This window comes from Scomber scombrus, chromosome 7 (genome assembly GCF_963691925.1).
Source record: "Scomber scombrus chromosome 7, fScoSco1.1, whole genome shotgun sequence".
Classification (NCBI taxonomy): domain Eukaryota; kingdom Metazoa; phylum Chordata; class Actinopteri; order Scombriformes; family Scombridae; genus Scomber; species Scomber scombrus.
Window position 1 is genome coordinate 465,389 of NC_084976.1, and position 144,179 is coordinate 609,567.

Below are 144,179 nucleotides of genomic sequence, written 5' to 3' on the forward strand. Positions count from 1 at the left end.
CACAAGGATGTTTTTATTATTTATGTTGTCTCTGTATGTGTGTGTGTGTGTGTGTGTGTGTGTTCTCCTGCAGGATTAACTGTTATGACGTGTTTGGGGCTCAGGCACCATTTGGAGGTTACAAGGCTTCAGGAAATGGCAGAGAGCTGGGAGAGTACGGTCTGGACAACTACACAGAAGTCAAAACGGTAATTACTTAAAAATACATGTTTTTTTTAGCTGAATCTCTCAGTTTGATAATGATTATAAACTAAAATATAGACAAATCATCTAGTTTTTAATAGGTGTCCCTATTACAATCAGTAAATATTGCTCACAATCCTTGAGTATTTTGGGGTATTTATTTTTGGATTGAAGCATTTCAGTGTGCTATTATACAGTCTGGAACTAAATGTGCCCACTTTTTACAGTTTTAAGTAAAATATTAAAGTTGCAAGCAGCGATGATCAGGCCCTCACAGCTTTGTGCACATCATGGCACACTGCAGTCAAAGTGCTGTTACTACAGCACTACATTACATTCACAATGCATCTTCCAGATAGTAACAGCTACAGATATACATTTTCATAAATATTGGACATTGGATGAAGGAGATCACTTACTGTGGCCACTATTTGGTGTTAATAAACCCACAGTAAATGTACATTATGTTATGCATATCAAATGTAGACCACATAAGTTTGTACCATAAGGCTTGCTTCCTATTGTCACAAGGCAGTGCTGCACAAGTGGGTCATTAATGCAACAGTACATTAAGTAGAGGTCACCTGACATGCATATGTATTATCATGAATATCAGATGTTGCATGAAGGAGTTGAATACAACTTAGTTTGTCCACTATGTGGCCGGCTAATAATGTTCTATATCATGTGTAGACAACTCTGTGTACATTTGCCCAATGGTTTAAAATGGTCATTTAGAAAACTGAGGAAAAAGTATTTTGAATCCAGGGCAAGCCGTTTTCAAGATAACTGTGAAAATATAAACTTGTTACAGCACAACAGTGAGTGCCATGTGATCTGCCTGTGTAGTAGGTGGAATGTGTAACCAAATTGCCAATTTTGAGGGGGTTTGGACTTAGTTTTTGATGCATGAATAAATGTTGTGGAGGAGAAGAAGGAAGAAAGAATGACAATAAAAACAACAGGGCTCCAACAGCGAGTTTCACTGTTTGGACCCCTGTTTTATAATGCTTTAAAATACAATAGGGCCTTCACACCACTTGATTTTTTTAAATCACATGAGCTAATGATGTCAAGACTAATAAGGGTTTTTTGTATTACATGGAAGTATGCGCACCTCTCAAAAAATCTGCAAGATTACTTTAAAATTAAATGAGACTTCCTGTCGTTAACCTGCTTTATATGTGTAAAGTCTTATTTTGTAGATTGATTGTTGGAATGTTTTTATATATGTCATTACTGATGTTTCATGATTTGATGATTATATATCCTCTATACTTTTATGTATGTTGGGAACTAGATAACACTATGCCTCTTGTCTGTAGTGTTTCTGCCGTAAAGTGAAGTGATTTATCTGTGGTCCTACTGTTTTCGACTGGCAGTAAAGTAGATATAGTGAGTGCAGTGAGTGGGGAGGTGTGTACACACTTTTGTGCTAGGGCACTGTATACCTTGGAAATGTAAGGTTGTCTGCAATGGGTCTGTTTTTATTTCAATGAATGATTATGTACCAGGATGCATACATTTTTATGAAAAATTCTTTACCTCCACCTTTTAAATCCTGTGAGCAAACCATCTTTTTGTCTGTATTTTGTTTCAGGTGACCATCAAGGTACCACAGAAGAATTCTTAAACATGTGCACTCCAGCAGCATTTGGGTTGCTGTCAATCAAGAAGCATCTAAGAGAAGATCAGTTTATAATCTGTGAGAGTCTTTGCTTTGTAGTTTTTAAATAATAAATGCACTTAAAGGAATGTTGTCTTTGTGTATAACTTGCAGAGGTTCATGCAGGAGGTCATTTTGAAATATACAGTCCCCTCCAAAAGTATTGGAACAGTGACGCCAATTCCTTTATTTTTGCTGTAGACTGAAAACATTTGGGTTTGACATCACAGACTGTGTCCAGCAGCAACTGAATCAAATCCACCTCTCTCATATATACACAGTACATCTAATACCAACATACAAATCTGTGCTAAAAAGCAGCAAGCCACAGATTAAGACAGTATCTATGTGGTCAAAGGACAGTGTTGAGACATTAAAGGGCTCTCTTCTATGCATAAACTGGGACATTTTTCACAATTTGGACATTGATGTTGCTGTTGAAACAATATCAGACTATCTAAAGTTCTGTGTTAACTGAGTGGTTCCCAAAAAGGTGGTTAAAGTATCCAAACAACAAACCTTACATAGGCAAAGATGTGAAGCACTGTATCGCAAAAAAAATTGTCCCTTCTGAAATCTCAGATAAATTCTGCTCTAGATCCCTTCCAGTTTGCTTCTAGACAAGGACGAGGCACAGATGATGCAATTAATGGCATCACTCACCTAACTCTGAAACACCTTGAAAACCCAAAGGCCTACAACAACATATAGTATAAGGCTACTTTATGAAGAAGAATAGAAGTAAATACAAGTAATATTAGTGTGTAAAACTAACTCGGGTCTCCTGCACTAATACCTGCTCCTCCCCGTGGACAAATGAAGCATTGCAACTGGTTTTCACTCAGGCAATTTAGGGGCGTTTCCAGTCGGGGCCTCATTGACCACGTCATCGCATTTCCCCCCTGCTTCCATTATCGGCCAGTCAAAGACCTATCAAGGGGCGGCCAAGGAGCCATCACGGAAACAGGGGAAATTTGTAGTGGCTTCATCTGTATGCCCGTCTTTTGTTTATTGTTTTTAGTTCTGCTTTTAACACCCTACAGTCTCACCTGCTGATTAAGAAACTACGGCAGATGACTGTTAACCCTTTTTATCATTAAATGGTTTTATTCCTTTTTAACTAACAGATCACAGCTTGTCAGAGTCAACAACACCCTCTCAGAGCCAAGGTATATCAGCACTATCAGCCCAAGGTTGTGTTAGTTCACCTGTCCTCTTCACTATTTACACAAATGACTGTATCAGCAGCTATCCTGGGAATTCAAATCCTCTGACGATACAGCAATTCTCAGCTTGCTGTACAAAGATGCTGACTCCTCATCATATTTCAACGAGGTTCAGTCTTTTGTCCAGTGGTGCGACGACCATCACCTCATTATTAATGTTAAGAAAACAGAAGAGATGTTGATTGACCCTAAGTCAGTAGGCGACCACTCCCCGCTTTTAATCCATGATCAAATAATCAATCCGGTCAGTTCTTACAGATATCTGGGCGTTCACTTGGATAGTCTGTTCAACTGGGAAGTTCATGTTGGTATGTTGTGTTCTCGCCTTCAGCAAAGACTATACTTTCTACGCAGACTCAGGGTCTTTGGGGTTGACCAGAAGCTTATGTTTTTGTTTTATCAGGCTGTGTTGGAAAGTATCATCAGGTTTGGCATGTCAGCGTGGTATGGCAATCTCTCTGTTCAGGTAAAATCTCAACTTAATCGTCTGGTCCAGACAGCAATGAAAGTAGTCCCCTAGAAGTACTATGGAAGGTGATAAGTTAAGTTCCATATTCAAGACTTTCTTGAGTGTATCTTCTATGTCTTTCCACCATTGTTCTAGCTTTGGGCATGCCCAGGTCATATGAAGAAAGTTACCGATCTCAGTTTTAAATCTGATGCATTGTGGGGATGTATTGCCTTTGAAACGACAAAATTACATATTTTATATCTTGTATTAATAAATCCTTTTTGTGCATCTGGGAGCAATAAGGACCAGTGATCATCATTTATCTGAGTTCCAAGATCTTTCTCCCACTTCTCTTTGACCAGGTTAGTATTAGCTTTATTGTATGACATTAAAAGGTCATAAGTTCTCGAAATATGTTTGCTGTGAATTGTTTGGGTGAACAGCAATTCCAACTGTGAAAGCTCTGGTTTTTCCATGGTTCCCCCCAGCTGTGATCGTATAAAGTGGCGCAGTTGTAAATATCTATAAAAGTGTGTGGCTGGTAATTGGTGGGAGTCCCTCAACTGCTGAAATGATTTTAAAGTGTTACCGTCATATAGGTCGTCAATCTTGATTATATTATTCTGGGTCCATACCTTAAAGCCCAGGTCCTTCCGCACAAAATCTAAGGATGGGTTGGACATGATAGGGGTAAGTGGAGATAAGGAGGTGACTTGCCCTATATAACGATTAATTTCCCCCCAAATATTAACTAAGTGAATAATAATCGGGTTGTCTGTGTATTTCTTTACAGTTTTGTTATTAAGACATTACGGGACATGTGATAAATCTTTTATATTTAGGATATGTTTTTCTATTTGTGTCCAAGAGGGGGTCTCTTCAACTTCAAACCAGTAGAACAATGGTCTTACTTGGACAGCCCAGTAATATAATTGCATATCTGGAAGTCCCAGTCCCCCTCGTATTCATCTTTTGTTGTCAAACCCAAATGTTTTCAGTCTACAGCAAAAATAAAGGAATTGGCCTCACTGTTCCAATACTTTTGGAGGGGACTGTATCTATGAAAATGTGTATTTCCCACGTAGTAGTTTAGTTTGTGGGCTGCTCACCTCACACTCACGCCACTGTAGTTTTGACCTTCACCATAAGTTATAGCCATAGCACTTCAACTTGTACAGTTCCCCATACATAATTATTGTGCAAAAAATGTCTGGAAAACAGTGACTACATCCTCCCAATGGGCAAAAGGACATTTTAGTTTAAAAATGGCTTTGACTCAAAAAGCCAACTTAACATTTTAATCATTAAGTGGTAGACACATATATTGTTTTAATTGTTTAAATATGACCATGAGAGAATTATATATCTGAAGTCATAAGACCTAAAAGAGCAGTGCCCGGAGATATGTTTCAAAGTGTATTATTGTTCCATGTAAATGTTTCATATAAAGCCAAATTGATCAAACCAGCCATGTTAATGCCCCAGAGTGAAATGTCTCATGGAGGCAGGTTCCCTGAGTTATGTGTATACATTTATATTTGCATCTTTCTTGCTTGCTTTTTATGCTGATGTTACATTTGACACAAATTAAGATTGAGTATTGACTAAGAAAATATTGAGTACTGTAATGACTACACACCTTGTTGGTCTAATTGGTATAACACCAAACCTAACACTTCAAACAGCATTTAATTAGCAAACAAATACTTCCATTAAACTGGTATAAAAATAATATGCATATAAATATGCATTTGATTACCAGCATGCTTTTTCTATACATGTTCAAGTTTGAACCACATAATGAAAAGAAGGCAAATATAGTAAGAACTTGGTGAGGAGTTTATTTTTCATCAACATGTTTGCATGAATACAGCCAGGTAAAAACTAAGTTCTGCAACAATTTCAAATAATGAAAATCAGGAAGTGCCCGCTGCTACTGGTGGTATGAATTCCACTATGATCTTCAACTACCCCTTAACCTCACTTCACTGTCTTGCTCCCTCTCTGCCCCTCATATTGTAATACCTCAACAATTAATACATCTAACAGTTTTTTAAAGAGTCAATTTAGAGGCTGTGGTATGTGTTGATACACTGGATTACAGAATTGTGAAAGGTATTTCTAATATTCAGTGAACCAATCAACAAAAACAGAATATAATCAAAGGTTTTGCTGGTATTTCCATTTATTCCTCCAACACCAAACCGCTGTCACATTACTGCTTTGTGTCCTGGTTAACAGGTGATCAAGCCCTTTAAAGTCTATTCATCTTATCCTCAAAAGGAGTCATCCATCTATTAGCTGCTCCGCCTCAAACCCCAAACTCTGTTGGTCCGACCCTTGCACCATCTCAGCCCAATCCCTTTCAGCCATGTGGTTGCTATCAGAACCTTTCAGTGTAGTAATAACTGTCACCACAGTAGAATGACTGGGGATATCTTGATGCATTTGCTCTGAACTAGCAGAAGCAGAACTGACACTGTGTTTCCTGGCACCAGAAAATCCATTTGTCTTTGCTGCTTTAGTAAACTGACTTTGATGGAGAACTTCGCCTTCTTCAATTCCAGAATCACAATCAGACCCACCAAGTAGCCCATCTGCACATCCACTTGGGTCCCTGAACCCAGGTGGATCAGACTCATCTGATTCTAACCCTTTGATCTGTAGATCGTGAAGCATTTCACCACCACCATTTGGTCCTTTACTGTTCACAGAATCACCTCTTCGCCTTGGTATCCTCTCAGACTTTGTATATACTGATTTATTAGCAGTCGTGACCTGTTCTGACCACAGATGAGTGTCTAAATTATCTGACCCAAGCCTGCTCTTTTCTGACTTTCTGACATCAAGAAAACCAGAGTAGTTGGTTTTATAGTTACTGGTGACAGAATGTTTCCCAGCTAATGTCTCCAGGTCACTGCCAAATGGACTCTCATAGACACCCGAATCCCTAACAGAACCAAATTTACTAATATCTGATGGAGCTCTTTCATCATAGGGGGCCAAGCTCTCTGCACCGATAGCAGCATACATGGTACCATGTGCAGCACTACTGCTACTCCTGTCACGCTTGATTGTACTGTTAGTGGTAGTGCAATTCATTTCATTACTGTTTGAACAAAGTGTAATGATAGGAACTACAGCTGTGGAAACATTATCATAACCATGATCACTTGTATTATCATAATTAATACCAAAACTGGAATTTATCATAGTGATAATGGTGGTAAGAGAATCTTCTACTGAAGCGGTAGTACTACTGTTGTCACTGAAAGAACTGTTTACAGACCCACTTTTGGTCGAGACATCCTCCCTGTCCTCAACCATCTCATATTCCTCTGGTCTGGTCTGGTCAGACATAATAATGTTATATGATGCTAATTCTGTCAGCTGGTGGTCTGCCTTCTCCCCCTCTGTGTTTTTCTGTCCCTGCTGGCTGACTGCAGTTCTGGGCCTCCATTCTTTCTTCTCAACAGGGACCACAGATGTCTTCTCAGGAATAGCCTCTTCTTTTTTCTCGTCATGACCAATCTCTGTCTCTTGTGGAAAAGGATTTACATTTTTGAGGTGCATATCCATACTTTGTTCTCTCTTCTCTTCTACATCCATCCATCCTGTTCCCTCCTCTGCTTTAAGAGATATTTCCCTCATCCTTGGTTTGCCTTCACCCATTTGTCGAATCAGCCAGCCAGGACTGCTGACTGTGCTCCTGACAGCTGAGGAGAAAAACAACCCTGTGAAAAACTAATTTAAAGAACAGAGATGACAGTTTAATAAAAATTGTGTTTTCCTGTCTTCATTTAAGTGTACAGGACTGGACATTACTGCACCAGATTGTGTGACAGATCTGCCTATACCAGGATACTATCACTACTGTAGAAAAATCATGTAGGAGTCTATGATATGATACACTTCCGAACTAATAATCCGTGATTTTTTTCCCTCTTTTCGTAATTTATCCATTCGCTGAGGTCATTCCAGAAAACAAGTTTAGTGAAAACTTTCAGTTCCAGAACCAGATTACTTTTTAAGGTGGGTCAGTTACCATGGTAACCTACTATAATGAACCTAACCTGTTTGCTGGCAGCTTTTTCCAACTACTCCTCGACCTCACTTCATTCAACCTACAATTTGTCAATCTCCTCCTGCAGAGTTTGAAGCAACTGTCAGACATTTTTTCATTTCCTCATGTTTAAAGAAGATAAAGATATCATACAGAAGAACATTCATTTGTGGAGGTTTATTTCAGGAGAGCCAGATCAAAATACCAGGAGGTTATTCTTTGTTACTCAATTATCTTTGCCGCTTCTATACCTTTTCAGTCTTTTCTTTGAACAGTGATCTTTGCCTTCATATTCAAATATCACACTGTGTTAATTCCCTGTCAGTTCAAGATTTAGTCATTACGTTATTCTGTTTTGGTTCCTACTGCTTATGTGTGTGTCTGTCTGTCTGTGTGTGTGTGTGTGTGTACGCAGAGATAAGACACCTGTTAGGTTGTCAGAACAGTAGCTACCAAAATGTGTAATAAGTGCAAGAGTGCAGAGAGCAATCTGTTTAAATAAAAAAAGACAAAAAAAATCACTTGAGACACTGATCAGTGAATAATCTAGTATTTCTCCTGATGTGAGGTCTGCCTTATGGATCATCATTATTTTCACATCATATTAACATTTCAGTGAGCAGGATGTGGTGGAACTGTACAATTGTTTAGTTTTTTTAATTGAATGCAAGGCAAGTTTAAATCTACATTTGAGTTGAAATAGTTCAAAAGTAGTCACTGGATGCTGTTGAACTCAATACTGGGTCTAACTTAGAGTATAATCATAGTTCTATATGTAAAGTATGTCTTATCTGATTTACATTTATCGTAATCTATATTTTTCATCTTTCATCTCTGCTACCTGCTTTTTGTCCCTGTGACATTCAGCTAAAGACATATTTCAAAATCTAAAGCAAAAAACTGTATAGTAGGGGCCATTCTAGGATCAGACCTTTAGGGGGGCTCAGCTGACATACAATGTCCTGCCAGTGTTCAAACCCCCTGCTAAATAATTCATTTCACTGGATAACGTAAATGACATCACTACATAGTAGAGTAGAGTGGTCTACTACAGTATATAATAATAATCAGATTTCTACAGAGAAGACCCTAAGATAGTTAATGAACCCTGAGGCAAAGGCAATATTATTAACACAACTATCCAAAGTACATTAGACCTGTTCAAATAAAACAAGCATAAGTGTTTGTCTCATCTCTAACAGACAGGCTCACAAAATAATTTTTAGAGAAAAAAAAAAATACAATCATTATTTATTATGGTGCTGAGATCAAATTTAGGGTTTCTTCAGCACCCTTAAAAATGATCTAAAATCACCACTGCTGTATACAGTAAGATTCTATCACTTTGTCAGTCAAGGAAATTCAGTTCTGGTAAATGATTGAATAATGGACTGCACAGTCTGCTTAGGCAGGCATAAATATTTGATCTTGCACTGGATAAAAATGGAAGCTCTGCTTACAGTCGTGCATGTCAGTGCAGATGGAGTCACAGCAGGAACATACTGAAGGTGGTGCTTCCAGCTCCTCCCACCTACACTCACACAAAAAAGCAAAGCTGTTGTGTCTATATAAGTAAAAATGCAATTTACATCATGCAAGGCAGGGACAACAAATACAGGAATTAGAGTACATGACTAGTTCTAACATGACTCTACATTGTGACCAGTATTTGTGAATCATTATAAATATTTTGGGGCCTTTTTATGCCTTTTTTTAGAACTGCTGATGAAGATCATCTCTTCACAGATGTGTTTACATTTTGTTTGTTTTTCGCTGCAATAAAAGAATCTAGACAGTCACATGACGTGGACACAGACCAACATAGCTAGTACACGTTTTGATGGGAGACATCAGCTATTCACAGACGTTAATGACTAGGATTGGCATATCATTTGTACACTGAATTGGACTTTGGCATATGCACTGAACGCAGTTTTAAAGTGGAAAGTCATGTCATTTGTATGCAGATTGAGGAGAATTGGTTGGAAAATGAGGGGCAAGAGATGGAACACAATATGCAACAAAGGCCACATTGCAGCTCATGGTCAGTGTCTTTACCAGGGAGCCTCTATCGATTTCTTCTCTGAACAAAAGATTAGAGAAGTAAAATTTTAAATTTCTTTAATTTGGTTACATCTACATTCAAGTGTCAACCATGTTATACTTGTAAAGAAGTTATTTCAATAAACATTGGTTTTTACCTGCCAGCTGCCGTGTTGTAGTTGCAGGTCTTTGAGGTGTAGGAGGTGGTGAGACCGACTGACATCGAACAGTGGAGGTACAGCACCTATAATCAGACACATCAGGTGAAAAACCATAAACAGAGTATTTTAACATATGTATTAGAAAAAAAGACAACATTAGCATTATATTTTGTGACTTCAGAACAAGCAAAGCTGAAATCATTTAGTCATTGCAGTCAATATTACTGATGTCCTTTCTGTGAAAAAGAAAAAAGGTCATTGGAGAAAGTGTTGGCATGAGACACTGCACAACAACAAATGTTTTCACCCCTCTTTACTAATCTGCCTTACAGCAACATGGCAGCTTTTCTGGCTGAACCACTAACTCACTGGAAACATACCAACTACTTACATAGCTGTCTGTCCCCCCCGAACAGCTGTTTAATTGAATGATATGCATAGATTTAAATAGACTAGCTATCCTACATTGAAATCTTACTTGGGAGACTGCCTTAAAAAGAAAGGCATCCACCGAGAACTTTAGCACACTGCCCCCTCTTGACAGGAACCGGGCGCTGCTGCCCTCCCTCCGGCTGTCCGTCATGCAGCTGCAGTCACAAAATTGGAGCACAAACATTACTCAAGACAGGAAGTGACAGACAAATTATTTAAAGAAATGTTTGATTTTGTTCTTATTGGAGACACACCCATAGTTAGTAATAATATCCACTTTGGAAATGCTGTTTGGATCTTTGGAGTTTGAGGCATAACATGAGTCCACATAAAGCCTCTCTCCAGCCAACAGAGCTTCTGTCTGGGCCACAAAATACACTGGCTCTCCTAAAAAGAACCAGTGCTCTGGAGGAAGGGGCTCCCACTGAGCTTTTAAAAACAGACAGAAACACACATTCTAGTCAAACAAAGCAAGTCTATGGTGAACCATAATAATAAAATGATAGGATTTTGCTGGACAACATGCTGAATGTATTTACAGATTTTCTCTTTTCACCTGGTGAAGAATACAGATTTTCCAGATGTACTTAAAATTAGGCCACAGATTTTTACTCAAACCCAAAAAAACCGTTATTGCCAAAGGCTTGGTTGGGAATGTGTTTAATTGGAAGTTACAAGAAAAGATTTGATAGCAAATGTTTCTACTGATAGGACCTGTGTATTGATTAGCAGCTGTAGACTCATTTCATCACTTGATGTCAGCTGTTTGATTGTTACAAGGCTGCAAGTCATTGTCACAGTTAAAAAAAAATAATAATCATTTTCAGATATCGGATTTGGCTGAAACAAGATGTGAAGCCAATTTTAAGCAGATCACTGTTGTAAAAAAGTGGTGAGCACCCATTAAAATCAACTTTAGAAATATTCTGTACAACACTTCTGTCAGATATTCAGTTAACATATCATATGCAAATGATAACCACACTGGACACTGAAACCTGTCTGTTTAAAAAAAAAAAAAAAAAAAAAAAAAAAGGTACTGTAGGTGTGTTACCATTGCAGACAGTCAGGCTGAAGCGAAGTTTACTCCTGATGTCCTTCATAAAGGTTGTGAGCTGAACCTGAGGTCTGAAGCCAACTTGATAAGAGTAATGAAACCTGAAACAGAAGGGAAGGATTTGTATAGGACCTCTGCCATGGAACTACTCTCCACACTGTACATGTTTACTGTAATTTGTCTGTGGAGCTGTTTCTAAATAAATTAGTGTCCATATTTTTCATGATGATGGAATATCATCAATGTAAAGTGTTTTTATTAGTTTTTGGACAATTATGGAGCCCAGAAGAATATCAGAACGCAAATAAACACATACTACTTGTTTGTATAATCAATTAATTGTTGGTATTTCTAAATGATTTGTTGACAATAAAAAAAAAAAATCACCAGCCTTATCCTTTAAACAAATATAGTTTCTAACAAAACACAGAAAATGAGCCACCTTTTAAAGAAAGGGAGGTACACAGGTCAATATTATTTTGGTTTGCTCATGCCAGTATTAAGGTCTTCTCAGTGTTATGATGCATCACAGGTGACAACCTTGCCAGAGTACCAGAGTACCAGAGTGGTGCCTTGAACTGGCATAATAAGATTTGATTGCTTCAAGCAAATGCTTCAACAGAGCCTGTATGTGTCAGTTTTGTTTTATTAAGTGGCTGTTCCTGCTTATATTCAAACTGTAAACAGGGAGCTGCAGTCAAACAGCATGGATGCTACCCTGTATAAATAAATAAATAAATAAATTCAAAAAATGTCTAATTTTCTATTTAAAAAAAACAACCGAGTCAGATATTACATTATTGATATATTTGGCTTTTCACAATTTCCAAAATGGGCAGGTTGTAAACATTAACTAGTTAGCTGATCAGAGTAAAACTTCTTGGAGACTTACTAGTACATTAAAAGACTTCTGCTTGTAATCTTTCTTCAAACCCCTGTGGCATTCTCCTGAGACGCATTTAAAGGACAGTGTCAATCCTGGCAGACTTTACCCAATATCTGGGTCAGAGGCTGGAGCAAAGACTTTAATGTCAGTGGGTTGAAGGTGTTAAAATTACCTGTTGTAATGGCAGTGGATTGGAAGGTTAAGTGGTAGAACTCTGATGACATAGACTTGCGGAGGTGGAGTATAACGCAGTGAGTAGGTATACACCAGCTGACCACCAACAATCTGAAAGACAGGAGTGTGAGGGATTCAATATTAATTCATTTTCCAATCCATTTTAATTTATTTAAAAAAGGTTAAAAAAGGTGGTCTATCTGATTGCACCATCACGTCGTCGTCTGTTTTTTTAATTGACATACTGAAAATACTAGAAACACTCAGTATATTAAAGTAAACAAGTGTGCTGTATGCCAGTGAATGAGGAGAGCAGGATAAATTAAAATAATATAAATCCACATTAATTGTCTGGAGTCTATCTCCAAAGAAGGTCTCTGTGAGAGAATGGCTTCATTCAGAATTTCTCCCGTTTTATAAATACCTGACCATATTTTAGTTAGTATTTTAACACTTGCTTCAGGTCCTATTGTCAAATTCACCATCTATATTCCACAGCATTGACCGAGTATATCATTTGTTTGCCACTTTTAAGTTTCTCTTTGCACAAACTATGTTGGTATTCACTTGAACTCGGTGTCAAACTGCTGATAGACAAGCACTTGAAGATTTTGGATGAGGGATGTTGATGGACGGATTATGCCAACTGAACTGCTCACAGGCTTTTTGTCTGTTTGTACTTTTGCAATTGATATTCACTTGTGTCTCTACCTTAAATTCTCCGTCACACTCTGTCAGTTTGTAATGGAAATAAAGGTAGCGGGCGCTTATTCTGCTGGCTTGGCACGAGCCCAGTCGGAAGAGGGATGGTACGGTCCAGGCGCTCAGCTGAAGGCGGTCCACGCGCACAGCTATTGAATTCATACCGCACCAGATCTCCACAGCGCTTGCGCGTGCACCTGCACCTTGGATGCGATGGTCTCGCTTTTTTGATGGTAACAGCAGCTCAGTCAGTCCGGCGGGAAGAGGTCTTTTGTGAGGAACCGGCTGAAACAGCTCTCGTGGTACAAGTGGCCCCGATGAGTGCTGGAACACGGGCAGGTGGTAGAATGAAGGGCGCGAGGCCCCAGCTACGTCTATTTTAAATGTCGGATTTGTCCCTCCAGACCATGTCGCGTGCTCAACCGGACCTCCCAGAACTATTGCAGGAAACAATGTCCAAAGGAGCCACGCCAACACTGACATGTTGTTTTAAAAAAATAAACGAGAGCCACGAGAGCAGGTGCCTGCGTTCCGCTTGTAACCAGGAGACAGTCTGGCCTCTGTTCGCGTGGCTGTTTCATTATCACACCTGCTGTCCTGCTGATTGGGCTGGCACAGCATGTGGACATGGGGTCTAATTGATAAAACAGTGATCAACGCTAGAAGTGGACGTGCGCTCAAAAGCCGAAAATGGCATGCGCCAAAAAATAACCAGATTTATAAAACGGAAGTAACGAAAGTTAGTATATTTCCTTCTATAAATCAGAGTCCACCTGGAAGAGACTTCCACTTTAAGAGACTTATAATGGAAAAATGTAGACTTAAAAGACCTAGTAGGTGGCTCACTGCAATTGAAAGCACTCATGTAGTTCTATTTCAGGTACCTTTTTCATGCTGTTGTTGCATGTGTTGTCCACTAGGTGGCTATGTCCAATAAATAAGAATGCATTTTAGCTAATGTAGTAGAAACAATAGCTCTTATATAGTCTAAAACACCTTCAAGGTTACTCTTAAATAAAGCTTCAACATCCCTGTTCAGTTTCATTTTGTTTTCATTCACTAAATGATTATGATGACTATTGTTAATCAATCAACATTAAATAGAGGGATTGAGAGGCTGTTATTTAATGAAAAGAGTAAAAGATGCAAGTTATGAAAAGGTATTCTTGCAACATCACAGCTCTTTGCTTCATATTGAACAAATTGAGTGAAAAAACAATGATTACATACTGTCACTCAAATCACCTCACTATAAAAACTAAAAATATTATAGCCTGTTGACTGCCATAGCGTTAGGCTCTAAAATTAGCTTTACATTACCACCAACCTGAAGCAGCGTTTGGCAGATCACTGGATGATGCTGCAGCAGCGGTTGGTAAATGGAGTTATCTTGAAAAACATTCTTATGTCCTGTAATGGGAATTCTTATTATTCATCTTCTCTGATACAAATGAATAACTATGTCATATGATTAGGTGTATGTGTGTGTCATAATCTACTGACCATGACACCACTTATGTTACATGAAATGCTGATTGAGCGAACACCGTTGAACGTTGAGTGAACATCATGTATGTTATAATCTACTGACTAACCATTGTCCTGATTGTACAACACATGGTGATGGCAGAACAAGGTCATGCTTTAATAAGATAATGTGTATTGTATATAATCTGACAACTTCTCCTGCTCTGAGCTCACTCATGCCATCTCACACTTGAGACAGCAAGGAGTCCGTCTGCAGACGACTGAATAAACTCTCAGAAAGACAACGAACGACTTTGTGCTTCATGATATAAAATACTGCCAGAACAGTCCATTCTGACTGATGAGCACTCAATGACTGAGAGAGATCAGACAGGGACTTATGGCGCTTTTCCACTATATAGTTCTTGCACTACTCGTCTCGACTCGACTTGGTTTGGGACCAGGACAGACCTTTTCCATTACTATAGTACCTACTCAACGTGGGCGTGGTCATCATAGCACGGCTGTGCGAAACTGCCGTGACTTTGTTTTATATGCGACACAAACACATAAACAATGGAGGACATGGAGGCAGTGGTGTACTTGCTGCTGTATGAGGCTTTTTGTCATACACAAAGCAAGAACATTGAGCCTTATGGTGTGCAACGGCTCATGACTCTTCCAGTGGGGACTCTCTGACCAATCAGTGGCCGGCAGTCTGTTGACGTCACATTTTAGTATCGGCTCGGCTCGCTTGGAACCTCGGCAGAGCGGGTACTAAAAAAGTACCAGGTACCAGGTACTATCCCTGATAGAAACACAAAAACAAAGTAGAGTTGAGTCGTGCGAGAACTGTATAGTGGAAAAGCGCCATTAGGCTACAGCAGGCTGACGTTAGGTGGCGCTGCTAGGCTCGATGTAAACGTTTGTATTCAATCAGGCTACCTGTTTAGTTGGTGATGCAGTTTTGTTCAGCGTGGCAAATTTCTTTTTAAAAGGTTTTTTCTGGCATAGATGCCTTTATTTGACAATTATAGGAGAGAGATGGGGTTGTGACATGCAGAAAGGTCCGCCGGCCAGGACTCGAACTGGGATCCGCTGCGTATATGGCATGAGGTGTTCTTAACCACTCAACCACCTGAACGCACAGCTTGGCAAAATTAATTCATTCTTTTGGTTTTCTTTATAATAGGGGTATGATTGATGGATAGCTTATTTTCCCTGTAATAGGCTATATGTTCCTGAGCCATTAATCGGTCCGAGGATGATTTCAAAATAATAATAATAATTTAAAAAAAATAAAGGTTAAAAAAGATCTGGGGCTTTTGATGAAAGGGGGCTTAAGCCCCAAAAGCCCATCCCCCGTGCCGCGTATGACTAAGAGTCAGCGTATTGGCTTTCTCGCTCATCACCTGTGCTCGGGCAGCTGCAGATGTAGGAGCACCACATCCATGAATGCTCTTTTACTGTTTTATTTCCCTGTTTTCGGACTTGAAATTTGTGTAACCAAAAACAACCATATGCAACGGCAGTAAACTCTCCTGTGGATAATAAAGTCAGACATGCTCTTATCGACACCCTGCGGCCAATACTCTGTATTCACGAATATCAGGGTGAACCTAGCCAGACTTTCCCGAATCCTGTCATCTGCTACATCCTGACATTATTCATTACATCAGCTGCTGTGCTGCTTCACAGCTGACCCTCTCCTCTGCCAGACAGCACTGATCAAATGTTAAACAGACTTTGATTTAAGGTTTGAGTTGGATTTCATATTGAAAGGTGCTTGTGGAATAGTTAAGGCTCACTACAAGAGCAGGTACAGATAACACTGCTGGGTTGAATAATTTATGTCATGGTGCAGCCTTCTTCTCCTGGGCATGGCAACCAACTTTTGCTGATCCACCTACACAGCTGAAACCCGTCCTCTAATCAACAACCAGCAGTATATGTACCTGGCTCTGCTCTCCACTCACTTCCAGATCATCTGTTCCCTTCGGTGGTAACAGTGTGCTGGTCTAAAACTCCTATTTATTCCCCATGCCTAACTCTGTAATCTTCACTAGATCACAGTAAGAGACCTGCCTGCCCACTCCGCCATTCATAGGGACCCTACTACCACAATTCCAGAATGTTGGATTTCCAAGTCAGCTCTCCCATTCTCTCTGCTTCACTTTCAACGTTTGCAATACATCTCCTGGAAAATCTGCTGTAAAGTCTCTGGTTCTTAACTCTAACAGTTTGTTAGATTTCCTGTCACCAAAATGTTCATACACATAGGTCAGAGTGTATCTACAGGTGTACCCAGTAAACAGAATTTCACCTAAATTGGTGTACGCTATGGGGATGGGTATAAACTAAATTCTGAGATGCCATATTGATTGGTGCAAGTGGGCATGGCCTATCATATATGTACTGAAAACTCAAGATGCCTGAACACTCCTAATAAAATTCACCAGAGACATCTCCTGAACACACACACACACACACACACACACACACACACACACACACACACACACACACACACACACACACACACACACACACACACACACACACTCAATCAATCAATCTTTATTTATATAGGGCCAAATCACAACAAAAGTCATCTCAAGGCACTTTACACATAGAGCAGGTCTAAACCGTACTATTTAATTTAAACAGACCCAACATTCACACATGAGCAAGCACACAGCAGCAAGAAAAAACTCCCTTTTAACAGGAAGAAACCTCAGGCAGAACCAGGCTCAAAGTGGGCGGCCATCTGCCTCGACCGGTTGGGTTGAAAGGAGGCCGCCCACACACATGCACACACGCACAGACACACACACACACACACACACACACACACACACACACACACACACACACACACACACACACACACACACACACACACACACACACATTATGCAAGCAGACAAATAACACAATAATATGAGAATAGAGCGGTTTCAGGCTTCACAAGGTGAGTTTAGGTGAGGTTAGTTTAATTGTTTAAAGGAGTGAGACCCATCACACACTTATTTCATCATCACAGAGCCTGCAATATCTCAGTAAGTGAGAGTAAGTGCTCACTCAAAGTCTTGCCATTTGTTCAGGTCATTATTGGTCGTATTCAGTGTTTTTAACACCATTTATACTATTTAAAATATATAATAATGTAACAGTGAAAAAGTGGAATGGAGTTTCATTGATTTGGGCATTCTCTTAATAAGCAAGCAGAAAGGATTTTATAATGAAGCACTGACACATCGCTCTGAAAACAGCCCTGAATTGATATACTGTGGATGTAGGCTACTGGAGTTTATTCAGGACTCTGGATAAACTGCTATAATGGCATGCTGTTAGAGAAGGAGTTTTTTCTTTTTAAAAAAAAAAAATTGTTTACAATATAGCTACCTCTCACTAAAAATGATAGTGTAGCCTAAAAAACAAAGGTCTCAATATGTCAGTCCATGTTTCTAATTCAATGACCTTGTGTTAGTTTTCTCCTTTTGTCTACCTTTATCACACCATTTTAATTCATCTTTCAATATTGTCTAGTTAATAAAAATGTTGCTTGTTCATTGTTCATTGTGTTTTCCCTACTTATATTGTTAGTGTGTTTAATAAATGAAGAGAAAATGTTATGTAGCCTTCCTCACAGTTTGAGCACTTCCACTAGGCCTACCTGGATCTACATGGAACTCTCCTGCTTTAATCATAACTACAAAAGATGAACAGATGTGTTATAATATCTGGTTCTTTGAGAAAAAGTCGAAAGTTCAAGTCTACAACACAATGTAGGCTACAGAAGAATTTCGGAGTAGACGCAAACTACAACCCCCAAGGTGCCTTTCGGTAAGAAACAGCCAATCACCAAGCTTAAAATTTGGTCACGTTCGCAGAGGATGAAAACTAAAGATTACATTGTTGCGGTAAGATATTTTATAATCTGCAGAGGGAATCAGTTAATATTTAATGTGTGGCTAACTATGGCTGCGTGTTGTTTATCATTTCAGCGACGAAGCGTTTTAAATTCATGACCGTGCTGATTGGTATTTTATCCCTAGCAACGGCGGATCGAGGCTCATGGGTATTGTAGTATTCTGAGCTGACCGCCATGACAAATCACGGCATTTCTATGTAAAGTAATATTGAGGATATCGCTCAAAGAAATATTGGAATACTGAATAAGGAAAATGACTTTCAGAACCAGCATAGTTAAGTAAACAGAAGAGTTGCATCTGCATATAAGAGGAGAGGCCTTGGTTCAGAAAGCTGCACACCGACAGACGAACCAGTGAATAGCACAGCAGAACCAGTGAATAGCACAGCAGAACCAGTGAATAGCACAGCAGAACCAGTGAATAGCACAGCAGAACCAGTGAATAGCACAGCAGAACCAGTGGCATCTGTAATGTGACTTGTTGTTCCAGGCTTGTGTGAGTGCATCTATAGCCGTTCTCTCAGGTCGTCGGTGTGCTCATGATGAAACATTTGACCGGCTATCTTGCTGGAGGTAAGTGATTAATTATTGTTTCATAATCGCTTTGTCTAATGACTAATATGAGAAACATAACATATAAATGTCTGCTTTCATGTAGACAACAGCCACCTGCATTGTCAGGCTCTTTGCTGATGTTTAGACTCGTCAGGATTGTACAGACATGAATAGACTGCCATGCAGACAAAGATCGATTTAAATGTTTGTGAATGGCTCTGATGGAACTGGTAACTGGCTGGGCACATTTATTGTTTCACATGAAGTGTTTTAATATGATTAGAATGAAAATGTCCTTTTGTAATGAACTGCAATCTTAATTGTTACACCGTCCTGTTTGGCGGAGTTCAGTAGGCTCATACATTGACTAGCACACTGCTTTGAAACAAGACTATATAATATCGAAAATGAGATGCTCCCATCTTTTTTAAAGTACCACTGCAGATGATCCTCCTGCAGTTCATCAGCTTCCATCTTGATGTTCTTGAGCGAGACTTGTGCCGGGTAGTTGTCACAGTGAAGGTGTACTAGGTTGTTAGTGGGAAACCATGCCTCATTACAAGACAAGAAAAAATGGAGGCTATGTCATTATGGTTGATGAAATGATGGAAAATGCAGATACAGTACTACATTTCATTGAAAAAAATTCAAAAGACACAGTGAAAGGTATTTGATAGGAACAAGTGTAGGTCTGATATTAGGGTTTGCTGAGTAGAATCACATTTTTACATCCAACCTTTTTATAATTCAACAAAATACACCCGTATTTGATGGTGTTGTAACAGTAACATACAAAAACACTGCCTAAATAAAATCTTATTTAAATCATGAAACATTGTAGTTAAAAAAACAACTCAATGAACTAAAGGTCCATTTAGGAACTTTCTTCCAGTCTCACTTTTCTCCCCATCAGAGAGAGCTCAGTTGTCTAAGTGATGACTCACTTAGTTTTATACCTGGGTCAAGTGATGACAGCTGGGCTATGTCCAGCTAGGGAAGACCATGATGTGTGGTTGAAAGCTTTGGAGAAGTGAAGCTTGACTTAAGAATTCTTTGTCAGTGTTTTCAAGTCAAGAATGAGACTTCCTGCTTATTTTGTGTTGAGTTGTACTTTGTTTTACGTCATGCTGTTGTTTGCTGTTGAGTGTTTTTTAGGGATGCACCGAAATGAAAATTCTTGGCCGAAACCCAAAACCGAAAATGAGGAAACCAAGGCCGAAAACCTAAACACTGAAAGAAATGATTATGCCAATTATTAGTACCATTGCATTTATGGCTATGACTGTGTACTAACACAGTCATAGCCGGTCACAGTCGGTCTGGGGGAGAGGTGGGATCAGTGTCGGTCCGGGGGAGGGGTGTGATTGGTGTCGGTCTAATAAGCAGCAACACAGAGCTATAAGGACGCTCTGCTCTCACACGCGCTGCATTTATAGTCACACAAACACACAAACACACACACACACGCAGACACTCTAGCCTTTTTCTGCGCTCTGCTCTCCTTCTCCTGTGCTGTGCGCTTCTCCGTCTCCAAGCGGGTTCTCCGCATCCATCGCGGCCTGGATCATTTCTGGTGCGCGCTGCTTTAATCCCACATCCAGGTAATGATCTTTATAACGCAGATCAAGTACAGTTGCAATGAAGTGCTGACAGACTCTAAGAGTGTACTTTTCATTGTTTTCATTCCGTGGTCCGTCTCAACCTATTTGCTTAGAAGGAATAACGTCTGCTCCAGGTGCATCAGAGGAGCTGATCTCTTTAGTTAGCTGTTTGGGCCGTGTTGTTTCGGTGATAAAAGTATTTCGGCCGAAAAACCGAAAATGCGCTTTTGGGCCATTTTCGGCCGAAGATTTTCGGTGGCCGAATTTTTGGTGCATCCTTAGTGTTTTTATCAGTTGTGCCTGCATTACTGTTATTTGTAAATACCAGTGTCTTCTGTGGATGTCATTTTGAAACATTTAATGCAAACGTTTCAATGCTGATTGAACACTAATGACAACACAACCTGCGAATACCTTCTTAAATATAGTTCAGGTATTCTTGGGTAAATTCACAGCATTTATAATTTGATCTAAAATGCTTTACAATTTTGCCTCTCTCACAAAGATGGCAGCAAGCTACCATGATCAATGAGAGCATCTTGAAAGGGCTTGCAAGGACACTTTGACATATGGACAGGGGACAACCAGGGATCAAACCAGCCCAGCAATAAGTGGGTGAGCCGCTCTAGCTGCTGTGCTGCTGTGTTGATGTTAGGCATCATGGAAAGATGCAGGACACTACTATGAGATGGTTTATGGAACATGGAATATAGAAACCTAAAAAATACTATACACAGTGCAACACTGATTGTTGTGTGTATTTCTACATAGTAGGTGTCTTCACCATTTTTGACCACAACCATTAGGTCAAAACAACATTTTACGAGGGAATGGCTTAGAATACTTCATGGCTTCTTCATATTTTGTATTGTATTTTCTGATTCCTCTATTCCAGGACAGAGCGTGGACTTTACATCTCCACACCTGTAGAGAAAACAAAGAAAAGGAGTCAAAGACAAAAGATTCATGTGCCCCTTAGTGTCAGCCTCACAAGATGAGTACAGAGAGACCCAAACGCAATATCATCAAGAAAAAATATGTAAGTGAAATTTCTTTCATCTCTGATACATATATATATATGATATATATATACTGGCTATATTTTTTACTTTTGTTTTCCACAGTATAGACGCACAGTGGATGTCATTAAGTTTCTGTAATTATCAAAAGAAAAAGTTCATGTTAAAATTAAATAAAACTGACTATCCCAAAATTCACTGCTCCCAAGTCAATATCTATTTTAGAAGGGGCATCATGGTGATGGACCTCATGAGTGTGGAGTAGGCCAACATATTGATATGTAAATAGTTGATTAAGGGAGTGTACATCCATTGGAAATGAGGTTCGTGTGCCCAGTTTCACACTAACTGAGATGAATAAAACAGAAACAAGCACACGCACAGCTTTAGAATTCTGATGAAAAGAACACACATGCATATTTCTTTCATTGTGTGTTCACACAGTTTTATTTGTACATTTTAGGCATTATGCACTTAAGTGAGTTTTCAAGTTGTTACCTGTGAGTTGATTAAATTGAAAGTCTGAGTGGTGTGGGTGGCCAGCTAATGCCTTAACTGCTCTCAGAAAAGGATGGACAATAAGTCTATAACTGTTTTGCTTGTTTTCTTGGCATATGGCATATTTTCTGTACTTACATGTATTGTTTTGTGTTTCTTGTCTGCCTCTTTATGTTGGTACAGAGTTTCCAAAGGGGGAACTGTAAAAGTCTATAATAAAATGAATGGAACTAAAAAGAAAGCCTTTAGTTGGTTTCAATTATTTACAGTAAATGGTGGAAAGTAACTAAGTACATTTACTCAAGTACTGTACTTAAGTGCAGTTTTAAGGTACTTGTACTTTACTTTATACTTTCACTCCACTACATTTCAGAGGGAAATATTGTATGTTCTACTCTACTCCATTAATGTGACAGCTTTTAATTACTTTTGATTTGACAAAAAATAAAATAGTGATGAGTTTATAAATTACAACAAATTGTTGAAGATTAAACCAGTGGTAAACTTTTTGACTTGTGTATTTATGTCTGCATTTATATATATATATATATATATATATATATATATATATATATATATATATATATATATTGTCTCTTTGTCATGTTTCAGATTTCAAAACTTCAGACATTTCCCCTCACATGGTTTCAAATGAATAACTGTTTAAGGTCCAATGTAGTTAAACTCTCTAATATTTCACAAAAATGTAAAGATTAAAGCTACCCTTACCTTTGTTACATTGTTACACATGTTTTTGTTTAGGTTAAAATGCTATTATTAAGGTAATGGCACTCTAAAATGTTAGAGAGATCCACCAGGCATAGAAACTCATCATTATTCCATTCTCATAATATTCTGTGAAAAGTCTGACCAATCATATCATTCGGTCCGAATGTTGTCTGTTGTCTGTTGTGGATCCACAGCGGGGGTGGGACATAGGAGGGAGGAGGGGTTGTTGCTGTTCAAGTTTTTTCAAAGTGCTGTTTGAAATACAAGAAAGGTAAGAGTAGCTTTAAAGAAAAGTTTGGAAAAATTCATCCACATTCAATTTTATGTAGCAGAACTAATTTATATATCTCACAAAGCAGTTCAAACTAGCTCCACCTCAAGCAACTACACAAATAAAATCCTGAGATGCAAAGAAAAGATGCTAGTGAGGGAGGTATGGATGCAGGTAAAGGAGACATATACTACCAAGCTTAATGATTTTTCTGAAATGTATACTGTTACACCACACCACACACCCATGGTACAAATGGTCAAAGTTCAGAATCTTGAGATGAATGTATGTAAAATATTCATGAATAACATGTTTATTAACTTTGCCACCAGGTGATGTCAGCTCAGAGGGCATGTCAATCAATCAATCAATCTTTATTTATATTGCACCAAATTACAACAAAAGTATACATGGCAGCATATAATCATATATGTATAATTAAATATGTGACACACTGGCAAAACAGATGAAGCCTATCTTGATTTTTATGGACTCCTTGCTCTAAATACCAGGGGTCTTGAATCATAACTTAAATTATTGATATGAAGGAAAGTTTGACTGGAAGATTCCTTACACATGAAATAAGTAGGAAATAGTATGCTAATGTGAATAAAACTGATGAGGTGTGTGTTTATGACTCTGTAGGACATCAGTGATGGGATGCCGTGGTGTGAAGAACGTCTGGTCCGCAAGGTTCTTTTCCTCTCCCTCAGGGAATTCAGAGACACACACCGTGCCACTCACAAACACTCACACATACACACACGTGCACAAAAACACAAGCGCCCATCAAAAAATACACTCTCTCAAGCTCTACGAAAGACACAGACACTAACTAACACACACACAAAAAAGAAGGCACACTGTCCACAACACATGCACATTTCAAAACACACTCATGAACACACTAATAAAGTGCAAAAAACAAACTTGTCTCAGGACTCACACACACCAAAAAATAAATGCACTCACACAAATGTACAGAACATGCAAACACAATCAAAAATGTGTACGGGGAAAGTTGCACAGCATGCACACCTACAAGAAAATAAACACACATTCCATAAGAATTCTGTATCAACCAGGACACTCCGCTCACACAAAACACAAAATACACTGTCACTGTTGAACCCAAAATACACATATACTGCAAAACACACACACAGTACCCAGCACAAACACTCTGTGAAAGACACCTGCACACCTGAAAACACAAAGACGCTGCTACACACTCCTGTCTCTGCCAGGACTCTGAGGTCACGCACTCCCTCAAGCTTCAGTGGTCAGTACCATTACCATAAGTATCTTCTGTATTGCTGTGCTGTTAGTAGGTCACTAGTACTGCTATGAATGTGGAAGTTCTTTTAATGATGTCTTATTTTCACAACTAATTGTATGATTTCCAATGTGATAATGGCATTGTACTGACTCAGTTAAGAGATCTGGGAACACAGTGACATCACTGAAAAGAGTCCCGACAGGTCAACATGCACAGTCAGACAATAGAAAGAAAGTCAACAAACTGTTAATCTACATGATCTAAACCACCTTATACAGAGATTCAACTGCAAGTAGTGCACCTAAAACATTGTTAATAATCCATCATAGCACAGGAAAACTGTGTGTGCATTCTACGGTTTGGCAGTGTGGCCTTAGAATGATATTTTTACTTTTGCATTAAGTCATATGGTGCACAAACAGAACCTTATATTATTAACTTAAGTTTAAAGTTGAAACTATACAGCTATGTCCACATGCAATGATGTGTAAATGTTGTGATTTGACAAATTTTAATCACACGATCTATGCCAGGGGTATTCAATTCAAATTCACTTAGCTCCAATTTGTGAAAATGTGCTCAATGGAAGGTCTGGAACATCATAATGTCTGTGTTATTTTTCAGTACCTCAAAGTAGCATTGTAGTTCCATCAGCGTCTGTGTCTAGGTGGCTAGATTGTAGACTGTCAAATAAATACAATGGAATTCATTTATTAGTATTTACACTGAACTAAAATAAATAAAAAATCATTTAAAAAAAGAATAAGATAAATACATTTTCTCAAATAATCATCAAATAAAGAATGCATTTTAAAATAAAATGCATTACAGAAAGCTTTTGATTGTGCTTCTTAAATAAAGTGTTTAGTTTTAGAAAAATAAAAAAGAATCCCTTTTTACTTTTAAACTTAACTTAAACTTAAACCATGAACTTTATTTCACATCTAATAACTTTATAACAAAACATCTCAACACATGAACTCTTTTCTCAGTCAAGTCTCTCCCATGTCCGAATGCATGGATTTGATTGGCTGCTTAGCATCACGTGAGAAGATTGGCACAGTGGTCTGTTTACGAGGCCCAACCCACTTTAACTTTACTAGCTGGAGACGCTGCGCCCGTTAAAATAGATACGCTCAGACAAAATTGAACAATCCTCAACATTTTATCAATTACAGGTCCGGGTCCGGATAGGACTGTGTCAGGGTCCGGATCTGGACCGCGCTCCGCCTATTAGTGACCTCTGATCTATGCAAATATATCATGAACGATACATGACATCATCACTAGTAATTTTGAGCTAATATGTTTGGCATTAATCTTTTATGTTGAATTGAACTCTGTGAGTAAAGCAGTGCTGCCTGTCACAAACCATATCAAACATCATTTATTAATATTGTTTTTTTTTTTTTTTTTTTACATATATAACAAACACTCTGGAGAATGTCATTTACTGTTTTTGAGACTTTGATTTATATAACATTGTAGGTATAAATCAATTCTCAAAGTAGTAAAATGTATTCATGTAAGTAATCTAAGTCTTAACTGTTCCCTTAAGGCTCCTTGGTTAATGGCATCAGCCGGTGTCAGTCTCTCCTGTCAGCCAGTCCAAGTTGGAGCTGGTCCTTACAGACCCGCCCTCAACAGCACCACCATGCCACCATCCATTGTGACAAGGATGACCCTGCTAGCAAGAGGTCAGCTGCTTTAGTGTGTCTTTTTGCACATGTGTTTGCATGTTCATACCTGTGTGAAGTTATGTTGGTAGTTGCACAGTTAAACACAAACTATGATTATAAGCAATGTTATTTTGATCCACACCTAAAGAAAACAGTTGGTCATGTAGAGGATAAGTTTTAATGCCACTTCCATTCATTACTGCTGACCAGATGACAAAAGTACAAGAGCAGATCGATAAATGAACTAACAATGGTTCATCCTCAACTGCTGGGATAAGTCAGTACAGAAATGACAGACAGTATTTATATAAATGCTTTTTGTGTTTGTGGTTTCAATCACAGACTGTTTGTTAGTTCATCCTCTCACATGCATCTGATGGAACAGATCTACAACCATTTTAATCAGTACAGCTGTGAACACTGGCCCTAACCCTAAACCAGCCATTGTTCTGTTCTTCTCCTATTTGCTTTCATATTGGGTCTGAGTACACTGCAGTGAGATGCTGATAGAGGATTGCAGCTGCTGCTTGTGGATTTCTGATGTCTTGGTTTTTGCTTTTGTTATATGTGTATCATGCATGTCCAAACTATTCAATAAAGATTCATGTGGCTGCAGGGTTTCATGTTAACCAAGCAGGAGCACACCCGACTTGACTCATTTAATCAACTGATCTCAGTCTTCAGACGGTTGATTGGTTGAATCATGTGTGCTCTTTGGTTGGAACAAAAACCTGCAGGCACACGACCCTTTATGGAATAGTTTGGACATGCCTGGTGTTAAGATATATGTGTGTATATATGTGCATGTGTGCAGACCAAAGCTGCAAGCACAGAGGAAGTTTGCTCAGTCCCCTCCCAGCTCTCCAGGACCACCAGTGTTGATGACATCAGCACGATGTAACCACACCCATAGCATGGCTGTGGTCACTTGCCTGACGAGACGTCGACCCAAGACGGAAGACTTCTTGTCTTTCCTCTGTTTGAGAGGTAAGCTATGATACATAGTATTAGAACTTCACAGGATATGGAAGGATACTTCCATTATATGCATACGTCGATCATCAATCAGCATCATCCAAGGAACACCCTGTCCAAATATTGTTTTGAAAGGTCTCGTGATTTATTAGTCAAAAGTAAAACATAATAACTTACCACATGGTGGCGCTGTTGGTCCCTTGTTTTAATTTGTTAAGCATTTCCACATGGGACACCTGTCCATGAAGTATGAATAGTTTAGCACATCTAGCTTTTGAGATATCCCCTTTTAAACATAGCTCCCATAGAATTTCCATCATAAACTGTAATACCAAAAAAAATAATTATATAAAATCACTGGAATATGGTAGAAAGAAGAAAAGTTATATCAGAAGTGCCCTGGAAAAGCTGAATGATTTGATATTTTAATGGTTGTCTGTCACTGAAAATATGAAGAAGTAAAAACGTACGGAAGAATAATAACAAAGAGCAAAGATGACGTACAACAATAATATGAATAGATGTATACGTATACACATTTTCTGAAGAAAAAACTTGAGATCTGCAAATTGTCAGCTGCTGCTGTAGAGCATCTACATGTACAATTGTATCAAGTTACAAAAAACTAATTGCATACATGTCCTTAAAAAGACAACATAAGACAACATAATGTGGGAGCTGCTTTGCTGTGCTAAAGTGTGAGTCAGCATTAACACTAAATGTTGCTGCTGTGTGTAAGAATTATTCAAGTAAAGGTGAAGAAAGACCAATGCTCACTTCTGTTTAAATCTGTGTGGACCTTCCTCAACCTGAAGTGTATTTTTAGACTTCCAGTCTATTTTTCTCACTTTTCCATATATATAAGTACAGACAGTGTATTGGGCTCTGAGTGCCTCTGAAGCGCAGGTGACTAATGCTCAACACTCTACATGAATTCTTCCAGTGTAAAAACACAGATGGTTTCTGTGTAAACATAGTGTCAGTCTTTGTGTAGCCTCACTATTGAAATAATATAAGCATCATTTTTACTTAATAAAATAATAAAATTCATTTAGATAAAATAAAGGACTATCACTTTATTCAGTGGTGCTTCCAGAAGACATGAATTGAAGTAAAAAAGGGCTCAAATGTTTTTCAGACTTTAAGTGCAGTGACAATTAAGGTAGTTTAAGGTTTATATTGCCTGTGAAATATGTAGAAAGCATCAGTTTACATACTGTGCTTATACATAGGAAGTAAAATGACCCCTGGATTCAGTCAGTGAGGATCACATGTTCACACCACGCCTCACATGGATCATATTGGTCAATTAAAGAACATCATTGCTTCATGTTAGTTCATCTACAAACGATTTTTCTGACAGTTTCCACATTTTGACATAAATACACATCAAAAGTACTAAGGCTTGTTCGTCTTTCACCTCAGGTTCAGCAGCGTTGCCTAACAACATGGCCTTCTTAGCAAGTGGACGAGAGAAGGAGTTAGCTGACACCAGGCATCTTACCTCCGGTCTTTCAAAAAATCACAGGACTGCAATAGTGGAGAAGAACATGAGCGTATTCAATAGAAAACCAGGTACTCATCTAATCTACTGTATCTGCTTCAGAGGAGTGGAATGAGGGGGTAAGATTGAGTGGAGGCAGTGGGGGCTCTTTGTGATTGATAGTTCTTTTAAAGCTCTAATGACTGAGGGTACTTTAAATATAAAGGGTTAGTTTATTCAGCCAACAAATTGCTTCACTAATATTTTCCCTGTCTCTGCCTCTGTCTGTCTTTCTGTATCCATATCTGTCTTGCTTTCCCACAGTACAAAGGTCTAGGTCTGTGAGGGAGGGGTCTGGAGGCTCTGTCTCTGCAGCGGTCAGCTCTTTCTGCCCGCTAACTGCCCGAGCACAGAGGAGGAGGGACAGAGAGAGGAGAGAGGAGGAACAGCAGAGGAGGAGGAGAGAGGGGATAGAGGAGGACAGGAGAGAGGGAGCTAAGAGACACCTCCTGAGACCTCGTCAGCTCTCCCTGCAGGTCAGGAGGACTAACAAGGTCTGATCATCTTTTCTACATGCTTCTCTATCTGAAAGATGCCATGTTATATCATCAGTATTATTCATATTTCATTTAACACTGTCACACATACAGTTCAGCCAATAATGGGGCAGAAAGGGTTGCTCTCTTTATGAAGAGGAGAGAATGATTTGTGACAACACAACTAATTTGACAGCCAATCGTGGCCAGGAGTTAAAATTCTTAAATTAAATATATTTGTATATATTGATGGATTCTGGAATTTTTGTTGACACAAAAGGAGAAGACAAATTATTGTTCCAAGCAGAATACTTTATGTTTAAATACATTTCTAGAGTGGATCTTTAAGGTTCGCATATAATAAATACATATAACACATGTGTTATATGAGCTGCTTCCTAACAGAAGGAAGCAGCTCAATCAGTCAAAGTTAAAGCTGCAAGCAGCAACAAGCAGGTTTCAGGGTTCACAAAGGTGAGGAGCAAAGTCACATCAGCTAGTTTAATTTTGCTTAAGGAAAGAGTGTGACCAAGCACATAGTTGCTTCATCGTTACAATGCATGCTGTATTTCATTAATTGCGCACTCAACGTTTTGCTGTTCATCCCTCCTTCATCGGATGTGAGCGAAACTCAGCAGGTGCATTTAGGGTCTGATTTATTAAATGTTTGCGTGTGTAAAAACGTTTGCAAACTTGACATCACCCGCAAAAGCATCTTATCAACTAATAGAGCCCACTGGGGCTTGCGTCTTTCTAATGTGAAAGATACATTTAGTACGTCTGTCATAATGAATATGTAATATGAGACGTTTTAACCCCAGTGTGCAAAATACAGTGAGGAGAAAATGTAGATATGTTATTTATCACACGCATTGTGATTTAACAAAGCTGAAGGTAATTTTGCTGACGCTAACTGTCTATAAATAATAAGTTTGAAGGGCAGGTATTAACCAGCTGTTACCGTGGAGACGAGGAGACAGAGACACAATGACAGAATACACACACAACAGGTTTTTTTTCCACCTGTTTTAATATTTTTGGATTTATTAACAGCATTGACTTTGTCACTTATACTCTCCCATACAGCATATTTTTCTGGTAATATTTATTTTTTTGCTATAACTCAATATGTTTGTAAACCTCTTCCTCTAATTCCATGGGATCACATTTCATTATGCTCATCTAAATACTGTCTGCCCCTGTTGTTCTTTACACAGTTATTCTTAGTAGATCACCCACAAAATGCACACTAACCAAACACACAATCTGTTGCACTGCACATGCATCACAAATCAGTCCCTTAGTGCATGTGTTCTAGCACCATAAGGTGGACACAAGAAGTGATAGTTTTCTCCTATAGACAATGTCCAGAAATCGTGAAAATGAACATTCGTGTCAGTTGCCCTCTGGTAAATATGTTGCTCCACACTTCACAGCACGCCCCAAGATGCACAAAGGTGTTATTGTCATCATCATCATCATCATCATTATTATTGTTGGAATTTGTCCAATCAGCCCTCAATATCACATGATTGATTAGAGTCAAGGCTTGAACATAATTAACTGTTTATATTGAGTTAATTTTTGAGTGCTCAAATCAAATCCTTTTTTACTCTGAAATGAATCACATTATAGGAGCTAAAGATGGTCTGTAAGGGACACATCGGATCAAGGATTCGCAACGAAACTGAATGCAACTTGCAAAAGAATCCCTGATGTCTGATAGGAAACGTTCTAAAACTGGGACATTCACATCAAAGCCACGCAAGACATGCAAGCACAGATGTTTCCGTAGCAACAACACACTAACATACCCCACAACTTCTGCATTGATACATTAGGCTGGAAATGGTTGAGAGTGACAGTGAGTTGGTCGCAACTTACCAATGAATGGCAAAGACAGTGAGCTAGGAAACCAAGGATCTGGAGCAGAACCTACAGTACCTACAGGCTGGGACACACAGGCTGTGGAAGTAGCATGTGTGCACTGCACAGCCTCTTGCTTTTTAGTCATAGACAGTGAAAATGATCTATTTGTCAATCATATTGACAAAATAGCAGCAGAATTACACATTGAACTATAGTTTCAATGTCTACATCTGTAGAATATGTCACAGACATGAACAAATATGATGTCACCACTGCGGATCACCACCGAACTCCAGTGCAGAGTCTTTGACACACAGAGAAAACAGAAATTTGGTGTTATTTTCTTTATTTGTTGTCAGTTTCCCTCCTGACAGCTTGGAGGTTTGTTAGTCAGAGTGTGTTTGGCTCGTTTGGAAAACGTTGGTTCATCTGGGAGACTTTCTTCACTTGGAGTGGTAACTGTGGGGGTTAAACTGGCAGAATAATCAATATAATCAATAAAAACCTGTCTTGTGTGAGGATTGTGTGTGGCTGACACAGAAGTAGCCTGAACTGAAAGCTGCTTCCACCTCAGAGTCAACTATTTATTTTATTTATTTTTCACAATTGAACACATGCTTAACCTTATTTTGTCTAAACTAAATGTGTTTATGGTCATTATCAAAGTCAAACTCTATGAAGACAGGGCTGGTGGCAGCAGCCCCACAGCAGCCTGTGTGAAAACCACAAGCATGTGAACTGTTCAATTCTAGAACTGCACTTTGCAATTTGACACGGTAGGCAACAGACTCCAGGCAACAGATTCACATGCTCTGCAACTAACCTGTTCACACCACTGCAACTTTTCAATGCAATGGTCTGAAATGGTTAGGTCTCGTTGCCAATCATTGATCTGAACTTGCCTTCACTGCCATTTCACTGAGCCTTCAAAGAACAGATAGCTAACCTGTTTACAGGATCATGCTCATAGTTTTCTACTAGTATAATAAGTAATAAGGCTGTAAGATGAGCTGTCATGATCTCTTTCTGTGTTTCAGGTTGCTGTGGTAACCGGGCTCTCCAAACATAGAACTTCTTGTGTCAGGTCGGTCCCTCCCTTAAAGCCAAGCACAGATGCTGGCAGCAGACGTTCCCCAGGGCCCTGCACAACACCTAGCAATACCTGTAAACCAAGAGGTCACCCCCAAAGCAGACCCCAGGACACCAACATCAAACACCTCTCGCAGCACAGTAACCACCAGCTGCCTCGCAATCAGCTCCTTTCTCTCAACCGCCAAACAATCTCAAACTATTATAGCAACCCCAAGACCTTGAGTAGTCTTCAGAACTCAGGAAGAAATTCATGCAGGACTCCATCTCACATACCATTAACTAATGGCTCAGTTATCAGACAGCTAAATGAGAACCCTGGGGTTCTAAGGTTGTCCAGAAGGAGGAGAGGCCTCCCACCGGACACCAGCTCTAACCCTCTGAATCAATTTCCTTTTGACAAAAACTCTTCAAAGAAGTGCAGGACACTGCAGTGCAATGACGTTGATGTCCTATTGGAAAGTGACTGTCCTGTTGGTGAGACCCCACAGAAGAAGGCTAAATGTGAAAAAGATGTTCGAGAGGAGTGTGTGAACCATATGGATAAAGCCAGCAGTAGCCATGATGAAGAACTTGAACCAGACAGATGTGGTGATAGTGGAGAGATAAGTCTAGCAAGGTGCAGTTGTGTTTCTGAAGACATACAAGAAAAGATAAATGTTGCAAAGTTAAGTTTGGCAACCGTAACTGCTCTGGAGCCCTACCAGGACAGGGTCGACGATACCAATGACATCACTAACTATGACCTCAGCCCTGTCTGTGAGGCCATATGCATACATGTGAGAGATAAAAGGCTCCAGAGAAATCAGTCAGCTTCATCCACAAATACCAGGACTACTGTTGCTAGGAGTGTTGCCAGAGCTGCTACTGTTAGAACCACTGTTCCTAAAGCTGCTATTAACTCAGTGACATCTACATACATACACAGTAACCCACCAGCCAGTCATTCTGCCAAACATACTGCTAAGGGCATTAAAAAAGGTACTAGCAAGGACATTACCAAATGTACCTCACCAGCCAGCAGCTACTATATCCATAATTCCAGAGGTTCTGCAAAGGCCTCTTCAAAGGCCTCTTCAAAGGCTACCGTTGAGGACTCAACAAAGGACAATAGCTATTTGAGTATTCCCAAGGGCTCTACAAAGCGTCCTACCCAGACCAAGTCTACTACCTCAGCCATTAAGACCAGGACCAGCCCTAGAATCCTCCTGAAGAGCTAATAAACATCTGAGCCATGTCTGAAAACATGCACAGATTCATGTTGAAGACAATTTGTGAAATATTTAGAACAAAATTGGATACTGTTCATAATGGGCAATGCATGATGATGGTGGGTGGCCCTTGGGTAGTGATGTAGTGACTATGGCTTGTTTTCAACAATTATTGTGGGATATTGTAATTCTATATAAGTAAAGTAAAATGAATAACTGGAAGACAGCAACATAGTGGCAGACAGGCTATTAAGTGGATATGGTGAAAAGTCACTGATTTCAGATGCTTCCCTGCTGCATCTTGATTTTAGTACCTAAGAATCAACCTACCTACCTAATCTGTTCCAGGTTGTCTAGATTGTTGACATAAAAGTCCCAAGGATTTCTCATGTAAAATCCTCACCAGAAGTTAGTGGCATGTACGCACATTAGAAGCATCCATACTTCCTGTCCACACACACTTCCTATCCTGTCCTCTGTGACTGCAGTCAGAACCAGTTGTCTCTGTGACACCAGCTGCACAGTGCCAGCCAACCATTGTTACCAGGCTGTGTATTATCAGAAGGGAATTGCTAAGTACTACTCATGCAAAGTATACATGAACAAAACTGCTATTGTTTGGTCTTCACTGTTCAGATGATTGACTGTAAGAGACTATCAAACCCCACACTAGATATTGTTGATATTATTGAAATGTCAGGTTTTGAAATGACATCAGGTGCTATTAGCTTGCTCATAAGTGGATTTTAGGAAAGTTGAATAGAAGAGCAGTTAAAAGTGATGGCTGTATTAAATAATCAGTCAGTGCATTTATCAATATTGCACATTTCACAGCTATTTTTAGGATTTAAAAATACTGAATTTTGTGACACTGAAAATTGAGCTTATAGTTATTAATGACAAATACATTTGTAAATGGGTTATACTTTTTATTATACTGTGTCCATGCTCGTCCATATGATATCCTATACTGTCCAAATGTTAATTTATGGCCAAGACATGTTAAGTTAGATTATGAATAAATGCATAAATCATTTTCTCAGCCATAGAACTTCTAAACCATGTAATAACTTTATTCATTTATGTTAGTGTATGATTTATAGAATAGGTGCAGACAAATGCACTCAAGATATTTATTGTAGCTCATTAATAAATACCTTATTGGTTTCACAGCACTGATGCATCAGGTTGGTCTTTCTCAAAAATAAAACGACTTAAGTTTTGATGCTATGACCATGTGTTCCTTTATTGTAGTAATTCTGAAACCTTAAATTTTAATACCAAAATACCGGAAAATGCCTCATTTTCAGGTAGAACAAAGGTGGTTGCTCTTAGCAAGAGTTTCAGAAATATTGTCCTGATAGGCATTTTAAAAAGATTTGATCTTTTTAAGCATTTACTTTGTGAATTGATCATTGCCAATTAATTACAGAATGAGTTATCTAATTGGCACACAATGCTAATGCTATCAATAGAAAATCACCACAGACAGTTTCACAAACTGGCTTGTTGATACAGAACTGATGTGACTTGTGATCAGTTTATTAAAACAGTTATCTTGTTAAACTTAAAAAACAACGTTTTATTGGTGAAGAGTTCTGTTTGGAAACAACGGTAAACTTAAAACATGAATGGTGCCTTATACAGAAGACAGTAGTAGATGAGATGAGAAATCACAATAATCAACTATTTGTATCAACAGTGATACCAAAATGATCCATATTGAATACAATATTACTAACAACAGTTGGCTCCATTAGCACTTTCAACATCACCATTGTGTATGGATGGATGTGTGGTGCTGTGATGGCCAGAAGAGGAAAGCATGCTATTTATAACAATTTTATTAGGGACCGAGCCGAAAGGCAAGAGGGGAGGCAAGGACCCTATTGAATTTGTATCGTTTTTTATTATTCTATCGACACTTTGCGCCTTAATTTGACCCCCTAAACCTGCTCCAAAACTCACCAAATTCGGAACGCACATCAGGTCTGGCGAAAAATTCGATAAAATGGAAAAACAAACAACGTCGAACTCTTTCGCGCCACCTAGAAACAGTAAAACGGCCACTACGCCTGATAGGAATGTCGTAGAAAAATCAAACCAAAACTCAATTGTTTGTCTTATCAAGACCTACAAATCACACACTGACACCACTGACCTAAATCCAACAGGAAGTGCACAATTTGCTGTTACATGTGGGATTTTTGACGATTCTTGGCCTGCTACAAACGCTATCTTGTCCGAGGGCGTTCATCGTGGCGGCTTCAAACTTAAATAGCTGACTGAGCACACCCTGCTGCACAAACGATCTGAACAACTTTTCCATTACTCGTCCGGTTTGGATTTTAGAAGCCCTCAAAGGTCAAGTGCCCAAAAACCCCTCACCAAAACGCTCCCATAGACAATGAATGGGAAGATAGTCTAATGCCACTTTGACCCTAAATTTGACCACCTAAACATGCTCCAGGACAGACCAAATTCAACACGCACATCAGGTCTGGCCATAAATTTGATAAAATGGAAAAATTAACCCCAAAAGTGCCAAAATGGACTCTCTAGCGCCACCTAGAGACAGTAAAACGGCTCTAGCACCACCTAGAAACAGTAAAACAGCCACTACGCCTGATAGGAATGTCGTAGAAAGATCAAACCAAAACTCAATTGTTTGTCTTATCAAGACCTACAAATCACACACTGACACCACTGACATTCAATCCCACATCTCCATTCTGTCTGCCAATGCTCTGCAGTCGTTAACTACCATGGCAACGACTGTGTGTTGGCTGAGCCAGGTTCATTTGTGGTCTTAGTGTGCCACCCAGTGGAGAAAACTTGTCATGATACCTGATAAGGAAGTTTTTTGATTCTAGTTCAAGTTTATTGACTGTATTATTATGATTTTAGATATCTGTGCAGTCTGTCAACTATTTCACTGACTGACTGACATATCTACAGGTTTCACTGGAAATAAGCTCCTCTCCTGTTTGACTCATCAAAGTGGCAGTTCATTTCAGTTGCTCAGTTTAAATGTCTACACAGACAGAGAGAGAGAGTGTGTATAACGTATATCTACTTATTGCAGTGTCTAATAAATGCCCGGGTCTGAATGCGTCTAAATGCACCCGACGGAAACCTTTCCGCTTCGCCGCGGCCCGACATGCGCAAGGGGGCGAGGTCCCGCCCAACGCTGCTCGCAGCTTTAATTTTTATTTTGTTGCTGACCAAGGAAGTGTTTGCTGCTGCATATGCATCATCAAACAAGACAAAAAGAAACAAATAAACAATAAAAACCAATGGGTCAAAATGGGTCATTATAGGAGATAAAGTTTCAGGAAGTGACTTTTTTCAGTGAGTTGAAGTGTTGATCTTCCTGCATCTCCAATAAGAAAATACAGCAAGACAGAATGACAAGGTAATTGAGCGCATATACATAGGAAATGTGTGTACATAACTATAATCATTTTAAAGTTAAGAGTAAGGCCTATAATTGTTATATCTGTCATTATGTATTCATCACTCAAGATTGTTTTAGTTCACAGATGTGATGACTCACATGAATTCTCACATTTTTAAATCAAGAGACTAGTGATATCTAAAGCAACTGTAAAAAGTATATAAATGTACAATATAACATTTTGAACTTGCAATAAAATCTTTTACCTAATTCAAAATTAGACATTGCATCAAATGCTTCCCCTTTTGGTTTCCCTTTGAATACGAGAAGGTTATTAAAAGTTAATACCAGAGCCCTATTTACTACAAGTCACACATACTTTACTCACAATTAAGTATTTAGCTAATCTTTCTATTTTGATTTTGATTTTTGTATATGATTTTTCCATGAATCAGTTTCCATTCATTTCTTTACAATATCACCATGTTAACAAACTGTTAAACCTTGCTTGATTATGCATCACAGTAAAAAAGACTGCGTTCATTCATTTATGTCCAAAATGTTGAACTGGTGTGGTTCTCTAAAATAACCCTCTGCCACTGATGGTGACATAATACACTGTGTATCCTGTATCAACCTATTTCAACTCTTCATTGAATCTGATGTTTGATGTTAACATTCACACTGTGTTTGAAATAAACTGATTTAGTGAACCCATTCATCATTTGCTACATATTCTACATACATCCAAAAGTATACAGCTAGTCAAACTCCATTCACAAGAGACATGAGAGTCAGGATGTAGCCTTCAAGCTCCAAATATAAGCAGATTCAGGTGTTTGAGATGTGAAAAGGGAGCAAAACTAAAAGACACAACAGAATACAGGATAATTACTGCTATGTTTGCTATATGAGGTATGTACCTAAGAGCACAAGCATGGTCAGCTTTGTACTAAATCTTTTATGTGTGTGTGTGTGTGTGTGTGTGTGTGTGTGTGTGTGTGTGTGTGTGTGTGTGTGTGTGTGTGTGTGTGTATATCAGACCTCCCTTTTCCCTTTTTATAATATCATAATAACAGATACATATCTCTTTTATAATTACTTTGTTCAGAGCCAATGATTAGATTTTTTTTCAATAACTAAATTTGAAATTAAATCCAGACCTTTCTTCTTCATTTTTATATTTATACACAAATACTGTAGTTGACATTTGTTTTAATAAGAACAGATAGAGTGTAGAGAATAATAATGCAGATAGAGTTTGCTTTTAGTGATAGTTGCATAAAGTGTTGTCCTCATTTTAATTAAATAATGTTGAGCTAAACAGTTCTTTCCTTGACCATTATTTTGTAAAACATGGAAGAAATGAATTGCCACATTGTGTGTGTGTGTGTGTGTGTGTGTGTGTGTGTGTGTGTGTGTGTGTGTGTGTGTGTGTGTGTGTACACATATATAGACAGTGATATTGAACATATTCCCTTCGAGTAAGTCAAATGCAGACACGTGTGTTGCTTTATATGAAGGGAAATACATGTCCAGGGTTTCTCCGCCCTTGCCGCTATGAAACACGCGGCACGCCGGCACGGTCAAATAGAGCGCACTTCTGTTTACAACCCTTCTCACGCCATTTCCTGCCAACCCTTCAATCACTGACTGCAGTCCTACCGAGCAGATATAGTTGGCTGATGTAGACAGCTAATTAAAGCTGGTGTTTTAAACGGTTAAGATCAGGCCAGAAAGCAAAGACTGAGAGGATGTTTGAAAACTTCAGAGAAAGACTTCACATGGTCCAGCAGGATTTCACAACGGGGTTTGTTTTTCTGACTCTGTGTTTGCTTCAGTTTGCTCTCTGTGACAACCCTCAGAAATCAGACATCTTTGTATGACTACATTACATGTGTGTGTTACACCTTGGTATGTAACGTGACATGTAGACTTGATGATACTCGTATGACGATCCACTGCAGGGAGCTGATCAGCAGCTATTGTGGCTATTTGCTAACTATCGTCAAACAGCCTCCTTTGTGGTCAGTTCTGTGTTTGTGGTCAGCTGATATTTCTGTCGCACAGATGGTCAGCTTAAACACATTTTACATTACATGTGTGCCCTTTTTTATATGTTTAGCATCAGACTACGTTACGTTTGGCTGTATTATTTCCCAGCGTTCACTAGCTTGGTCGGTCTAGCTGTTCCTGCTTTTTTGCTTTCAGCTGACGATCATGTGATCTGTGGACCATAGTTAATACACAGCCGTTGCGCCCTGAACGCCCCAAATGATATTTAAAGAAAATACAAGTATGAAATGCAAATAATAATAATAATAATTTCATGTTTCCTTGACAGCAATGTGGTGTCTAAAAGCATCCTTTCTTAAATGTACTGACAGAGTTCACACAGAGGGCTTTTTTAAAACGAGACATCTGACACACATCAGCTTCTCTAATGACACACACACTGATGATGTTGTTTCATTCAGTGTTGTGCAAAAGTTTATGCACTTTAGCTGTTTAGGTTCTTATCCTGAATGTAATACCATGAGTGTTCTGCAGCATGTCAACAACAGGAAACATACAATCCCAATCATAAAGATCCATCTTCAGCAACAAGAACAAGAAGACTACTCGACTGATTCAACGACTAACCAACTCTCAAGGGACAGCTCTACTTTTAACTTTGTGTGCAAAGGCCTTCATACCCATATTCTTGCTGAACTGACAACTTCTCTTTTTGCCCCCCCCCCCAGGTTTAAAACTCTTGGAGACAAATCAAAAGAAACCAAAATCAGGAGGAAGCCCAGGTGAGCAGAATGCTGCCCTGTATCAGTTTGAATAGAAACAGGGTTAGGTGGTAATGGTGGTATAACAGCATTAAAGTTACTGGCTTGTTTTAATTGCCCTTTACCCCTCAAAATGACCCACTATTTTAAAAATAGAAAAAATAAAGTTAAACATTTAAATATTAAAGTCTTACCTGAACTCCATTTGAGTTTGCTGTCGTTCAGGTTTGAAGAAAGCCTTCCTTACTTCAGCGCTGGACTGGAAATCCTCAACAGGTCTAACACACACACACACACACACACACACACACACACACACACACACACACACACACACACACACACACACACACACACACACCATTGGGGGAGAGAAGAGTCGCCGGTACACATGTATACAAAGTACTCAAACTATTGTTTGTCTCCATCTTTTTTCAAATCACGCATGTGTGTGTGTGATTGTTTGAACATATAACCCACATGACAAGCATGTGCACACAAACATGTGACTGACAATTTTTCTAGTCAGGAGGTTGGTAGTCTGATTCCTGCAAAAGGTGTTTTAAGTATTAATATATTCAAAAACATGTTCGCGTTCAGATCTAATCTCTGTCATAGACACTGTCCATACAACATGTTTGCAGTATGATGAATAGGCTACAGTTCCGATAAATATATAACTTACATCTACTGAAGAATGGCATCTCTGTGTGTGTCTATATGTCTTTATGTCCTTCACATGTCTCTTGAATTGTTTAATTGATCAAGTGCCGAATTTGGACGTTATATTTTTAATATTAATAAACTTTGAATACACCAGCTATAAGCGCAATCTTTTCTTATAAAAGATGCTCTTGGCTCTCGGCTTACATGCATCCATGTCTGACCCGCTCCAGCGCTGTCAAAGGTTTTTAAATGACCATGAAATTCAAACACTTCTCTCCCCTGGTTCAAGATATTTATTTCCAAAAAACTTCCAACTTAGGTGTTTCTTACCGCAGCATGGAGTGACAGATCAAATCAATTAATTTCTTTCTTTTCCATCCGTTCAAACAAAACAAAAAACACTAGCAGCGGTCTAAAACTGTATGGCTGCCTGCCTGAAACCGAGAGCTACGCCGGCCCCAATAACCAACACTAGTCACCTGTCTATAAAGAGGAGGCGGAGATGAGAATAGGCATCAATCATGCATAGCTATGTCAGCGTCTAATAATCAAAATTAGCAATAATTCACAATTTCATAATTGTTATCAATTCAACTCATAATTCAAACCAGAATATTTCATGTTCATATCTCATAATTAACCAGATAAATAATAATAGTAAACCAGATAAAATAAAATATTCATCAAAACATAAATCAAGCATTTGGCTCCAACACCAGCGATCAGTGAGCTGCTCAGCTCTGTGCAGGGAACAGCTGATGACTCATGTATGTCATGTCTCTGTATAGGTATGATGGTCATACTGAGGTTAAAATGATCATCTTTTATTAATGTTTAACATATCAGTATGTTTTTAATGTTCAATATGCTGTTGTATCAACAATCTTTGTGACAGATTTGATCTGAAATCAAACATATTTTTGAATAAATTAAGAAATAAACACCATGTAGAAAACAGACCACCAACTTCCTGATGACACACACACACACACACACACACACACACACACACACACACACACACACACACACACACACACACACACACACACACACACACACACACATTGTTTTAAGATGGCTTTGATGTACACAGTGTGTTTATGTATGTATATGTACATGTGTTTCTGTAGGTATGAGGAGAGTTGGTTTCTCCTCCATAAAAGAACTAAAGACTATGCTCAGGCTGCAGAGGTAGGATCACTACTTCTCCATTTTCCTCTGCAACATTACTTCATTTAATACCATTAATGACTCTCAGCATGCAAGTGTACTCTGGATACTGGATACTTGGATATCAGATGTGTGTGGATGTTTTCAGCAAATACATCAAACCTACAACTTATTGTGGGAGAATGTTCGCAGAGCACAGTCACATACCAGTGTTAACTTTCCCTGGTGAAGTGATTGAGACATTTTTATTTTATATTCAAACTTTATTTTTAAGAGAAATAAAACTCAGGTCTACTCAAAATGTTCACAAAATGTAATTAATTGGACAATCTACAGAAATGTTAGATAAGGTAAACATTTTAATTAATAATTAGAGGTGTAAAGATACATCGGAACATTGATTCAAAGATCAATGAGCCAATGGCATCGATGCAAAATGAAAACATTGGTCATCATCATCTTTAAGATACAGGTTTATTTAGAACTTTTTTTTGTTCTTTAGGCTGTGTGATTCAGTATATTCAAATATAATAATGGATAAAACATTAAAGTGCCATGACTCAGCTTTAATTTGATTAGGTTTACATTAGGGATGCACCGAAATGAAAATTCTTGGCCGAAACCGAAAAGCGAAAATGAGGAAACCAAGGCCGAAAACCGAAACACCGAAAGAAATGATTATGCCAATTATTAGTACCATTGCATTTATGGCTATGACTGTGTACTAACCTCACTAAAATCAAGGCATTGCAATTCAAAGAATAAATCAATTACAAAAGTATGAAAATATTTATTAAGCAATGACATTACAACAATGCACAATATAAAATTAAGTTAAAAATAAAACTTAGTGTTACACTTGGTGTCGGTCCGGGGGGGTGGAGGGGCGATCGGTGTCGGTCTAATAAGCAGTGTGTTTGTGTGACTATAAAAGCAGCGCGTGTGAGAGCAAAGCGTCCATATAGCTCTCACACGCGCTGCTTTTATAGTCACACAAACACACACACCTTCTCCTGTGCTGTGCGCTTCTCCGTCTCCAGGCGGGTTCTCCGCATCCATCACGGCCTGGATCATTTCTGGTGCCCGCTGCTTTAATCCCACATCCAAGTAATGATCTTTATAACGCGGATCAAGTACAGTCGCAATGAAGTGCTGACAGACTCTAAGAGTGTACTTCACTTTAGTGCTGCAATTAAAGGAATAACGTCTGCTACACATGCATCAGAGGAGCTTATCTCTTTAGTTAGCTGTTTCGGCCGTGTTGTTTCGGTGATAAAAGTATTTCGGCCGAAAACTGAAAATGCGCTTTTGGGCCATTTTCGGACAAAGATTTTCGGTGGCCGAATTTTTGGTGCATCCCTAGTTTACATCAGTTTAGATGAACTGTGTGGGAGATGTAGTCCCTTGAACACAAAGTGCTTCTAGTTCTCTTTCAAACCTCCCTCTGTATCTCACTATGGGAAGCACCAATGGCACCACGTCTGTCATGACAGACCAATCATCTTGAGATGCACAGGCCAGCCCGCCCCCCTTATAAGCGCCCTGTGTGCTGCACCCGTCATTCTCGCTTTCTTCCACTGTGAAGATCACCAAGCTCCTCAGCTGTCCTGATTTGGATTATTCATTCAACTGCTCTTCCGACGCGCAGTCAAGGTAGTCACCGAGCGTGGATATCTAGATTCAGGATTTGTTCACTGCTTTTCATTTTTCACTGCTTTCGTTGCGAAAACCAAGGTGTATCACTGCTACGTTAGCCGTCAAGGTTTTAGCGTGTGGTGTTTCTGCGACTGACCGTCGAGGTTAGTTATGGCTACCGCTTCCTCTAAGGGGACAACGGCTAGCGGCAAGGTGAAGGACGTCGAGTCCCGCCCTTGCCCGGCCTCTTGCGGTTTTAGCATTTCAGGGAGAGACCCACATCCTCTCTGTATTGCTTGTATGGGAGTCCAGCATGCTCAAGCATCGCTCGCGGACTCCGAGTGCTGCCAGCACTGCAGCTCCATGCCAGCTAGGATCCTGGAGCAGCGCCTCAGGGTTTCAGCTGCTTCTAAAGCCGACCCCTGCCTCTCCGACAGTGCAGCCAAGCCGAAGCCGGCTAAAACTAGCACGATCTGGGATAACCCCCCGGTGGAGGATTTCCCACCGCTGTTCGACCAGCTCCTCGACTCGGAGGACGAGTACGGAGGGGGAGATGTGGAGGAGGATGATAATCTGGACCTTCTCAACGAGGAGAAAACGAGGATGATGACAAGGACGCCATCCTCCCCCCGGCTCGGACATCCCGACCCGGCAGCTCAGTCAGCGGAGAAGTCCAACCCTCCTCTACACCTTCAGAGGTCGACTTGCACGAGGTGTGTCAGCGGGCCGTCCCGGCATGCATGAGGGAGATGAAGCGGTTTTGGGACAAACCATTTCGCCACAGAGTTCCCGTCAAGGGTTACTCTGGCCTGGAGGTCGTTAACAGTGAGGAGTGGGGTCTCGGAGATCCCCCGGTAGTGGAGCAGATGGTGGCTTCCCACCTCCACCCCAGCCATCGTTCCGTGCTCGCTGCGGCGGGTCCCGCCTTCCCAGGCAAGACGGAGCGCTTCGCCGCCTCCATGTACCAAAAAGTGTACAAATCAGCAGCCTAGTCTGTGAAAAACTTAAATGTTTTCACCCTGCTGACAGCCTACCAGGCTGAACTTTTCCAGGTGATGGGTCTCCTCCTGGTTAAGGGCTCCCCAAGCCCGAATGTTTGGGAGGAAATATGCATCGTCACGGATCTCACCCTCCGTTTGTCCAGAGGTGCAGTCCAAGGCTGCGGCTGCGTTATGGGGCTTGCAGTGGCGGTAGAGAGAGTGCTCTGGCTAAACCTCTCCAGCCTGCTGGACCAGGACAAACAGGTCATCATTGACACTCCCTTCGACCCGTCCAGGGCTAAGGGCTTGTTTGGTGAGGCTGTTACGGCCATGCAGCAAACCAGTGACCTTAGGTAGAAGCAGGGAGAAGCCTTCGACCTCTGCCTTCCACGCAAAGTCACTCCTCGCCCCACGCCGCAGCGGTGGTTATAAGGAGCCCAGGCCGCGGCCGTCTGAGCAGCCAGCGTCTGAGCAGCCAGCGTCTCACCAGCGCGGAGCTCAGCCCCAGAAACACTGGCCCAAAAAGTCCTTCGCAGCTGTAGCCGCCGCTCCAGGCACCCATCCGAACCGCCGGTCCCGCCCCCCGGACGGGAAGAAAAAGCGGTCGGCCTATGTGTTGTGGTTCGCAGGGACAGAGGCTCAGCAGTCAGCACTCACGGAGGTCTCTTCTCTGAGCCCCCCCGGAACAGACCTGTTATTTCCCTCTCCTCCCAAGAAACGGAGGATGGATGTGTTGGACCAGTGTTCCGGTCAGCGCTGTGTAACGGCCCCGTTTGGTCATCCCGTTCACAGACCAAAAGAAGTACTCGTTCCCCCCAGTGCAGAGTTTATATGCCCCCCCTCAACACCCCACGGGGACAGTTCAGAGGGTAGTGGGAAAATGTGCAATGTTCACACCAAGCACTTCACATGGTTTTTCAATAAACAGGCTCATTCATAAAGCCGAGGGCAAAGCGAACACAAAACAAACAAGAAAACCAAGGAGTGCAGGGCAGTCTGTCGCCCCGAGAGGGCGCAGCTGGTCCATTATTAAGCTTCAGGCCCCCGGGTCCTCTCGCTGTCAATGCGGAGGTATGGCGCACAGGCGCAGTCAACCCCTGGGTGTTTACAACCATTGCCAGGGGTTACAGGCTGCAGTTTGCAATGAAGCCGCCCCGCTTCAACGGGGTGCTGATGACAGAAGCTACGGGGGACGCTGTGGAGGCTTCAGATAGAGAAATATCTTCTCTATTAAGCCGAGGGCCGGTTCGCATTGTACCAGAGGGGGAGAGAAATCAGGGTTTTTATCCCCGTTATTTCCACATTCCAAAGAAAGGTTCATTACGTCCGATCCTAGATCTGCGTTGCCTCAATTTACACCTCCGAAAGTACAAATTCAAAATGCTCACACACAATGTTCTGTTCCGATCCATCTGACCAGGCAACTGGTTCACTTCTGTGGATCTGCAGGATGCTTATTTTCATATAAGCATATATCCAGCACACAGGAAATATCTCAGGTTTGCCTTCAAGGGAGCAGCCTACGCGTATCAGACCCTGCCTTTCGGGCTGTCACTAGTCCCGAGAGTCTTCAGCAAATATGTGGAAGCAACCCTGAACCCGATGCGAGCATCGGGCCTCAGAGTGTTTGTGTATCTGGACGATTTTCTCCTTTGTGCTCCCATTAGGGAGGAAGCAGAGAGAGATACACAGAGACTGATAGACAGGCTGCACAGCTTGGGCTTCAGTATAAACCACACAAAAATTGTTTTGTCTCCCACTCAGAATATTGAGTATTTGGGCCTCGAAATAAACTCTTTCATTCGGGTTTTTCTGTCTCAGGTTTGGGTGTAGAAATTTCGCCAACACCTGGCTTTATTACAACAGGGAAATTCAGTGTCGTTACAGGACTGTCTCCGGCTGTCTGGGCTGATGGCGTCATCAATATCTGATGGCGTCATCAATATCTGATGGCGTCATCAAAATTGAGCATTTTTGTAAAAAGTGGCTACAGAAATTAGGTCAGAAACTACAGGGTTTTTTTTTTAAACGCAGAAGGCAGAAACTGGGACATCTGTCCATCAGTGCAACCCTGTTAAGAAACATTTTCTTTGAGCGAGGAGTTATGATCGATTGAGCAGTGCTTGCAAAGTGGTTGTCAGATGGACTGCTGAAAATTAGGGATTTTCAGCGCTGGGTATACTCCCTACATCTGGGCGCACGACGTCACCTCAGGTGTATGGTGAGGATTTCCCCAGAATGCCTCCTGGCTCTCCGTTACTAGAGAGACCTGGGGATATTCACTACCGGCGTCCCGCTGGGAGCGGTGGTGATGAGGAAAACAGTTACAACGGATGCCTCGCTTTTCGAGGGGAGGTCGGTGAACGGGACCTGGCCCCCGACGCTTCATCAGGCGCATATGAACTACCTGGAGTCAGAGCAGACAACACGACAGCCGTGGCCTACATAAACAGGCAGGGAGGCACATGCTCTGTAAGGTTACACAGACTGGCTCAGAGTCTGATATTATGGGGCAGCGAACACCTGTTATCGTTACGCGCGGCGCACGTGCCGGGTGTACTAAACAGCGGGGCGGATTTACTCTCCAGAGGGAATCCCCTGTACGGCGAGTGGAGACTGAACCCCAAGGTGCTTCACCGGGTGTGGGAGAGGTTCAGCCGAGCGTCCGTAGATCTCTCCACATCGCACGAAAACGCACAGTGTCCTCTGTTCTTATCTTTAAGAGACCGGAACGCACCGGCTCACCCGTGGCCAAACGTGTTGCTGTATGTGTTTCCCCCGCTCGGCCTCATCACTCCGACTCTGATCAGAGTGAGGGAGCAGCAGCTATCACTGATCCTGATAGCTCCTTACTGACCCAGTTTTCCACCTTTTAAGGTCTATTTGGCCGCTGTTTCAGCTTGTCATGTGGGTTTTGGAGGTGCGCCTATCGGGCAGCATCCTCTAATCAGGAGGTTTATGAAGGGTGCGCGTTGGCTGCGGCCCGGCGTAAACCTCTGGTTCCGTCATGGGATTTACCCACGGTTCTGGAGGCGCTCTCAGGGTTGCCCTTCGAGCCATTAGAGTTTGCTGATTTAAAGGTGCTCTCCCTTAAGACTATCCTGAGTTACATGCTTTGTCTGTGCACACCTCATGTCTGCAGTTTTCTGCGGATTATGGGAAGGTGATGCTGCGTCCTAACCCGGCATTTGTGCCAACGGTTAGTGATTCTGCCTACAGCTGTTCCACGCTTGAGCTGCTCGCTTTTCACCCACTGCCGTTTGCAGGGGAGGGTGAGAAACGGCTCAATTCACTTTGTCCTGTGAGAGCTTTACGCATCTATATGGACAGGACTAGGGGATTTAGGAAAAGTAACCAGCTCTTCGTATCCTGGGCTCCTTCCCACAAGGGGAGGGCCCTGACGTGCCAGCGCCTGTCACACTGGGTGGTGGAGGCCATAATCTTGGCGTACGGGAGTCTTGGGTTGAAGCCCCCAGAGAGGCTTCGGGCCCACTCCACCAGGGGTATGGCCACCTCATGGGCCCTGTTCAAGGGCATATCAGTGAGGGATATTTGTGCCGATGCCAGTTGGGCATCCCCACACACGTTCATTCGGTTTTACAGGCTGGATGTGACCAAAACATCTCTGGCTCATTCAGTCCTGATTGTGGGTTCATGTTAACTGCGTGCTGGCCCTTGGGGTGGGTTTAGGGTGTCGACCCATCGCGGATTGCGGCTTTGGGCTTCGGAGCATGTAAATCCGGGAGTGGGCTATATCTCCCATAGTGAGATACCGAGGGAGGTTTGAAAGAGAACGTTAGGTTACTCACGTAACTCCGGTTCTCTGATAACCCAGTGAGGTATCTCACAACACTGCCCTACTTGCATAGGTGCGGTGGAAGAAATACGCTTGAGAATGACGGGTGCAGCGCACGGGGCGCTTATAAGGCTGGCCCGTGCATCTCGAGATGATTGGTCTGTCATGACAGACGTGGTGTCATTGGAGCTTCCATGATCGGTCACGCCAGAGGGCGCTTCCAATAGTGAGATACCTCACTCGGTTATCAGAGAACCGGGGTTACGTGAGTAACCTTACGTTTTGTTGCGTGCACCTACTTTTTTAGAATGAACCCAACTGTTGATGTTTATTTGGTAAATCTTTGGAATCTGCTAGATTTCCTGTCTTCTTCACTTGCATGTTCACCTCTCATATTCATTGACAACTCTGAGCCAGGTTTTAGCTATTTTGTGCTGAACTAGTGGTGAAACAACACACAGCTGCCAAACAAACATTTAATAGCAAAATGTCCAATGACTTATGACCTCCTGCAGTTTGGGCACTGTGTGTTTATAGGACTACAGGCTCTATTTTAACCATGCAAGTGCAATGACAAGTGGAAGGTGGTATGTCTTAGGTGCATGGACTGTTTAATTGAAATAAATGATTTATATTTAAGTATTAATCTGTTGCTGCAGTATATCTGCTGCAAGTAGTTTGATCCTGGTAATAAAATCACTGAATCAGCACAGATTGACGTTGCCCACAAACAGACATAGTTGTCAGCCGTCTGTTTTTAGTGTAGTATCTATGAACAAATTTCAACCAAAATACAACAACTGTCTTTGTGCTGATTCATTTGAATGGAGCTGCCACCTCGCGTTGCACCTCCACGGAAATACAGCACACGACCCGGCACTTTAATGTAGTATCCATTATTACTTTATGTCGAACTGAATGTGCTGAAGAACAGAACCTAAAGAACAAAACGTGTAACTGTCCAAATACTTCATTTCTGGACAGTATATGAATATTGTTGAGTACAAATGAGAACAAATATTCAGCCAAACTGCAGAAAGCTTCATTTCTATGCAACCTTTCATCTCATCAGCTGACTGTGGCTGCTGCTGCTTTTACATTTGACCCTCCTCAAATATAACACTGCAAATGTCTATATCTAAACATCTGTATCTATATTTGCAAACTTTTAAACACAGAGTTACCAGTTACTAATATATGTGGAGTTCTCTTGTAGATAAATGAGTTTTATTTTCAGTGTCACCAAAACTTGTGTGTGTGTCTTTGAGGTCTAACAAATATGTCAAATCCATTTCCTTCTTCATAAAACACTTTGAATGGTGTGAAGTCATTGGCAGGAACAAGCATCATCATGTGGATGTATGAGACAAACAAACAGGGACCCTCTCATAAAAAACAGTTAGAACACTATCATTGCAAGAAGCTTCCACAGCTGAGGCTACAGGAAACTTTAGCTGCTTAAAAATAACACGTCTTTCAATCATTGTTTGTTTATTAATGTATAAACATGTTCTAAATGTTTCTACTAACATGTGAAACATACAGTAGTTATTCTCTGCTGTGTTTGTTAGGCAGTAGATGGAGACATGGTGATGCTCTCAGCACACTGGGAGAGAAGAAGAACAGCCCTGGCACAACTACAGGAACAGCTGCAGAGCTTGCCAGCTTTTATCTGTGAACTTGATGCCGTCACTGCATCTATAGGTATGAAGTCTATCAATATGATATGATATGGCCAATCAATAGTACCAGCAGCAACATATGGTACCACAATGTTAGGTAATGGAGCTCAGTATGTGTTTCCTGTGTAATTGTTCATTAATTCTTCACATCAAAAGTATTAGTAGAGCTTTAAACCACATGTGCCTTAAGTATACTACTTGGTTATTCAGTATTTACTCAGTGTCCTCATACATCATCAGAAACTTCCTGCATTTATAATGGTGTGAAATTTAGATGAAAGTCAATTAAATTGTAGACATATTTTTGGGGTAATGTGTAAAACTCATTATGAACATAGGATGTACCTAACTGAATTAAATCTATCTCTCTCTCTCTCTCTCTCTCTCTCTCTCTCTCTCTCTCTCTCTCTCTCTCTCTCTCTCTCTCTCTCTCTCTCTCTCTCTCTCTCTCCTCTCTCTCTCTCTCTCTCTCTCTCTAGCTCATTTGGAAGGTGACTTTGAGGAGATGGAGAGCAGACTGGTATTCTTGGAGACTCTGTGTTGTCAGTGTGAACAACAGACATTCAAACAACATCATATCAACACCAACTAGAAGTCTATAAGAAAAAGAAGAGGTATGAGATTCATGTAATGTATTATTCACCTGTGTCCTGTCCTCTCTCCAGGCCTGCACTGTAAATCTTGCTGCAGTTTTTGCCGCAACCGCTCTCGGTCAACTTAACATATTGTTAGACTAATCAGGGTCATCATGAAACAGAATGGCTTCATACCTAACAAACAACATTTAAAAAGGGTAGGAATGACATAGTTTTTTGGGGTTAGGGGAAGGTAACTGCTCCATTCAAAGTAGGATGTCTGCTATCCGTTCTAATCAGACCAGGTCTTCCCCAGAAAGTCTGCCAATTATCAATAAAGCCCATCATGTCATTGCATGTCATAAATGTGTCCTTTAATGGATTGGGACTGTTTGTTTAGTCAGAGAACTGGAGAGGCAGAATATAATAATAATAAGGCTAACTTGTTTGTGTGTTAATGGGCTCTTTTCTGATGTGTGTTTACAGGAAGGACACTGAGGCACTGGAAGGTGAGCTGCTGTACTATCATGAAGCATTACTGATTTTCAACACACAGTTGGGATTACTGCATATTCACCCTTTATTTACACCTTTATTATAGTACTGTGAATAGTATTTGTCTCTTTTGTACGTTCACTATTGTGCAATTCACCATCACAATACAGGTCTTAGATGTATAGACAAAATCTAACATTAGGAAAACAGGAAGTTAACACAGGACACTTGTTTTTAATATCCAGCTTCATTTATTAATGGACAAAGTTATCCAACACCCACTTCATCTATGCAAAAACAAACGTTGTCTCTTTATGTTCTATCACTGTAGTTGTCACAGGATATGGGTGTGACAAGTTGGGGATAAATGAGCAGATGATTGCTTAGTGTCTAATGTCAGCAACATACTGTAATGTTAAGGCTACTATAAATTGTACATTGTAAAATACTGTGGCGATGAAAGGGAAATTTAAAATAATTGGTGTTCCTGTTTGCAGTGGAACTGAACTCTGAGCATGCTCAGAAGGGCAGAGCTGACAGACCATGCAGAGCGAGCAGACAAAGCAGCAGAAACTAAGAGAACGACAGAAAGTCTATGAAGAAGCCCTTTAACCAAGACATGGAACAATACCTGTCCACTGGACACCTACAACACAGAGGTCAGTCACTATTATTTTCTAGCATGTCATCAGTAGAAATGGAAGACATTTTTATGGGGATATGCTAACCTTTTCTACACTAATGTTGATAGATTAGAGAATGTATGCTGTCCTCCTCCTTTGGCACAGTTACAGTACAATGCTGCTCACCAACAAAGTCTACATGAGTTTCACTTTGACCCACCTGAATTTCCCTCTTTGGGATAATAAAGTTGTCTTTGATGTTGTATCTGTAAAAGAGAGAGAGAGAGAGAGAGAGAGAGAGAGAGAGAGAGAGAGAGAGAGAGAGAGGAGAGAGAGAGAGAGAGAGAGAGAGAGAGAGAGAGAGAGAGAGAGAGAGAGGAGAGAGACGAGAGAGAGAGAGAGAGAGAGAGAGAGAGAGAGAGAGAGAGAGAGAGAGAGAGAGAGAGAGAGAGAGAGAGAGAGAGAGAGAGAGAGAGAGAGAGAGTCCAAAAATAGAAAATCAATTTGTTTTATTGGAGCAGAATGTTTGGGAAACCCTGCATCAATTCAAAAAGCCAGACCACAGGAAAATAATTCTAGGCAGAAATGGACATATATCATGTGATGCAGTGGAAAACTGTACAAGACTAAGTTATCATTTTGTGTGTGTGTTTTGCTCTTTTGTTTGCAGAGCTAACAGGAGCTGATGTGTGTGTCTTGGACCAGATGACAGTAACTAACATATCAGACCAGGAGGCTTTGGGATGACTTCCTCAACTCCACTGGTGATGACATCAGTGCTGTATCATCACTGACCTCAGGTAACCCAAACTCAGCTACTCCACTACCTGACAATATACAGTAGCATACGCTCTCCACATTTTTGCTTGCCTTTTATGTTGTCATTGCAAAAGTTGCATACGGTTCACATCTAGCATGTATATTTTGTTGTGTTACTGGCTACCTGATGAATGTAAGTGCAACCTTGTAACTTAACAGGGTAAGTAACTTTGTCTTACCACTCAGCTCTCAGGATCAATTGCAATGATACAGCAGGTAAATGGTTGTGCAGTTATTATTCAGGTAGGTGGAGAGAAAATACCCTCATGGACAGAGTTCACTCTCCACCTACCTGGATCTATCTACCTACCCACCTACCTGAATTAGTGACCAATGAATATAATATTAAAATCATCCCACTTGTGCTGGAGAAATGAATGGCCTACAGCTCATCTGTCTCACATGTGGTATCAGGTTGAATTCTTAAATCATTAGTTCTCCAGGTGGCTCTATTCCACTGAGAATGATAGTTGTCTCTTTAACAGGTCCAGACCTCGTGTCCTCCTCTGAATCTCTGAGGAGCCCGATGAACCAAGACCCTCTGACAAGCAACCAACTTTCCAACCAGGACATGGCATGGGTGCAAGAAGAGGAAGTGGCCAGTGAGGAGAGTGATGAGCCCCTGGTGCAGTCAGACGAGGAGGACATTCAACCAGATATGTTACTGATTGGCCAGCAGCATGTTTGCCCGATGAGGGGTTCTGATGAGAGTGACTCTACAGGGGACCTGCCCTCTGGGTAACTTAGCAACCAGGCCCTTGAAACACCATGAATATTAGCTAAACACCGACTACTGTTACCCCTCAACAACACCCATCTGCTGCCCTCTGCTCCCCTCTCCAGCCAACATGACTCAGTACTTCTGTGCTTCTTTCCTCCGAGTCTGGTTAAAAAAAACACAACAGCTTCTTTGTCATTTGAACACAAATGCTGAATTTCCATAAGATTGAGATATGTTACTTCACTGTCTACCCAAATTAAATTGAGTATTCTGTCCATGTTCAATTATAGAAAACCCTCTCTATGCAGAAAGAGACAAATCAAAGCTAAATAAAGTGAGTTTGTGTGAATAAGTTATTTCAATCATTTAAGGTCTAAATCAGCTTTTAACAGTGTTGCATTGACAAGCTACAGTAACTACTAACCTCTTTAGGTAGAGATAAGTCTACTTTGAGTTGTGCACTGTAATAAATCCTGTGTTTAATTTCTGGCTATTAAAGTGAGACTATGTAACTTTTGCTGAGCAGCAGTAACAGCAACCTCTGCTGCCACCAGTGGTAATTACTGGATGCTGGTACATTTAATTCTGCTGATGCCTGAGAGCAAAGAGTAGTGCACTATTTTAATGGGAGGAAACTCAGCCATGACATCAGTCAGTTACCCAGCATGCAGCTAATGTGTCCCACTACAATAAATACAGTCTGATAGATGGTTAGTATGTATTATCTCTTTTGATAATGATGTAAGTAACATACTGGTGCGCTAATAAGCTAACAAGCAATTGTCATACACAGAGAGTCTGATAAATACACACAAACAGTTAGGATACATCTAGCATTGAATGCAGAAAGTGGAAAATGTTACAAAAATAAATCTGGTTATGAGAGAGCTTGTGCAATTTTATCTCTGCCTCCACTAAATAAAACTAACATTATGGTACTTTACAGCAGTCACTCTGCCAACAGTAAAGTCAGGATATTGAATCAGTGATGAAAGAAAAATGTAATTACACCAAACTGCCACTTTAGTATAGTTACCCATGCATAATAGTATAGTAAGCAGTGAAGAGGAATCTGTTTTTTTCATGTACGGTTAGAGGATGAAATACAGGAAGGTCAGTCTATAAGTAATCTATAAGAGACAGTAAACTCCAGAAACCATCGGTCACCCACACTTTGGAACGTCAGATTGAGGGTGGTGGAGGTCAGTTATGTGGAGGTGAGGGAGGTCAGTTATGTGGAGGTGAGGGTTCTAACCTCTAGCTCTCTTTTCTTCATTCTTAACACAACTGTTAAGTGCAACACTATGAAATTCTCCCTGCGAAGACTGTCTGATGCCCTCATATCTAAACAGTATGTAACGTTTCACTCTACCATCTGGTGAGGCTGTTATGAGCAACTATCAATATATGTGATTTCTCACTAGGGGGTACATGTCATAGGACATGTTGATACTCAAGCATAACTCAGCCCCAAGTCTGAAGTCTGATTGGACAACAACACTTTCAAACAAGATGTTACCAGCTGATAACTACAGGAGCAGACAGCTAACAAGATAAAGAGTTGCAGGACAAAATATGAAATGACTTCTGGCCTGTTTAAATGTTGCAATGTTTGTCTTCCTTTCATTATCATTATTATGTGTTGCTGAACTTCAACAACTTCTGTCCTCCTCCCTCGCAGCCTCATTGTATTGTGGGTGTTTTATTCAAATTCATAGAATCTTCAAATTTGACTCAGCCACCAGTAGGTGGAGAAATGGGTCTATGGGTCAGTGTTGTGACAGTCACACACACACACTCACTCACCGGGGTAGTTACAGTTAAAACTACTGTTTTACATTTGGGGAACAAATGTTTTTCTTTTGGAATGATGATGAGGATGCACCAGCTGTGTGTAAATTCAAACTCAGCCTAGTTAAACAGGTCAGGGGGTGTAGGCCTGTAGGGTACATGCATAGGAATACATCAGTCAGCTTCCAAAATTAAAATGTTGATTTGGATGTTTCATGTGGATGGCAGCATTCTGATATAATATATTTTCTTTGTTTGACGCACTGTGGTCTTTGTTTTGACATTTCCTCCCAGTGCAACATGTTTTAAATGAGTTACTGAAAGCGGTGTTTTGAAAATTGGATGCATTCGTATGCACATGTTGTAAATAACGGGAAATGTCTTTAAAATGTTCTTGCATATGGGATATATCGATGTTTTTGTATTTTGTGCCATAAATTAACTGAAGATTTTAATTTATTGTTGATTATGGCACACTCATTAACAAGAAAATTCAAAACTGGCACTCTATGTCAAAAAGGTAGCCTACCCCTGGAATTAGTGATGTGTAGTTCGCGAACGAGCCGGCTCTAAAAGCCGATGCTTTGTATTGAACGAGAAGAGCCAATGCCCTTCGGAGAGAGCCGAATCTTCAGCCTCCTGCTCGGCAGTCCGTTTGGCTGAGAATCCATGCAGGTAGGGGCCTGCCATATACCATTATGTAAAGAAGGAAGGAGGGCAGACGCTCCAAAGACAGTGAGTGTAGTGGTACAGGCCGCGTCTATCGTTTTTCCAACCCAGTTCAGCTGAAACCACGCCCACTTTTGCCCACTTCCGTAGTACGGAAGCCTCGTCGGCTGCTCTCCGCTGGAAACCGCGCTCATCTTGTCATACGAAATATGACAGCCACAGTAGCATGGAAAATAGTGATATGAGGAATTCAGTTTGATCGGTTTACGGTATATCTGACCACAAATGAGAAAAGAAGTAGCTAGCCTATGTGCTATATCTTTACTGTGGAAAGCAGTCTGTGGAAAGATTAATGTTAATGTATTGTCATGACAGCAACTGCATGGATGTTATTACCTACAATCTTATCACTCATTGGTCCTCTAATGCTGTCAATCCATTATGTTGCTTGGTGTACTTGACTGGTCACTCTCTGTTAAAGATTCTAGGTTATCTACCTGAATTGCAAATACTGCTTTAGCCTCTTTTTAAAATTTACTTTACTTTATACCTTGGTGACAACATAATTGTTAAATATCCTTGAATTAGTTTTGGGAGGCAATTAAAAGATATTAAAGGCAAGCATTAAAGCAATTAAAAGAAATGTACAAAATATGTATGTAAGTATATAAATTTCACTTTGAGGAAATGTGGGGAAATGATGATGGTCAAGACATCCAGAACATTTGACTTTTATGGAATTACAATAACATCATATAGCTGCAATTAAAGACACAAAACAAGCTACAGTATGATATTGCTGTCACATGAAACTCACTGTAATCAAAAACAGAACTTTGATTGATTGATTGATGCATGTTAAGTGAAATTAATTGTAGCAAAATGTATATCTTTATATTGCAAGTGAATCACAACTCATTGTTTTTCAGTGTGATTGAAAATAAATTGTTTCTATTTTATTAGACAAAAGAAAGAAAAGTTCTGTTTTTGATTACAGTGAGTTTCATGTGACAGCAATATCATACTGTAGCTTGTTTTGTCTCTTTAATTGCAGCTATATGATGTTATTGTAATTCCATAAAAGTCAAATGTTCTGGATGTCTTGACCATCATCATTTCCCCACATTTCCTCAAAGTGAAATTTATATACTTACATACATATTTTGTACATTTCTTTTAATTGCTTTAATGCTTGCCTTTAATATCTTTTAATTGCCTCCCAAAACTAATTCAAGGATATTTAACAATTATGTTGTCACCAAGGTATAAAGTAAAGTAAATTTTAAAAAGAGGCTAAAGCAGTATTTGCAATTCAGGTAGATAACCTAGAATCTTTAACAGAGAGTGACCAGTCAAGTACACCAAGCAACATAATGGATTGACAGCATTAGAGGACCAATGAGTGATAAGATTGTAGGTAATAACATCCATGCAGTTGCTGTCATGACAATAAATTAACATTAATCTTTCCACAGACTGCTTTCCACAGTAAAGATATAGCACATAGGCTAGCTACTTCTTTTCTCATTTGTGGTCAGATATACCGTAAACCGATCAAACTGAATTCCTCATATCACTATTTTCCATGCTACTGTGGCTGTCATATTTCGTATGACAAGATGAGCGCGGTTTCCAGCGGAGAGCAGCCGACGAGGCTTCCGTACTACGGAAGTGGGCAAAAGTGGGCGTGGTTTCAGCTGAACTGGGTTGGAAAAACGATAGACGCGTACAGGCCAGATACACACAGCAGAGACAGAGGAGGATGTGAGTGCAAGCATGTCAATGTGTTCAGTTGTTCTGTGTTCAGTTCAAGGTTTTTCAGGTGTTCAAAGGTTTGATTAAAATGTTAAACAAAAGTAACTGTATTTTTTTTGTAATTACAAAAATGCATACAAATAAGGCTTTTATGAAAACACTGAATGAAAACTTGCTTACCAATACACAAACCATTCATAATTGCTAGATCAGGCTAAAATAGAACGCTCAGAGTGATACTAAATGAAGAGCCGTTTGGGAGCCGTTAGAGCTGGCTCTTCTAAGGGAACCGAGCCAAAAGAGCCGAATCTTTGAAAAGAGCCGGATTGCCCATCACTACCTGGAATAGGGAAAGTGAATGTATAGTAACCGTTCTGACATCCACTCCAACCCACATGGTGGCGGTAATACAAAAAAGACTAAAATAGTTATGTCATGTCCAAGATGGCAGCCTCCATGTTGGAGACTGGAGAAGATGTGTTTAGGAAAATATTCAAGTTGTACAGGCGTAAAAACCCTCCGCCAGATTTCAGCGATGTCATTGATTTCTCCAGAGGTTTGCCGAGCGACAAGGTGAGGGAACAAACCACAGAGCACAACAACCGCGCGTGTGTGTGTGTGTGTGTGTGTGTGTGTGTGTGTGTGTGTGTATGTGTGTGTGTGTGTGTCACATTTACACAGTCACATTTATAAAGATGCTTTTTAAAATCAACACCATGTGAAAGTATAGGCTACATTACATACCAAGCTGCTCTTACAAATGGAGGAAGAGGTATTCAGACCATTTGCATTCAAAATGATGATGGAGTGAAAGTACAGAGGTATTATCGTTCAAATGAACTTCTAGTATGTTATACATTCTATCACATCAGCATATTTAACATACAAAGAAAAACGACTTACAGCTTACATTAGGAGCCATGACACACAGGACCTCTATGAATAGTTCCATCTATAACTGCACAGACACAGCTGGGGGCTTTATTAGGGCATTTTTAGACTGGGTTGTCCTGGGACCCTAATACACTGGTATTTTTTAGGGATGCACCAAAAATTCGGCCACCGAAAATCTTCGGCCGAAAATGGCCCAAAAGCGCATTTTTATCACCGAAACAACACGGCCCAAACAGCTAACTAAAGAGATCAGCTCCTCTGATGCATCTGGAGCAGACGTTATTCCTTCTAAGAAAATAGGTTGAGACGGACCACGGAATGAAAACAATGAAAAGTACACTCTTAGAGTCTGTCAGCACTTCATCGCAACTGTACTTGATCTGCGTTATAAAGATCATTACTTGGATGTGGGATTAAAGCAGCGCGCACCAGAAATGATCCAGGCCGCGATGGATGCGGAGAACCCGCTTGGAGACGGAGAAGCGCACAGCACAGGAGAAGGAGAGCAGAGCGCAGAAAAAGGCTAGAGTGTCTGCGTGTGTGTGTGTTTGTGTGTTTGTGTGACTATAAATGCAGCGCGTGTGAGAGCAAAGCGTCCTTATAGCTCTGTGTTGCTGCTTATTAGACCGACACCAATCACACCCCTCCCCCGGACCGACACTGATCCCACCTCTCCCCCAGACCGACTGTGACCGGCTATGACTGTGTTAGTACACAGTCATGACTGTGTTAGTACACAGTCATGACTGTGTTAGTACACAGTCATAGCCATTTCGGTGCATCCCTAGTATTTTTAAAAAGCATGAATTAAAACAGAAACAGAAATCAATGACATCAATTCATCAGGAACAAAGGAATGGACAAAGTCCTAATAATACTGGCTGTGGATCACAGTAAAAATCCAAGATGCTGTTAAATTTTCTTCCCCCATGCATTACTGCCTCCTTCTCACACTCTCTCTTAAAAAACACATTTATCCACTTCCTGCCCTCTTTGAGAGAATGATATGAACTTTTGAATATTTCTTTTTGTTTTCTGTTTTGCCAGTGTGTGAGCTTTGTTGTCCTCAGGCAGGGATAGCTCAACGTGCAGGCACACACATGAATTTGACATTTTTCCTTTTAATGAACCATCCCTGAGCTGGTAAACAACAAGAGTTCATAAAGTTGATCCTGATCATTTCTTCTAGTTTCAGTGTTCATTTAAGCAGCGGTGTGATACCAGCCATGATTATAGCATAGTGCGTTTTTGTACTTAGAAGAGGCTTCAGCCCTTCCTCATAAAGCATAATGGACACAGAGCAGAAAGCACCTGCTTCATAAAGAGTTAGTGGAAGGCGCGCAGGTGGTTGAGTGGTTAGAGCGGTTAGAGCACATGCCACATATCCAACTGACCCCGGTACGAATCCCGGCCGGAGGTCCTTTGCTACAAGTCACACCCCCCTCTCTCATGTTTCCTGTCTGTCTACTGTTGAATAAAGGTGTTAGTTAGTTAGTTAGTAGAGAAAAACAGCAGTGCTTAAGTCAAAACCTTTGTGTATCTTATCTCAGTATGTAAATCAGAGTGGAAAAATGTTGGAGAAACCCGACAGTATAGTAGAACATCACAAACCAGTGTAGAACCTCACTACTATAGTGCATTGAAAAACACGGACAGCAATATGAAAAGTTTCACAAAGGTTGTGTTTGTGGCAGAACTGTTGGCCTGGGTTCCACTTGATATCATAGAGTCTGTTTTTCTATACTTGATATAAAAAGGAATGATTGGGAGAAAAAGCAGTGACTAGACTGAATCATCAGCCACTATAGTAAAACTGAAAATGAGTTTGTGTGTGCGTGCGTGTGTGTGTGCGTGTGCGTGTGTGTGACAGATAGTTCCAGCTAAACTGGACCCTGCTGCAGTGAGTGATGTGGAGGCTGGCAGGGCTGGACTACGACCTGTAAGAGACTGGAGAGCCTTTGGCCTGAAGGGATACCCAGGTAATAACAGAAGTGACCAGTAGTTGCAGCATGGACCAACTACTCATTCAGTGAATTATAATGTGCTTTATCAGGATAGTTATCATTATCTGGATATGAGATTTTGGTCACATCACCCAGCCCTATAACAGTACACATTTGTTGTGCTTTACATTATTTTATTCTACTTCGACAGATAGGAGAAAGATATGATGGCTTGTTTGGCTGCCAACTCACAGCCTCAGGTTTTTATTAACATGTTACTATACAGTAATTCAGTTTTGAACAGTTATGAGTTAGTCATTTGTTCTGCTGTCTTTGGAACAATCTATCTGTGCTATTGTTGAGGCAGCAAAGTTCAGTTCAGTGTATCAGTCCTGATTTTCATTTATTCTAATTTTAGGCTAATAAAATGTTAAAATAAGTGCTCTTGAATACACTGTTGCAGCAACAGAGGGTTCCTTCACTGTGTTCCAGACATTGGTCAACAGCAATAACCACTGAACAGATGTGCAGCTTTTCCATTATGCACTTCTAGCACTGCTCGGCTTGACTCGACTCGTTTTTTTTTGCTTTTCCATCAGGGATAGTACCTGGTACCTCCTACTTTTTTAGTACCTGCTCTGGCGAGGTTCCAAGCGAGCTGAGCCGATACTAAGCACCAATAGTGTACATTTGAACACACAGGACCAGGAGTGGGAGTTGAAGTTGCATTTGGTGTTTGTAAATTGGATAAGGGGTGGTGGCTGGAACTGAGTTCATCTAAAGGTTCTCAGTACCTGAGGAAAGTTCCTGTAGTTGAAATGTGGCTTGTGATTTTTCACTTTCCCCATTTCACTCATGTGCTCTTTAGGGTTCATCTTTATATCCAACCCTTTCCTGCTGGATTCTCAGCCTTTCTGGGTCAGACAGTGTCTGAAGACTTACACTCAGAAGCCCAATGTGTGCAACCTGGACATGCACATGTCTCCCACTGAGACCCAGGACATCTGGGGCCAGAGTGCAGACAGCCTCAGGTGAGACCATCTTTACTTTTCACTAAACTGCCTTTATCTGAACCAAAACCTGGACCAGTGACTGGTAGTCATGTCACATCTTAAAGCTTATTAAGTAAAAGCAAAGGGACACCAGTTGCTGAACTCCTCAGGCTTCTCTGTATTTTATATTTTTGATGGAGTTGGTCTGGTTGTTTCCCTCTGCTTCCAGTCTTTGTGCTGTGCTATCTTGAACATGTCACATATTATACTGGACACATCTTCTCATATCATAAGACAGCAAACAATCATACACTGAACAAAAATATAAACTCAACACTTTTGTTTTTGCTCCCATTTTTCATGAGCTGAACTCAAAGATCTAAAACATTGTTTATATACACAAAAGATCTATTTCTCTCAAATATTGTTCACAGATCTGTCTAAATCTGTGTTAGTGAGTACTTCTCCTCTGCCCAGATCCATCCCACCTCACAGGTGTGGCAGATCAAGATGCTGTCACACCAGATACTGACTGGTTTTCTGACCCCCCCCCAGACCCCCTCAATAAAGCTAAACTGCACATTTCAGAGTGGCCTTTTATTGTGGCCAGCCTAAGGTACACCTGTGCAATATTCATGCTGTCTAATCAGCATCTTGATCTGCCACACCTGTGAGGTGGGATGGATTATCTGGGCAGAGGAGAAGTGCTCACTAACACAGATTTAGACAGATTTATGAACAATATTTGAGAGAAATAGATCTTTTGTGTATATAGACAATGTTTTAGATCTTCGAGTTAGTGAAAAATGGGAGCAAAAACAAAAGTGTTGCGTTTATATTTTGGTTCAGTGTATATTAACTCAGCAACAGAGCAACTGGTAAATCAGCTGGTTGATGTCAGCATGGCACAGACATACTGTACAGATATGGTGTATAGGAGGTATATGTGTCAGCCAGTACAGTAAATAAAGAATAAGAAATATCAGCAGTGAAATGCTAAAGCTTAGACTACAAGTCATATAGAAACGGTGTCTCCTTAATATAGTTTGTCCATCAAGTTTATTTAAACACTGTGAAATATTCTGGGTTGGTTTTAATTAGTTTAGTTATTCTTACTTTTAAACCTCATGCAGAGCAGCAGACTCAGAAACACAATGTAAAAATCTTTCTGGAGAACACAACCCATTTTACAACATAAAACCTTTATTGAATATGGTAATGCAACTTTCAGTTTGACTTCTCTGGACCAAAAGATGATCCACCTTGTAAATCAGAACTCAGAACAAACAGATGAGGGTATTTCAAATTTCAGACCACATGCAGTTTACAGTGTACTCATCCAGGTACCAGCAGCCTACATGTGTAAGTGTGTTCTGTGTTTGATCGCCTCCAGTCATCCTTCCTCTGGAAAGGCAGAGCCCAAAACTCTACTGGAGAAGCTACGCTGGGTCACACTGGGCTACCATTACAACTGGGATACCAAAGTAAGCAATGCATCCTTCTGTGTTAGAGGGTCCTGTAGGGAGGATGTATTTGATGTAGAGTTTTACACGTAAATATGACATACCTATATTTAAATCATAAATATACAGTTATTCAGTATATTCTTTTACATCAAACCTGTAGCATAAAAATAGAAATCTTCCACATTTATCAATCACTTTTAGTTTGTAGCATTTGAAATCCTGAGGGTATGCACTGATGTCACCACTCAATACCATCCACCTGAACTCCTACTGAGTGGAATGACCAACTTAGTACAGCCCATCAGAATGTAGATCAATAGATATGATGTGCTACACAATCAGTGCTCTACAGATGTTGAAATGTGACCACAAACTGAGTTTCCTGCCTCACCAGAAACAACAGAACTGTCAGTATCCACTCCTGTCTTTCAGAACAGCAGAGAATTTTAAACGTTTTCTTCGTTGTTCCATTCACAGACTTATTCTGTGAGCCATCACACTCCTTTTCCAGCTGATCTCCACTTCCTGTCCCACCAAATAACAAGCGCCTGTGGCTTCTCAGGGTTCAATGCAGAGGCTGGAATCCTCAACTACTACAGATCTAATTCTTGTTTGGGAATACATGTGGATGAATCAGAACTGGATCACAGTCAGCCTCTGCTGTCATTCAGGTAAGAGAGAAGAATAAAAGAGGGAAAGCTTAAGAAGGGAATATGTTTTTTAGAATGCTATAACAGTCATTTTGTTTGTATTGTATCAGCAAATCAGGCTGTTGTAATATGGTAAAGAAAAAGTAAGTAATGTTTATCGAGTATAGCACCTTTTACAGAGCAAGTCACAAAGTGCTTCACAAACATAAGAGTTTTTAAAAAATGTAAACAATAACACAATAGCCACAAAAGACACAATCCAGCAGGAGGTGAGACACAGGCCAATTAGAATAATTGAGTCTTTTGCTTAAAGGCACCAACAGAGACCGCAGAATGTATGTCTGTTTTTCAGTTGAGAGTGAGGGACAGACAGTTGGCCCTGGTGAGAAGACTTAAGTGACATGGAGGGATCTATATGAGCCTGGTTCTGCCTGAGGTTTCTTCCTGTTAAAAGGGAGTTTTTCTTTGCTGCTGTCACCAAGTCTGTTTAAATTAAATTAAAGAGTACAGTCTAGACCTGCTCTATGTGTAAAGTGCCTTGAGATGACTTTTGTTGTGATTTGGCGCTATATAAATAAAGATTGATTGATTGACTGATGTGAGGACTCATGGTAGTCTAGCTAAGATGATATAAAAAGTGAATCAGATTGTGATACAACAGAGTTTGGCAGTGTTTCTTAAGTTGAAGAAACAACTTAATATATTGATTAAAGTATAATTATTACACTGAGATTTAATTGAGATTAGACTGTACAGGTGAAGAAAGAGACTCAATACACTGAAGAAGTTTAGAAGCTATACCATCTATGGTAAACATTTGTTAGCCATGCATTCCTTAGTGGCAATCAGACAAGTGCACAGAACAGAGAGTTTGTCAGTCTTAAAAGAGGCATACAAATGAATGTCAGTGATATGAGATAACTTTTAAATTTGCGAATTATAACATCTAAGAGAGGCATATATAAAGCAAACAATGTAGGACCCAAGACAGAACCTTGGGGCATACCACATGAAAGTGCAGCAGTTTCAGACACTTAGGGATCAAGTGACACATAAAACTACCATCTGAGAGATAGAACCTGTCAAGTCATCATAACTTGATTTAATAATCTCACCGCACCTCACTCTCTGTTGTGTTTTCTGATAGTTTTGGGCAGTCAGCCATCTTTCTCCTAGGTGGCATCCAAAGACAGGACCCCCCCACTGCCATGTACATGCACAGCGGGGACATAATGATGATGTCAGGACAGAGCCGCCTCTTTTACCATGCTGTGCCGTGCATCGTCCCAGCACCCCAGGGACACACAGCTTTACAGATGGAAGGTTGCAGTCGGGAATCTTCCCTGCTGGATAATAGTGTGGTAGCACCAGTATCAGAAGAGGACTGGTTGCTGTGCTCCAGATACATCCAGAGCTCCAGGGTGAATGTGACAGTCAGACAGGTGCTGGGGCCAGGGCAGAGCTTCCCGGAAACACCCCCACTTCACCAAAGGAATGATGACAGCCAGACAGAAGGGTACCATGACAGAGGAGTAGATAAAGAGAGTGGGAAGAGCAGTAGTAGCAGTGACTCTTGACATCATAGAGACATTAAATAGACCTACCGCTCTCCAAACCAACTATGAACTGATCCTTCTCACAAGCATTGCATCTAAAGCCTGATATATCTTCTAGATATCTAACTTGTCCTACGTTCAGTTCATGGTCTTTAAGGTCAAAACACTGGCTTTTGGTTTAAAGGCTGTTTAAAACCATCTTGTTAGGACTAAGCACTTTTTATATGACTTCTGTCAAACTGAAGACTATGCTGGATGAAAAAAGCCTGATTGCTGCCTGTAGGTCACAGACTTCACAAAGTCATCCATTACAAATAATTTGCATCTAAATAATCCAAATCCAGAGTGCTGGACTAGAAAGTTAATATGACAACAAAGTCACAAGTCAGATGTAGCATTTAGACAATGTGCTAGTCAGGGAAACGGTAGTTCCTTTGAAAAGTATTTTTTCTAAATGTAAAGAAACTTAAAATTCGAAAGTTGAGGTTGAAATAGGTTTCTGTAAAGGAATGTTTATGTTACATACATACATTATTGTTGCTAAAACAATGTATGAGGATACACAGGCATTCTTCTAAAAACATGAAAGTTATAGTAGATATATCCCCATGGAAGTCTGCTGTGTGAATGCTCACAGTGTGAAGATGAGCAGAATACTGTGTTCAAAATGTGAATAAAATGTTTAATGTCTTCTTCAACTCATCTTTGACTGCTTTTATATTCAGGGTTGTAACTGGTTCTAATTTTGTTAGATATCAGTAGTCTAAGATGTACCATAAAAAAAGATTTACAGTAGTTTTAAAATACTTAAAAATCCAATAATACATTTAAATGAGAAATGTTACTCAAACATAACATCTGTGAAATATAATCATTCATATTTCTACTAACCACCTGACCTCTTTATAATATAATAACATCATCTCTGAACCACCTGACCTCTTTATAATATAATAACATCATCTCTGAACCACCTGACCTCTTTATAATATAATAACATCATCTCTGAACCACCTGACCTCTTTATAATATAATAACATCATCTGAACCACCTGACCTCTTTATAATATAATAACATCATCTCTGAACCACCTGACCTCTTTATAATATAATAACATCATCTCTGAACCACCTGACCTCTTTATAATATAATAACATCATCTGAACCACCTGACCTCTTTATAATGTAATAACATCATCTCTGAACCACCTGACCTCTTTATAATATAATAACATCATCTCTGAACCACCTGACCTCTTTATAATATAATAACATCATCTCTGAACCACCTGACCTCTTTATAATATAATAACATCATCTCTGAACCACCTGACCTCTTTATAATATAATAACATCATCTCTGAACCAACTGACCTCTTTATAATATAATAACATCATCTCTGAACCACCTGACCTCTTTATAATATAATGACATCATCTCTGAACCACCTGACCTCTTTATAATATTTCATTTATTAAATGAAATGACTATGATTGTTTCTTGACTGGATTTAAAATATAATATCCTAATCATTTCTTGTTGTCCTTTTTCTAAACTGAAATATCATGAAAAAACAAGTTGACTGAACCTTGTTGACTGTCATATTTGATTTTCAGTGTCTATTTCTTTAACAATGTGTTTGACTGTAGAAGGAACATGGTCAGGCAGCGTATCAGATTTTTATGAAAATACTGGTTACATCCATTGATGCAACCCAGTGTCCAGCAAGTGTAAGCACTATTTATTCATAAAAATCTGATTATGTACAGGAAAATAAACATGAACTAAAATGTGGGATAAATGTAATCCACTTTTGCAACGCAACCAAATGGTTTTTAACACATTTTACATAATTGGCCCCAACTTATTTAGAAAAAAACGGTTGTTTTTAGGATATGTCCTGCTAAATATTGACAAAATGCAATAAAATTAAAATGAATCCACTTTTTTTTTTCATTTTATATTTTAAAATTAAAGTAATTGGTTTTATACATGCACTTAAATACGCTGTAGATGATTCAAATATTTAATATTTATAATTCTTTGTGGTTACACCATGGGACACTTTCAGGAGCCTTACTTTTGGTTAACCTTTATTTGTCACTGACTCTTATATCTCTTACACAGTTCTTTCTTTATTGATATGAGCCCACTCAAATTAACCAGCGGTTACCTTAGAGTTACAAGGTTTAAAAAAAACAGGATAAAAACAAGGTGAGGTTGGAAAATAAGTCTACCATGGAAATAGAAACAAGCTCTCAGAACACTGATTTTTAAAGACATTTAAAACAGGAGAAATGTTTAAAAAAACAACAACAACCTCTGAGCTTATTGAAATGCTCTGATTAATAATTCATTTACTAGCCTAACTATAACCAACATTACCATATCAATAACCAGTTAATGTTAAAGGAGTTCTTTGCAGAGCAGAAGTTGGCAAAACTCATTCTTGTGCAACAGTAAACAGACAGCATGTATATGTAAAAGAATATTTTTACAACGACAACAAAGCAAGAAATCTTAGCTAAAATGTACTAAAAGAGTAAAAGCACACAATATGGAATCTAACTGTCTAACAAAGTGTACATATACTGATGTGGATGCATCTTCCTTATGTTAGGCACAGATCCATTTTTGTATTTTTTCAGATCTGCAACTTTTCTACCTATCATGCAGATGTCACCTCAGTATCTTGGAGGCTGCATGCTGTGGAATCAGTGTTAGGAGATATTTGGCCATTTAACAGTGATAATGGTTAGAACAGTAAACAGTCCAGCTCTAACTATTGCTTCTCCTCATTGCTGGTGTATTGAGTCATACAGGTCTGCTGGTGGCGGACAATTGCGGCTCATCTGCTAAAGAAGAGCTAGAAGAAGAAGAAGAAGAAGAACCAACACAGACTTGACACAGACCGGGTAAGGTGAGGTCAGAGCCTTACAGTTAGTTGTCACTGGTCTCTTTAATAACCACCACTATGTGTGACTTACTCTAGCTGTAATAGTTCAGTTAGACAATAACAGCTCACAGCCAAAAAGCTTCTAATGCTACGACTTAGTATGCTAGCGAGAGAAGCTAACTGGAGCCATGTTGTGTTGCTGTCACTGAGTAGAAATCACAGCAAACAAAGCAGAAGAGCTAACTAACCTGCTTTTTGTTTGTTTACTAGATAAACTGTGGTTGTTATTATATTATATTATTTGATGGTCTGGTGGTGTGTTGGTCTTAGCTGTCATCTATGAAAGGATTTACTATGCTAACGAAGCACTTTACAAGAATAGCTGCTTTATCCCGTACTTTACAATGTGTCAAACACATTACTCATAAACTTTGTTAACATTGATTTCCCGTTGTGTTGTTAGAGCTTATGTAGGCCTGTACCACCAAGTGTTCTTTGTTAGCCTGCTATCTCTAGGCATCATGAAGCTGGCTCACTTTTAACCGGGATAAATCACCATGGTAACTTCATTTATGCTGAACAGTCAGAGGATCTGATCACAACCTGCTAGCCCCCTTCACTGACCAATCAGATCATCTTTCCTACAGGATCCCAACAAAAGTCCTGAAGTAAAAAGAGCAATATACATTTAATAGAATCATTTTACATTTGCTGGCTTTTCTTTCCTCTCTGGTTTTAATAGAGAGCTAACAAGTGACAACTGACACCAACACATGATGACCAGTGAAGCTGTGTTTCAACTGTGAGAAGTTTCTTTCATATTTAAAAGGACTGCTGCCAGTGACCATGATGTTATTCTGTGATTCCATCACTGAATCACACAATATCATTAGGTGACTTTGTGATGATATTGGTAATAAAAACGAAACGCTCTGTTGTCTTTTATTAGAATAGAATCCACACACTGTGATGAGCTCTCATCATTATAAATGCAACATTTGGGTCAGATAGATCTCATCGGGTATTAACTAGCTTCCCTCTCTGCTGCTTTGACTGCAGAAGCGGTCTGCCATTACTTTAACTTTTTTATGAGCATCACATGTCCCTGAAAGCTTATCATCTGACAAAAAAGCAGGAAATACATATACAAAGACCTAGACACTAAAGCAATGTATAATCATTCACACACTTACTTTAAGCTGTAGCCATTAATATTACAGTTATTTCTCATGTTCTCTGTTGTCCAACTGTGCTGTTGTCATAATCAAAATTTGCTGCAAGTGTCACGTTTCATTTCACATCATATTACAATCCTTAATGGTTCTGATGATGTTGTTTGTAATGAACAATCTCACCTCTTTCACATCAACACACTCTTAGCTTGAAAACCCAGAGATGACTGAGCTAGTTGATAACATGCTTCCTGATACTGGTCATCCATGATGTTAGTCTCAGTGAGGCCAGCCAACCCAAAGAGAGTCAGACTAAGCTGGACCTGCTTCATGGTACCGGCCTTTGGTTATAGTGACTCCTCCTGCTTTACTTAAAAGCCCTCAATATAGTTCATTTGAATTGGCTGTAAGCTATGTGTATGTTTTCCAGACTACTGAAAGCTTTACTCTCCTGATGACAGATGCTGTGTGATGTCTTTTGATATGGAGACTGTTGATGGATTGGCTGCACAGCTCATGATTTAAAGCTCATCTGTTGACAAATAGCATCAGCAATGTCTGTCAACTGCCTCCTGCGTTGCACCATCAGGTAACACTCTTTTAGGATGTATGACAGGACTGTGCATGGTCTTATTGTAGCAGTATTGTATCAGTTTCCGAACAGTTGAAGTTCATGTGAATTTGGTCAACACCACAGGTCTATTCCACAAAGTAGGTTTAAAAAACTCTGAGAAGAACCCTGAGTTTTTGGTTTCAGAACAGCTGATCGCACATGTGAAAAAACTCCAATGGAACGCCAATACTGCTATTCACCATGGCAACAGGTAGCCTCAATAAAAGGCAGAGCCTCCATTTCAATTCCAATTCTTGCTTTGGACACAGCGTGTTGTACAGATTCCTCTTCACTCACCCTCTTAGCTGGTAATGTTTTTCTTGATTTTTGATAGTGAAGTAAATTTGGACATTGTGTAGTAAATTTGAACATTGCCACTCAAATGCTGTTAAAAACATTCAGCCAATTTTTAAAATGCATGTATTTTTTAAATCTTAAAGTCTGCAGCTGCATCACAATGCTCCCTCACAAATATTAACATAAAAAAAAACAACTATGATAGGAATATTCCACCATGAGAAATATAAGATGATTATTCATTGATCATATGTGTCTAAAGCATTGCACAGAGTCACAGTGTGTACATTAAAAAAAATCATTGCAGGAACTACTCCTGACAAAACATGACTAAACACAGTCCTTGAGTATATAGCTTACAGCCAACCAGGATTTAGATTTTAAAATGAAACGTTGTGTGTGACGGCTGCTTCAGACTGTGTAGGAAGACACAGAACCAGAGTTAAAGGCAGGTATATGTATGACTGACTGTTCACTGGTGTGACTGTGGGATTGTTTGTCATGTGACTTTGGTCTTGTTTGCCTTGAGGCAGTATTTGGAGGCAGTTCTGCCAGCACCACTGAACACAGTCTTAATCACCATCTTCTCTAATAATCAAAAATAGTTGAAGGAGTTTATGTATTGAACAGTGCTGAAATGATTGACAGAAAATGAATGTACAATTGTAATAATGTATTCTTCATTTGAAGTAACATATCAACTATAATGTAACATTTGTAGTTTACAGCCTCTTCAGTGTGAGGATCTCAATCATACCACTAATAATTCACAGTTTCACAGTCTATTATAGGTTGAAAAACAAGCAATCAATTTATCAATGAATTATTAGTTGTAGCCCTTGTTAGACATAGGTGTAATATATCCTCTATGATTATACCACTAATAGTTCATGTCTCTTTCTTTTAGACTGGAGCGGACACATGTGGCCACACATTTAGTGCAGCAGAGAACTCTGTCAGGAGCAGACGCTGTCAATGCACTCAGACCGTTTTACTTTGCAGTCCATCCTGACTTTTTTGGTCAATATCCCAGGGAACGGGTACGTCTCTCTCTTTCTTTCTTTTTTAGCAATTCAAAAAAACAATTGTTATGTTGTCAGTCAAACAAGTCTGAGGTAATTGAATGGTGACTGTTAACTTAGACTTGTGGTTAGACTGACATGAGGTGTGAGGTTGTGTTCAGTAGCAGCAGGCCCTCATCAACACACATGCAGTGTTTTGCTAGAGAGCTTCTGTTGGTGAATGCACCTTTAATCATCACCATGCAAGGATTTTGTGGAAGAGGCACCCCCATGGCATCGTGTGTGGAACATTTGATGCTGTGCTTTTGCAGGAGGTGAATGAAAATTCATTAAAGAGACTAAACGGCTATTTGGAAAACCTACAAAAGCGGGGGTCAGGCTCAGTTCAACCAACAAAGCTCACCTTTTATGTGAGGGAAACAAAGGACAGCAATGATGTGCCTCCAGACCTCCTCACCTCAGGTACAGTTTCTGATAATATTGCGCATAATATATTTACAAGGTCTGTTTAGATATCTGAAACCTCGCCTCTGGTTTTCAGGGTTTCGTTCAGTGAGTTTCATTCTGCACACTAACGATGTTCTGAGCACGGTGATGAACGTGTTGAAGTCCTGCAGCCTACCCGTGGAGCACATGAAGGGACTTAAAACAAGCACAGAGGCATCCAAACAATCAGCTGAGGCAGGCGTTCCATTCTACAGACCCATCAAATGGAACAAGAGTTACTACACCTTCACCGGTTTCAGAGACCCTGAACAGGAGCTGCAGCAGAGCAAGACAGTAGAGCCTACACTCAAGTTAGTAACCAGGCCCTCAGCTCTGTATCACAACACAATTATAACTCAATTCTGACTGAACATCAGTGCTTTTTACTACAGACCCAAATGTTATACATTATAAAAAACAGTTCAGCACATAACTACCCTCTACAACCACAAACTGTTGCTTTTCCTTTTACTTTAGTACACAGATTAAACAAACAAGACAGAATATGTTCACCAGTGAGAATGAAAGAAGCTGGCAGGTGATGATTTTTTTGATAATAAGAAGTATTCAGATGTAGTAAGCAGTAAGACCTACTATACCATTAGTCAATAGCAAATCCCTGGATTCCAGACAAATATCATTTGATTCATATTGAATCAAAGTCAACTTTAGCATAAGAGGGAGTGACAATTGACTAACTTTAAAGAGTGCAATCTTTAAATATAAAGAACATTTTGAAGTGATTTCATGTCTGAGAAGTTTCATGCTGTCTTTTCTTTGTCAGCTTGTGGCTGAGAAACAACGAGCCTGAGGCAGGGAAGAAGCACACTGCTAGTCTCCCTCGCAGAGAAGAGCTACACAGACTGAAGAAAGAACTAAGCCTCACATTTGACCTGGCTGATATCAGGTGCACTCACCACTACTGTGTCCCCCCAACAATAGTAGAAACACACTTTCAAATGCTGCTTTCACTCTTCAGATCAGTGAAAGAGTTGCACCTGATCAGAGAGTTGTAAAATAATAAGCTCCAAATTACATTGTTTACAAGAAACATATGAGAGACAAGTAAAAAACAAAAATAAAAAGCAATAAAGGTCAGTAGAAACATTTTATTGTAGCTTCTAACAAACAGAGAGATTGTTTACAATACTTAATGATGATTTTAGCCAAAGCTGATTTTGTCTCCAGAGTGACAGCTGACCGTGTGGATGATTTTACATTCTGTCTCCATCCTTCATTAGAAAAATAATCCACATGCTGTTAATTGGCTCTTTTTGCTTCGCTTTACTTAACAGAAACAGTCTTTTCTTTTCTTTCTTTCTTTATTTAACAGAAAAAAGAAACATATGAGAGGTGTGATTTTTTTGATATAGTGCACACTTTCCCAGGTTGTAGTTTGTGTGTTTAACTTTACCCTCTGTGGTACCTGCTTGTCTCCTTCTGCTAGCCTTTCATCAGGCTCCCCATGAGGGACTTATCGTGCCTCATAGAAAATAAAGCCCTGGTTGGCACGCTTTCTGTTTCTACCCTCAGTACAGAACACACATCAGCTACCTGATTGCCTTGCTCCCTGCAAAATAATCCCATCTTGTCATTTCTAACCTCTTGGCTCTTTTCGGAAGGGAGTGAGCAGTCAGAAGTCACTAACGATTCAAATGACAGATTTCATTTACACAGTAAATGTGTTCAGTTCTTGTGGGCAATAGGATTGGTACACATGTTGGTGGACAGTGTGGATCATGGCACACATTTGTGGATTGCTTTCTGTGGGTTACAACTATTAAAGTCCAGTAGAAACTTCCATAACTGGTGAGATTGAATTCAGTGATGTGCATGAACCAATACAAATGTCAGTATGTGTTAACATGATGATGACATCAGTTCTGTTGTACAGGTGGCAGCGCAGCTGGGGAGTGGCTCACAGGTGCTGTCAGCTTCAGAGTCTGAGCCGACTGTCTCAGCAGAACCCCGAGGCCCTGATCAACCTGCAAGGTGAAAAGTCTCAATAAGTACAGCTGAGAACAATCAGTCTTTCTGTCTGGACCAGTTCAAAGCATGTGATGAAAGGACTAGTTCTGCAGGTCCTGCTTTTATTCAATCTGTACACCTCATTGTGTGTTAGGTTCATCCAATCAAGAGCGAAAGAACACATCTGTCTGTAAATATGGTCACAAGGGATTAATATTAACCACTTCACTCCTCTTGAGATCTGAAGAATTTAAAGATTCATGTTTTGTTTCAGTGTGACCTCCTGGGATGCTTCCTATGTCAGAAGTTTTTGTTTGTTTCCTTCATGCTCCTGGAGAGCTACTGTACTGCATGTATCTGGTATCTCTCCACTCTAACACACCGATTGTAATAGTTAACTTGTTAACAAGCCTGTTGACGGGCTTCAGCTGCTTGATAACAAGCTAATAATTAGAATCAGGTGTGTTACAGTGGAGAGATAACTAGAACACGCAGGGCGGTAGCTCTCTAGGACCTTTCATCACATTCATTCCTACATAGTGTCTCTATATAGGAAAGCATGTGCAGTTCTATTAAAAGTTGTGCAGCACACAAATCTCCTTTTTTCTTGGTGACTTGTAATGAAATCCATGTTTGACTTGGCTTATGTAACTGTATCTTTAAAGAAGACTTTCTGATTCAAACTTTTACTCTCTAATGTCAACTAAAATGTACCCAGGTGATTAGTTTTCCCAGATTTTAATTGATTTTCTTGTTTTGTTTTTATTTTATTTTAAAATGATTTTAGCTCCCTCCTGAACCATTGACCACTTTCCTGTACTGTTTTTACTTATTGCGTGTTTCTATTCAAGACCAGTAGACAGACTTATGAAGATGTGTAAATTTGGTGAACTTCCCCTTAAAACTGTTCCTCTACCTTACCTCCAGGACACACTGTTGTGTTTGCAGACCAGTCAGGGATGAATTCCTCTGGACACGTCATGCTGGGGACTATGGATGTTCATCATCAGTGGACCAAAGTAATGCAACTGCAGTTCTCTTGCTGATAGGTTTCTGTGCTTCCTATTTGTTTCATGACCTCCTCTGCCTGTCTGTCTCCCAGCTGTTTGACCAGCTTCCCAGCTATCGCAGTCTGCAGCAGCAGACAGAGTGGCTAAAGGAGAGGATCAGCCTCCTCCTTGGTGGGACTCAGGTAGTCCACACAGAGAGGCTGGGATCAGTCCAGCCCATCGCTGAACATTACAGTACCCTCAACACCTTCCACAAGAATCTGCTGTCTCGACGGCTTTTTCTGCACCCCAGGAGCCTGCAGGGCCTTACAATGATGTTGGAGAAGTATGCTGTCGCATATCATCAACACCTCAAACACATGACTCTTTGCTGTCTGCTGAGGATGACATGATTTCTTGTTTGTGTCAATCATAGTGACCGCTCATCCCCCAGTCTTCATGAGATGGGTCACTTCATTATCCCCACCAACTGTGACCCTCCCAAGCTGCAGGCCTTCCTCCAGGGCCACGCCAACAAAGCCAGAGAATGCACCCATCTCAAAAACCAGTGAGTCACAAACTACTTTGATCTTTCTTGGGTTGAGTAAATGTAATTACACATTTTATGTGACTTTGCATTGCTGAGGTCTATTTCCCATCTTAGGTTATAATAATTCTAATAACTTTATTTATATAGCACCTTTCAAAACAAAGTTACAAAGTGCCTTACAGTAAAAAAAAGAAAGATAAATAAATAAAAGATCCAAAACAAAGATATCGACAATATACAATAAATTAAATAACACAAAAAATATCAACAGTTAAGAAAAAGGTATATGATAAAAGTGAGTCTTAAGAAGAGATTTAAAAGATGACACTGAGTTAGCCTGCCTGATATCTCCATGCAAGGAGTTCCACAGCTGAGGGGCCCGAACAGCAAAGGCCCGGTCACCTCTAGTAAGTCGAAATTTTGGAACCATTAGTTAGGGCCCTGCTGGAGGATCTCAGGCAGCCATCAGGCTCATAAAGAGTTAGCAGTTCACAAATATAAGCAGGAGCCTGACCATTCAATGCTTTAAAAACCTACAGTAAAATATTAAAATCAATTGTAAAACTCACAGGTAACCAGTGAAGGGCAGCAAGGATTGGTGTAATGTGCTTATTTCTCTTAGTACCTGTTAAAAGCATGGCTGCAGCTTTTGTACCAACTGCAGTCTGTGGATGTTTGGCCTGCTGATGGCAGAATAAAGCACACTGCAGTAATCAAGTAACCATAAGTGTTGTTAAGAAGTTTGCTAATGGTCAGATGAGTTTGGAACTTTCTTCCCGGTACACATTCTATAAGTTCCAGAAGATGACTACCAGTATAATCATACGTATATGATATATGACTGTCTGGGCAAGCGTTTCCTTATTTTTCTTACACCATTTAGTATTCACTGCTTTCACTTAGATTCACAACTAAATGCCTCATTACTGGATTTTCAAACAGCGTCAGTGTTTTGTGATGGAATAGGGAGAGAGTGCAAAAGAGGCCATTGTTGGTGTCCCCATAAATGATTGCTCAGATTCTCCTTTTGTCTGCATTATGTGTAACATAGTATAGCATAATAAACCGCAGCTCATATTGGTTGACTCATACTTCTTTGTGTGTCTAGGCTGGAGGCGGAGGAGGAGGCTGTGATCAAGCTGTGTCTCCACAGTCTGTCTTTGAGGAGTCTGTCCAAGGAGCCCAGTGTCAGCTCCAGCCAAATGATCCTGTGCTGTAAAAGGCTGGTTGAGCAGCGCTTGCCACTCATGCAGGGCCTCCACATCTGTATTTCTCACTTCTACTCAGTCATGCAGGATGGGGACCTGTGTGTCCCCTGGGACTGGAAGAGCTGAGCCCAAGAGTTTGAATTATGAATTTTTAGCACTTTAATGTTGAGGCAGAATTTAGACATGTTTAACAGGTTCATTTGTTATATATCATGAAAGATGCCAAAGAAGATTAAAATGGATGCACAGCAGAGAACAGTGGTTCCCAAACTGGGGGTCAGAATAATCATCCATAAGAAAGAGAACACAAAGAAAAAACATTTCTGCTGTAAGAAAATCGTGTTGGTTTTTTTTCTCTGATTTTTCCTCAACCATTTGCTTTATCTTGTGAAATACAGGAGACTTTGACTTCCTCAGGAATCAGACGTGAAAATCTGAGAACCAAATAGTGTTTGTTTGAACTGCACACATGGAACCTTTGGTGAGGGATGTGAAAATACATTGCTGGGCTGTGAAGGGCCCAATAACCAAAAAAAAGGGGGCTTGGAACCAGTGGCAGAGGTGCAATATGACTGAAGCTTTATGATTTGACATATGCATGGTTTGAGGAAGTCAGTATTAGTTGCTGTGGGGAGTGCACTGAGAAATAATCTAATGATGCTTCTGTTATTAGCACAATCTGTGAGCTCATTGTAAACTAAAACAAGTTCAATTCAATACACAGGGTTAGAAGCTGATTGACAGACTAATACTAGACAGCAGTGCAGTGAGTATGCTTCCAATGAACTGGTTAGTTCAGCCACATCTAAAGATATAATAAAGATATGTTATGAATGGCCACCGTAGAAGGCAGGGTTAAAAACCCTCACAGCACAGGTTCAATCTCACCTCAAATATTTTAAAAGTGATAGAAGTAGTTGTGTGAAGACTAAAGAAAGAGGGCTTGAGAGACAAGTTCAAACCTGGCCTACTTTCTTTCCTCCACACACCTGATCAGTCATAGCAGAGAGTGGCTGTGGTTTTCTGTTTCACACTTTACAAAAACATTTCTGATCAGAGCAGTGTGACGATCCAACAGGTACTTTATTTGAGGCATACTGGTGCCCTTAAGTTCTCTCTCTTGCTACTGTAGTAGTTTAAAATCATCAGGAAGTCAAACTAGTATGTATTTATATATTAATATAACTAGCTGAATAGCTGGTCTGAAACGAACTGAGGCAAGACGCATGACTTCACCAGACAATTAGGAACAGTAAGACTTTCCTAACCAGGACTGTGTGATCCAGCACGTGGACTTTATCTGTTGGTTGCTTCACTGGAGGGAGCTGTTTCATACACAACTGTATTTAACATGTCTGATATTGTAGTAAAGACACATCCTCTTACTGTGACACACACGTCTGAAACACTGGTACTGTTACACTGTGGAGGTGGAGTACTCTAGATTTGAACTATTTTTGTAAATGTTCTTATCTAATAAAACTAATTTCAGACTGAACTGTGGATTTATTGTTGATTAAGCAGATTCCCTGATTCTGACACACTTTCTTCACACTGGACGTTTGATCCACAGATTTTGAAAATACTGACTGTAACCTGGGTGAACGTTTGGATTTGGGCCCCCCCCTTCAGTCCCAAATTTCTTTGCATTGAATTGAATTGACTATATTATCCACCTTAGTGGAAATGTTTCTTCAGCTTCCTCCAATACATTAAAAATACAAACAATTCACTCCATATCATGAAGACATTACAAACAAATATACAACACACATACACACACACACACACACACACACACACACACACACACACACACATACAACGGACTATTGTGCAAAGGGGCAGGAAAACAGCAGCATCTATTGTAATAAGTTAAAATCTTTTAAAAATAACAATAATAGAATAATAAATAAACACTAGTGAGTATTTATCACTACTACAAAGTGCACTCACTTTACATTCAGTGCCTGTATGGCATAAGGGATAAAGGACCTTATACATGTTCCAGCTCGCCCTCAGGGCCCTGAATCAACGGCCTGATGGGAGTAACTCAAACTCTACATTTAGTGGGTGAGAAACATCTCCAGATATCTGTCTGGCCTTCCTGAGTACCGCTGTGTTAAATATATCGCAGAGCTGTTTTTGTGACTGGCCAATCACCTTCCCTGCAATATGGACAATTCTGGAAAGCTTGTTTCTGTGTTTCATACTAAAGTTACCATACCAAGCAACAATATTAAACTGTAAAATGCTTTCAACCAGGCCCCTGTATGCCATCTCTAGTATGTGTTGACTAACACCTAAGCTCTTCTGTTTCCTGATTAAAAACAGTCGCTGGTTGGCTCTTTTATTATCTTTCATTAAAACTTAGAGTCTGATCGATTATTGTGCCCAAGTACTTAAAATGTTCTACTGCCTCCACAGGCTGGTTGTTAAGAACTACTGGGGCAATGTTGTTAGTTTCCTTTGGTTTTGTTTCTATTATAAATTCTTTTGTTTTAGCCACTGACAAATTGAATACCATCCAGGAACACAATTAATTAAAAAACAAAACAAAATACAGAGTAAGCACTAACATCGCTTATCATAACTATATCAGTAATACACATGGTAAGTATGGTTATTACTGCTATATCAAAATGATTGTAATGCCCAGGATAAGTACTACTGCTAGTAAGTAGTAACACCTTATTGGACAAGCATATTCATCATCATCATCATATAGATATCATTCATATGTCATAATACATGTACCATACCTGGCAAGTATTGCCATTTACCTACCACCACCATCACAACATCATTTATCAAATAATATGACATACACTGCAGGCCTCTTAAGTCTCTTAAGTCTTGATAATAACATCTTACTAACTAAATATCTCTCACCTGTTGTTCAATTGGCTATTTTGGTCATTTCTGTCAACCATTTGTTAAAAGGGATGATTAGATGTTTTGTTTTTTAGTGTCCGCGCACAATCCTACAACCTGGGTTGTAGGGCTTTGTAGTAACTAACATTATATATTATATTTTTGCTATAAATTCTTAGTCATTTGGCATTGATGCAGTATAATACAGTATGAGTGTGCCCCTGCTCCTTTTACATCCAGAATATCCAAATCCTCCATCTTAAAGGGTGTCAGTAACCCCTATGAAGTGCAGACTGTGTAAACTAGGACCCAGCAATTTCCTTCAACATTTCATCAGTCATCTTCCCTTCTAGATCTTCCTTCTAAGCTCTATTGAAGCTATTTTTTTCAATGGGTGAGAATGTCTCATAGGGTTATACAATTTAGAAGCCTTACCCTTAGTTTCTTTGAAATATATCCTGTACCACTGTTGAAGGTGTATGGGAGAGTTTTCTTCGTGTAGACATTATACAACTGATCAATTGAAGATATTCATCATCATCAGTTCAAATGACATAAAGTTGTCATCCTGAAAAACATATTCAATGAAGATGATTATTTCATCTCAGCCCATGTCTTCCAATATATTTTTTTGCCCACCTTCAATAGTTTGTAATGCCAAAGTGATGACTTTTTAGTGAAGGAAGGCTTTGACCGTGTGACTTGGTGTGATCCCTTGCAAATGCTAACAGTGTGTTCCTAAATAGGATTTCTCCCCATTTGTAATATGAAAGGTTCTGTAAGTTCCCTTCAAATCGAGACTCATCTTGGAGCTTCATCTTCTGCAGTATATATTTTTGACAGTTGAAGAGAGAAAGCATAGTAGTACCAGTCTACTCTTGGTAGACTGAGACCCCTATCCTCATTAGCAGCACATAATATTATTCTGTTAAAATGTCTTTTGTCCCCCCACAGAAAAAATATAGCCTTATTGAACATTGTTAGCAGTAGGGAAGGGAACTCAAAGGTAAGATCTTCCTGTTCATACTGACCATTAGAAGACCCCTTCATAATGCACTTATAATGGAAGTGAAGAGCCCTTGTCTGCTCTGCGTTTGTTGTGATAATAATGTAGAGTATCACATTATATATTATTATACCTTTAATTCTCATCAGATTTGCATTGATCTCATATATGGGTTAGGGTTAGAAATCCTCATAGCGACGGATAACTTTAATCCCTGGTTATATTAAAGAGGATCAGTATTTACTTTCTGTACTTTATTCAGATATTAAGACAGTGAGTTCTAGTCCTTATAAAACAGCACATTGTAATTACATCACTAGTAGTAGTTAATGTAAGTGATGAATGCAGCTTTCAGTGTCCTTTGCAAAAAAATTAAATGTGGATCCACACACATCATACAGTAAATAAAATTTATTTTCATAGTTCAGACAACACACAGATTCCTCAGTCAAATGGAAATAAAAAGGTCAGAGTGATCCCAGCTGGTGTCAGTCCATGGACACTTCTCTCCTCAGTCAGCAGACAGGCCTGCATTTAATACGGCTCATGATGCTGAGGGAAAGCAGCTTTATAAATAAAGGCTCCTCTGAGGTGTGTGTGTGCGTGTGTGTGTATGTTGTTGTGTGTAGTTTGCGTGGCATAGAGTTGGTTGGGCAGAGGTGTGTGTAGAAGCTCATTTGCGTTGCACTTGTGTGAAGGATGAGGGTAGCTGGATGGGCTGGGCAGACTGGAATGGCTGGACGGGTTTCTTTCTTGAGTCTGGGGAGACCCTCTGGACCGCAGTGGGCAGCAGCTGGTTCCGTTTGATGATCTGCAGAGCCAGCTGGGTGTTTCCTGAGGACACACAGCACACACTCACATACTAAACAATGCAAATGCTATGAGCTTTTTGAACCCTGATGATACCAGTGTCATTATGAGTCCCAGTATGGATTTATCAAAGTGACCCCTTGTTGATAACACTTTTTTTTATTTAAATAAGCCAAACTACTCAGATATATCAGTGTGCAATCAGTGCTGTGCATGAACGTATCATTCCTTCCCTCTGATCAGTTTTTTTCTAACAACTCTCCACTGTTTGTTGTGCAATAAAAAGGCAAAATCTCTCTTTCTACACAGTAGTTACATCAAATAGAGAAACAGAGAGTGTGTGGGAAAGCTGACCGTTCTGTAGCTCCAAGTAGACTCCCAGTAGGATGGCTTCAGGGGGAATCTCCTTGGTGTTTACCATAGACGCAGCCTAATGAAAACAACACAGCTAGTCAAGCAGACTTACTATTTTAAAATTCTGTCTGTACAGAAAGTACTAATTGAGACATTTAATGTGCACTTCCAGGACCTGCTGACGTCATAAGAAGTTACCATAGTTACCTGATGCAGGCACTTTCGGGCCTTGTCATACTCGCTCCTCAAACAGTATGCGCTGCCCAGGTTGAAGAGCATCATGGCCCGAGCTGATGTCACACTGCTGGGGTAACACAGGGGGGTCTGCTTCCCTGCTACACACACACACACAAAAAGGGAAGTATGTATTTATTATATGCTGAGATGTAATTTATCTGATTGACTTTTTGGTCTATTTAAACTGAATAATGCATAATTGCCCATTGGATAAAAATCATACAAAGTCCACTTACAGGACTCGACAGGCTCATCTCCTTTATCAGACCCTGTGGACAAAAACAACACAAGCATTATTATTAAATGGAGCCATACTGACTAGGATGACTCAGTGCTTTGACATGCTTTTTCCTTGTTTTGTTGATGTGTGAAATCAGCAGACCTTGGTCTTGCTCGCTGGTCAACACCCCCATTGACACATCGCTGACATTCTCCGGGTTGAGGTGAGCAATAGCATCAGAGATCCTGTCCAATGAGATGAGGGCTTCAGCAGCATAGAGGTGACCCAGGAACCTGAACACGCAGCAGAGAGAGGAAGTAGAAAGAGGCACTGATCAATCAATACTTTAAATGATGTGTGGTTGCAGAAAGGAACAGCGTGTAGACCTTCTCAGCACTTACTTGAGGGATCCTGAAACCTTGGTTTGATGGAGCAGTTTCTCAGCATGGGTTAGAGCCATCAGGTTGTCTCCCAGTGCTAACGCCACATAGGCACTACAGGCCAGGATGGAGCACCTATACATCAATAAATGACATTACTGATCAACTGTACAGCTTTCTGGCTCCTGCAGGACATCTAAAATTCTGAGTGATGGAGATGAAGGACATGAAATGGAAACATTACCTGAGGTTTTCTACCTCCTGTTTTCTGAGAGGAGACGATGGAGCTGCAGACAAGAACTTATCTGTCTCCTGACCTTTCCCACTACAAAACACAGAACACATTCATCAGAGCTCAATCTGAGCTGGATCATATCAACCAAACAATACACACATTAACTCAGTCATCTCTGCTCCTAACAGTTGTTCAGATGGTTTCATGTCCGATGAGGAGCGGTGGTGTGAAATATCACCAACACAATATGTCAACAAGTTACTGGCTCAAATAATTTAATGTTTCACTAGAAATCTTTTATCATTATTTATCTATTAATTTATTCATGTATTTACACAAGAACGTTGTCAGCCATGGCTCTTTGCATGAAATATAATTCAATTGCAGTTGTTCACATTGTATGATGAAAAATCTCATGTATTGTATTATATTATATTATATTATATTATATTATATTATGCTCTAGTTGCATTGCATATCTTAGGAAAATGAACTTGGGAAACACTTGCAAAAATGGGATTTTTCATTATACATTGTGAACAACTGCAAATGAATATACTTCATGTATGGATTGCCATGACATGTTTTGTTTGCAGTCCAAACCACATGTAAGTGGCATGAAGGTAAAAGGTGACATCACAACTCCAAACACCACTATCTGTTCTGATAGATAACAAATAAGTGAGGTGTGTGTGTGTGTGTGTGTGTGTGTGTGTGTGTGTGTGTGTGTGTGTGTGTGTGTGTGTGTGTGTGTGTGTGTGTGTGTGTGTGTCTGTCTGACCTGCAGGCGTCACTGTTCTCGCTGCCGCTCTCTGTGCTTCCTGATTGGCTGGAGCTCTTGGAGCCGTTTTCTGTCTTCATGTCCTGCTGCTGGTGTTCAGGCAGTAGCAGCAGAGCATTCCTCAGGCAGATGGCTGCAAACTCCATACTGGCTACTGGGATAGCTGCTGACTGGCCTTCACTGTACAAACACACACATTCAGTATAGTCACTGGGCCCAATTCTAATCATAGATTTATAAGCATTATTATTACAAAGAAGACATCAGTCATGTAATATAGTTAAACTAATTGACTCAAACAGTAGGGAAAACATTTCTAAATGTTCAGAAAATGTAGCTTTAGTCAATCAATTTAAATGCATTCTGTGATGTTTTAGATATTTGGATGTGCAATGTTTCCTAGAATTCAGGACCAGGATGGAGCAGTGTGTGAGTGGACACTGACCTGTAGATGGTATTCTGGGTAGACTGTGATGCCAGGACAATCTTGCGATGGTAGCCCTGCCCGACAATAGACTGAACTATACCTTTTTTACAAGGTAAACCTTTGCTCTCCTGCTCTGAACCCTGGAAAAACACACACAAAGACAGCAGCTCATCTAGTAAATCCATTCAAACAGGAACCATAAATGCCACTAGGAAGATCCACTGTGCTTTCTCCATTATTTAATGTCCGTGAATAATAACTGAAGCAGAAACATTATCCAAATCTGATATTACTCTAGTTAAGGTGAAATAACCAATCAATCAATCTTCATTTAAACAGTGCCAAATCACAACAGAAGTTATCTCAAGGCACTTTTCACATAGAGTGCCTTGAGTAACCCATCCTCATTGATTCTGAACCCACTATTTTTTTGAGAAGCAAAAAAAACTAATTTGTGCCCTCAATTTAATAAATTGTGCGATGGATTGAACTATTTTGCCTGTTGCCCTCCTGTAGAGGACACCAAACACATTCAGTCAGTTGGAAGTTTGAAGAGAGCAACAAAGAAAAGAAGGTGGTCATGTTCTTTGACTTATAGTGCATCCACCTGTTTCAATTAAGTGTCCCAGAATACTGAAGCTGAGTTCTATGAACCGGATTTTATCCACAGAAGCATAAAACCTTATTAAATCCAAGTCATCAACATTGAGGGTGATTTCTGTTAAACTGACAGCACAAATTAGTTTTTTCCCTCCAGGGCACCAAAATGAGCAGTACAAATAAGGAATGACAGGAAAAATCATTCAAATCTGAATGCTAAAAAATCCCTGAACAAGCAATGAGTACAGTTAAACTGTAAATGTTGATGTGATAGAAGTCTTACCCCTTTGTTAGCAGAGATGCAACACTCTGCCAGCCGTAGCCACAGTCGAGGGTTGGAGTGGTAGACCTGCACCGCCTCCATCAGACACTCAAATGCTGCCAGAGGCCTGCCAATGTGCAGCAGCTGAATGCCACAGTTATACAGCAGCTCATAGCGCTTGTTGGCTAGTAGAGCACACATAGGGATACCTGTGAACTTCTTAGCTGGACGATAAAAGGAACAAAAGAGGAAAGGGACTTGTTACTATTTGTAGACACAGACACACAAAATCTGTCCTCAATTTCTCAGCTCTAGGTGAGTGTTTGTGTCTTTTTTTTGACAAGTTAAATGAAAAGATAAAAACAATAGAGTGTTGACACCACCAAAAGACACTAAGTGCATTCATATTCTTTGTGCCATGATAAAAGCTAATTCTCTCCACAGAAATAGAATGAAGGTGAATTAACTTCTATTAATGGCGCTCAAAGTATTAAACAAACATTTTTTATATTCATCAGTCAATGGTTTTCATGAATTATTTCTTTGGTAGAAAGTTCCAGTGAAAATGAGGAGCACATAGTGTTTCTGCAAAGATACTCTGTCTGCTGTTTTTCTTAAATGCCACAAATTTAATTTGACAGTCGTCCATTTTATTGGTGTGGAGGCAGAAATCTCAGCCAGGACTAATGCATGGAGCAACACCACCAGGGAAAAGTGTTCAAGCACGTAACACAAAAGTCTGGTCCACTGTATGTTTGTTTTTTGGGGGTGAAGTGACCCTTTAAACACTTCCATTGGTGACCAGATGTAATCATGAAAGAAAATTAATTTGATGAAAATTCTGGAAAAAGAAAGACTATATTGAAGATATGCAGTCAATTGTAACCACTGTTCATCCAGGCTGAATACAGCTGCTATTCTATGAAGGAGCTCACTGCAGACTCTACATCCACCTCTCAAGCCTGCAGGAGATGAATTGGATAGTGTCACCTGAAAGCCAGGAGACAGTGCTGGCTGTGACTCACATTGCCCGTTGCTGCCGTCTCCCAGCTGTGCACATGTGTGGTCGTTCTCTTGCAGTGCCTTCTTGAAGTAGAAAATGCCTAGGTTATGTTTCCCCATTGCAAAGTGAATGCAGCCCAGATTGTTCCAGAACATACAGCGAACACATTCACCTGAATGAGACAGGACAATCCATTATGAAGCAGCATTGATCCAATAATGACACATAAACAGTCTGAACCAGGACAGGTCAAACTGTCGGTAAACTAGCCTTACAGCCTTTTAATAGCAGGCGTATCACAGGAGGCCATCGGCTGTGAGAGGTATAGTAGTTGTTACCTGTCTTGATGGGTCCAGGATGCTCTGCAATGTTGGAGCTGTTCAGCAGCTTCACTGCTTTCCGGTAGTTTCCTCTCAGGTACTCAAAGTTACTCTTAAGGAAGAGTGAGGGTGCAGACTGATGGAAGGGGACAGGAAACAGATCAGAGTATGTACTTTCACATGCTGTGACACCAACACATAATATCAGTGTTATTTCTGAGAGAGAATTCTTTATCGCCCTTGTCTCTTGGATTATGACAATGTGCAGCAGCACATGAGATAAAAGCCTAGTTACAAAAACATAGGTATTGTCTCCAGAAAGGCATGTCATGTAGGTTTGTTAGCTGACAATGAATAGTCAGTGTTAAAGTAAAGAAGGATCAAATGGTTGGTTTATCATTTTAATACATGATTGTGGATGTAAGATCACTGCTTTGCCCTGTAACTGTGTGCTCTTTGATTATATTAAGAGGCCCACTCCAACTCTCTTTGGCCTGTGTCCAAATGAACTTGGAGTTTTGGGATGAGCCAACATGGGTAAGATGGTCAATCTAAAAGGTCATATATGGCTCTGGGCCCTTAGTTTCCAGTGTCTTGGGCGTGTATGACTCTAGTGTCTTGTGGCTATTTGTGAAAAGAAACTATATTGGACCTCTTTCCTCTGCTGCCCACTCCAGTCTGTGTAATTTAGGGGTAACATTTGATTAATCCTCATCATTCTGTACCCATGTGAAGCAGCTCACCAGATACTTTTTTCCCCACCAAAGAAATAAAAAATAAACTAAGACCTGCATTTTCGACAGCTGAACTATAGATGTTAATACAGGCCTTCATCACTTCTCACATCAACTACTATAACACAGTACACAGTTTTCCTCTCTCAGTATCCTGTTCTTCTCTTCATTGGCTTCTCAGAATCACCTGGCAGAAAATCTGCATGGCTGAGGCAGCTGCATTCCACTGGAAATAATGGCCTAACTTTTAAAAGTTGAGTTAAGTTCCACAATGATGCAGCGGCAAACAATGAGACTCACATTTCCTGCTGTGTTCATCACTGACTTGATCTCCCTTTTACAGGCTTTGGAGGACTTCATCTGGATGTAGGCTCTCACTTTGTACTGTACATGAAACAACAGTGATGGTTAGTGGCTGACACAGGCAGACACACCGTGGATACTGATATCCATGAACTAAACTCTTACCTGGTGCATCTTTGATTTAGCTGCTTCAATCAATGCTGTGAACTCTGCTCGCTGGTTTGCTCCATCTTTGTTTGAGCTATTGTTCTGGAATCCAACACAGAGTTAATAAACAGTAAACTTCATGATTGGATTCATTTCTTTATACACTAAATCAATTAATAACTAAATTGTATTCTTTCTGCCACAGCTCAGGTATGTCATTAATTTAGTAAGATAATGGAATAAAACTATTTACTCTTTGAGTTTGGCTAAACTGGCACATTTATAGAAATGTACATTAATGTCCTGTCCCTGTAACTTTAAACTGTGTGTATAAAGTAATCAATGGTCAATCAATAAAAAGCAGTCCCTGTTGAAAGGGAGGTCTGTGGACTATCCAGTAGGCTTGGGCGGAATCTATGTTTTCATACTTTCATATCTTCCTGACATTTCACTGGGGTGGGTATGTGATATGCAATTAGCCGCCTTAAACTTTAAAAGTTTTAAATCTTTATGGCGCTGGGAATAATGAATAGACAGGAAATAAGATTCCTGTTGGAGGTCCTGATGAAACATCAGTGGGCTGATTACAGATGATGTGTGGCTGGTGGCAGACTGGCACATGAATAAAATCATGCTTTTGTAGCCAGAAAAATTCATCTGAATATAAAAGTTACATGTGGTAATATTTTCATAATTCCAGACCACTCACAGAAGCTCAGACTCACCTCTGATGGCACATGCTGTGCACTACAATACATCATCCCAATATAGCATCTCCATATTACTTTAATGGAAAGAGTATTTTTATTTTATTTTGGTATTTTGAAAATCCCACCTTTGGGATTTCTACTTAACCTGGTATATGTAATACCTTGATACCGCCAGAGAACCTGCTGTTGAGGATATAACAGTCTTTGGAACTTTCAGATCAGATCTTTTTTTTCATTTTATGTATGCTTTCCTGATTGTTTCTTTATCGGAAGTTATGTGTTAGTTTAGGTAGGTTTCGTCTGGTATCTGGGTTAAATTAGGGAGGTGTTTACATCCTGTGACCCCGACTGCTACAACAGTAGTAGGACTTGCTGTGTTGGCTAAAATGTGACTAATTGACAGGAATAACATACAGAACTATGAAAATGAGAGCACTTTTTAATGACTACTGTGGTTGAAGTGGGGTACCTCTCCTTTGCTGTTCTTGTTGCTTCCCTGCACAGACAGTTTGTCCAGCACAGCCAGCAGATGAAGAGCTTTCTCTGCCTGGAAGGTGAGCAAGTAGAGATCCACCAGCAGGAAACACACGGCCTGAGCAAACTTCTCTTCTAGGACAAATAACACAATGACTCGACGCCAAACTGTGGCTGCACATCACATAAACATCTGAAATATCAATGACTGTAAAACTGGAATATTGTGGAGCTGTCTTATCCTATGAAGAGACAGAATGACATACAGCCCAACATTTTTCAATTAGAGCAGTAACAATTATTTTCATTTTTTCAAAACTGTGTAAAATGTCCAACATCTGAGAGTCTAAGATTATGTCTCCAAATGTCTGTGTTCAATCTAACCAACAGTCCAACATCCAAAGATATTCAGTTTACCATCATGTATGAGAGGAAAACTACATATCCTCACATCTCCAACTGCAACCAGAACATCTCTCTATAGATAGACAGGAATCAATCTGTCTATCTGTCTGCATGTATGTATATGTGTATGTTTGTTTGTTCTGAACAGGCCCATTTTGAACGGGTGCTCCTAAATAAAAAATGACAAACAATAATTTGATGATCTAAATAGATGCTGAATAATTTTGCCAATCAACTAATCGCTTCATTGACTAATTGTTGCAGCTCTGTTTTCAATAATTATTGATTTGACTCAGTAAGTCAAAGCTCACCAACTTTTTACTTTCAAACCACAAATCAAGTTAAGTTTTAAGGATGTACAGTCTCCAGACCAAGAAGTCCAAGTCAATTTAGGTCTCTGTCTACAATTCTGACTATTCATTCATTCATTATTAAAGATGTGATAGCACTGGGGCTGTGATCATCATTTCCGATTAACTGATTAATCATCTATAAGAGATCAAAAGTAACAAACATGTTTGAGATGATTTAAAGTGACATCACCTCATTCATTATCATTTCAACAGTAGACTTTAGTAAAGCCATGCAAAGAAGCACAACATACCAAATGGTTCCAGAAACTGGTAGAGCTTCTCTCCAATGGAGATGGCTTCAGAGTACTGACGCATATGATAGTGGATGATGGCTTGATTATAATACAGCAAACAATTTTCAACATCATCCAACCCGTCAACGTCTTCTGATGATGTGTGAACCTGAGGGAACAAAGCCAGGATGACTGATGAACTCAGGTCAAAGCAGAGAGTGTGCATTCGTTCCGAGCTTTCACTAAAAACTGATGGAAAAACATGAGCCACTTTTCAGCAGTTACCTGGTTCTTCATTGCCATCAGAGTCTGCTTCAGGTTCCCTGTGGTAGTCTGACCGCTTTTGTAAAACTCGACAACAGATTTATTCATGGCGATCTTGTAGTCCTCTTTGTTCAGCTCCTGCAGGGCTTCAAGGTGTTTGAGAGAGTCGTCGTACTTCCCCGTCTGTGAGGAACACAGCACACACATGTTCATGTTAGTAGCTGCTTCAGTCTATCAGTCACACACACACACACACACACACACACACACACACACACACACACACACACACACACACACACACACACACACACACACACACACACACACACACACACACACACACACACACACACACACACAGTGAATGAACATGTCAACAGTACATTTTTCTCATTGTCAACAAATCTAATGACAAGACCCAAACCAGCTCTGTGTTATTCTGTCTCATTACTTTCTGACTTCCCTAAACCGTGTGAGTGAGTGAGTGAGTGAGTGAGTGAGTGAGTGAGTGAGTGAGTGAGAGAGTGAGTGAGAGAGAGAGAGACTGAGTCAAAATAAACTACAGTGTGTGTGTTGATGGGGATGAAGGAAGATGTTACCTAGTGCAACAGTGAGGCTCACTGGTGTGTTTTTAATAATAACTGAACTCTCTCTGTCACAGAGTAGCAGCTATAGTTACATCAGTCTTTGATAAACACATACACTACCTGCAAGTAGATGGGTTCATTACTGGTTTGGCTCTGCATTAGATTTGTTGATAATTAGAAAAATATAAAAGACATTAATATGTCAAAGTTGCGTTAGCACTTCTACTTCATATTGAACCAGAAAATGGCCTATTATTATTGCAGTCATATTCAACTGATTGCTTTGGCTGATATGATCAGCTATATTCTGTGACAATATATTCATTTGTCAACCAAGATTTTACTACACAGTTTATATGTTGGTAGCTCCCCCTTTAATATCTCTGGATGTATTAGCTTATTATGAATGAAGTTGGAAATAAATGAGCAAGACTTCTGAATGGCAACACTGTATTTGAATATAGTTTCATGACTCAGGTATTGCTGGATTAGTCAAAAACAGACATTCCTGTCTGGTTATTGAATCTACAAACAGTTTTTAAATAACTTTCCATAAAATGTACTTGATTGTGATTTGTATTCTCATCACATATGAACGCACGTAATACATTAGGTGGATTTTATCCATATTGCCCACTCCAAGCCAAAAACAGCTATGAGCACCATAAGAACAAATTAAATACGTACTCCTGACTCAAGACTTTTTAAAATTGAGACGGTATGATTGTCTCACAACCAAGCATATTCTATGCTTAGTGCTCAACTGTGCACACATGGGGCCCAACAGCGTTGATGTATGTAAAGGTAATACTGCCAAGAACAGCCAAATTTATTGCACTAGCTTTCTGAGTTTATTAGAAAAGAAATGAGATCACTTACTGAAAACGCTTCATATGCACTGGCTGCCATTTCTTTCTCTTGGTCTGACATTCCAGGGGAGGATGAGCTGTCATGCTTTGTCTCGTTTTGTTCTGATCAAAATGAAAAGAAGAGAAAAAGTGTCAGTCGTACATAACATTGGTCTCACATATTCAACACATATTTGAACTTTTATGGGTATGGGTATGAATATGTATGTGGTCATGCGCTCCAGAGAACACATCACACCTGTCCTCCGTGAACTTCACTGGCTTCCAATCAAACACAGAATCAACTTTAAAATCCTCCTCACCACCTACAAGGCCCTCAACAACTTAGCCCCCCCCCCCTACCTTGCTGACCTCCTTCATCACCACGCCCCCTCCCGATCCCTCAGGTCCGTCTCTGCCAACCTGCTACAAGTCCCCCGGACTAAGCGCCGGACATGGGGTGATCGGGCCTTCTCAGTTGCTGCCCCCACCCTATGGAATTCACTCCCCCCTCACATCAAAATCTCCCCAACCCTCTCCTCTTTCAAATCTGCACTAAAAACACACCTTTTCTTACTAGCCTTCAACTCCTAGCTCCCACTGTACTCTTCATGTTTTAACCTTTGTTTTTGTCTTTTTTTGTTTGTTTTTTAACCTTTTATACTTAATAAAGATTTGTTTACATAGTTTTAATAGGGAAATAGAGAAATTGTAAAGCGTCTTTGAGCACCATATAAAGCGCTATATAAATGTGATTTATTATTATTATTATTATGGGTATGGGTGAGATGTGTGTGTACTAGTGTTATGTGTATATTTGATATTTTATGCTGCACTAGACTGCTCAAACAGAGTTTCATTGTATACTTGTAATGACAATAAAGATCTATCTATCTATGGCTTTGCAGTTGGAGCATAATTAGTGTTGAAGAGGACAACTTCACTCAAAAAGTGGACATTTTTGGCCTCGGGCATACAGTGATCATTCCAATATAGCATCTTCGTTGCTCATATGTGTGACACCTGCATTTAATTCAGGATGCATTTAACCCATCGTAAACCAACTGGTATGAGTAACGTTAACTTTTTAATGGAAGAACTGGTTCACCTTGTCCGGTTAACTTAACGCTAGTCTTTACTTCTAGCAGTGGAATAGTGAGTGGAGAAAGAATTCTGTCTGCAGGGTGAACACATGCGTGCCATATTCACCATAAGCAACCTGCGTTTACGCTGCAGATCTAGCTGCATATTTCTGTTATTTATATTTTATAAGCAAGCAAAACAACAATAAGAAATGTGTGAATGAAGTTTGCCTGAACGTGTCCTCACACAGCACGCAGCTTGGCTAGGCTAACGGTAAAAGCCGTTGTGAAGGTTCACATGAACAGTTAGGCTTCAGAGCACTGCGTTACCTAAACGGCCAGATGAGCCATTTCCTACCAAGTACATTTCTAATTATAGTTTTCATACAGTGCATGGAAGTGCACATCTTGAATGGGTTGAAGCTAAATTGAAGCTAGCTCAGATTGACCCTAACTAGCTACACAGCTAGCGTCAGCTAACACACTCACCTGTACTGTCTGCCATTGTAGGGATCTTTTCGAGGACAGTTACAAGTCCTATATTTGCTCTTAATGTTGGCTCAATCGTGCTTTCCGTTGACCAGTGGGGGAAATGTTTAAATGACAGATAGAATTAAATCTCCAGTGTTTCACACAGAAGATTGGCTAGTCAATCTGTCTGTTCCGCTCTAAACACAATCTTCTTTGCGGTTTAGTGACACATTGTAACCAGTAGGTTGTGATACAACAGCGCTCCTGCTGGACTGGAGCTCAAACATGCTTCATTGCTGTGTAGATTGTAATTCTGTCTGATTTGGATTTAATGTATTTACAAAAAAAATATCAAAAACTCGAATGAATTTATTTTTGTTATTCCTGCACTTACGTTTTTCCATTTTTATCCATATAATAATTTTCTTAGAGGTAATTTTTCATAAAATCTATGATTTGTGTAGCTTGTTTGGAAAAGAGGCATCATGTCAGTTCAAGATAAACTCTTCATGAAAAAGTCTTTACCACAACTGTTCGTGTAACCTACATAATATGTTTGCAGAAATGTGTTGGAGGTCAGAAAGACACAAACACACTGAAGGTTTTTCCTGTTTAATGAAGGGTGTGTAACAATATACCATCCATAAATAAACCTGGTGAGCAGTCCAGCTGATTACATGTGGGTGCTGGTGGTTTGGGGAGGGGAGAAGACAGCTGACGACAAACTGATATTTTTAAAAAGGTGGAAGTGAAAGTGTCTGTCACTCAGTCACTCTGTCACTCAGATCAGATATGGATAAGTTTAAGACTGTTCTGAACATTGCCAACAAAAAGCCAAACCTTGGGTTCGGGTTGGTCGCCCTGATGACAGCTGGGGGGGAGCAGATCTTCTCCTCTGTGGTGTTCAAGTGTCCCTGCAGTGAACTGAACTTTCTGTACGGCTTAGTGTTCTTGCTGGTTCCCGCGCTGGCTCTGCTGCTGCTGGGTTACATCGTGAGTAAGAGGACGTGGAAGCTGTTGACGGGTCTGTGCCAGCACAGGGCCAAGCTGTTCCGCTGGAAGAGGTTGGCAGCCTGCGGGATGGTACTCTTCCAGATAGGCACCACGGCGATGGTGGCCCCCTCCTGCTGGATCGCTGTGGCTCTGCTTAACGGGAACTACTTTGAGTGTTTGATGACTGGAACTAATAGCACTTACAAAGAGCATCTATGTGGGGGCAGGAAGTCTCAGGCCCAGTGTCAAGAAGAGCTGCACACGTTCCCCTGCGGGAAAGGCGGCAGTGTCCCGCCGGCTGTCAGAGACAATGTGCTGCTCACCCTAAGAGCTCACTCTCAGGTCAGTGCTGATGAAGCCTACTCCTACTCTACTCACTTTTTATCTTCATATATATGTATTTTTAATTCATTACTACATTCAAAAAACGGAATACGTTACATAAAACTTAAGACATTATATCATTGATCTTAGTAGTTAGTATGACAGTATCTTGGAACAGGGCTGACAAGAACAATACAGTAATAGGCACAATTTTAAAAGCAAAGATGCAGGAGTTTTATACATGTGCCGTCTTTATTATCTATCTAAATAAGAATATTTTCCTGAATGCTATGTTCTGTTAAAACTGCACTTAGTAGCTACATGATCATCTGCTCCCTGGACTTTTGCAACTTGTTCGTTCATAATCTGCCCACTTCTTTTTGTGTAGCCAAAAGTCATCTTTCAATTTCAGACCTCACACAGTGGTGAGTGGAAATTCTAATAATTCTATGATAGGTCCAGCTCGAACCTACAAACTAATTATGACCTAACATTAATGTTATTAAGGCAATTATTTGAAGATACTGATTTGTTACCAAACCAGGAGGGTTCAATGTGTTTTCTGTTTTATTCTAATGAAAGTGCAAGTATAATAATAGCTATGCTCCAGTCCAGCAAATGCAAATAACTGGATATGTAGTAAACTGCTACCAGTCCCTAAAGAAATTCTCCTGAGTTGTTACAGTTATATGGTGAAACTACAAAAATGATTTCAGTATCAATTTCACTCATTGAAATGTAAGGGTTAGGGTTGGGACAGCCACCTTGCAATAGAAAGTATCTAGAAATGATGATTTTATATATATATATTAAACTTACTGCTATCTCAAATATTATTTTGGGTTTCAATAGATATTAGCAGGATCTTTGTTAACATCTAAGATTTATAAACTTAAATGCTTTTTAAATTTGTTTTTTTTGTTGGGGGACCGCAGTTTGCACCTATTTGGTAGACATTTACCAATTATTGAAATGCTGCAGGCTTTGTGATGATGAAACAAGTATGTGATTGGTCTCACTACTTCTTGAAACAGAATTAAACTGGTTGAAAGGACTTTGCTCACCTTTGTAAAGTCTGAAACCTGCTCATTGCTGCTCATTGCTTTACATTTGACGTATTGAGCTGTTTCCTTCTGTTGAGCACAAAAAAAATCATTGTGTGACAAATATCTAAGAGATTTTGAGCATCTCATATACTTGATTATGAATCGATTGTATGTTCGTGTTGACTACAGATTCTGGGATGGATGCTCATCAGTTTCATCATGTTGTCCAACCTGCTGCTGACCTGTGTGGCTCGGTGCACCTCCCCCATCAGCTACAATCAGCTCAAGTTTTGGAAGGCATATGCTGAGGAGGAGAGCAACCTGATGGATTCATACACCGCTAAACATGCCAAGGAGCTCGCAGAAAGAAACCTGAAGAGCTTCTTCAAACAGACACCACCTGAAGACATCATCACCCCCTCCAACAGGAGCTGGGAAAAGATTTCCCACCTCTACAAGTTTAGCACCAAAGACCACTACTACAGCACGTTGCACAGGTATGTGGAGAACTGCCAGGAGACTGATGACAATATGATGAGAATGGCTTCAGTCAAGTCCAGCGAGCCTGCTGTTGACAATCCTGCCATTCTTAGTTTTGTGGATGATGGCAAGATGATGCTTTGAAGAGGAACATCTGCTGTGTTTTTCAGCATTAGTGTTGTCTCTGTCAGAGTTAGACCAGTGTGTTTATATATCAATTATACTGATATCATCTGTGACATGCATACATTGGAGCTCTGGCACTGAGTATATATCAAAGGGCAGTGAGAGATAAAAGACTTTGTCTGGAAAGAGGCCACTGACGAGTCACTGACCTTGTGACTGCCCCTGGACCAACTAGATGAATACATACTGTTGACCTCATGCCTCAGCTGATGAAGAAAAAATCAGTTAAATCTAAAACTCCTTGAGATTTGACCAGAATTTTACTCAAACCAGCACCAGAATGTATGGTCAGGTCTTTGGCAGTGTCATGTCATTTGACATGCAACAACGCCTTTAGCATACAAGATGCTCCACACATACGATGGAGTGAAGGTTGCATAGAAGCCAGATGTATTGATCAGGTGAGGTGGCAATATTACATTTTTGTATTTCAGAAGAGCTGATGTGGTTCAAAATCAGGAAATAAGACAGTGGTACTTCCCCAAGAGTTGATGTGGGTAAAATAGCCTACGTCAACACACTGCTGGTGTGTGAGCTTACAGGAAACAATGTGTTCTGAAATGCATGGTGGTGTGTGTTACCCTTTAGATGCTACAGTCATGACAGCAGCTCTGTAAGGCTGTATTTAGGAACAGCAATGCTTTGAGCTAAATGTTCATGTCAGTGTGCTCACATGATCAAAACGACAATGTTAAAATACTGAAGTATATTTACCATATTCATCATTTTAGATTAGCATGTCAGCATGACAATAGTTGCTGATTAGCACAAAACACAATATAAAGTTGAGGCCTAAACTAAAGTATAGACAAATACAATTTGACAAGATGTAAAAGTTCCCCAAAAGATCCTCAAAGTTTTTAGTATTCATCCTCAGGGGAACATAAGCGTCTAATACATTTTGATGGCAATCCATCCAAGTATTTTAATATTAATATAAATATTGAAGTGCTGCTCGATAAAATGTCTGCATCCTCATGGGAACATGAAAAATTGTTTTCCAATCCATCCAATATTTGTTGAGATATTTCAATCTGGACCAAAGTGGTGGAGCAACTGAATCTGCAATTCATAGAACCAAAGACAAAAGCAGAGTGATGAAACCTGGCAGGTGATCAGGTAAATAATAAACACACATCAAGCCTGGATCAAAACTAACTTTAAAAAAAGTGAACAACATGTTAGAAAGAATCACAGCTGATCAGTGAAATGACTGAAACATGAAAAGCAGCAACAGGTGAGGTTGAGTGTAAAGTATTATGTGTACTAAATCATTTGTGTACCAGTCTGTGTGGGTTTGAACAGGAAATGTGTCATCCCACTTCCTCTACACTGAGTTGGTACATCTCAAGTCTCTGAAAAAGAATATCAATAAATAAAAAAGTTATGAATAAATGATAAAAATACATTCTACCAGTAGAAATGGTTCCTGTGCCTCTGAGCAGTGTAAATACTACATGCAGGTACGTATTATATGCAGATTGTCAAAAAGGTAACAAAGAAACAGCTACAGAGAAAAAACATGGCTGCTGCCAGTGATAACTGTGCACCTTTATTAATGTCAGCACAGTGCGCATGTGTCTAGACACATACCATCAGAAATCTCTACAGCTCTACAGCTGATGCCACCATCATCAGAAACAGACATCACTTCATGTGACGCTTCAGAGGAAACAACGTCTTACTTCTCTAAAAATATATTTCCATATCGCCTCTCTCCTATGGTTTCCTTGTCTCTCTCTATGCAAGACACAAGGAAAATATGCAGGTGAGGGGAAAGATGCAGGTGAGGGAAATGTGGATGCAATTAAGAGATTTAAGATGTACAGTATACATGCATACAGTCAGGTCATGGTATCAGTGATGAAATCACAGTATTTCATTTAAAATGTGACATCCTGTACACATTCATTGTGCAGACTGATAATGAAGGTGTTAGTAGCAGAAATAGTAGATAATTATGTGTTGCATATGTGTAGGTTCACTTCAACAACATCCTGTTAAATGCACTCTACAGTTAGTCATTTCATCCAGTGGTGAGAATGGAACAGAAAAACCACTAAGAGGATCTGATTACTTCCCCACTCCACTCTCTGCTGCTTGTGGTGACTCTGTCTCTGGAACAATGGTATGTTCTCTTTCCTCTTTTGTCTTTGTACTGTGTGACAAAGTTTAAAATGTATGGGTTTCATCATTGTTTAATGCATTTAATTATACAGTTGACATGCAGAATTTACAAATTACACAGAACAGAGCAGCCAGATTAATTGTATTTTTCTATTCATGCAAAATATCATTTAGAATAAAACACCACACTTCTTTTGTGAAGAAGTGTATACTGGTTTCTGTCATGAGCATTAAACATGTTAGTTCTGGTCATCTGGTGGTGCCACGTTCACAAACAAATTATTTTCACTTATTATTATTATTTCACTTATTTTCTAATCTTTATATTTGGCTTGTTTTGCCTTTTTTGTCTTACTGAAACTGTAATTTTATTTATTGTTTTTGTGTTGGCTCCAGGAAGACTAACCACCACTTTATGGAAGCTAACATGGATCCTAATAGAGAATAAAGAGGAACAAATCAAATTGTTATACTTTCATTTCATTAAAATGAATCTCTGCTTCAAATCAAATGAATAGAAACAAAAGCATGACATGATTTGTATTCTTTTGGTGTTTTTTGCCATCATGAAACTGTTGCAGGCATTGTTTTTCTGATTACACAACCGTCAAAGGACACAGAGTTGGGTGATCATGTAAACAGGACCAGCAGGATTTTTACAGATAACCAATTGGAGCTGGGGAGGGAGGAAGAGATACTAAAAGTAAACTGCTAATGGGAATTGAAATGACGATTGACTTTTACTGCTGGGGCTGTACTGTACGTCTTAGTGGAGCAGGGACTTCCCTTCTGGAGAAGGAGCAGTTCGGAATCAAAAGGCAATGAGTAGGAGGGAGCGGCAGACTGACTGAGGGAGGACTCTGAAGGGAAGAGAGCCAGCCAAAGGGAGGGGCACAGACAGGCTGGGCAGATGTGTTTTGAATTCAGCTGTGAAAAGACAGGACAGGAAATGACAGCAGGCTGCACAGACAATCTAGTTTTTCACTTTTCACTCAGTCATTGTGTTTCAATTTCTTCTTGATTTCTTGTGGAGTGTGTCCAAAACATCCTCACTGACACCATGGATAACTTCCAGACGGTCCTACGTTTCTTCATGAACCAGAAATCCACCATTGGCTACAGTTTCATGGCTCTCCTGACTATAGGCGGGGAGCGAGTTTTTTCTGTGATCTCCTTCCAGTGCCCCTGCAACCACGACCAGAATTTTGCCTACGGGCTGACGTTCCTGCTGGGCCCCGCTGCTGTGCTGCTTGTCTTTGGCTTGTTCTTCAGCAGTAAGTTGTGGAGGCTCTACACTGGCTGCTGCCTCAATCCAGTGAAGCTATGTCCCCGTGGGAACTGCCTCTCCTGCCTCAGGGTGTTCATGAGCATCTTTTCCAAGGCGTGTGTGGCTCCCATAATGTGGCTCTGTGTGGCCCTACTCAACGGGACCTTTTATGAGTGTGCTGTCAGTGGTCTCGATGATAACCTAGTGGTGGATCTGTTCTGTAAAAACAAGACAGTTAAGTGCCAGCAGGAGTTGGCCCGGGTGCCCTGTGACAGGTCCAAACTTTCCAATGATGAGCGTATGGAGCTCCTGCTGATGCTCAGAGCCCAGTCACAGGTAAGATTTGATTTATATCCCTCAAATGTGACATACACACTAGGGACAACTGCGGATGTCAAGTCTGAGAAATAACCCAGATGACATGACACTGAGTCATATCAGGTTTCTCACTTTGGTCTTGGAGACTACATATTATAACAAAAAGCATGTGTAACAAACAACCAAAAAAGTGTGGAGTATAAAAGAGTGCCAAGTGTTTACTAGGCAAGGAAGCTCTAATTTAAAGACATGATCAAATAACAGTATGGAAAATGTAAGATCCAGATTTGAAGTGTGTGTGTTGTGTGTTCCCCAACTCCTAACCTTAACCCAGTGCACTAGATCACTGGAGTACCTCTTCAAGCTCCAGCTGCAAATAAATAAAATCACTGTGAAAACGAGTTTTGCACTTTTCTCTGACGTGTCATGCCTCGTCTCTGGAGGAGTCAGCCAGCAGAGCCCTGACACTTCACCCTGTCTGCACAGGGCAGAGCAGTTTACTGATTGCTGGTGTATTCAAAGTTTACTATTTTAAAGTACTGCATGTCCAAATTGTACCAGGTTCGACACGACACTCCTCATTTACTCTAGCAACACATCCGCAAAGCACGGAGTCCATCAGATAAACGATTCAAAAGATACGCAAACCTACCTGCATAGACCTAGCTATAAGAGCCTACATATGCTACATTTAGGATACAGACAAACAAACAGACAGACAGACAGACAGACAGACAGACAGACAGACAGATTCCTTGCTTTATACTAATAGAGTGTCCGGTCAATATGTGCCTGTATCGGAACGGGCCGATTTCTTAGTAGAGAACAGTGGCCGTCCACTAGGCGCTCTCATGCAGAATATTGGTGGACACTACAAATTCCCGATGTTCCATAAACGCCTCACAGGCATTCTTTTGGTAGACGGTGTAATTATCTGTCGGGAAACTGCAATTTTGAGTTAAACTGAAGTTGGTGGGATGATCTGCAATACCTACTCAGAATGTGCCTGAGACATCTGCACTGTGTCTTTTGACAACTTGTTCGCTGTCGGTATTTCCACCTGCGGAATAACAGACAAATCAACTTTGATTGGTTTATTTTTATATAGCAACACACACACACACACACACACACACACACACACACACACACACACACACACACACACACACACACACACACACACACACACACATACACAGGCCTACATACAGACATAGCCCACAGACAGAGAGCCATACATACAGACATAGATAGCCTACAGACAGACACACAGACAGACACATGAGTCCTTGCTTCAAAGAAGATAGAGGGATAGAGAGATGTCGTCCAGATGTTACTCAATGTAACATCTGAGTTGCAGAAAAATCAGTGCTGATGTGCATCAGATTCTTGCTTTGAACTTCATTACATATACTTCATTACACAGCAGCAGAAACGATATGATTCTTTAAGTTGAGAGTGATGTGCGAATTGACGCACGTGACAGAGCAGCAGTAACTTGATTACAGGCGCAGCGTGGAGGAGAAACTGAACGGCCTACATTATTAATGAGGAATGCATTATACGCGGGGCGAGCTTCAATAATGACCATTCACACGAGCTCCTCTAATGCCCTTTAAAAGCTGAAAGAAAGTGAAAGAGAGCAACGTGATCAACGGTCTAAAACACACCCTAAATAATCAATCCGAATATGCTGAGGCAGGGGCGTAGGACCAAATTCTGGGTACCCATACATAAGTCTCCTGAAGGGCCCCCCCCCCCCACCCTAAACACACACACACAGTAGTCTACCCTTAAGTTGTTTTATTGTGGTTTGTGAATTGTGTTGTTTTAAGTTTGAGATCGCAAGGCCTTTTAATGATCCCAAAGTAGACATATATATATATATATATATATATTTGGGCTGGACTAAGCTTTCCTTGAAAAAAACTTAGTAAGCATCTGGTTGCCTACTCTTGGCCTTCTTTCCTTCTCCTTTCTCTCCTTTCTCTTCTGGCAGCCTGATTTTACTCTTTGCTGGGTAGAGCACTGTGTAGGAATGAGTCGCTTAGCAACCCTTACCGTTCGCGAGTCCTACCTGGCGGAATGACCCATTTTGCATTTTTGCAAGGGGGTTGCAGGTAGTCTCAGTCTTAATTTGATTAAAGCAACCTTATTATTGAACTTCCACAGCAAATTTGATTTGATTTTAATATTTATGACATCGTTTTTTATAACTAACATATTTAAATAAAAGAAAAAAATCTTCAAAACTTTACAAAAGCTCAGGCCCCCCCCCCCCCCCGTGCTTGGGGCCCTGGTACACCATTCCAATTTCTCCCCCCACTTCCACGACCGTGTGCTGAAGTCGACTGAAAATATAGCTGCAGGCAGCTGATGCTGCCACTTATTTTGTGCAAACAACAGAAGGAGGATAATGAATCCATTTAAACTACAGTTCGAGTCCTCCTCTGCATATTTGAACGTCCTTACTGGTGTTCTTAAGTAGGCTGTATGTAAAGTGAACAGAATTTTGTTTAAACCTGTTTTATTTGTTCACAGGATATAGGATGTTGATGAGCCTATGCCTACTTAGTTTACTTTGCACAGGACCCCCAGTTGTCAGAGGCTGTTTTGCACACTGAAGATTAGGATAGTAGTAGTATAGTATAATAGACACAGGATCTGACCCAGGAACACTGAGATTAATGGTCTGAAAGCAACGTATCAACTTCACAAATTTATTACTGTGATTGTTTTATTATTTCTTCAACTTTCTAATTTGGCCTAAACCATTAGAGTAATTTGAATTGTATTGAAATTGTATTTCGACACATAGTGGCTTTAAAGAATTTATTAGTAAGGTATGCTGGAGCATTTAAAATAAATAGTGCATTATAGCATCCTAGTGTTCTTTTGCACTTGAAGATGGGTTCAGTAGCCCTTTAAACCAGTTAATCATATTTCCCTTCTGTCATCATAATAATTGTCAATATTAAAGCTCTGAAGTTCATTATTGTCTTTGGAAACAGTAGCTTTACAAAGTAATCTTAATTTGAGGTCCTCATACTATTTTTTCCCCCATGAAAGCACCTTTATCTGCATTTTGTAAATGAAATGATGCGAATTAAGTTTATTATTATCAGTATGCTTATCAGTTAGTGCAGATGTAATAAAGATACTTACATTGAAATACTAATTTGCAATTCAATTTCTGCATTTAACCTGTCCTAAGTATTAGGAGCAGTTAATATACATGTGTTTGATGATGGGAGGAAACTCGTCACAGAAAGGCCCTACACCAGCCGGAAATCCAACCCACAACCTTCTTGTTGTCACGCAACAGTAATAACCACTGAGCTGTTCACTATATACAGAGCAGGTATACACATGATTAATAGGTGTTTTCCCTCTAAGCTGTCATCTTCAACTTGAATCCTCAAAGTGAAGCTTTTGTTTTTCTGCCCTCTGGTGATCAAGAGACAAAGTGAGTTTGTGACTGCAAATTCACACATCAGGTTAAAAGCTCCAAAGGAGAAAGCTCAGTCAGTGGACCTTTAGTGAAGATTATGTTGCAATTATTGTCAGTGGAGGTATCTTTTACATCACAATGCTTTTACACTCTACAAAAATAGAGTCCTAGAAGAACATTTGAGGTTTGTAGTTTGTTGGTTATTTGTTTAAAAAAAGAAGGATCAAATCAAAATCTAATTAACATATGGACAATATCACATTTTGGCAAAAATATTGTCATCAGCCTTCAAGCATTTATCAGTGGAATTATTTATCAGCTCTATTTTTTTAGGTACATATTATCTTCAATTTCATATTGCTGTGTGAATATTGGTTCATATTGCTCTTCTATGTTTATAGATCCTGGGCTGGTGGATCATCATCATTGCTGCTACTGTTGGCCTCCTGGGTACCTGCTGTACAAACTGCCGCTCCAAAGTCAGCTTCCTGCAGCACACATTCTGGAAAAACTATATGGAGAAAGAAAAGGAGTGCTTTGACACCTTTGCAGTGGAATATGCCACCAAACTGGCTGAGAGAAATCTCCGGAGCTTCTTTGAGAAGAAGGACCCTGAACCATTCCCTTTCCCCAACCACAGGGCATGGGAGGAGATCTCTGCAGTCTACACATTCTCAAGAAGTGAGCAGTGTTACAGCACCCTGCAGCAGTATGTAGAGAAGACAGACAGGGACTTGACATGGGAGAAGAGACCTGTCGGGGACTCAGAGGTTGGAATAGAGATGAGCTAGAGGAGGAGGACCTGATTTATCTGCCATGTCATTATTGAATAAAACACAGACATTCAAAGAATAGACAGAGTAGAGGCTGTTAGATACTCACCACGGATGGACTGGTATTTAAGTATATTGTATGTGCAAGTTTAACTCAGGAAAAGCTGTCACAGTCATTCTAAATAACATGACTATTGCCAAACTGCAATGGTACAACCTCATCTAAGCACAATGAATAATGAAAGGTATAACCACTATTTTAAACACACTACTTTCCCCCTGCCTTTGTATTGCATGCAGTCAGGATCCAGGAGACAAAGGTCATGTCTTTGATATTTTGTCTGAGACATTCAGGGCCCCATCTTGCGGTCGGTGCACAGCGGACGACGGGCGCAACGCATGTGTCTTTGTTAGTTTAGAAACGGCAGTTGTCATTTTCTCGCCCTCCGCCCACGTTGTCTAAATGTCAAATGCATGTGCACCAGTCTGTGCGCCCATGGGCGTGTTGGTCTCAAAATGAGGTGTGGTCAGGCGTATTGGTGGCGCGTTGCTATTCTAAAGCTGCGTTCACACCAAAGCACCTGACGCGAAAAAATCGCTTGAATCACTTGTATCGCGCCGCTTGATCATAAATATCAATTTTTGGATCATGGCTTCATTCGCTTCATTCTTCATTCGCGCTTGCGTCACGGATGTGACGTCGGGAGAAACTTGCCGCTGATTGGATGTCGTGAGATGTTGCCTGAAAAGTTCAATTTTTCCAACTTTATTCCCGCTGCTTCAGACGCTTCATTTGCGCCGCCTGATATGAAATTGCGTGTTATCGCGCCATTTACATTGATTTTCTATGTAGACTTAAGGCGCCCCTTAAGGCAGAGGAAAGCGATTGCACCACTGACAAAAACTAAACCAGTTTGAAGTCACTGGCGCATATTTCACTGTTATCTTAAAGGCGCATTATTAAGATTTTAATAAATAAACATATTAAAAAATACAGGTCATATTGGTTAGTCATAATATTATCAGATTTAACTCATTGTAAAAATAACAGATTAAATGAGAATGAGCCTACTATGTATGTTTTTTAGTGGGGGGGTTCAGCACCTTGGAGAGTGTCACTGCGGACAGTCCTAACAACTGTATGAAGGGTTAACATGATTAAAACAGGTTTTGAACAATATTTAACACATATTTTTAAGATGAAATTGAGGTTTACATACTTTCAACAATTAAAACCCTGCTGAGTTTACCTGTTACTACATGACTGAACAAAACCATTTTAAAGAGAACCAAAGTTGTAAAAGATAAATAAAAAAAAACAAAGCACCATGATGTCTGTGTGGTGCAGCTGCATGCACAGTGACCTGACGGGAGGAGACGTGAAAATATGCAGCACAAAGCCAGTTGTTGGTGTTCTTGTGGAGAATGGGTCTCAGAACAACGTCTGCTTCTGGAGGAAAGCTGCTCCGCTGCCACTTAGTGATTTTATCAACTAGGAAATCATCTGAACATCTGTGGTTAAAACATCTGTATTAATCTGTTAATGAATGTGGGTGATTCTTACAGTATCTGTTATACACAGCTGGTTACACTATAGGACTGATATGTTGATAAGTCTGCAGCCTCTGAGATGCTGCACAGAGCACAGTGCCATTACACACAGCCACTCACTGTTAAATTAGCTGATGACACCAGGCTGCTGCAGTATAACCACACACACACCTCTACACTCATCAGGCTGGTCAGTTATAACTTTCTTTTCAGCAAAAGTAACTCATGTTTTATTATTGAAACACATTGCTTGACAAATGCACCGTTGTAATAGCAATCCGCCAAAGTGACAGCGCTCCTGGCTTTTAAAGGGAATGGGAGATGACACTCTTGGTTTACTGCGTGTTACGCCCAAAACATGCCTATGATTAATGAGGAGACTTAATGCGCCTGGTGCATTGACCATTTTTCCGCTGTTAAAATAGCAAAAGTGGATTTGGACACGCCAAAAAAGGCACTTGCGCTACGTGATTCACACCATGCGCTATAGATCGTTAAAATGGGGCCCACAGTGTCAACCTTCAGGAAGGTACATTCTATTTAAAACCACTAACACATGACAGATATAATATTTACTGATTTCACTATTTTTAGACTGCATTTACAGAAAAAAGTTAACTAAACAAATGAAATGTGAACAGTCCAAATATTTAAAAGATCAGCACTACATTGCACTGGCTAGAGCCCGGTTGCTTTTATGATGAATACTTAATTTAAAAACTAACAGTGTATGACATGCAAAATGTAAAAAACATCAAGTGTCTCTTCTTTTTCTAATGAAAATTTGTATGAGTAGACTCTTGATATTCTGTATCGCTTGAGAGGTGATGTTGGAGAGTGGATGAAGTGTTGTTTATCCTTACATTAAAAGTAGAATGCCTTGTAATTCCCTTGTCTTTTGACATTTCATCATGTGAGACCGAGGGATGGACACATGAGAGTGATGCCCAGACATGCAGAGACATTGTGGAAATATCTTGAAATGAAAAAAAGGTTCTGTTTGCAGATTACAACAGTTCATTCTTCACAATGGAAAACAGCAGTTAACAAACTAAATTCACACTCCATTTTCTCGGCTTGATCATATGGTCCTCATCAGCAGATTGAGTTTGCTCTGTTGCCATGGAGTGAAAAACAAGAAGACACAAAGATAATAAGGATGGTGTGATTCTACTTTTTTCTTGTTATCAAAACCCTCCATGTGTACTGCAGTCTTTGGGTATTTCTCCTGCTTATACCAGTATAAAGTGCCTTGCAAAAGTCAAGTCTGGAGGGGATCAAAGCATGAATGGCCCTTTGTGAGACTGCAGAGGAAAGGAATGATCTGGTCTTGGTTAGCCGTATTAGTTAAAGTTATAATGCACACTAGCCCTTTCACGCATGAATTATGACAACCTCAGTCAGGATTTTTTAAAGTGTTTTTATTTTTCTTTAGGCATAAAAACAAAACTTTTAAAAAACACACATTTTTCAAGGAGTTTTACACATTCACACAAAAATATGTATTCAATAAACCAGTGAATAAAATGATACATTGTGTGAAAACTATAAAATAATATACATTTCTAAAGCTGTGAAACGAATGCGTTCACATACATTAACATTTAATACTTTTAAATGCAATGAGATAACGTCAAATCTTGCTCCTGACTTCTTAGCATCTCCCCTCTCTCTTTTTACTCATCGCTCCTGTCTCCACCTTCTTTCGCTTCCTCATTTCCAGACGTTTCTGTTTTTTTGCTGTCCATGAGCTCTGACAGGTGGCACATCCTCAACTCCTTCAGCATCCTCAGCTCCTTCAGCATCCTCAGCTCCTTCAGCATCGTCAAACTCCTTCTGCATCCTCAGTTCCATTGTGACTGAGGATGCCGAGTACACTGCAGGAGGATGCTTGAGTACACTTGCACTCACACTAGCCAAATAATCCGGATTTTAGGGGGCAAACGTGCTTGGGCATGGTACGATCGCCTAGTGTGAGTACGCCCTAAGGTAAGCATGTGTGAGGTGAAGAAAAGAAAAGATGGACAAAGCAAAACCTGAAACAACGCAAAGCCAAGTCAAGTCAAGTCAAGCAAAGCCGGTTTCAGATGGGTGCAGCTGTTTTTTGTCCTGGGGAGGGCTTGTGTGTCAGCCAATCAGATTCATCACAGCTACTTTGAGGATCTAATTTCCAGCTTTTTACCGTGAGACTTTTCATCATCATCATTCATTCAGTATTTAATCCTGATTATAAAATGCATACTATAACATAGTAACACAGAACACAGGATGTATCATTCTGGCATTAATAAGACATCAGCTTGATTCATTTAAACCTGAAAAGGATTAATATGATCAAGCATGATCACATTGTTATTCTACTTATTCCATGATATATAATTGATTATCACCATAATGTAAACATAACATCAATGTAACACTTTCTCATATTAAGTAACATTCTCATACTAACATTTGTGTTTACTAAAAGAGAAAGTATAATGACAGTTCTTCAAATACCCATTTATCTGTGATCGCTGTAATAGATGTTACAATGGAGGTTTCTTTAGGTAATTGATACTGATATAAGTAATTGGTATTGTTTAAACCATACTATTTACTAAGACATTCATGTTTACGTTTTAAACACACATTTTCTCACGTTCATGCTCTGTGTGGTTTCAGGAGACAGAGGGGGAAGTCAGGAATGTTCAGTGTCTTTTAATTTATGAACGGTGGTCTGTGTGACTCTAATCTGATGGAAGAAGTCTGTCCGATAAGTTATGACATCCAAAGGAGAAACCAAAATCTGTCTTCTGTTACTTTTATGTAGTTCTTGTCACTTTTGGTTCCTCCATGGAATGTTAATGGATCTTTGTTTGTCCAAGAGAGAGACCATGTCAGTCTCTATATCAAACCTGATCCAATTTACTCATCTCAGGGTCAAAGGTGACTCTGACCAGATGATGTTCTGAGCCGTACTGATGCTGTGTCCGCTACAAGCTTTAGGGGGGGAATTACTAATTACTAATTAATTTTCTCATGGGTGATATGGGTTTTGAAAAAATCTTTACCTTTATTGAATGGAATGATCATTTAAAAGCTGAGTTTTATGTTCACTTGCATTGTCTTTTTCCTAAATTAAAGTTTCTTTGATGATCTTAAAAAAAAAGTGTGACAAAAACAGAAGAAATCCGTAAGGGAGCAAATACTTTTTCACAGCACTGTAAAGTCACTAACTGTTTACTCACCTAGTGTAGCTAATCTGTCCAAAATATAGTTTTTATTACTATACAATTATAATTGATTTACAGCCAAAAAAGTTACTGCAGATGAAATATTTTTAAGATCAACAAAGTTGCAGTAAAAGTATGAATTGTAGTTGAAATATAGTCAGCGATGCATGATGTCCAATTTAGTGGACATGTGATTAATTGTAATTTCCTCCCAACATAAAATCAGTACTTGGAAAATGTAACATTTGTTTTACTTCTTAGTTGTTCCTTGATGTTCTGTGGTTTTATTTATCTGCAAGAGGCTCCTACTAAAGAAGGATTGGCAAGTTACCCCTGAGCTGTTCAGAATTTCGGGCTGTCGGTAGGCCATCTTGGTTGGCCAGTGGGTGGCAGTGTCTGGGAGCTGAAGAGCAACTATACCGTCAAAAGCCATGCATAAGAAAACAGCTTTTGAATAATTGTCCACTGTAGTGACCACTGCATGAAAGGGCTAGAGGAGAGATGATTAATGCTGCTGGTGCTGGGGCCATAGGGGGTAATTGCTTCTGATTTGAAGTCATTCAGCTCCAGGAAATATATGGACGTTCATTTTTTAATTTTAGCAAGGCAGGACAAAATAGAAGAAACATTAGTGGTAGCGGGACATAAAATTTGGTATCATCCAGTTAGTAATGAAAATCAGTGTCACATGATTTGTCCCAGTGGTAGCATGTAGTGAATAAGAGGGGACCATGTGAGAGCACAAGGTCAAATGTGTGCCCTTTCATGGCTGGAGTGCTTCACATATTGGGTCAAATTAAAATAATCTAAAAGTTTGATCAAATCAGAAATAAACAAAGAGGAAGAAAGGCAATAAACATGAATATTATAATCACAAAGAAAAATATTGCAACATAATGACTAGTAAAAGGTTGTGTCGTGTACATTAAAACACAAAATGGGCAATTTATTCCTTAAAATAAAAATAAGGAATCAAAATTACTAATAAAACCATTTCCAGTGGTAGAGGTACATTTTGCATCTGTAGGTGCAGACTAAGAAGAGTGGAACCTGACAGGACACACTTTGTGCCACAGATTACTTTATGAGAGAGACTCTTGTTGTGTGACATTGAGGTGAGAAGACAGGTTTTTATGAACTGTCACCTGTGTGATTTTTTCCAACTTTATTGAGAAAATTCAGTTCATTCAATACATGTAGTACATGTTCCAGTTTTTCAGTATATAAGTGTACTATATAACTATAAAAAATAGTTAAATGGTACAACAAATGACAAAATGTAGCGAAAGTGCAGAAGAATAATAAAACAAAAAGCTTCAGGGCCTACTAAATAATTTCAAAATAAAATAAATCAATCAATGTCTTCAGTCTGCGCACAAATAGCTTGCTCTGGTTCATCCTATTGGATGTACAATAAGGTCACGTGACCATGGAAATAATCAATGGTCCATGCGCTTGCAGACCTAAATAATGGATATCAGAAGAATGGCGCTGTTTATTGTCACAATAAAGTTGCTTTGAATACAACATAAATACCTGAAGTTATGTATTATGTATGTATATAGTCTATAGTGCCCACAAGCTGCCCAAAATGAACATTTTAAAGCAAAACTAGCAGTATCAGACCAAACGGTCGGAATCACGATATCATCGAGCCAGTGGAACACGCAGCACAGCAGTGTGTTAGCTCTGACATATCAGCGGTGATGATTGTTCTAAAGTACAGATAACCTGTAGCTACACAAAATGACAGACTACGCTGAAGAGCAAAGGAATGAACTGGAAGCCATAGAGTCCATCTATCCAGACTCTTACACAGGTCTGAATTTCATTCATGTACACAAGAAAGTGAGAAACAGCTAGCTCGCTAGCTAGTTAGCATTAGTTGATTGGTAACGTTATTGTATTTACAAAAGGACACATCGAAAAGATGTTGCTAATTATTACCTTGACACAAAATGATATATATGTACTGTCGTTAAAATGTTTCTTCACCTAAATGTGAGACCTGCAGACTGACAGGCTGTAGCAGTGGCCCTTCATCTTAATGATACTGACAGCAAAGTAGATTACTCACATTCACAGGCTTTCTCTTATTGAAAAACTCTCTTATTATATATCTATGTATATATATGTATACTTGTAGGTATCCGAGAGCTGCACTTTAATACGTAAAATATATATATACTTGAAATACCGACATTACTTTAGAATTCATTATAGCGTAGGTGCATAAATAAGTGAGAGACATATGTCAAATTTAATTTATTTTTGGACATTTATTTAATCATGTGACCAAGGCAGCTTGCTCTAGCTCATTATTAACATACTACATAATATTAATGGACATGCAGTGAACTAAGGGAATCTATATCTATTAGAAACGATGTAGCTAATCCATATTTTGTTGCAGTGCTTTCAGAGGATCCCATCAGCTTCACCATCACTGTAACATCAGATGCAGGGGAAAATGGGGAAAGTGAGTATGTTGATGTATGTGGTTGCTAAATTTACATGAGGAAATTGTTGTGGAATCAGGCTATAATCAATCTATCAATCTTTATTTCTGTAGTGTCAAATCACAACAAAAGTAATCTCAAGGTACTTTACACATAGAGCAGGTCTAGACTGTACACTTTAATTTAATTTCAAGAGACCCAACTTTCCCACATGAGCAGCACTTGGCGACAGTGGCAAGGAAACCTCAGGCAGAACCAGAGTCTAGATGGGCAACCATCTGCCTTGACTGGTTGGGGTTGAGGGATAAGGAGAGGGAGAGAAGGAGAAGAGGGAGAAGGAGAAATAAAGTGGAGAGAGGAGAGAGAGGCACAGTGGCAAACAATCAATCATCATTGAAAATAATAGGAGTGTTGACAGCAGACTCCGAACGTCTTCGGGGTCCTAACGTCAACACTCCCAGGCTACCTGTGAGATAAGAGAGCACAGAGAACTCGGTGTCTAACTTTTGTGTGCATGGAGGATTTATCATTAACATTTACAAACTGAAATCTATCTGATAAATAGAACTTAAACCAGTTTAATGCTGTTCCTTTAATGCCAATTAAATGTTCAAGTCTCTGTAACAGGATTTGATGATCAATAGTATCGAAGGCAGCACTAAGATCTAACAGGACGAGGACAGAGAGAAGTCCATTATCTGATAAAGGTCATTTGTAACTTTTACTAGTGCTGTCTTTGTGCTATGTGCTATGATGAGCTCTAAATCCAGACTGAAAATCCTCAAATAAACTATAACTATCTAAAAAGTCACATAACTGATGGGCATCGATATAGTTTTATAGTTTGCTAAAACCTCTGAATCAAGAGTAGGCTTCTTAAGAAGTGGTTTAATTACAGCTACCTTAAAGGACTGTGGTACATATCCTGTCACTAAAGACAGATTGATCATATCTAATAAGGAAGTGCTAACTGAGGGAAAGACTTCCTTAAGCAGCCTAGTTGGAATCGAGTCTAAGAGACAGGTTGATGGTTTGGAAGAAGTAACCATTGAAGTGATGTTGATCAAGGCCGCAGTTCTGTCCTATAGCAAAATATATGGTAAAAGAAAGACTGAGTACAAGTGAAATAACATGACAGTTGTAACAGCCTATAAGTACATAGACAATTGGTAAATTGATGCTGTGCTAATATGGTCTGTTTTCTCCATGCAGCTGTGGAAACAATGTTAAAGTTCACGTATGTAGAGAAATATCCAGATGAGCCTCCACTGTGGGAGATCCACTCCCAGGAGAATCTGGAGGACAGTGATGTGGAGGATATCCTCACTTTACTACAGCAACAGGTCTGTCCATCTAGACTGCATGACTATATACATTAAGGACTTCATCTATATTGTTCCATATCTTCTATGCATTTCTTGTCTTGAGGACCTATCCAGGAATGGCCCAGTGTGTTGTTTTGGATGCTCTTGCAGATATAAAGTTGTAACTTTGAACACATCACTTTGACTTTGACCACTTCCAGTTGAAAGAATTCAGTTCAATTCCAAGTGTTCAGTTTTATTGTTTTAGTTTTTACTTCTGTCAGGTAGCACAACTAAAACATAAAGCAGTGTTTAAAAAAAAAAAATCCTCTCCTCTTTAAAAAGATTGAACAGTATTAGAATCAGACAGCCATGTTCTGTAACAGCAGTTATCTGGAGGTTGTTCTGTTAGCCCTTTTTCATTCTTAAACAGCAGAGACATTTAATCATTCTTGTCCATAGGACAATGTGGTGGTATCTACACAATGGCACACATCATGATGGGAATACTGGTTTTCATTCATTTATAGGATACTAGTTTCAATTATTCATTTGGTCCTTTTTACCTCTCTCATGCCAAATGTTTAATTGTGTGACCTTGGTCATTTTATATTTTTAGGTTTTATTGTCAGTACTGTCATGTGATGTCCTGGAATTCAGTTAGTTTTATATGAGCAGACAAAGCACATTCCTGTCAGCTATGTTGAGATGTTGCAGTAAAATGATGATCTTGAAACAAAAAGTTAAGAATGGTCCCACAGAATATTAGACTTCCTGGACTGTTAACATTGTGTGTGTGTGTGTGTGTGTGTTTTCTCTGCAGGCAGAGGAAAACCTGGGCATGGTGATGATTTTCACTCTGGTGACAGCTGTGCAGGAGAAACTTAATGAAATTGTGGACATGATGAAAAACAGACGAGACGAGGAGAAGCAGCGGAAAGAGAGGGAGGCAGAGGAAGCAGAGAAGGTAGGAACAGGAAAAGCATAGATTAAACATATTGTGACATCAGTATCACATCAATCATTTCAATTGTGTTTCTTTAGTTCTAGTTTCAGGACATCATACTGTATTAACAGACTGAATAAATTAATAATAAATGTTGTCAATATTATATATATACCTATATATATATATATATATATATATAAATATGTGTGTGTGTGTGTGAATGTGTGTGACAGGTGGCTTTCCAGGGCACAGTGGTAACCATTGAGAACTTCCTGGCATGGAAAGCCACATTTGACGTGGAGATGAATGAGCTGAGGAGGAAAAAACAGAAAGAAGAAGAGCAGATTGGAAAACTCAAGCTCACTGGTAAACTCTCATGTTATTACTTGATGTTACCTCTCTGTCACTGTGCACAAGAGGGAGAGCTGATGACGTACATATATCAACTAAAGACATTGTCATCTTTTCCACACAGGTAAAAAGCTGTTTGAGACAGACCACAACCTGGACACATCTGACATTCAGTTCCTTGAAGACGGTAAAGAGCTCAGAAACAGATGATGTTAATGTTGCGATTGAACTGTTTTTTGAAAATTATTATAATTGTTTAATTTAGCACAAAAACTCTTAATCTCTTAAAATCTCAATGCACAGGTGCATTAACCCATTTAGTTCCATAACTTTAAAGTAAACATTACTGTGGTACATATGATGTGAGCACAGATCTGAATATGTCTTCAGCGTAGATGATGGTGCTTTTGGCTTTTCATCCATCCACGTTGATACTTCAAACACATGTTGGAAAATGCCCAAACATCAGTTGTTAAAATGAACCAGAGTTAATCATTTCTTGGTAGAAACACTGGTTTGAAAGATTTTTGGGGAGCTTTTGAGCATTGTAAGAAAATCAATAATCACAAATTGAGGATAGTTTCACAGTGGATCTATTAGAGAATAGTTTTTTACTCTAACACACATGTGCTTTCTCCTGTAGCTGGTAACAACGTTGAAGTGGATGAGTCACTGTTCCAGGACATTGAGGACTTGGACTTGGATGAGGATGACCCAGACTTTGATCCTTTAGAGATGGGCAGTGATGAGGACTGACAGGACCACAGCTTCTGTCTGGAAAGTGATCATGTGATCTGACATGTTAAGAAGATCCAACAGCTGCTTTTATTTTTTAAGGACTCTTAACAGCAGTTGGAAGAGGAATCTTCATGAATAAAACATACACACATGAGTGTTTATTTCTATGCCTGACAAATTAAATTGTCCAGATTCATGTCTGACTTGGCTCTGTTGCTATTTGATATGCAGGACATGAATCATCCTGGTGGCAAATGCATTTCTTGCCCATAAGAGGGCAGTAAACTTAAATATAGCCAGTGATGAAAGAGTTTCAGTTGCTTCTGAACCTTAAGGAGCAATACGCCAATATATAAATTTACTCCATTACAAGTAACATTACTGCATTCAAAACCTTTTAAGTAAAGGGAAAAAAGTATTGGCAGCAAAATGTATCAAAATTAAAAGCACTCAATAAAGATCTGGTGTTTTCTGAGTGGTGTTACAGCATGTTCATGTTTAGCTGGTCAATGAGGTTCTCAAACTACTTCATATATTGTTGGGTTATGGTACATTTATAGGAATCAATCATACATTCATGTACATCACATTTCAGAAATATTGAAACAACTGATATGTAAAGTGATGAAAGGTAGAAGAGGAAAACATCAGTACTGTGGGAGTTGAAGCTCATTTTTGGTAACTGGACTCGTACATTCGCTTGGGCAGGAAAACACTTCCACAGGACTCTGATGTAAAAAGATTAGTTACCAAAGTTTTGCAGTGTCTGATTACAGGAGTGACCAAAGTCAAGCTCTCCTAATCAGCAAAAAGTACCACAGTATGAAAACTGTGACTCGGCCTTTAATTGAGCTTCAACTGCACAAAACACCTCTGTGTGCTCGAGAGACCTTTCTCTTAAAGTGACTAACTTAAAATGACTCCTAACAAAGCTTCAAATACTGTTTGCATATACAAAACATGATTATATCAAATGAATATTTGTAACTTATTATTCAATTAAATCAATTATTTATTTCCATCCACTTGAACTTTTAAACAAAATACATACAGTACTGCACTTATTTATTTACCTGAAACATATAAAACATGTACCTCAAAACATTTATGCATTCATTTATGTATGTTTTGACCTCGGTAGTAGAACAAGCTGAAAACAGCATTCATACAGTATACAGTATAAGTTGCCATAGCAAATTAATTATTGCTCTATTCTTAGTTTAATAAGAGTAAGTGTTACTCTTATTTGAGTTCAAACTTAAAGGATAGGTTCAACTTTTTTTTAAGTGTGTCTAAAAACAACAGGTGCTCACTGAAAGGTTTTCCTCACTGTAATCATTCCTCTCATATTGGCTATTGAAAGATCCTCTTCAAATGTGCTTTTTGTGCAAAAGTCATTTAAAAGTAGATGATCAGCTTCTGTTGAGCTTCATCAGTGTGAGTTAGTCATATCAAGTGATATCTGACACATTTACAGTCTTTTTACCATCACATTCCCTCTTAGTGTTTCCCTGTTGAGCTGTGGTGGAAGTATAGTAACAAAAAGACTTTGCTACTAAAAACACTGTAACGTTGAAACATAGAAGATGAAGATTTGACTCATTTGGACGACTGAAGCTTCATATTAGCTTCACATCAACTTTTAAATACATTTTTACACAGAAGGAGGACTGTGGATTTTGTCTTGAAGGGATCTTCTAATGGTCAGTATGAACAGGAGGAATCATTACAGTAAACATGATGAAGGGATCTTCTAATGGTCAGTATGAACAGGAGGAATCATTACAGTAAACATGATGAAGGGATCTTCTAATGGTCAGTATGAACAGGAGGAATCATTACAGTAAACATGATGAAGGGATCTTCTGATGGTCAGTATGAACAGTAGGATTGATTACAGCAAGAAAAACACACTTCATGTTTATTCAGGCTCCTGACTGTTGTTTCTGGCTACTGTTGTCAGGCATGAAAAATTGTGAACTTATCATTAATCAAGTCAAAGTTCTATTCTGTAACCCACAAATAAACTATACAACAGGCTTTACTGCTCAACAACATCTGCAATTCCTGAGCTAGCCAGGTTCTGTGAGAAGACAAAACAAAGCCACTCCCTGTCTGTCTGAACTATATTTACTTTATGCTGTTTTAAAACACACACATCACAGTACCCTTAACATGTCTCAGTGGAACAAAAAAAATGTGATGTCCATAACCTACTACATATTGCTAAAAATCTCACAATGCAATGTTTCAGCATTAGTAGATATTAAAATGATATTTCAATACACCAGTCAGCCATAGACCAAAATGATGATGATGATGATGATGATGATAATGATGATGATGATGATGGTGATGATGATGATGTGTGAAATCGCAAATTCCCTGCCCACTACAGAGTTAACTAATGAAGGTTGGTTACAGGGAGCAGTGATTTTAGGCACATACAGTGAGGATAAAAGAGAAACAGACAGAGACAGACTTCTAAAATGTGTCAGTGTTTAATATCGTAAAATAAACAACTATACAAGAATGTTTACTGAATAAAATAGAGTATGAGTTCATAAAATAGAATTTATATGAGGCAATGTGTAATGATACAATCAGTAAACAGCACTAAGAATGTGAACAATGCTTGATGGTTTCAGACGGTCTTCAGTCATTCTCCCTCCATGTCCAGCCTTCATTATACTGCACCTCACATACTAAGATCATGGTAAGATGTGTACAGTTTTAATGTATTCTATTTGAATATATGCAAGTCATTATATTGTTCAATATACATGTATATTCATGTATGAATAGTTAAAAAATCAGTTGCAACGTTAGGACAAAGTCATTATTTTGCAAGTTACACAGTTACAATCATATGGCATTCCTGAGTGGACTGTTTTACATGTTGTATGTTTGTGGACCACAGCAGAGAGTAAATGAGGTAATCTGAGGTTCATCTGTTGTCTATCTGCTGCTCACCTCTGACACACACTTGTGGTTGCCCAGCATGACTGGCTAAGTGATTAAAAGTATATCTATGGTAACATGAAGAGTTCATTAGCTCCACAGTTTTATGACATACCTTTGAATCTTTGGTCTTGGGGGCAGTATTGAATCTTTTCAAGGTGGAAGGCTAAAGTCAAAGAGAAGTCATGTGTCATTGATAGTTAAAGTCATTGCAAGTCTTTTCCATTTTGTCAAATTCATGACCACGTCTGCAGTTCAGCTCACACTCCTATCAAATGTTGCATCAATAGTAGGTGTGGTCTCTAAGAACATGAAAATAACAGTGAAAGCATGTTTTCTCATTCATGGTTTTACTCTGATCTACAGTCATGGCCAAAAATACTGGCACCCCTGCACTTCTGTCAGATAATGCACCACTTCTCCCAGAGAATTATTGCAATTACAAATGCTTTGGTGTTCAAATGTGTATTTATTTTGTTTGCATTAGAACAACACAAAAAAACAAAGGAAAAAAAGTCAAACTTGATAAAATTCCACACAGAACTCAAAAAATGGACTGGACAAAATAATTGGCATCCTCAGCTTAATATTTGGTAGCACTTCCTGTGGAAAAAATATCTGAAATCAATTGCTTCGTGTAATCATGAGCAAGTTTCCTACACCTCTCGACTGGACTGACTTTGAACCACTCTTCTTTTGCAAACTGCTCCAGGTCTTTAAGATTTGAAGGATGACTTCTCCCAGCTGCTGTTTTGAGATCTCTGCACAGGTGTTCTCTGTGTGCCACATCTGGATTCATTGTTGGCCATTTCAGAACTCTCCGGCGCTTTGTCTTTAACCATGTCTGAATGCTTTTTGACTAGCCTTATGTTTACTAGCAGTTGGCTACAATGATGTGATGACTTTACAGCTCTGAGACACAGTAAGGTCAGATGATGTTTGTGTTGTGTGTGCATTTATCTGCTGTCCTCTGCAGCTGTCCACTATTTTCATGTAAGACAGAAGTAATGAGTATCAAACATCGACATAACAATATGACCTTTATTTTCAGGTAAAGAGATTAGAAGACCTGCTTACATGAATATAAAGACAGTCAGTGTAGAGAGTGAAGAGAGTATCACTGTGGCAGCAGATCATCAGCTAACTTGTAGTGATTCATTACAGTAATTGTAAATGTGTTATTTAATTTGAAAAAGTAGTTAGTTATATTAGTAGTTACTGCAAAAAGTTGTGGACTTACAGTAACATGTTACTTTGTTAATGCATTATTCCCAACACTGGTTGTACCCCCTTTAATGTGAGGGCTGGGTTAGGGTTAGTTAGTTAGTGTCAGGGTTAGGGTACAGCAGGGTACACTTTGTTTTCTTTAGTTCTGAAATAATTCAGTTAATCAATACGTTGATCTGCAACCAAATATTTACTGTTTTGCATCTGTGTTGCCAGTTTTGAACCTAATTTAGCACAAATTACAGACATTTGGTTGCGTTCAACATCAAGTCTATTTTCAGTTCAGATGTGTGTGGATGAACCAGCCTGCATTCCGTTCAGCCTCGTTTCCTCTCTTACACATTCACATTAACTATTAACTGCTACTTGTAAATAACTGGAATGGAGATTAGAGCATTTATTTAAAGTTTATTTAAAGTTTAAAATTTTAAAATTGTAAATCATAAAAACCTTTAACAAATGCATTCATTTAATAGCTCCTGAAGAGTGTCATTGTGTGTTCATGGGATCCTTTCGGCACGTAATGTCCTGGAGTTCAAGATGCTAATCTGTAAAACAAAAACAAAGTGTAGATAAGAAGCATATTTTACTGAACATTTATTCATAGTATGCATACCTGCACACTTTACTGTGAAGCCCTTGGAACAAGGTCTTAAGTAAACAAGGTCTTTCATTGGTAAATGGCTCATGATGAGGTCTCAGCAAAGGAACAACAATGAATGAGTAACATTAACTGGGAATACCACAAAGGCCTGAATTGAATCTTGTTAACACCTCAACATTGCTTTCAGCTAATCTGTTAAAGACACAGGAAACCTTCTCAGAGAAAGAACAAATTCACCTGTTTGTCTTCAGTCGACAACACGCCCTGCACTGCCACCACCTGGAACTGTTTTTGCTTCAGGTTGCTGGGGAACTTCTTGATGTGGCGGATGGCTCTGGAGATGTTGTCTCTGCTCAGCAGCTTCCTGGTGTCTGATGGTGAGGAACCAGGGTCAAAAAGCAGGAGGCACAGGCTCCCATTCTTCTTCTGCTCCAAACCCACGACAGTGCGGCTGTGACCTGCAGGGGGGCACAGGGTGAAGGGGAAAGGGTGGACAACAAGAGGCTGGTCATTTAATAGATACAATGAATAAAGCATAATACAGCTGTAGGGATGGCAATGTCTGTCTGTTGGTTGTTCCACCACTTTGGCCCAGACTGAAATATGTCAACTACTTGACAAATTGAGATGAAATGTTGTCACAGACAATGAAACCTAATGATTTTGATGAATCTCAGAGCTTTCCTTGAGCACTAGAGTGGTGCTCACTGTCACCTCACAGCAAGATGGTTCTGGCTTGTGAACCCATGGACCAACTGTCAGAACACTGAGATCAGTTGATTAAATGAGTCAAGTCTGGTGTATATTTAATAGTTTGGGCATCGCTGCTCTAGAGGATAAGTGGCATAGAAAATGAATGAATGGTTTCAAGTAAAATGTCTTTTTTTAAAGATTTATTTTGGGTTTTTTGCCTTAATTTTAGCCAGTAGGTGGCAGAGAGGCCGACAGGAAACGGTGAGAGAGAGGGGAATGACCTACACAGCATAGGTCGAACCAGAGACACTGCCATCATGTGGCATGCGCAGTAACCACTGGGCTACCAGGGCGCTCCCGAATAAAATGTCTTGACAAACTGTTGGACGGATTGTCCTAAAATGTGGTTCACACATTCATGTTCCCCTTAGGATGAACTGAAATAACTTTGTTGAGCCTCTGATTTTCCATCTAGCTCCACCAGCAAACCTGACCTTTGTTTTCAGGTGGAGAGATTAGAAAAAACCTGCTTAACAGAAATAAAGACAGTCTGAGTGGAGAGTGTATCACTGTGGTAGCAGTGTAAAGAGTTAGTTGGTGAAAGATCATCATCTAACTTGTAGTTGCTCATCTTTCCATCAACAAGGATTATTCATATGCTAATGTCTGTAAAATTGTAAATAGCAAAACACAGCTGGAGGATGGATTAGAGACACTGCTGAAAAAGACAAACGTCAGATTTTACTGAAGTTCTGCAAACTCACAAATGAACGTGTGACCATGTGGGAGGTCTACAGAGCAGTAAGCACTGACATTGAGTGTTCTTGTAAATTATGATGATAGAGCTTACAAACTAAAGAGCTGCAGATCAACGTTGGAACATTTGCATTTGTCTTTATTATGTAAAGTTATTACATTATGTTATTACATTATGAGTTTAGTGGCAACTTTTTTGTTAAAAGTAATAACTCGACATAGATTGTAATAACACATCAAAATGAAATGCTTTCAGATCAAATATGTACAGTATTTCATACAGAGCACTTTTTCCATTCCAACCGTCACATCATAGACTGAGATGGCTGAGATGTCCACATTTCAATTGTATAGGCGTTGCCATACAAATGTAAACCACATACAAAATTCCTTTATGTGCATTTTGGGTAATTTATGTACTGAAAGAATGCACACTGTTTTAGAGACCACCACAGAAAAGGACCAACGCCAAAAACATAAACAAGATACTGGCAAATCTAGTTCAGCATAAGAATTCATAGATATTAGAAATGTATAAAGTATACAGGATGTCTTGAATTTCTTATCAGGAATCAAAATCGTTGACCTGTAAATGTCTCTGAATATTGGTGGATGATAATGTCAAATGTGTCAAGCTTTAAGCTAAGGTCTGAGAACATCAGTTAGAGAAAGTCATTGTACAAACTCAACATCAGTCCTGTACAGTGTGTGATGAAGTGTGCTGTGTACCTTGGTGCTGCAGGTAAAGTGGAGGCAGAGAGGTCTGGATGAGTCTGGGGGGCAGTCTGCTGCTCCTGCTGGACTGACAGAAGTACTCCTTCACCCAGTCAAACAGCCGGGGGTGGGTGTCTCCTGGGCCTGTCGGCTTGTGGAAGTCAATAATACGGGCACTATAAAACACATACAGTATGATCCAAAGTGTTATATCTAATCAGAATGTTACCCAGACCAGCATAATGAAGATATAAAGTCACAACCAAAACCTCAAATAGTAACATTACAGCAGGATTTTAAACCACTCAATCACAGATTGGCAACAGTTTAGGTATAGACAACAATCTGTTTACTTCAACATGTCTTATCATTTGATCCAGTCAGTCAACTGTTTGCACTACTGGTCCACACCAAAGCTGTTTAAACATGATGCTGTTAGAATGATACTTTCTTTTCTGGAGCTCTCAGGGAAACCACTGCTTATGTTTGCTCGTCTTAATATGATCTTTTACAGTATATCAGCATTTCCATCATGCCTGACTGAAAATATACTCTTTTACAGTGTGTGCAAACTGCAGCATATTTGTTAGAGAATATTTTACAAAGGAAGGAGTAAACCACCTGGGGCATTTTAGAATAGGCCAACTATATTCCACATGGCAGCTAACTGTTAGCATGGTGAGCTGCAAGCATCACAGGCTAACAACAGATTTGACAACCACATATTGATTGATTGACAAACAGGGAAACAAATCAGTGTTGAAATCAGAGGCTGTTGTGTATTGTTAATGTTTATATATTGGGTTATATTATAACAAGTGGGACAAAACATCATAAACCAGGACAGGACAATCCTCCAGAAACCAGGGACGTCTGGTCACTGTAAGATTTACACATCTTTAAATTAAAACCAGTTGCAGCACATAGAGGTGTGACGATACACTCAGCTCACGAGACGAGACGAGACGAGACGAGGTTTTAAATATATTCTTAAGAAAACTTCAATGAGGAAATACATGACTGTTCTTTTATTTAAAATTCACAAAATGGAAATTGAATTAAAACGTTTGAACTAATCATCTTGTAATGAATCACTTTAGTTCTACTTTCTAAATATATAATGATCATATGCAGTATGCAGCACTGTCAAAGGTTTCCCCATATAGATATTTTATAGATGGATCATTTTGGTATTTATGGAAATAACCATAAATACAAAAGTTAGATACAATCACAAATACTAAAAAGTAAATTGTAAAGAGTAGAGCACTGGGAACACTATGCCTGGGAACACTATGCCTGGGAACACTATGCCCTTTCCTGCCCTTTCCTGCACATGCTCTCTCTCTGCAGAGCACATTGATACATTAATCACTTCAACATAATGTTTACTGCAGTACAGAGTTGCTTTAGAAACTGTACATATTGTGCTTTGCTCAATTTTTATTCTTGAATGCTGGATGAAAAAACAAAAAAGGAGTCAGAAATGTTTACTCATGTCAATCATTAGTCAGTTGGACCCTCGGTGCTGCATGACACAGCCTGAGCTTATGTGCTTCAAACGTGTATTATTGCTCACCTGATTCCCAGAGAAGTGAAAAGAGAGTAGATCTCTGTGGCTCCAATCCAGGCCCGTGTTCCCTGCAGCTTCTGGTTGAAGTGGGATGCACCTTGTGGATCCAGGCCTCTTTTCCATGCCTCCTCGATCATACATTGCACCTGCGGGATACTAGGTACCTCTTTCTCTGAAGGAGAAGGTGAGAAGGTGATCAAATAAATAGACAAAGTGAACAAATGTGTACAATTGAACATTTAACCTTTAGAAAAGTGTTGACTGTATTCTCAGACTTTTAAAAGTTTGTTATCTGTCGTAGCTTACTTTATTCTCAGTGTATCACATGACAAGATCAGACTGTTTTAATGGAGATATCAACATTACACCATTATTCTGGACCTACATGTCTCTCTGCACCTGTGTTGTTGCACGGTGGTGGATTTCTACAGTTTTGTAGATGACAATTTTTCGCAAATTATTCAGATCCTTGTCTGTTGCTCTCCAAATTGTGGTAAGTGTGTATAGTGTGTGTGAGTTTTCCATAAGCACTGGCTAGCAGCCAATCAGCTGGCTCCTTTTTTAGGGGTCCCAGCAGTGAAGCAATACACATTCTTGTTCAACAGGTGGCTGAAAAGCACCAAGAAACACAGCAATGTGCCAGAAGAGGCTCATCGATTAAGAAGACTGCTAGCAAGTGTGGATGCAAACAATACAGGATTTTAAGAAAAAAAAAAGGCTTTATAAATGTTTTATGAGGAAGAAAATGCATTTAACATGTTAGTTAGACCTCAAGGACACTGACTGTGTAACACTGGATGTAAACAGAAACTTTTATAAGAAACTCACAGAAAAGATTTTAGGCTGAAAAAAGAAAAAGAAATTGGAATAATTAAATAATAAAATAATTTATTTTATTCCAAATTTACCATGTGAACCATCCATTAGATGTAATTTCTAGGGCTGTAATCTCCCAGTCGACTAGTCGATTTATTAATCATACGATACGTTCTGGCTCGATCAAAATTGAGATTGGTCGATTTTTTGTCGTGTTAATTTCATCAGGTGGAAAGCACCAATTACTAATGGGGGTGTTTTCAGAGCACCCCTGTTTCACAGTTAACAGTCTGTCTTCAGAACACCCCCCTTGTTTTTTTTGGATTAGCCCAACCCACTGGAGACAGATTGAATAGAGTACTAGAAGAACTTGGTCTGGTGGTTTGCTGAATATTTATTTAATTGTGAGCGTTTTATTTACAGTCAGTCCTCCTCTACCATGTCAAAGATATCGGCAGTGTGGCAGCATTTTACAAAAATAGATAACGGACCCCGCACCGATCGCACCCCCCCGCCCCCGCCCCCGGACAGACACCTAGTGTAACCCCCCCCCCCCCTCGGAATGGGCCTCCCTGAAATGACTTTCTGCAGGTTGGGATGTCTGAACATGGCATATCACCTAAAACGGTAAGCTAACTTGTCTGCGTTATGTTACCCCGTCTGTTTTGAGTAGGCTATATGAACATATCAGAATCGGCATATTTCAATGTTTTAGTCTAATAATCGTTTTATAACTGCACCCGCCCACAACGACAGTAGCATCCCCAGACAGATGAAGCTGAGCTCCTATGTTCAGCCTCTCCAGCGGGTGAAATTATAGTGTCTGTCAGTTATAACATATGACAAAAACAATTGTCTAAATGATGTTGCATATTCCTCAACAGTTCTTGTGCTGATATCATTAATTGACATAGTACTATTTTCGGAAATCATAGGCTATGATATTGAGCAGGTGAACGTGATGCAACACTGTCAGAGCCGACAGACTCCAGTGTGTCATTTCAGTGCAAAATAATTTGGTCAAAACCGATTTAATATACTGCAATAGCCTACTAGTTTATGTTTATTTATAATTCATTTAGGCGGACAAGGCTACCAAGTACTGCGCAGCTAATTAATCTAACGCCCGCCCCCCCCCCCAGTCGATTTTTAGTCGAAATTTCAGGACTTCAGTCGACCAAGATTGTCTTTGGTTGATTACAGCCCTAGTCATTTCTCAGTCTTCATCAGCAACAAGATAATATTTGTTGGTGCTGGACTCGTGATTTCTGGCTTTTATTTTAAGAATTGATGTTACTCTGGAGCCAAGCAGTTACCGTGCATGCCACATAATGACCCTGGTTCAAACCCAGCAAGGGATCTTTGCCCTCTCTCTCTCTCTCCTTGTTTCTTGTTGTCCTCTATGTCATATACTGTCAAATAAAGGCAAAAATGCCCAAAAAAGAAATCTGTCTCGTGAAGCTATAATTAAGAGGCGCACCAAAAAAAAAAAGACGATCGGTTTTCTATCGATCATTCCCACGTCTTGTCTTCTTTTTATAATGTCACGGTTGGATCATTAACCTTGTTGCAGCTTCTACCTGCTGAGAAGATCTCAGTCAGAAGTATGAGATGAGGAGAGGAGCAGGTTAACCTCAGGTCTCTACACTGAAAGCCTGAAGTAGGAGGAGCGGAGGAATCTAGCGCAGCTATGGAAGCCTAATGATGCAAAAAGTAAAATGAGTCACACTACCAAATTATAACACTATTTATATGTTGTTCTACTTGCATTTACTTTTATTTCTGTGTTTTTTATTAGCAATATGTTATAATTTGTGATTCTTTATTTAATTTATATTTATATATTAGAATTGAAAGAACAAATAGTTTGCTTTTAATTCTCAGAAAGAACACTCCCACAAATGACATCACATGTATAAAACCAGTATAGTATACTGGCAAGAAAGAGCACAAAGTGCAGATTTCAGGTAAGATGTCATGCAGTGTGTTTTACACCTTGTAGGAAGGGATCATATGTTTCTATTCTGTGTAGAGAGGACAGCAGCATCTGGAGGTTTCTGTATCCACAGCCCCAGCCTTTGTCCCCCGCTGAGGAGCTGAAGTGGTCAGTGTCAGTGCTCAACCACACGTGCACACAGTCTCTGCATTCAGTCTGGTAGTATTCATACAAGGCTCTCACCAAACCTACACAGAAAAGTGAACAGAGTGCATGTGAAACTCTGCTCAGTTCAGCAGTGGTAATGACAGCTAAAGCAGAAGTCAGCTCTGACTTTGATCAGTCTACATGAACAAGGATTTTAAGAATCCATAAATAATTGTGGAATTAACAGTCACACTTAGCTGTCATAAACAGCATACAAAACAATATAGAGGACGGTCTGTTCCTTTCACTTCATTTCCAGGAGACAAACCTGTCGTATTCCAGAGGCATGAGGGAATTGTAGATTTAGGGAAAGATTATACTTACTGTATCCTCTGAGTGATTTTGTTTAACTTTATTAACGCTGTTTTATACTCAAATGATCTTCCTAGGAAGAAAAGAGTATGTGTTTAAACCAGTTACTGCCTGCTCTGAGGAAAGGTCCCAGCACTGCTTTGTGTGTGTGCTACTGCTACATTATATATATATATAATACATAGTATAGCCTGACCTGTGTATGTATAAGAGTTAACTTACAGTACTTTCAGGGATTTTTCAGGAAAGTTCATTTTATTAATTTTCCATAATTTTCCAAATCCTGTTATCACTGACCACAGGATAACACAATATCACTGACTAAGAGTTACTTTATAGGGAAATCAGCTCATGTTGCATGGGTGTACAAACATAAAGAAGGAAAGTACTCTCTCTACTTGCAGAAAGACACTTAGATCATTTTTTGGTTTGGTTTTAGACTGATTAGCACTTATATGGTAATAGAGAATTTTTCTTTCTCATCAAGAAGTTGTTATTATCTTAATTGAGTGTGACTCCATCGTACTACGAGAGTGTTTTTTCTTCTTGGGTCTAGAAGTTACAACAATTCTTCCTTTAAAGTAGTACTTCACCTACCCCTACACCTGTGTATCAGGCCAGGACCTGGGTACAATACACTGGCTAAAGGATCACATGGATACATCTCTGACTGATACTGATTTACATCTTACTTTGTTCCACTTAGTACTGAGGGACTGAGCTCTGAGGACGTCGATTTTGTACATTAGAGATAAACATATTGACTTCAGTATAATACTTTTCTATATCAGCTACATACATAATATTAAATAAATGGCATTACATTTTAAACTTTCAAAATCTACAGGCCATATAATTCTACCCCAACCTGTCGAGGCAGATGTTCTCCCACTTTGAGCCTGGTTCTGCCTGAGGTTTCTTCCTGTTAAAAGGGAGTTTTTTCTTGCCATTGTCACTAAGTGCTGCTCATGTGGGAATGTTGGGTCTCTTTAAAATTAAAACATGAAGAGTACGGTTTAGACCTGCTCTATGTGTAAAGTGCCTTGAGATTACTTTGTTGTGATTTGGCGCTATACAAATAAAGATTGATTGATTGATTGATTGATTGATTGATTGATAGTGATGTTATTGTAACTTTGGAATGAATCAAATGTACTTTTATTCTATCAGTCAACATAGTATTGTTACTGTAGCATGAAATATCAAAGGGACACATGGATGACTGTAACATATGACTGAGTTGACCTAATCTACAGAATCAGTGTGTTCTTTACACCTGCAGTTTCTCTGTGTTGTTTTTAGTTGTGGATGCAGGACATACATAAACATACCCTGAGTTCTGGTCCTGTAATCATCAACCCCAGAGGCTAAAGACTCCATCATTTCGGCCCTCTTACAGTGAAACTCTGCGGGGGCCATGCGACCCCTAGCAACATCCTTCTCCATGGTCCTCTCCATCTGCCTGCGGTAGCCCCCACTGCCATCCAGACCAAACTGCCTCTGCACAGTCAACATAGCACACAGATCAGCTTGATAGACTGGAGTCTTATGAAAGCACAAGAGTGAAAGTGTTCAGATACCAAAACATGCACTACTGTATCACATACATATCGCAACCTGACATATAAATGGCCTCATGTAACCAGGTTTTCTTACGTTTTTTTCAGTGTGGTTGACAGATAATGACATATTATCATTATTGATTATTAAAATAAAATTATCCACCAAATAATTTACTTCACATCAGCTTTGTTTTAAGGGGCCTGCTTTCTTTGTATCAAAGATCTTTTCATCATATGTTTTTGAAGAGTATATAAAATCTGAATTTGGCAAAAATCAAAACAAAACCACCCAAAAAACTTTCTATTTTAACTTCATCAGTCCACAACACTTGCTTCCAAAATGTACAGATGTTCCATTGTGTACTTCTGACATTAGATTTTATGGCACACAGGTAAGGTGACTCTTCTATGAAGGTCTGGAATGGTGTCCCACCACTCCTGAGTCAGGTTATGATGTTTTCAGAAAAACAGAGAATATGTTCATAATTAAGGCTTGTGCTTGATTCCTAGTATCTCTAAAAGTAGAATGGGAGGCAGAGCCTTCAGTTATCAGGCTCCTCTCCTGTGGAACCATCTCCCAGATTGGGTCCAGAGGGCAGACACCCTCTCTACGTTTAAGAGTAGGCTTAAAACTTTCCTTTTTGATAAATCTTATAGTTAGAGCCGGCCAGGCTTGTCCTGGACCAGCTCCTAGTTTATGCTGCTATAGGCTTAGACTGCCGGGGGACTCCTACCTCCATGATGCACTGAACTTATCTCTCCTCCTCTCTCTCTCTCTCTCTCTCTCTCTCTCTCTCTCTATCCATCCATCTATATCCATTAACATTCATGTACCACTAATACATTCAATAACCTAAACTTTTCCCCCGGAGTTCTCTGTGCTCTCTCGTCTCACAGGTGGTCTGGACAGAGCCCTGGGCCCTGTGTGTTCCCTGGGCAATGGGCAGTGTCCTGGACCTGCGGATGTCCTGAGCCCTATTATTATTTTCAATGTTTATTGTTTGTCACTGGGCCTCTCTCTCCTCTCTCCCTCTTGTCCCTTTCTCCCTATCCTCTTTACTTATTCTTTCTCCCTCTTCTCCTTCTCTCCCTTTCCCTTTCCCTCTCTCTCCCTCAACCCCAACCGGTCGAGGCAGATGGTTGCCCACTCGGAACCCGGTTCTGCCTGAGGTTTCTTCCTGTTAAAGGGGAGTTTTTCCTTGCTGCTGTCGCCAAGTCTATTTTAATTAAATTAAAGAGTACAGTCTAGACCTGCTCTATGTGTAAAGTCCCTTGAGATGACTACAACAGACTACACCATAGACCAGAAACACCATTTTTTCCCTCTATATGCTAACATTTTGCACTAGTATAATTTATAACTTGTCACATGTATTACTTTGTCACTGCATTAGACCTGTAAATAGAGCTGATCTGTTGCATAATACTTTTTTGTGCAAACTAGTTTGCTGTACTTTCAACATGTGGAAAACTGTAACCTTTAATTTAACTAGCAGTGGTTGAGACATTCACTGGACATCGTTTAAAACTGGGCTGGATGACTTCTGGAATATAAGGAGGAACTGGGAGAGTGACAAATATTAGTTTTTTGGTTCTTTACTCTAGCAATGACTATGAGGACTAAGTGCTGATTTTTGGGTCTAAAGGTGGCCGCAATGGGTTAACTGTACGGAGGTAATTGCAGTTCTTATATACACAGAACCCCAAATGTTTGAACACTGCTGCATGACAATGATAGTGTTACAGTGTTGTACTGTTCACACAATTTGAATGAAAACCCTGTAATTAATGTGGAAAGTCAGCCCTCTTGATCACTGATGCTGATAGCGTGAAACTATCAAAAATGTGTCACAGTCCAACAACTTGTAGATCCTCTGCTCTTTAACATCCGTACCTGCAGCTTCTTAAACTCCTCTCTCTCCTGCTGAGACTCCTCCTCCCTCCTCCTCTGCTCCTCCTCCTGCTGAAGCTTTCTGGCCAGCTTCAGGTCTGAGCCAGGACTCGCTGCTGCAACAAAGACAAACCATAGTCTTGGGTATAAGCTGAGTGTAAATCTGATCATACAGATACATAAGACAAAAAGGAAAAAAATGCATTTAAAGGGACAAGAGAGGGAATCATGTTACAGGAAGGTATGAAGATATTCCCACCTGCTCCAGCGTCTAAATGTAGTTCCACATGTTCCTGCAGAGAGAAGCTGCTGCTGCAGTTGACAGAGCACATAGGGCACTCAAATCTCTTCTCTCCTGCAAAATAGTTTGGAAACTTCATGTAAGTCCAGTTATTACAAACTTATTTCATATGAAGGTTGAACTGTGGGACTAATGATGGCCTTTTCTTTACAGTCATCTCTGGTCCAGCTTGTGTTATTCGTTAATAGTCAAGTCAAATTATGTGAATATAATACAATATTTTATCATAAGAAGGAAATTCCACTTAAAGCCCCCCATGAAACATCTACATTAAACACGTTACAGGGGAGTAATTGTACTGTACCTGTACCATTACACAAGTTACTAAGGCACTATAATGACAAAAGATTTCTAAAAGATTTGTGTTGCATACAGTTAATACTGAGGTACGTTCCTGCTTCCTCTTTCACAGAATCTTACTCTCCCCTCAATTATCTGTTGATTTTATCATCAGTTTCATTTATATGACCCCCTTTATTTTCCTAATGAACCTTTTACACTACTGCCCCGCTGTCATAGACCTATTTTTTAGAGGGACAGGGGGTCTTTAGGGAGAGATAATAGGCAAACAGTTAATGCCACATAGAAATGGTATGAACCATCTTAAAGCTGGGATGTACTATGAGCTAAAAAAACTAAGTGCTGTGAGGACACACACCTGAGAGACTGCTGGCTGATGGTGATGTCACAGCTGATGAAAACACCTCCAGTCCTGACCCTGAACAAACAATCAGCCATTAGTAAAGACTTAGCTTGTCTTCATTTTATGGAACAATGAATACCTTCTACTGACTGTTTTGAAATGTGTGGAACTTGTATGTGCTGCTTGAGAAATGTTCATGGATCTCATAACAAAAGGTAAGTGTAATGTATGTGAGTGTAATGTATATAAGGGCAAAATTGCAAATCTCAAGAGCAAGGAAAGATACCTTCAGCTGAGCATTGCTCCTGTAGATGCAGCTCAACATGCTCCTGCAGGATGAAGCAGCTGCTACAGACCAGTGCACACATGGGGCAGGAGAAGAGCTTCTCTGTAAAAAACAGTTACAGAGACAACAACTGTAACTTATACTTCTGGTAAGGACTTTAAAGTTTGGCATACTGAAAGAAAGGTGAATTACCTTTTACTGGAGAGGACAGCCTCTTCTGTTTGGCTTCGTTGTGCTCAGATATAGTTCCAGCAGCAGCATCACTCCAGCTCCTGACACACTCCGGCTTTGTTTTAGAGCTTAGTGTTGTTGAAGTAATTGGTACAGTCTCCACATGTGTTAGAGCTCTTCTGTCTGGTGTGAGCATAAAACCATGATTGTGTTCAGGTTGCAGTGAGTCTTTGCTGACACTAGAGGATCCGGAGGATGTTGCTTCACCAGCTGCAGCAGAGCTACAGCCAATCGAGCAGGACTGAGATGTTTGAGGCTTACCACGCTCAATTCCACCAGTGTTTGTTCCAGCAGAACAGTCTGAGCTGGCTGTGTGTTCTGGGTGTGCAGAGCTGATGTGGAAGCAGAGTTCATTGTAGGACACTCCAGACAGGGAACACAGCGGACAGTGCATGTCATTCTCCAGGTGACTGATAAGGAGATGAGTCTTCATGTCTTCTTCCAACATGATCTCCTCACCACAGATCTCACAGGTCAGCATGACTGCAGCCTGCAGTCACAGACAAGTTGTTTTTACTTTCCTACATAGTTACATGTTAGCAAACCTCAGAGTATTATTGGAGTTCAGTTTGAGGCACAAGTACAGAAACCTGTCAAGCACTGAAAGTTGGCACCAAATGCTTCTTCAGTGTCTCTCTTATTACAATTTCCTACATATTACCTGTTTTTAAAAAAAATCACTAATTAGGTTTAAAATAATTTATTATGTTCATTGTGTGGTGTATTTTGTTTAAGCAACAACAAAAATTCAAAGAAGCATGAGAGAAGCTGGAGACGGTTCTTGTCCTTGTCAGTAGTGACAAATCACGAGTAATGCTTCAGGAGATCTTCTGGTTGGCCATTCTTCTATTTTTGGGTCACAGAGGTTAAAAGATGCACACAGAAATACAAAAGTCTAAAATTGGGAACATTGTTGTACTTGGTTCATGATATTTATCTAGCAGACAAACATTAATACAGGCATCAACTATTCTGTTATCAGAATTTAAAAAATAAAACCATGTATTGAGAAAAAATAATTGAATTTGCCAAAGCTATTATTAAGCAATCATTAACAAAAACACATTGGGCCAAACGATTTTGAAGCAGAATTTAAAAACAGCTGTAACTAGAATATTTTCTGGAGAAAATGTGTGTGAGAGCTGGAAGCTGTTAGCTGCTGCTCCAGCGCCACCTACAGGTGAAACCAAGTGCTACACACGTGTTCAAACTTGGTTACCATGGAATATTACATTGAAGAGATATGGCAGTTATGGTGGAGTACAAGGTGGGTACATTCTCATGGAGAACATGTATACCAAGTTTCTTTTATTAAAAACAATAGATATATCACTTTATAATGTAATACAATATAAGTATTCAAGGTAGCTTTCTTAAAATGTGTGAAAAGAAGCTGTGAAGAATGTTTGCAAGTTATGTTAAATTGCCATGAGCCTTACCATCTGACTCAAATGAGCAATGAGTTACATTATCAGTGCTATCCTCTACCTATGGACGCCATGGCTGGAAAACTGTTGTGCACTAATGGAATAGAATAGAATATGGTATGATATACTACACATTCACATTTAAACGGCCAGACTGTCTTCACTTTGTCAATTTGTAAATGTGTTTTAAAGGCTACTCACGATGAATGCATTCAAAAAGAAGATAGAGCTGTGTTCTCCTTTCCTTGGTTTACCTTCGAAACCAAGAGTCGGGGTTTTTCTTCTTCGTGTTTATTGGTGGTTGACAAACGTATTGGTGCATTACCGCCACCTACTGGTATGGAGTGTGGATCAGAATATCAAATCATACAAAAATAGCAACTCCTATTTTCTCAATCAAATAAGGTATTCTGAGACAATGAAATCAAATTTGATAATACTCACTCCTCAAACTTTTATCTATTCTATTCTATTCTATTCCAATTGTACTTTTCCTTTCTGAGCTTTTGCACATATTCTTTATTCTTCATACTTCTCACAGTTCTGTTCTACTGGTTCCTTTTGTCCAGAGTATTCATATCTGCCTGTATCATGCTTTCCTATTATGAACAGTGTGCTATTTAATCTTGCATGTCCAAATCTGAGTCTTGAAATGATGATCTCTCATCTCTCCTGTTCCTTCCTGCACACATAATTTCCTCCCATTCCTTTGATCTCTGTAAAACCATGGTCCTGCTCTCTCCTAACTGTTCCTCCCATTGATTTTGCCACCTCACTCTCAATCTCTGATTAATAATGCCCTTCATTTCTATTTTGCTAACTGTCAAATCCATGTTATTACTTTTTGCAGCTTCGTTTGCAACATTATCTGCTTTTCTAATTTCCTTTAACACCAGTATGTGCTGGTATACATAAACATTCCCATCATTAGAATTCTGTATAGTGTTTGTTGTACTTTTATCAAAATATCTGGTCTGCCAAGCTTCAGGTTTATGGTGAAACCAAACTTTCAGAACAAAATAATTGCCAAGTTTGTTCTTTGTATCCCTCTACATCCACCTATATCTACTATCTTTTGTTCGTATCTGATTGGTTTATACGTGTTAATAAAGATGTTTAAAAGAGGTGTCTATTGTTTATTAAAGATGGAACATACTGTATAAACATGGGACAATGGGAGACGGTGGGAGATTAAAGTCATTTGGCGGGAATGTTTTGAAAAAAATCAAAGCGGAACACCGGCCGACAGCTGACGGAAGTGACGTTTGGAGTTGTTGACGCAGGGGGTTTGCTGGGAAAGTTTTAATAGGACGCCATTTTGCTATCAGAGGCAGAAGCAGGGGTAGAAGGAGAGGTTGTAACTGTCAAACATCCACACGCAGTTCAAGGTACAACAAAGCTTCAGTGGGTAAGAACAGACATATCAGTGCTGATATGTGTCATGATAACTGACGTTGTTGTTATTGAAACTAAATACAACTGAGATAACGTGATCTGACCCAACGTAGCATTAGCGGAGGAGCTAGCGTGCTAGTGCAGAAAAGCCTGGGAATAGCCCAACAACATGTAGCTGTGTTGCTCAGAGACATGCTGCTAAAACTAAATAAAACCTAGTGCTGCTGGTTGAGTTGACGTCAGCTGTGTGTATGCAGTGTTCTTTTGAACAGGTCATGTTTTGTTGTAACTTAACTGTCAGCAGTGCAGCGTTAGCATGTACAGAGCTTAGCATGACCTCCTCCTTCCTGTGTGGGAGAAATGTGTTTAAACACTGACACATACATGACAATCAGTCAACCTGCGGGATCTTTAGGAATATTCAAATGACTAGTTTGGAGAAGGTTAACGCAATAGTTTGATGTCGTCATAACCTGTTGTGATGTTTGCACTTCACGGTTTAAAATGAAGGTGTGTGATATGAACGTGCATCGTTCCATATTTGAAAATGAATGTGTGCTCTCTCTGTATGACGTTAAAGGTTGGTAGTCCTATTCTCAAGTTCTGCTGTCTGTCAAAAATCCTGATGAGATCGGTTCTAATGATCAGAAGGTCGTGAAACTTATATCAGTGTGGATGAAATGTTTAAGCCAATCATTGCACTGTCATAGCTCATATCTCTGTTTGTAAAAACACCTGCTAGTTTTGACGATATGAAACATTACTCCTCCCTATTCTGAGTTTTTTTCAAAAGCTAGTTAATCATTTTTATGTCTTCATGATCATCAGTCAGCTTGAATTGGTTCCAGAGCGTTTTAGCATACAGATACCTGTGTGGGAACAGAGCAGGTCACCCTCACCTGCCACTATATTATATCTGTCCTGAATGATTGTGACATGATTTTGTTCATGTAACAGGGTTTCTGCAGGGTCTTAAAAAGTCTAAGATTTAAACATCTCAATATTACGCCTTAAAACGTCTAAAATCCGTCCATTTGTTGCATACTAGGTCTTTAATTATGTACGTTAATGTACTGCTTCCTCCGTCGCCTTTTTCTTTTGTTGTTGTTGTTTTTTTTCAGAGAAATGCGTTGTAATTCTTTCTGTAGGATCCAGGTAATGTTGGCTTGAACAATCAGAATTCAGTGGTTGGTTAAAACTGGTACCAAACAATCAATTTGAAGCGCAGTGTGCATTATCTGCAAGAAGTCTCTCAAATTAGGCACAGTTGGTGTGAAAGCGCTGGTGTCACACTCAAGATCAGGTGTTTCGTTACTTTTAAAGTCATTCTGGGACTGCGATTTTTCCTTACTTTTGCATACCTTGTGTTGGTCTTTAATTTAATTCATAATGGTCTTAAAAAGGTCTTCAAGTCTTTTTAACTTGTTCAAACCTGCAGAAACCCTGTGTAAAGTATCAATTTGCTTGCAGGGTTAAACAGTGACCAGATCATATATTTTCAATATAATTCCACATAGTAACCACTGCATTTTATGTGATAAAGTCAGTTAATTTCCCCTTAGTAATTATTTATCTACAGAGCCTTTGCTTTTCATCTTGCTGTATCTATCTTTGCTTCTCTGGAACTCTGGACTCCTGATTGGTTTAGTGATTGGATGATGCCTCACAAACCTTGTATCAGATGTGATCAAAGACCTTTTAATGGGATTATATTGCAAGTTGTTGGGTTTGTGATGTGGGCTCAAATTAGGATCATAACTATTGTACAATGTATGACTACATTCAAATGTGTAAAATATGTTGACGATATTATACAAGATTGTATTTGTTTTTAAAAAACTAAAAGCTGAGCTGCTGCTGATAAAAGTGGTTGCAGAATGTATGATGTTGTTAAGCACTGACGAACAGGTCAGAGACTTTTAATACATGAAACCCACAGACCTGTTCTGAGAGCCAATCAGCAACGCCCAACCAGCAAAAACACATGCGTAAATCAGCCCCAAAATACATTATGAATAGTATACGTGTTAAGGTGGAAGTACTAGGTAAAAATTGGGAGATAAAACAATGAACACACTCCATGTGGCATCAGAGTGGATTAATATCAGCTCCAACAAAGAAAAGTATTGTTGAGTTTCATTCACCACAAACATAACAAGATAGGAATGTCTCATACTTTGGCCAGTTGAACAGCCTCTGAACGTAATTACGACCATGCAGAACTCCCTTACAAAAATATACAATTTAACATCGTTTTTTTGTCAGTAGGTCAGCAAAACTGATCGTCCATGTTTTTTACTATAAGCCGATAACATAATTATTGTGACAGACAGAGCTATTTGAAATAGTTCAGAATTACTGCAGAATTAAGCAATAATTATCCATGTTGCTTGTCTTACACCTACAAACAAGGCATCTTTTAAACAGAGTATTTTTGTAAGGGAGTTTGGCATGAGCGTTGTTAAGTTCAGAGGCTGTTCAGCTGGGACACTTTCAGGGGCCGTTTACACAAAGCCAGATTTCGAAAACGACCCCCCCGCCCCATTTCTCTCGGCAGGGGGGCCAGACATTTCTCCGTAACGATGGACTAATTCCCAAAAAGCATTAACTCTCAAACACTGTAGTACATATTCCAGGCCTGTGTGTGGCACTGTTTCAGCTACAGAAATCCACCGAAAAACGAGAAAGAGGCAGATCATGCGCATAAAGCCTGCCCGCTGTATACAAACAGACAGTCGAAGAAGGAGAAATAACCGAACAACGAAGATGGATAGCGAAAAGAAAGCCCCCCTAGCGTGTTAATAAGGGTCATTATCTGCTGCAGCACCGCCAGCATCGTCGGGGTTAGGCTGTATTCCGCCATTGTGTGTTGTTGTTGTGAGATGTCGCGGTCTTAGGAGGTCAAAAGCTAGAGGGGCGGGTCGAGGGGTGATGACATCATCGTTTGCGTTTCTGGTGTTCTCACGAATCCAAAACCTGAAACGTTTTGGACTTTTTCACCTTGGAACCAGGTTTAAAAAAAGTGCGTTTTCAAGCAGCGAAAACTCCGGATCCATCGTTACGCTCGGCCTAAACGCACAACACATTTGCGGTTTCACTCCAAAATCGTCTCCATGTGGATGGCCCTTCAGTGCCTTCATGGGACAAATACCCAGTGTTTCAGAGCATCCTCATTGGCTAGGCAGCTTCAGGAGGAAGTGTCAAATGTGGGATTAACATACTCTTACCTGTAGCTGTTAAGTTCAGTGTGAACTTTTTCACCCACAAACAGACAGATGTGTAACTGCAAACCTTTGTACAAATATTCATTAAGTACTCAGATTGATTATCATATATTTACTATTATAAATAATTAAAACATTATATTTGTTACAAATCTTTTCACTTGTTCACAATAGGGATGGGCATTTGAATACATTTTCTTGATCGATCATCGGGAAAAAAATCATTATTTTTTTTATCTTAAAAATGCCATGATACGGAACGCTTGTAAAAGCAGCTGAGCTCGATGCTCCGAGCCAAACCTCTTCACATATCAATCAATACAGCGCTCTTAAACACGATTAAGCCGCAACTTAATCAAAAAACAGAATATTACTCTGGACTGACAGTTTTTGCCAAAATATAACGTTAAAGGACTCAAATATGTGCCGAGCCGAGAGAGAAAGAGGGAGAGTGAGTGACAGAGGTAGCGTTACTTCATAATTCTGCTTATTTAACTAGAGCCTTATAAAACAACAAGAGTGACCTAAAGGCTACAGTGGTGACTTTCCACTGCTAACAAAGTAAAGTAACTCCAGCCTACTGATTCTTGTTGATTAGCATGTTAGCATTTTAGCATGCTCAGGGATCAGTGAGCGCAGTGGTGAGTCAGTCCAGCAGCTGAAACACTCTGACGGAACCGAAGTAGCCGGGATGCAGAGGCATTGTCGCACTATCCTGGGTAGCCTGGCCAAGGTGCAGGATTTACAATAAACTCCGTCATTTTTAGTTTGAAGAGGTCCCACGCCAAACTTCGCCTTGACCTCTTCATGTTTACGTTTGATATCTACGGCAGCTGGTAGGTAGCTGAGCCCTTTTCTCTGTCAAATATCGCCCCCCGTTGGTGAGGTGTCACATTGCTGCCACATAGTGAAATTCATTGCATTGCTTCAAGACTCACACTACGCAACACAACTTCTATTTGAAAACAGTAATTACGGAGTAATCTGTAAATCTACTTAGAGTTCCAACTGTTGTATCCCTGTTGAGCCCATTTTCAATAATTGCCCCACAGCAGCTTGTTAAAGAGCCTGTGTCCTGTGTGTGTGTTCCTTGTTCTGTTCAGTAGTGAAGCAGTAAACAGCTTTGCTGTTTAAAAGAAAAAGCGGGTATACTCAGCCAATGTTCCCAGTGTAAATACAGATTAAACTTATTAAAAATGATGTTAGATAACTGTGATCCAGCCCACGTTCTATAGGAGGATGCAGACTGGTGACAAATTAAAGGAAAAACCAACACAGTTCTGAATGCTTGACCCCTACAGTGAGGGGATCTGGTGGCTCTGTTATGCTGTGGGGGGCATTTTACTGGCATGGTTTGGGTCCACACACAAATTAATGCAAAGTTCTAAGTGATCACCTTTATCCTATGATGAAACATTTCTATCTGGATGAGAGTGGTCTCTTCCATCCATAGAGCATGAGGAGTCACTGAATGGTTTGAGTATTAAAATGATGTGAATCATATGCTATGACCTTCACAGTCACCATATCTCAACTGAACACCTATGTGTTAGACAGCGCTCTCCATCACCATCATTAAAACACCAAAGAGAGATAATGTTTTAGAAGAATGGAGTTCATCTCTCCAATAGAGCTCACAGACTGTAGAATGAATAACAAGGAGCACTGAAGCTGTTCTGGCAGCACATGGAGGCTCAACATGTTATGATAGTTTTAACTTTAATTTGTCCCCTGGCCTGTATATTTGTGTCCACGGACAAACAATGTCCGAGTCATAGATCCTCAACACTTCATGTTTGCTTTTGATAAAGAACGGCCTGTCCTGTATCCTGACTCTGCAGACACGATGGCTAGTCCAGGCAAAGAGAATTACAGGATGAAGAGCTATAAGAACAAAGCACTGAATCCTCAGGAGATGCGTCGAAGGAGAGAGGAAGAAGGAATCCAGCTACGCAAACAGAAAAGAGAGGAGCAGGTAAATGCTGATTCACCTTCAACCACCTGATTAATGTATGTAATCTAGACTTCCTGACACTAGGGTTGGGACCCAAAACCAGTTTCAAATTAGAACAGAATCCAAAATGTCAAGAACTAGGTACCCTTCAAAAATTGGTTCTGCTCATCAACAGATGATAACTCTTTATTATTGCAAACCAAGGCTACATATGTGCAAGGACTTGTCTATCTATCAGGACTTGTCTACATCATGCATCAATACAACAGAATGTAGATGTGTTTAGATAGGAGCATGCTTGGTTAATGTCACAACAGTGTGAAAGACGGTTCATGGTAAACACTCAAAAGTGTGGCTGCACTTTATTAAAGAAAATGAAAGACACAGTATTATGCATTTGGGAAGCTAATTTTGCTGTAAGTTAATTTGCACATTAAATTTGATCAAACCTTTAAGGCAGCACAGCATCAGGCTATAAGAATGTTATCAGAAGTGTGTCATCAGGCAGTGTGAGCTCCTCCACTAGAGCCACAGATACGGAGCTGTGTTACATGCTTCTCTGTGGTGATGATGAAAGATGAGTGTCACATACCACAGCATCCACAAGACCATTTATCTACTCACAGTGGATCAGACCTTTTGAATGACTATGGATTTATTTTGTGAATGTTCAGTTAAAAAGTCTTACTTTACTTATTTAAATGACACTATAGAAGTCAAACACTTAAAAGAATAAGGATATTTTTTATTATACCTAAACATTTGACCTCTTTTTTTTTTTTTTAATTACACACACAATTGGAATTGTTGAAATTCAATTTCCTTTCCAGCCCAAACTCACACAAACACATTTCACAGTAGGGTCTCTACAATATTTGTGAGTTAATCATTAGTATGTGATTATCATGTTGGTGTATTCATTTAAATGAAACAGGTCTCTGCAAGTCTGAAAATCTTAAAATGTTCCATATAGTCTTGTTCATGGTTCTGCATAGTCGGTTACAATTAAACCTGTGCATATTTCAGTATGTGTGTGCATCAAACCAAGGTTGTTAAAATATAAACAGCAGCTTAATCATTTGACTGTCACTCTGCCCACAGCTGTTTAAGAGGAGAAATGTATGTGTACCTTCAAGTGATGAATCAATGCTGGAGTGTCCCATCCAGGATCCAGACATCAGCTCCACAGTACCCATTGCAGGTGTAAGTGTGTTCGTGTGTGTGTGTGTGTGTTATCCTCCAACACCATAACAATTTTGAAGTATCACTACAGACAAAGCACAAACATACCCACTCAAATCAGAACTGAAGGCACAGAATGTCACAACGATTCAAGAGCTCAATATGATAGATCCACTTTATATAGTGTGAACATTATTGTAGTTTTAAATGCAGCTCTTATTTTAGGCTGCTTGAAATGACAAAAGAACATTTATTTACTATTAGAGTAGCCTACTTATTATTTATAACATCTGTAGGTATGTGTGTGTATGAAGTTAATTTCTTTCATGTTGTTGGTGTATATACTCACACACACCACTCACATGGACTGTATTCAATTGTTCTATGTGTTGAAGTAGTAGCCAGAGGCACAGAAACCTGTCCAATCTGAACAGGCACTGCATTAGTTATAGCTAAAGCCCCAGTAACAAACTACTATTAAACACACTTTCTTTATGTAACTGTGCAGGATCTGATCATGATTAAATGTAGTAATAACAATAATAATAATGATAATTCTCTAATGGTGACTTTTGTGCAGGATGGAGTCATAACTCCAGATATGATTCAGATGATCTTCTCTGAAGACCCAGATCAGCAGCTAATTGCTACACAGAAGTTCAGGAAGTTACTCTCCAAAGGTTTGTTTATATCAGCATTATATATTCAATATCAAGTAAAACATATGTAATGATGAAGATAACCAAAATGTATTTATTTGTCCTGGTTGATATTATAACAATAATATTAATCTATGAATGCAAAAATATAAAGAAATCAATAAAGGCTACTTTCAGGTTGGTAAGTTTATTTTTCTAACCTAATGCTAATATTTAGAGAGCCCCCACCAACCCTAACAAGATAAATACATATATTTGTTGTGATTTTGTTGATAGTTACCTGAATCTCTCAGACTTCTATGTTTTAGAAAGACTGCAGGTATTTTCCAGTAAACTGTAACAGTCTGTGTCATCAGTCATCCTCCCTGTGCTGCAGGAGCTGCTGGTTGGTCTCAGGCTCCAAGTCTGCAACAATTCAACTTATTTAACATATTTGGCTAATAAGGCTCAATTGTTGCAATTAGTATTCATTTTAAAGCTGGTCAATAATGGTTCAGTACAAGTAGAAGAGGCTATGTATAGTTTTAAAACATACTGGCTGTGGATAAAGTCCGTTTATGTTGTGCTTGTGCAGCAGTTTGTTGCAGATTTTGTTGCTCAGTCATCAAGCATTATTGTTCACTTGAGTTAAGTATAGCAAAGTCTGTTTCATTCTCTCTGCTACTGTGTATGTGTGTGTGTGTGTGTGTGTCTGCACCAATGAGAGAGGAGGTGATTCAGAAGCAGGTTTTGACAAGCATTTCTGGTCTCAACCAAGGTTCCTTATCATCACATAATGCCAAGCTGATATTTCTATGATTAGAACACTGAAGTAAAAGGAAACTGTATTATTTTCTTCTTATTATTATTAACCCCATTATTCATGTATGTAATAATCTCTCACAGCTTTATCTATGTGTCTGTTGTACTGCTCTTTAGTCTATTGATAAAAGCTTCTACTTATTGCAGTGCTTTTGAATCTCGCACTACATCACACTAAGACTCACTGTCCAACAACCGATCTCCACAAAAGCACCACAGTGATGACAACTTAAGATAGAAACAAATAATAAACAGCAATTAAAAGCTGAAGGAAAAGAAAAGTACACTTTCTCCTGAACACACCGGTTTCTTTTTGCACATAGTTGATGAGAGTCACGGCTTTTTTCTAAATCAGCATGTTGTTTTTTTGTGCAGAGCCCAACCCTCCCATTGATGAGGTCATTTCCACTCCTGGTGTTGTGAATCGTTTTGTGGAGTTTCTGAAGAGGAGCGAAAACTGCACGCTGCAGGTAAGAGCATCAGTGCATGTATTCAGTCAACTGAATGTGTTGATGTCTGTTCTTCAAATAAGAGCTGTGGTTTTCCAGTAGAGTGTGCCACTGATTCTATTAAAGACATGTTACTAAACACATATCTTGTGCTCATCATGTGATGTGAGCAATGATACAGCAGAAATGTACCTACCAAGAATAAAGTGTACCAGGCACAGTAATGAATGTTTTCATTTCTATGAAAGTTCCTAACCTAATATGATCCTTATTTCTTGATCTATTTGTATTTAAGCAAATTACAAATAGATGGAGCAGATAATTGCACAAGGAAAATGTTAAGTATTAACCTTGGTTATGTCAGAATGTGCATTGACTGTCATTTGTGTGTGTGTGTGTGTGTGTGTGTGTGTGTGTGTGTGTGTGTGTGTGTGTGTGTGTGTGTGTGTGTGTGTGTCAGTTTGAGGCTGCCTGGGCTCTAACTAACATTGCCTCAGGTACCTTCCTGCACACCAAGGTGGTGATTGAAACAGGAGCTGTGCCCATTTTCATTGAACTGCTGAACTCTGAGTATGAGGATGTCCAGGAACAGGTGAGAGCCTTCAATATATAACACTTTATTGTTCATGATAAAACTGTATTCATTTGAAATTAGTGTTGGCTCAAATTTGATTTAGTATAATTCTGATCTGGTAACGTACAATAAAGGAATGAACTGAGGACTGACATCAAGTAGACTGTGTTGTAGAAATCATCATGAAGCCTTTCTGCACCTGACTCAGTTTGTGGATATAATGAAGAAAAGCTGTAAAGCTCAAGATGATTGAAACTAGTTTTGATATCTCTGCTTCTATGAAACTATTGTGGGCAATGTTGCAAACATAATGAACAGGACTGACTTATGGTAAGCTTGTATTGTTCTCTTCTATTATTGCATATTGAAACACATCCTGCTTTAGGGCTGGGCGATATGGACAAAATCCAAAATCTAAGACAATATCTAGTCTCATATCACGATATCGATATAATATTGATATATTGCCCAGCCCTATCCTGCTTTATTCATTGCTGTGTTGGTCATGTTGCATTTTACTTATCTGGAACTCTAATTTCACTTTAATATCGCTTCCTGAGCCGTTCCCAATAGGGCTACAACTAATGATCATTTTCATTATTGATTAATTTGCTGATTATTCTCTCGATTCATTTGTTATCAAATCTTGTCTATAAACTCTTTGAAAGTAGTAAAAAGTGTCTGTGGGTTTCCCAGAGCTCCAGGTGGCATCTTCAAATGTCTTGTTCTCTTCTGCACCAACAATGCCATAAAAAGGAGGAAGTACAATTAACATTTCAAGTGAAATATTCAGAACAGATGGAAGTCTGACTTTTAACCTTCATAACAGTTTAAGAAAAACAGAAAATCACAAAAACAAACATTTCTGCTTGTAAAATAAATTGAAATATTGTTTTATTATCAAACTAGTTGCTGATTACTGTCATTTTCTTTCAGTTAGTCAGCTCTGGTTTCCCAGTGTACGTTCAGTAAGTCATCTCTGAAGTAAGGAGTACAGTCCAACCACATTGATGAATGTATTTAGGTTCTGTACTGACCTATACATGTTGATAGTGTAATATCAGATTACATATTCACCCCCCCTCCTTTGTTCTCCAAATTCTTAAACTGAAAACAAGGTAACTGTCCTGATCATGCTGTTTAAAGTTAGCCTGAATTATTCACATAAATGAGTTTGTGAATAAATTAGAGGTGAGAAACAGGCCATGCAGCTGATTGGTCCAGTGCATCTATCCAATCAACATTCAGTACATGTAATGTCACAGGTAACAGTGAGCAGGTGAGATGTACTGTTGGCCTGCAGTGTGTACAGAGACGTGTGTGTGTGTGTGTTTCAGGCGGTGTGGGCATTGGGGAACATAGCTGGAGATAATGCTGAGTGCAGAGACTACGTGCTCAACTGTGGCATCCTGCCATCTCTACAGCAGTAAGTGCTCCGCCTCTCACTGTAGGTAATGTCTGAATGTGTTGTATCTGATGTGATAACATCTAGATCCTTTTTTGTCATATCCAGACTGCTTGCTAAATCCAACCGTCTCACAACAACCCGTAATGCAGTGTGGGCACTGTCTAACCTGTGCCGGGGGAAGAACCCACCACCTGATTTTGCCAAGGTCAGTCCAGGTTTCATGACTGAAGTGGAATACTGGAGCCTACTGTCTTTATTTTTGCAATATTTCTCTAGTTGTTTATTCAGCTTTAACAGTAAACTGTCCCTGTGTCTCTGTTGTCCTTGTCTGTGGTTTGTGTCAGGTGTCTCCTTGTCTCAGCGTATTGTCCAGGCTTCTGTTCAGCAGTGATCCAGATGTGCTGGCTGATGCATGCTGGGCTCTGTCTTACTTGTCTGATGGCCCCAACGAGAAGATCCAGACAGTCATTGATTCTGGAGTCTGCCGCCGGCTGGTGGAGCTGCTCATGTAAGAAGCTGTTAACAGATCATTACAGGAGAATTATAATAATACTAGAAAAATAAACATGCTTAGTATCATCCATGACACGTATCATCACATACACATTTAAAGCAGTTCTGAAAAGGTGAGTTTCAGTATCAGTCACAGATGTTTGTGGAGAGAGTCCCAGACAGAGAGGGGGAGCAGCTATGGAGAAGGCTCTGTCTCCCCAGGCCCAGTGCTTGGTCCTGAGAGGTGGAGGCAGGAGGTTGGCATCAGGGGAGTGGAGGCTGTGGGAGGGAGTGTGTTGGTGGAGTAGTTTGGTATGGATGTCTGGTTATGGAGGGCTTTGTAAATGAGAAGGATGTTATTGTGGGACAGGGAGGCAGTGGAGGCTCAGCAGGACACCGGTTAACAGTAGAGTTCTGGATGTACTAGTCTTTCTTTCTTTCGTTCTTTCGTTCTTTGTTTCGTTTTCCCTAAATAGAATGGAAACGTCTCCCGTTAAATGATACCTGCAATCCATCCTTTTTGCAACCAGAGATCACTTGAAATGAAAATATTGCTTCCTGTGACTTGGTTCTTGTCATAATATTGATTACTACAGTAGTGGAATGGGGCTAAATGCTGTATACCAACACAGCTACTGGGGTTTTAAACTAATTAAGAAGGCAACAAGTTCCACTGATTTAATTGTGACAAAACACATTTATTGAAAAGCATTCCAGGTGATGACCTCATGAAGCTGGTTAACATA

General features: G+C 39.7%; 11 protein-coding genes across 14 annotated transcripts in view; 9 read left to right on the forward strand and 2 right to left on the reverse strand.

Annotated features, from left to right (window-relative positions):
* LOC133982847 (aldehyde dehydrogenase, mitochondrial-like) overlaps window positions 1–1,938 on the forward strand; it is a 22,864-nt gene extending 20,926 nt beyond the window's left edge. The window contains exons 12-13 of the mRNA XM_062421688.1: window positions 74–188; window positions 1,784–1,938. Of these exons, the coding sequence (XP_062277672.1) occupies window positions 74–188; window positions 1,784–1,816 (148 nt within the window). The 3' untranslated portion in view covers window positions 1,817–1,938. The remainder of the gene's footprint in view (window positions 1–73; window positions 189–1,783) is intronic.
* Window positions 1,939–26,958: 25,020 nt separating this feature from the next.
* On the forward strand, window positions 26,959–33,792 carry LOC133983751 (uncharacterized). Of its 2 annotated transcripts, none has more exons than XM_062422927.1 (4): window positions 26,959–27,063; window positions 28,477–28,626; window positions 28,859–29,088; window positions 31,977–33,792. In XM_062422927.1, the coding sequence occupies exons 1-4, from the start codon at window positions 26,991–26,993 to the stop codon at window positions 33,246–33,248; spliced, it is 1,725 nt and encodes a 574-aa protein (XP_062278911.1). In that variant the 5' UTR covers window positions 26,959–26,990; the 3' UTR covers window positions 33,249–33,792. The 2 variants fall into 2 exon arrangements, with proteins under 2 accessions (XP_062278911.1, XP_062278912.1); XM_062422928.1 differs by having other exon boundaries at window positions 28,859–29,070.
* A 4,484-nt stretch (window positions 33,793–38,276) lies between these two features.
* Window positions 38,277–53,721, forward strand: LOC133983817 (dysbindin-A-like). Its single transcript, XM_062423019.1, is given in 14 exon segments — window positions 38,277–38,446; window positions 39,381–39,434; window positions 39,639–39,689; window positions 41,213–41,273; window positions 49,235–49,367; window positions 49,825–49,928; window positions 49,931–49,959; window positions 50,407–50,429; window positions 50,913–50,941; window positions 50,944–51,021; window positions 51,023–51,074; window positions 51,709–51,779; window positions 51,781–51,838; window positions 52,343–53,721. Coding segments are annotated over 14 exon segments (1,056 nt in total). The 5' UTR covers window positions 38,277–38,390; the 3' UTR covers window positions 52,600–53,721.
* A 3,504-nt stretch (window positions 53,722–57,225) lies between these two features.
* alkbh1 (alkB homolog 1, histone H2A dioxygenase) lies at window positions 57,226–64,937 on the forward strand. Its single transcript, XM_062422783.1, has 6 exons — window positions 57,226–57,366; window positions 59,558–59,666; window positions 60,499–60,661; window positions 62,016–62,106; window positions 62,566–62,759; window positions 63,886–64,937. Exons 1-6 carry the CDS (start codon window positions 57,229–57,231, stop codon window positions 64,313–64,315), a joined length of 1,125 nt encoding a protein of 374 aa, XP_062278767.1. The 5' UTR covers window positions 57,226–57,228; the 3' UTR covers window positions 64,316–64,937.
* Window positions 64,938–67,189: 2,252 nt separating this feature from the next.
* On the forward strand, window positions 67,190–76,977 carry tcaim (T cell activation inhibitor, mitochondrial). 2 transcript variants are annotated; one of them, XM_062423021.1, is made up of 11 exons: window positions 67,190–67,216; window positions 68,826–68,953; window positions 70,182–70,314; window positions 70,608–70,758; window positions 70,838–71,093; window positions 71,567–71,689; window positions 72,677–72,774; window positions 73,678–73,769; window positions 73,853–74,085; window positions 74,176–74,307; window positions 75,398–76,977. In XM_062423021.1, the coding sequence occupies exons 2-11, from the start codon at window positions 68,919–68,921 to the stop codon at window positions 75,621–75,623; spliced, it is 1,479 nt and encodes a 492-aa protein (XP_062279005.1). In that variant the 5' UTR covers window positions 67,190–67,216; window positions 68,826–68,918; the 3' UTR covers window positions 75,624–76,977. The 2 variants fall into 2 exon arrangements, with proteins under 2 accessions (XP_062279005.1, XP_062279006.1); XM_062423022.1 differs by having other exon boundaries at window positions 67,190–67,211.
* A 2,772-nt stretch (window positions 76,978–79,749) lies between these two features.
* cnot10 (CCR4-NOT transcription complex, subunit 10) lies at window positions 79,750–91,819 on the reverse strand. Of its 2 annotated transcripts, none has more exons than XM_062422237.1 (19): window positions 91,639–91,819; window positions 90,099–90,190; window positions 88,651–88,812; window positions 88,384–88,534; window positions 87,370–87,506; window positions 86,209–86,292; window positions 86,041–86,124; window positions 85,025–85,142; window positions 84,709–84,858; window positions 83,705–83,907; window positions 82,840–82,961; window positions 82,395–82,574; window positions 81,623–81,703; window positions 81,400–81,513; window positions 81,161–81,291; window positions 81,015–81,047; window positions 80,749–80,876; window positions 80,542–80,617; window positions 79,750–80,211 (listed from the first exon to the last, which is right to left on the reverse strand). In XM_062422237.1, the coding sequence occupies exons 1-19, from the start codon at window positions 91,652–91,654 to the stop codon at window positions 80,051–80,053; spliced, it is 2,223 nt and encodes a 740-aa protein (XP_062278221.1). In that variant the 5' UTR covers window positions 91,655–91,819; the 3' UTR covers window positions 79,750–80,050. The 2 variants fall into 2 exon arrangements, with proteins under 2 accessions (XP_062278221.1, XP_062278220.1); XM_062422236.1 differs by having other exon boundaries at window positions 87,370–87,509.
* A 455-nt stretch (window positions 91,820–92,274) lies between these two features.
* Window positions 92,275–94,607, forward strand: calhm6 (calcium homeostasis modulator family member 6). Its single transcript, XM_062423043.1, has 2 exons — window positions 92,275–92,955; window positions 94,173–94,607. The coding sequence occupies exons 1-2, from the start codon at window positions 92,413–92,415 to the stop codon at window positions 94,605–94,607; spliced, it is 978 nt and encodes a 325-aa protein (XP_062279027.1). The 5' UTR covers window positions 92,275–92,412.
* A 3,229-nt stretch (window positions 94,608–97,836) lies between these two features.
* Window positions 97,837–102,677, forward strand: LOC133983752 (calcium homeostasis modulator protein 5). The gene is made up of 2 exons (XM_062422929.1): window positions 97,837–98,379; window positions 102,217–102,677. The coding sequence occupies exons 1-2, from the start codon at window positions 97,837–97,839 to the stop codon at window positions 102,604–102,606; spliced, it is 933 nt and encodes a 310-aa protein (XP_062278913.1). The 3' UTR covers window positions 102,607–102,677.
* A 6,343-nt stretch (window positions 102,678–109,020) lies between these two features.
* On the forward strand, window positions 109,021–113,351 carry rwdd1 (RWD domain containing 1). The gene is made up of 7 exons (XM_062422243.1): window positions 109,021–109,173; window positions 109,768–109,833; window positions 111,026–111,156; window positions 111,941–112,084; window positions 112,300–112,432; window positions 112,542–112,604; window positions 113,061–113,351. Exons 1-7 carry the CDS (start codon window positions 109,101–109,103, stop codon window positions 113,171–113,173), a joined length of 723 nt encoding a protein of 240 aa, XP_062278227.1. The 5' UTR covers window positions 109,021–109,100; the 3' UTR covers window positions 113,174–113,351.
* Window positions 113,352–117,731: 4,380 nt separating this feature from the next.
* Window positions 117,732–131,544, reverse strand: zufsp (zinc finger containing ubiquitin peptidase 1). Its single transcript, XM_062422238.1, has 12 exons — window positions 131,497–131,544; window positions 129,830–130,358; window positions 129,638–129,739; window positions 129,367–129,426; window positions 128,667–128,762; window positions 128,411–128,523; window positions 126,286–126,454; window positions 124,495–124,683; window positions 121,690–121,855; window positions 120,126–120,286; window positions 118,185–118,405; window positions 117,732–117,891 (listed from the first exon to the last, which is right to left on the reverse strand). The coding sequence occupies exons 2-12, from the start codon at window positions 130,347–130,349 to the stop codon at window positions 117,844–117,846; spliced, it is 1,845 nt and encodes a 614-aa protein (XP_062278222.1). The 5' UTR covers window positions 130,350–130,358; window positions 131,497–131,544; the 3' UTR covers window positions 117,732–117,843.
* Window positions 131,545–132,624: 1,080 nt separating this feature from the next.
* The window catches only part of kpna5 (karyopherin alpha 5 (importin alpha 6)), a 15,477-nt gene continuing 3,922 nt past the window's right edge, over window positions 132,625–144,179 (forward strand). Inside the window, exons 1-9 of the mRNA XM_062422241.1 lie at window positions 132,625–132,703; window positions 137,756–137,889; window positions 138,970–139,071; window positions 139,631–139,730; window positions 140,886–140,980; window positions 141,420–141,551; window positions 142,871–142,959; window positions 143,047–143,146; window positions 143,286–143,449. Of these exons, the coding sequence (XP_062278225.1) occupies window positions 137,761–137,889; window positions 138,970–139,071; window positions 139,631–139,730; window positions 140,886–140,980; window positions 141,420–141,551; window positions 142,871–142,959; window positions 143,047–143,146; window positions 143,286–143,449 (911 nt within the window). The 5' untranslated portion in view covers window positions 132,625–132,703; window positions 137,756–137,760. The remainder of the gene's footprint in view (window positions 132,704–137,755; window positions 137,890–138,969; window positions 139,072–139,630; window positions 139,731–140,885; window positions 140,981–141,419; window positions 141,552–142,870; window positions 142,960–143,046; window positions 143,147–143,285; window positions 143,450–144,179) is intronic.

Coding starts and splice junctions, on each gene's coding strand:
- cnot10 (XM_062422236.1), bottom strand. Junction 88,813..90,098: donor GTGCATATGAAGCGTTTTCA/GTAAGTGATCTC, acceptor TGTTCCTCACAG/ACGGGGAAGTACGACGACTC. Junction 80,618..80,748: donor CCCGAAAGTGCCTGCATCAG/GTAACTATGGTA, acceptor TGTTTTCATTAG/GCTGCGTCTATGGTAAACAC.
- LOC133983752 (XM_062422929.1), top strand. CDS start 97,837: ATGGATAACTTCCAGACGGTCCTACGTTTCTTCATGAACCAGAAATCC. Junction 98,380..102,216: donor TGCTCAGAGCCCAGTCACAG/GTAAGATTTGAT, acceptor CTATGTTTATAG/ATCCTGGGCTGGTGGATCAT.
- LOC133983751 (XM_062422927.1), top strand. CDS start 26,991: ATGGCTGTGGTCACTTGCCTGACGAGACGTCGACCCAAGACGGAAGAC. Junction 28,627..28,858: donor CGTATTCAATAGAAAACCAG/GTACTCATCTAA, acceptor GCTTTCCCACAG/TACAAAGGTCTAGGTCTGTG. Junction 29,089..31,976: donor AGGTCAGGAGGACTAACAAG/GTCTGATCATCT, acceptor TCTGTGTTTCAG/GTTGCTGTGGTAACCGGGCT.
- rwdd1 (XM_062422243.1), top strand. CDS start 109,101: ATGACAGACTACGCTGAAGAGCAAAGGAATGAACTGGAAGCCATAGAG. Junction 111,157..111,940: donor TCACTTTACTACAGCAACAG/GTCTGTCCATCT, acceptor TTTTCTCTGCAG/GCAGAGGAAAACCTGGGCAT. Junction 112,085..112,299: donor AGGCAGAGGAAGCAGAGAAG/GTAGGAACAGGA, acceptor TGTGTGTGACAG/GTGGCTTTCCAGGGCACAGT.
- zufsp (XM_062422238.1), bottom strand. CDS start 130,349: ATGCTGACCTGTGAGATCTGTGGTGAGGAGATCATGTTGGAAGAAGAC. Junction 128,763..129,366: donor ATCAGCCAGCAGTCTCTCAG/GTGTGTGTCCTC, acceptor ACTATTTTGCAG/GAGAGAAGAGATTTGAGTGC. Junction 118,406..120,125: donor ACTTTACCTGCAGCACCAAG/GTACACAGCACA, acceptor GCCCCCCTGCAG/GTCACAGCCGCACTGTCGTG.
- calhm6 (XM_062423043.1), top strand. CDS start 92,413: ATGGATAAGTTTAAGACTGTTCTGAACATTGCCAACAAAAAGCCAAAC. Junction 92,956..94,172: donor CCCTAAGAGCTCACTCTCAG/GTCAGTGCTGAT, acceptor TGTTGACTACAG/ATTCTGGGATGGATGCTCAT.
- alkbh1 (XM_062422783.1), top strand. CDS start 57,229: ATGTCCAAGATGGCAGCCTCCATGTTGGAGACTGGAGAAGATGTGTTT. Junction 57,367..59,557: donor GAGGTTTGCCGAGCGACAAG/GTGAGGGAACAA, acceptor TGTGTGTGACAG/ATAGTTCCAGCTAAACTGGA. Junction 59,667..60,498: donor TGGCCTGAAGGGATACCCAG/GTAATAACAGAA, acceptor TGTGCTCTTTAG/GGTTCATCTTTATATCCAAC.
- tcaim (XM_062423021.1), top strand. CDS start 68,919: ATGTCTGTCAACTGCCTCCTGCGTTGCACCATCAG. Junction 70,315..70,607: donor GTCAATATCCCAGGGAACGG/GTACGTCTCTCT, acceptor GTGCTTTTGCAG/GAGGTGAATGAAAATTCATT. Junction 74,308..75,397: donor TGCACCCATCTCAAAAACCA/GTGAGTCACAAA, acceptor TTGTGTGTCTAG/GCTGGAGGCGGAGGAGGAGG.